The sequence below is a fragment of the Pectinophora gossypiella genome, chromosome 4 (genome assembly GCF_024362695.1).
Source record: "Pectinophora gossypiella chromosome 4, ilPecGoss1.1, whole genome shotgun sequence".
Lineage (NCBI taxonomy): Eukaryota > Metazoa > Arthropoda > Insecta > Lepidoptera > Gelechiidae > Pectinophora > Pectinophora gossypiella.
In genome coordinates, this window is record NC_065407.1 from 1,112,021 (window position 1) to 1,214,850 (window position 102,830).

General features: G+C 38.8%; 2 protein-coding genes and 1 long non-coding RNA gene across 4 annotated transcripts; 1 reads left to right on the top strand and 2 right to left on the bottom strand.

Moving 5' to 3' along the window:
* Positions 1-15,841: 15,841 nt before the first annotated feature.
* LOC126366130 (uncharacterized) lies at positions 15,842-19,165 on the bottom strand. Of its 2 annotated transcripts, none has more exons than XM_050009075.1 (2): positions 18,714-19,165; positions 15,842-16,908 (listed from the first exon to the last, which is right to left on the bottom strand). In XM_050009075.1, the coding sequence occupies exon 2, from the start codon at positions 16,807-16,809 to the stop codon at positions 15,895-15,897; it is 915 nt and encodes a 304-aa protein (XP_049865032.1). In that variant the 5' UTR covers positions 16,810-16,908; positions 18,714-19,165; the 3' UTR covers positions 15,842-15,894. The 2 variants fall into 2 exon arrangements, with proteins under 2 accessions (XP_049865032.1, XP_049865033.1); XM_050009076.1 differs by having other exon boundaries at positions 18,701-19,165.
* A 21,607-nt stretch (positions 19,166-40,772) lies between these two features.
* LOC126366145 (uncharacterized) lies at positions 40,773-44,439 on the bottom strand. Its single transcript, XR_007566313.1, has 3 exons — positions 44,369-44,439; positions 42,983-43,112; positions 40,773-40,947 (listed from the first exon to the last, which is right to left on the bottom strand). It is a non-coding gene; the product is annotated as an uncharacterized LOC126366145 (long non-coding RNA).
* Positions 44,440-58,846: 14,407 nt separating this feature from the next.
* Positions 58,847-90,673, top strand: LOC126366113 (proton channel OtopLc-like). The gene is made up of 15 exons (XM_050009048.1): positions 58,847-59,156; positions 59,544-59,647; positions 68,990-69,148; positions 69,850-70,014; positions 76,362-76,476; positions 77,852-77,954; positions 78,841-78,951; positions 80,710-80,877; positions 81,675-81,952; positions 82,896-82,995; positions 83,490-83,662; positions 84,495-84,609; positions 87,102-87,256; positions 87,840-87,986; positions 90,457-90,673. The coding sequence occupies exons 2-15, from the start codon at positions 59,544-59,546 to the stop codon at positions 90,631-90,633; spliced, it is 2,070 nt and encodes a 689-aa protein (XP_049865005.1). The 5' UTR covers positions 58,847-59,156; the 3' UTR covers positions 90,634-90,673.
* The last annotated feature ends 12,157 nt before the right edge of the window (positions 90,674-102,830 follow it).

The following is a 102,830-nucleotide window of genomic DNA, read 5'->3' on the forward strand; positions in this document are numbered from 1 at the left end:
CGTAAGGTTGAATTGTTGAAAATGAAAGCCACACTAAACCGCTGAACCGAATTACATAATATTAATTGATGTAAAATTTTAAACACAGGGACAAACTAGAGTAGATAATAATTTCCACTGCTTTGACAATTATAGTTTTAACGTTGAAAATATAGGAAACCGAATAATATTATACCAGATAATATTTTTTTGTCAGAAAATAAATTTAAAGCTTACTTTATGTAAATAAGATTATTATAAGATTAATGACTACCTAAATGATAAAAATGTCTGGTATTGAATGTGTTCCTCTGTAAATAAATAATTTTATACTAAATAGGTTTTTAAAAGATGTGTTGCTGTTGCAGTTCTTTGTCATTTCTTCTCCTCAGCCATAACACCTTGCGAAATGTAAATTCAAAAATGTTGAATCCGCAAAGATAGTGTCGGGCTTAGAAGTGAACTGTTGTATAAGATGGCCATGACAATATATTTTATAAGTAGTAGGTCACAGTGATAAAGTGCATGAAATAAGAGCAGCAAAGGCTTTAAAAAACCCGGTATCCGGCATACTTGTACGTTTCTATGAAAAGTTAATTACCAACGGGATAACAGAACTACAAAGAAAAATAAATACGTGTATTATGAAGCTTGGGAACAGTTCGACAAAATGTTGAATGGAAACCTGTAAATAAACTACATTACTGGACAGTGGCTGCAATGCTGTTTGATAGCAAAATGCGGTAACAAAGGGAATTCCGCTTTTCACCATCCACCCGTCATCTAGTAATGGAACAGCCTCTCGCACAGCTCATAGCACCCTACTTTTTACTTCCATCCACTGAATATTCCCTTTATTTTGCATTCAAACTTCGAATGCGTTCATTATGCTACTTAATTAAAAAGTACGAAACATTCTTAATACCTATAAGTTCTAACTGAACTAAAAAATAAGTAGTCGATACATGAGCCATGTCAGGGGTCTTTGGCAATCACTAGGAACTCAATAGGAACCCTGACACCAGGGTTGATGAGGTTAGTACTCTGCCTCACAACTCACACGATAGAAGAAGAAGAAGACTAAACTAAAGATTCTACGATATTTTTGCGTTCATGGGAATGATATTGACTTCCGGTCTTAAATTTCAAAATGAGAATAGAGTTTGTATGAAAATATGACGAAATATGACGTCGTTGGAGTATGAGCGATTGAAAAATAGAACCTATATCCCAGGGGATATATAGTCGTGAGATAGGGACGGTACTGAAAAGTATCGGCGTCCGAAGGACACGATCCTGACAACCCGATTACTCTAGCCATAGAGGCAGCCAATCTGTTCGCGACACCAAAAACTTCAAGACCCCGATACCGACCCCGCCGGCGTGGTCGACGATTTCCCGCAATCAGCGCTTATCGCTACCGACCCACTATCTCAGACGACGCCCTGAGCCGAGGTTCGCGCCCAACTGGGCACCCTCAGGCCTGTTGTCTTAAACGTTATACCGGGTGAGAGCCTTCAGCGCTCCCCATTTGTTCGGCCAAGTAGTTAATGCCATCTACGGCAAATCTACAATAAGTCACGTCAAAAATACTCACGACTTTTGAGCTTATGTTATGTTATGTTTAATATACCCGCATGAAGATATTATCTTTTATTGGAGTTTGGAACACAAACATTGCGGGATAGGTATGAGAGAGAGATAATATTAGTCATATTTGATCGCTGTTGCGACATTTTCTATTTACTTTTTAATGAGTTCCACGAGTTCCTGTGATTTGAAACCAATCAAACTTTTTCGTGTTATAGCCTGTCTCTAGAACGCCGTTCATCAAAGCTGTAAATAAGTAATTATTTTGTCGGGTTTTATTTCATTTGATTTAAGTATAATAAATAAGTAGGTGTTATAAAGCTGGGTCAAACGAGGTTATTTAGTTCATCAACAGTGGAGTCAGTTATAAATAAATAGTAAATAAATAAATATATCTTTGTTTCAGTCTCAGACCCATATAATTACAATTAAAATGATAAAGAAAATAAAAGATACGGTAAGGTTGTAAAAATAAAATAAAAATGTAAATTTCAAACTAAAATACCTACTCAACTGTAAAAGTTATGCCGGAGCTTCCTAACTGACTTCTAATTTGCCAGGGGCAGGTTCGATTTTGATGATTTTTTCTTTTGTACGGGTAGTTTTTTATATCACTTATAATAAGAAACATCTTCAGTGGCGCAAATAAATATTTCAATCAATTTTTTTTTCAATCTAAAAATGATTGTTTTTTTTATTCGAACTAAAAATTGATTTAAAGTACTTTTCTGGTTCTGTACAGAAACGGCTTTCGATTAGTAACCCTATTTTTTTTTAACTTGATCGAAATATTTATTTGCGCCACTCAAGATGTTTCTGATTTTCAATGATATAAAAAACTACCGATACGAAAGAAAAAATCATCAAAATCGGACTTGTCCCTGGCAAGTTAGTGAAACCCTTCATTGACTCCACTACAAACGATGGATCACAAAAGTAGTGTAGATTTATGCAGTACCTACTTGTATCAAATTGACGGATAGAATCTCTCTGCTAGGCTATTGTGAACACGTAGTCTAGGCGCAGGCACTGACCAGTCTCACACAGGCATGTTGACGTGAATAGACGGCCACGTCGCCCCACGTCGCCCCACGTCGCGCCGCATCATGTGTACAGTCAGATGTTCCCATATTCAGATGTTCATGCTTTCATGTTCGTGTTCAGTTCACATGTCACAGGTAAACGTTTAAATGGGCCAACTGGATTACCTTCTGCAGATTGCGTGATTCACTCGAGGGAATTTCCAGGTTACATTGACCAAAGACACTAACTTGTACAGCTTTAACGTGATAATTACCTATTTTCTCGTTACTCGGGCACCTAATTATTCCAAAATAGATACAATACATGTCTCTTCTTATCGTGTAGGTTGTGAGGTGGAATACCAGGCTCATCAACCGTGGTGTCAGGGTTATGATTTATGATTGAGCCGCCAAAGGCCCCTGACATGGCAAAAAATAATAAAACAACATATGGCATGACATGGGAATACATGTAATAGTAAATAAATAACGAAAATAAGAGTCGGAATCAGAACGAATAGACTACATCCTGTCAAAGAAGAGAATAGGGTACGACAGTAAGGGTTAGAAGCCCCACAAAGCCACAGGCTAATCATTACCGCGGAAGATCTGAGCTACATTTTATAAAGTCTGCAGACGAAATAACGATTATGAGCGTTGGAGGCGAGCCGGCTTACCGCCGCTTAACTTTCTAAGTCTGCCTAACGCTTAATAAGAAGACCGTTAGGCCAGTCTTTATTCAGAGGATTTTTAAGATTCCCCCTGCAGTGGGCTTTCATAAACGGACTTCGTTACACGTACGCTCTCGGCTTAATCCTCTCAATAAAGGTAACCGTGCGTCCATTTATTGCGATTGCTTTAACGAAATTATTGTTACTGCACTCTTTCCAGCCATTGAACCTCACACATATTGTACGGAAATTGTTTTTGAACCAGGGAACTTTTTTTTTGACGTGACTTATTGTAGATTTGCCGCAAATGGCATTAACTACTTGGCCAGACAAATGGGGAGCGCTGAAGGCTTTTACCCGGCACAACAACAAAAGACAACAGGCCTGAGGGTGCCCAGTTGGACGCGAACCTCGGCTCAGGGTGTCGTCTGAGAGGAAAAACCAGGAAACATACATTATATTAAATACATGTTTTAACAGGTTCGGTAGAGTCACAAGTTGTACTCTACCGAACCTGATAAAACATCAACTTGTGACTCACAAGTATTTAGAAATGAAATTGCAGGCACTGTTGATACTTTTTTTATGGGATTTATAGATTTGCATATTTAGAAGTGAGGAGCGGTGAGGGCTCTCCTTCGATAGACTTTTGATATGAAGTCCCAAAATAAGAATAAATGACGAACCGTACGGGGATCAGTAAATGTTAATTTAAAAAATACTTAAACTGTACATTTTACAGTCATATCCTAGCTAATTCTTGTAAAATAGGTTATGTATTACCTACTTCATCGGTAGGTAAATTGTGATAAACTGGGTGTTGTACCTACCTATACGGGCCGGAAAAATATGAAAACACTTCGATCGTTCCGTAATTAAACATATTGCGTGTGGGCAACCGAAGGGCGTGGTGCGCGGTAAGAAGAGGTTACCCAGAGATATTTTTTTTATGTTTTGGTTTTCCCCGAAGGGTAAGGCAAAGGGAACTATGCCCATACAGCCATGTCTTACGTATTTTTTTTCTTGATGATTAATGAAATGATGAAAGGTGATGATGATGAAACCTAAGCCCCCACCCTAGGAGTAGACTCATACTCCGAACCCCAAACGAATTAACTCAAAAGTCCGCATAAACTTTCGAGTTATGAAGCGGCTTCTTGGCACGAATACTCCATATAATAACACTGTCGCGAATGTCTTCCGACTAACTTAATGCGATCATTAACAACAAAACACCACTTCGTATTGATTATTTAGATCATTCAGTGAAGAAAGCAACTGTCCCGTTCCCGTTCCCGCCAAAAAGCCTAGTCAGAGAGAAAAAGAAAGAACCCGTTATTGGCCCCGATTCCTGCAGACATCTCTTAATTTTACTTTAAGTTTTATACCTGTCATTTTCTTATCCGCCGAAAAGGAAAGGGACGGATGATTGACAGCTCTTAATTTTAGGAAGAATGAGTAAATAAATGAATAACCCGGGCGAATTTTTAGACGGTTGTTTTAGATTTGTGCTTAAAATTGACGTGTGTTCCATAAATTTTATGCTTGTCGATTACCCGTCCCTTTCCTTTTCGGCGGATAAGAAAATGACAGATATAACTTAAAATAAAATTAGATGGTGTTTACAGGAATTAACACCAATATGTGCTTTAATTATGAGAAAAAGAAATCGCGGCGGTCGCCATCTTGCGCAGAGATTCGGTTGCCCGCACGAAATTCGTTGCTGCTTTATTTTCGAATCTCGTGTCGCTAACACTAGATAATATGGTATACAAGTATTACCAACAATCTGTCGTTTAAACAGTTTTGCAGGGCATTGCTAAATTGTATATTTAGTATTATTTATAAGAAGCGTGCCTTTTTTTATTATTTTTAACTTAGTAAGTATGTAAGTTTTTGTTACTAACACTATGGATCTTATGTTGTCCGAATAAATATTTTTTGATTTGATTTTTTGATTAAATGAAAAAAGAAACTCCATCGTGTATCGTAGTCCATCGTGTAAGAAACGGAAAATATATATACAAGTCTGGAAAGAGCAATCTTAATGTAAACATAGAAGCCAATTAACGGGAAATATTCTGCAGTACGACGCTTAACCACAAATCGGAATTGTCGGTATCGGATTACTGAATTTGTGTTTAGTTTGACAACGATTACCTTGCCGCGATTGCTATCTTGTGCGCCTCTTTCGATAAATACACAATAATAGTTGACACTCAAGAAGAGAAGTAAGGGCGTTTTCACACTGCATCCGATCCGAATCCAGACCGAGAATGGACAGTAGAAAATTACTAAGAAATATAATAATAATTTTACAAGGATAATAATTTAATGAGGAGCTCGGTGGCGTAGCGGTAAACGCGCTCGGTCTGCGATTGTTGAAGTTAAGCAACTTTCGCAAAGGCCGGTCATAGGATGGGTGACCACAAAAAAAAAGTTTTCATCTCGAGCTCCTCCGTGCTTCGGAAGGCACGTTAAGACGTTGGTCCCGGTTGCATTAGCAGTCGTTAATAACCATCAATCCGCACTGGGCCCGCGTGGTGGTTTAAGGCCCGTTCTCCCTATCCATCCATAGGGAAGGCCCGTGCCCCAGCAGTGGGACGTATATAGGCTGTTTATGTATGTATGTATGTATGTATTTTTGTAGAAGAAATAAAGATTTTACTTACTTACGACCACATCGGATGCGTCATTTAACAGGCTCAGATAGAATGTAGTGTGAAAACACCCTAAAGAAGGCTGTTTGCTAAAATCTACAGGGCCGGGTGATTGTCTGAGACTGGCGACGCCGTGCTAACGAGCTAGTCTCAGGACTCTCAAGCTCCCTTTGTTGCGTCGCCGCAACGCCGTAGCAGCTGCACTTCACTTTGACTTCACCTCGGTTAATTTATCGAAAGCAACATTGGAATATCGCCCGCTTCCTCGCCTCAATCTCGGAGGCAACACGATAATGTTGTTCAAACATTTCTGTCATTGTTTTCGATAAATACCTATTTTGAAAGACTACTTTGTTCTAAAGTACCTAAAAGTAAAATTTTGCGAGACGTTTACAACTATAACTGCAACATTGATTTATAACTGTATGTACCCAAGAAACAAAATATAATTCTTTATCTCAATTTATTTATAATACTTTATTGTACCAAGAACCTGCTTCTGTCCTTTGTTTGGCTAGGTTGCAAGCGGAATCACCTGGTTGTCCGATAAAGAAAGATGATTCCGTGCTTCGGAAGGCACGTTAACCCAACGTTAGCCCAAGGTGTTTGGGCTAATAGCCCGGGACCAACGGTTTAACGTGCCTTCCGGAGCATGGAATCATCTTACTTTTTCGGATAATCAGGTGATTCAAGTCTGCAATGTCCTTACCAAAACAAAAGACAGTCTCACAAAGTCATTTCGACGGTGTCCCCGTTGGGAATCGAATACGGACCTCCAGATCGTGAGCCCAACGCTTCAACCACTAGACCACGGAGGCAAGTCACGTCAAAAACTTTAGATGAATTATACAGATATGTTATAAATAAGTCTAATTAACTAATTACTGCAATTGAATCTGTCCATGTTCCGGACAATGGAAACTGGGATCTTCGGACACTGGTCCTATTAAACCCTTTCCTCGAGACGATCCCTCCGGAGAAACATTCTAAGTGCCCCGTGATCCGCACAATCCGCACGTGGGCTAAACCAAGTCTAAAATAAAGTCCTGCAGTTTTCATTGTCCCGGGAGTATACCGGTTTATTGCCTGCGAAACCAAATAACTTGCTTTTATGTCGGTTTTATATCGAGCCTCTTATTGCTACGGTGCACCGCTTACCGGGGTATCGATTTACATAATATCTGTATTCTATCAGCCATACCGCGTAAGCCTACGAGGTTTCGATAGACCTTGTAACTTTCGTGTTTTATTCCGTTACGGACAAGCCTCACCACCTATCACGGTCAGGTCTAATAAAGCTCGCTAAAATGTGGTAGGTACTCATTTAACACTGTCAAGGACAGAACGTCTAATAACGTTCCGATTCCAAGGTGTCATACTATCTGTTATGAACCATCAATGACCCATGGTCTCTTCCCGTGAAAGGGCTAATCACGTGATTGAAAGAGAAAAACAAAGATTTATTTATTACATCAGAACTCCACACACATACATACATAAACTCACGCCTATTTCCCACCGGGGTAAGCTGTATGGAATTCACAATTCTTTTGCTTCCTCCACATTCATCAATCGTTTCATACACGCCAGTTCCGAGTAGATCGTACTGAACCTGTTCTAAGGACATCTCTAATTTGGTCAATTGTACGTCCTTCTAGGATAAAAAAAAAAAACAAAAAAAAAAAGGTAGAAGCCAGACCAATAGCACAACACAAACATTACATAGACACACATAGAATGAGCATCAAAGAAACCTGCTGCATCTTTACACCCCTTTGCTTGCTTATTATGTACCTTTGATTACCCCAATTGAGAATATAATCATTTCGTCGTATAGTCGTTTGTAAGAGCTGTGATAGCCCAGTTGGTAGTACGCTTGCCTCTCACTTTGAGGTCGCAGGTTCGAATCCAGCACAGGCCTAAACCAACGATTGTCGAATTTGTTTTCGAATTCATGTTTGGATCATAAATGATTATCACGTGCTCAGCGGTGAAGGAAAACATCGTGACGTAACCCACATTCCCGAGAAATGCATTTTCGGAGGTATGTGACCTAATCTGTATTGGGCTGGTTTTCGCGGGTTGGAAGGTCAGACAGGCAGTCGCTTCTGTAAAACACCGGATCTGTCAAAATTTTCAGGTTAGGTAAGCGGACCCTGTGAAAAACGAGATAGTGCTAGGGAAATGATGGGAATATAATCGTTTGTGATACTATATTTATATAACATAATACTAAGTATAAGTACTGGGCCCGCGTGATGGTTTAAGGCCCGATCTCCCTATCCATCCATAGGGAAGGCCCGTGCCCCAGCAGTGGGGACGTTAATGGGCTGGTGATGATGATGATACTAAGTATACAGTCATCATCATCAATTTAAGAGCCACGCTCTTGTCGGTGTAGCATTTCACCATACTACTTTTTTAGGGAAAAATAGGGCAGTGGTTAAGTATACAGTATTACATTATTATTACATCCACTCGCAAGCGGTGTTTAAGTCCCATTGAGGAGCTCGGTGGCGCAGCGGTAAACGCGCTCGGTCTACAATTGTTGAAGTAAAGCAACTTTCGCAAAGGCCGGTCATAGGATGGGTGACCACAAAAAAAAAGTTTTCATCTCGAGCTCCTCCGTGCTTCGGAAGGCACGTAAAGCCGTTGGTCCCGGCTGCATTAGCAGTCGTTAATAACCACCAATCCGCAGTGGGCCAGCGTGGTGGTTTAAGGCCCGATCTCCCTATCCATCCACAGGGAAGGCCCGTGCCCCAGCAGTGGGGACGTTAATGGGCTGGTGATGTGTGATGTGATAAACCGGGCACGAATCCTGAAAGCCACGTGACATTGGTGCTAATTCCTGGAGACGCCAACTAAATTTATTTTAAGCCTAAATTATTTTTTTTTATACCTGTAATTTTCTTATCCGTTGAAAAAGAAAGGGAATCAGCCTGTAATGTCGTAAGCAAACTAGGGACCACAAAGTATCTTTGTGGTATATCTCCATCGGGATTCAAACTCGGCATCTCCATCGTGAGCCCAACGCTCAACCACTGGACCACAGAGACTGTTGTCAGGATTATTATGTTCAATTGTTCAAAGAAAGATACATTTATACGCACATAAATAAAGTTTTCATAAATATATTGACTTGCGACCGCCAGTATATTTAAATCTTTAAACAGCTCCCTTAGAGAGTCCCGAACCCTTCTTCATTGAAGTTTTCTTGAATATCTTTCATATCTGACTACCGCCTCTTGTCGTAAACGAGATAGAATAAGGCTTTTGTGGCGATAAAACAGTATAAGCATCATAACATAGTTGTATGCGATACATCGTAAAGGTAATGTCGTTTTAATGGTCATAAGAAAATTCTTGTCCGAATGCTCACTTAGTGTACTTACCTCACCAATGACAGGACTCATGTAACGACTACGTATTTACATCTGTAAGTAGTGCGATCATGGTGTCCAAGTGGGATATGACCCTTAATTACTATTAGGTGATCAGGGGGCTCGGTGGCGCACCGGTAAACGCACTCGGTCTGCGATTGTTGAAGTTAAGCAACTTGCGCAAAGGCCGGTCTTAGGATGGGCGACCACAAAAAAAAAGTTTTCATCTCGAGCTCCTCCATGCTTCGGAAGGCACGTTAAGCCGTTGGTCCCGGCTGCATTACCAGTCGTTAATAACCATCAATCCGCACTGGGCCCGCGTGATGGTTTAAGGCCCTATCTCCCTATCCATCCATAGGGAAGGCCCGTGCCCCAGCAGTGGGGACGTTAATGGGCTGATGATGATGATCAGGGGGGCTAAAAGACCACATCAGAGCTTATTGCCTAGTTTATAGTTCCCAACTAGTCAAATCAGTTACTTTTTACTAAACGTCAAAACATGAAATTACGTTGAAATTGATTAAAATTCATAAATGCTTTAAATAGAAAAAAGAAAATGTTTTTCGTTGAACTAAAAATATAACTAAAAAAGTGAAGTGAGTAAGTAAAGTGATTAGCAAATGGAATTCTATAGTCTCTGCTTACCCCGATGTGAAAAAGGCATGAGTTTATGTATGTATGTAAGTATGTATGAAATTAAAAAACTGGAACTTTACAAAATTTCCCTCTCCCGAAGCGCGCCCGGTACAGTCATGAGCAATATAGGTAATGTACCCACTTTAGGACTCTGTCGCACTAACATATTTGACATTTAGTGAGACTTACAGTTCAATTTGTCAGAAAAGCTAATGTGATATGGTACCAAAGTGTATACATATTAATGCTCGTGACCGTACAGGCTGTATGTGGCTGTATGGGTGCCATTTTACAGACTAGTTAGGTGGTCTGGAGACGTCTGCACTCATGTGCATTGTGAAGGAGTACCAAATGAGGCGTGGCGGGCCCGGCGACGCAACTACCGGAAATAACGTCCAAGCTCTCATTGTTTCCGGGCGGCGGCGCGCGCGCCGGCGAAACGAACATTCTTCTTGCATTGTGCACTGATTTTAATTGAACGGAACTAATGGACCACGAATACGTTTGTCTCTTTTCTTTACAAACTTTTTGGCGTGATGTCAGTTGAAAATTCCGTCTAGTCATGGTTCTAGCGCTTTCTAGAACTTTCCTCTGCCTAGCGGGATAATCCCGTTTTTTACAGGGTCCGCTTACCTAACCTGAAGATTTGATAGGTCCGGTTTTGTACAGAAGCGACTGCCTGTCTGACCTTCCAACCCGCGAAAGGAAAACCAGCCCACAGGTTAGGTCACATACCTCCGAAATTGCATTTCAATATAACATAATAAAAACATAAGGACTTTATTGGTGTTGATTCCACTACACACTATCTAATTTTATTTTAAGTTATACCTGTCACTTTCTTATCCGCCCAAAAGGAAAGCATACAATTTATTTGGGGAAAACCAGCCCAATACAGGTTAAGTCACATACCACCGAAAATGCATTTCTCGGGAATGTGGGTTTCCTTACGATGTTTTTTCCTTTACCGCTGAGCACGTGATAATCATATATGATCCAACCATGAATCCGAAAACAAATTCGACAATCATTGATTTAGGCGTGTGCTGGATTCGAACATGCGACCTCAAAGTAAGAGGCAAGCGTTCTACCAACTGGGCTACCACGGCTCCTAGGCGTATGTTTTATTTAAAGTCTCTCTCTCTCTCTCTCTCTGTCTCTCTCTCTCTCTCTCTCTATTTAAGAGCTGCGCTCTTGTCGGTGGAGTAATCGCCATTCCTCTCTTCTTCCCGCCAAAACCTTTACCTCCTGATACGACACGACCTGCACCTTCTCTTTTATTAAAAGTTTATCAGTATCCAATTTGCATGACTCGTATTCGTATCTTCAGTTCCAGCCGCAGTCGTTAATCTGCAGCTTGTCTCTGATCGCAGTATTGTGGGGCTGTATTTACTGAACTCGACCCAATTTACCTTGAAACCCGCCATTACCCGAGACCCTTCGACAGCACAATAAAAATGATTTATAGACCGCCGACATCCCGCTCAAGAATATAATACGACTTTATTTATTGCGAGCGAAACTGATAATAAACATCTGGCGGCAGTGATTCGTATTTGATGAACTATTTGAAACAAGAGCTTTTCAACCCGTTATTGCATAGACAGAATATTACATTTGTAAACTATTCTTGAATTATTGCGTTGAGTGGCGAGTCTCTTTACGGCGAGTGGCTTCACGTCGCGCGATTTTTCTTGTATAGTACAGTCATGGTAAAAACTGTTTGGAAATCAGCTTTTCATCAATTCGGAAATGTGTTTTTTAGGAATTAAACCGCAAAGAAAACAATTTAACGGGATACGCATAGAACAATACGGATCTCCGCTTTGGTCCATACGTGATTCAATATTATAAAATAATTAATACACATTTATTTATTTTATTTATTTATTTTAATAAACAAAACATTATCATGACAGCCACTTAATCATCTACATCTAATTTTATTTTAAGTTATATCTGTCATTTTCTTATCCGCCGAAAAGGAAAGGGACGGGTAATCGACAAGCATAAAATTTATGGAATACACGTCAATTTTAAGCACAAATCTAAAATAACCGTCTAAAAAATTTAAAATGGCCAATAACCCGACAGAAATAAGTTGACAGCACACGTCAAACGATTTGCATACCAGCGAGATACCTTTTTGATTCTTTCGGGTTATTCATTAATTTACCCATTCTTTCTAAAATTAAAAGCTGTCAATTATCCGTCCCTTTCCTTTTTAGTGGATAAGAAAATGATAGGTGAGAGAGAGAGAAGAGAGAGAGAAGAGAGAGAGAAAATGTTTATTCAACAAATTGTGACACATTACATACGAAGTGTTACAAACAGAGTAAAAACAACAAAATATCATAAAACAATTTTTAAAACTCAGTACATATTGTGGCACAGCAGTGAATAGGACACGAACTCAGCATTGTGTCTATTTCCGAAGAAACAGACGCTGTTTTTCAGTCGCTCCTTAATTTTCCGTCTGTTGGATCCCGCGAAGCTGACATGACTCATAGCGCAAATAAGCAATGTAGGTATCTATCAGATAGAGTTACATATATAAACAAAATATATTTGAACAATTATATATTAGGTATGCATAAATATTAATAGAGAATAGGTAATAACACATAACATAGGTATAACTTAAAGTAAAATTAGGAGGTGTCTGCAGGAATCGGGGCCAATGTTAGCGTACAATCTTATGAGATAACAAATGATACATAAGATCTAGCTTATTTCCCGTTGTGGTAGGCGGATACCACGGAATTCCACTTACTACACACCTACACCTTCACCTACACCTTCGCCTCCATCACCCTCATAAAAGACTTCATGCATGCTCGTCGGTTTAGAGTAAAAAACGTGGAGATTCTGGTCTAGACCAGCACTACCGACGAGTCATATGTCATTTGAAAGGTCATTTGATGTAGATTAATTGTCCCTATGGCTCTTCTGTAAGAGCTGTACTTTAGGAGCTATTCTAGATTTTTATTTCTTGCGAAATAATTGTCTAGACTAGACCACCAATACCGTCGAGCTAATAAAGGCAGAGAGAGCTACAGAGCTACTGCTTCCAAAATGTACAAAGACCACCTATTTTCTGACAATGTATTTGCAGCTCTGCCCACTCTTGACCTGGCTTTTTTTTAAAAAAAGGTAATGAGGTGATAATGAGTTTCGGAGGTATGTGACTTAACCTGTATTGGGCTTATTTTCTATCCGGGTTACAAGGTATACTGGCAGTAGCTTTTAAATAACGTACCTGTCAAAGCTCCGCACCAAGCGCTTCGCTTCATCCTTCATAATGCGCACAGCCAAGGAATGGAATGGGCTGCCGGCGTCGGTGTTTCCTGACTCTTATAACCTGGGGTCCTTTAAATCACGGGTGAATAGGCATTTTCTGGGTAAGCTCGTTCCAACGTCGATCTCTTCTTCTTGTAGAAGAACGAAGTCAAGAGCAAACCCATACTAATTAAAAAAAAAAAAAGCTTCAGGTTAGGTAAGCGGACCCCGTGAAAACGGAATAATGCTAGGGAGATAATGAATAAAGTTAATAGGTAGGTAGGGTTTTAATAAGGTAATTTTGCTGTTACCTTATTTGATATTTAAAGTAGCATGGAGAATGCTACACCCAGGAGCGTGGCTCATAAATTAGTGATGAACATTGAATCACGTGTCGACCAGTTAAAAATAGTTTACTATGTATAAAGTGAAGTGACTAATATATTATATTGTAATATCATGACTTCTGCCAAACTGTTATCGATTCCAAGAGCCCGTGACCACTTGTGGTTCAGTGGTTAGAGTGGTGGACTCACGATACGGAGGTCCTAAGTGCAATTCCCAGCGAGAACATAAAACATCACTTGATGAGACTGTCCTTAGTTTGCTTAGCACGCAGGCGGAATTCACGTAATTGTCTGAAATAACATGATTTCGTGCTAAATCAGAAGGCCTTCTAGGGTCAATTGATTCTTACAAATTGAACGAAGCCCTGAACCTCTCCTATTTGTCCGGTTAAGTAGCTACTTCCATGTGCACCACATCTACAAAGAGTCACGCCAAAACAGGCGCTACAGTTCACTACAACATTGATTTATATCTATACAAAGGCTAGTCGTGGCCCTTTCAATCAGTTGACTGATATCGGTATAATGTCGCCTTTAATTGAATAAGGCTCGTTTACATTTTATGACAGTCAGGTCAAAGCCACAGCGTTAATCTTCTAGCTAAAATCAATTGCCAAAAATTGCGTTTAGCTCAGCACCAGCCACTCGGTTTAGAACACTCTCCGCAGGCGTTAAGTTATCGTTTCGCCTGACCGCGCGGCACGGAAGGAGAATCATATCAAAGTAAATTATTTCCTCGTTTACCGTCATTTACGAAAGTGCACATCTCGCTCAGGTAGTTGGAGGTCGACAATCTGTTTTATTCGGTTCGGAGAAGGTTTATTTTGCCGTGGGCGCTGGGTGGTGAGTTTTTATTGGGAAATTTATAGAGACGTTTAAGAGCGTCGCGCCGCCGCCGCCGCGCGTGGTGAAGACATCGCGCTGCCTCGTTTATTGCTTGCTTCAAATTAATGTCCCGACCGACCGCTAAGGATATCATACTTTGTGTGAACTTTTATTGGATTTAATAACCCTTTTTTATTAGACAAGTAAAGCATAGGCAAATAATGCAATAGGCTCGCCCTCTGTTACATCACAAAGAATCTTGTCCATTGTAAATATTCATTTGAGGCTTCGTTGTCAAAACACAGGCTGATAAAAGAGGATGGAGATTCTGGTCTAGACCAGCACTACCGACGAGCCATATGTCATTTGAAAGGTCATTTGATGTAGATTAATTGTCCCTATGGTGGCTCTTCTGTAAGAGCTGTACTTTAGGAGCTATTCTAGATTTTTATTTCTTGCCAAATAATTGTCTAGACCACCAATACCGTCGAGCTAATAAAGGCAGAGAGGGCTACAGAGCTACTGCTTCCAAAATGTACAAAGACCAGCTATTTTCTGACAGTGTATTTGCAGCTCTGCCCACTCCAATGGTGCGTAAGTTTATGCATGTATAGAACAGGTTTATCACATGACGAGGTAATTGTAACGGGGTGTTTTGTCAATGTTTCGTACAGTTCACCGCTCAGGGGCGTGAGGGTGCGGTGGGCGGCGAAAGGGGGTGAACATCGTGTAATTTTCAGATTAGTTTGTTCAGTAAGCGAGCCGGACGGTGCCCGCAAATATGTGGCCAATAATACACCACGCGACGCGCCGCGTAGAGCCTTTACCATCACAATAGCTATAGTCGTCGCCCTATAGATAAAACCATTTGAAAAAAGAATGCCATCGAAACGACGAGAAGAAGAAGTGAAAATCACTTAAGCGTCTTTTTGATAAATAATAATAATAATAATAATTAAAGATTAAACGAACTTACCTGTAAGTGAAGTTCAATCATAATTATGTGAGCAGCTTCATTCGATGCGATTTATCGTTTACTTGTTGTAGTAACGTCCCCACGCACCAGCCTTGCACGAATATTTAGAGCTAATTTGTGTTTTATTCTTTATTTTGCTCATTTTAAAAACTTTAAAATGGCAACACTAATCCTTACCCTGCCACTCGTACTCATCGTTCGTTCTCGTCATTTAGTTTAAATATTGTTTATTTTACATTTTCAATAGGTACCTAGGGGATGGGAGCATGAAATGTGTGCATGATATTAGATGAGTAAGGGTGGGTGTATATAAATCGCATCGAATGAAGCTGCTCACATAATTATGATTGAACTTCACTTACAGGTAAGTTCGTTTAATCTTTAATTATGTTTCGCAGCTTCATTCTTAGCGATTTATCGTTTACTTGTTGTAGGCTGTTTAGAGCCTCCCGTAAAATGTAAAATTAAATCACACATGATAGTAACATAAATTATTTAATTTATAAATTACAAAAATGTTGACATTTATCTAAATGGAAGATAATACAGCTCGTGCAAAATCATCATTATTTACATTTATATTTCTATTATAAAAACGTGCAAATACAAGAGAAGACTGGCTCCATCCAGCAGTCTTTTTAATCGTTTCTATAGAAACACCAAGTTTTCCGGCCGCTGAAGTTGATGCATGACGTGTACTATGAGCACTAAAAACAGAAGTATCTACACCACTATTTTTTAAACAATCTCTTACCCAGTGACTAAGTCTCTGAGCAGATATTTTGCTGTGTGGCCGTCTGTAACTAATAAATAAATTATCATTATTGTTACTGCGTAAACAACTTGTTTTATTTATATATTCTTTTATACATCTTGCGGGACATATTTCTGGTCTATCATTATAATACGGTAATTTAAGAACAGGCTGAAAAGAATTAGGCTTTGACGTTTTTATTAAATCGGGTATTTTGATGATAATTTGATGTAAGTTTGACAGGTCTATATTTGAGATTTTAATCAATGAAAACGTTTGTACACGATGAGCAGTTACCAGCGCCAGTAAAGTCAGTGTTTTCTTGGAGAGATTTTCCAGGCTGAGGTCTTCATTAGGCCATTGTAGCGCTAAATAATTTAAGACAACAGCTGGGTCCCAAGTAAGATCATATTTAGGTTTTGTAGGTCTCAGCCTGAAAACTCCCTTCATGAAACGACAGACATCATTATTATTTAATAAATTATGACCTAATAGTAAACACAAGGCAGACTTGTAAGAGTTTATTGTGCCATATTGTGCTCCACTTTCAAAAACTTCCGTTAAAAAAGCAATGATAATATGAACAGAGGAATTGTCGTAATCATAATTATGAATATTACAATACCTAACCCATGCCCTGATACAACAGTCGTACTGTTTATATGTATTGTCTGAAAGTGAATTAAGCATTATGTCAATTGATTTATAAGATAATGATTTCTTAATTAACGCTTGCCGGACAACTTCACGGCAACTAACTGAAGACTCTGATGTAGGTTGTGGAGTATCCTGAAAGGAGAAATCAATAGATAAGGACTAGGTTCAAAGTACAACGATTCTGAAATCATTAGCTTTTTAAATAAGGGAAACCACGGCTGTGTAGGCCAATATGGTACTACAACTATACCCTCTGCCTTGTCATATACAATTTTTTGTAGCATTTTTAAAATTAACGCAAATGGTGGAAAAGCGTAAAAATAAATATTCTCCCAACAAACCGTAAAGGCATCGACCGTCCATGCATCTGGATCATTTTTCCATGTGACATAAAAGGAACATTTTGCATTGCATCTGCTTGCAAACAAATCAACTTCAGGAATCCCAAATGTTTGAACAATTTTTCCAAACGCATAGTCGGCCAATTCCCACTCAGTGTCTTGAAACTTTTTCCGGGAAAGAAAATCTGCTTCACAGTTGTCGTTAGTGTTTATATAAGACGCAAAAATTATTATTTTACGCTTTTCACACCATTGCCACATCTCTTTTACAATTTTATGTAGGTGTGAATATTGTACACTTCCCATTTTATTAATACAAGAAATAGCCGTAACATTATCGATTCTTAAAAGAATTTCACAGTCACACAAATTATCAGCAAACGTTTTTAATGCGAAAAAAGCTGCCCTTAGCTCCAATTCGTTAATATGCAAAGAACGTTCATCATTTTTCCAATACCCAAACGACTTTTCACCGTTAGAGAATGCACCCCAACCGGTGTTAGACGCATCCGAAAATATTTCCAAACGGTAGTCATTAAATCGGAACGGAGAAACATTCGTGTCGATATTGTCTATCCACCATTTCATGTCAACTCTCAGTTTACTCGGTATATGTATTGTCTGCTCATAACTATCATTATTAAGGAGACATAAATATTTATGACGTTCAAAACTTTTTGTGTATAAATAAGAATATTGTATTGCTGGGCAAACTGATATTAATAAACCTATAAGCCTAGAAAATTCACGAAGTTTACATTTTTTAAGTGTGGCAAACCGTTTTAAATTTTCCTTTATTTTTTCTCTTTTGCTTACGGGTAGTTTTAAAACCATATTTTTAGAATCAAAAACAAACCCGAGGAATTTGCATTCTGTTTTCGGAGTTAAGCAGCTTTTTTTTTAATTTATAATGAATCCTAGTGATTGCAATAAGGAAATTGTGACTGTGATATTCATAAGACATTCTTGGTAAGTTCTTTCAATACAAAATATGTCATCCAAATAGATAACAGATGTATGCCCTTGTGATCTTAAATGTTCCATAACAGGTTTCATAAGTTTTGTAAACAAAAAAGGTGCAGTACACAGACCAAACGGAAGGCAATTAAACTCATAAAGTTCATCTTTGTACATAAAGCGAAGATATTTTCTTTGTGATTTGTGTATATTTACTAATAAATAAGCGTCTTTTAAATCTATTGATGCCATAAAACAGTCCGGTGTTATCAATTTTGCTGCGGTTCGATAATCTTCCATTTTAAAATGTGATGTTCTTACAAATTTATTTAGATTCTTTAAATTTAGAATGAAACGTTTTGAACCGTCTGGTTTTGGAACTAAAAACACACTTGATATAAACTCATTGGGTTCGTGTTTGCACTGTGAAATAGCTTGAATCGATAATAGTTTTTGTATAGATAAATCGAAATCTAGTGCTTCTTGCTTAGATTTTGGATAAACATTGGGTGTTACTTCTTGTGCTGGATTACAAATAAATGGAATTGTATATCCTTTAATCCACGAAAGTACTATAGGATCGTCCGTAATTTTCATCCATTCTGATAAAAGGTGTTGTAACCGACCTGCGTACTGTACCTCGTAATCGGCTATTAATCCCTGCGGGTCCGAGCAGTAGGGCGACTGCGAAGGCGTCGTGGCGACGGCGAGCGGTCGTTGTTGCTGTGGCGAGTGGTTTCGTACGTGCGGGTCCGATTTGTTGTAAAGCGACCTCGCCCCGCATCGGTTCTTCCCGCAGCTTTCGGATGCAGGGCTTTCTGGTTTAACCTGGGTTTAGAATTATTTCTGTTGATAAAATTGCTTTTGTGGAATTTAGGTTTTTGCTGAGGTCTCAAATTTTCTCCTGATTTTTGGATTGTTGTTGCTGTCTTTAACTTTTCACCTACGTTGTCTCCGAATAGAAAGTTAGTTCTTGCACTCTGAACTAATGTGTCCTTCATTTCGGGTTTAATAGCGGAAATAACGAAATTTCTTCGTGTTTTTGTTTCTGCAAAGTGAGCATCGCATAAAAGGCGACTTGCATCACTAAGTGGTTTCAGAATTTTCTGCACAGAAGTTTCTTTTGAAACTAATAGTTCTGTGACCTGAGCTAACGCAGCTAAAGCTACACCTATTTGTTTCTGTTTTTCGGACAATACATAATCCCGTTTAATCATAAGCTCCCCTAAAGCGGCTTTAATTTCCGGGTTTAAGGTTGGAGGTACCAGGAAATCGCAATTTGCAGGCACCAAATACTCTTTTAAAAGTTTATCTTTTGTTTCTTTTGGTAAACCCCTATTCAGAATCTCTTGCCATCTACTCGCGATATCCTTGTGCACATTTTTTCCATGAATTGTTTCGGGCATGGGAGCATCACCCAGAAGGCAAAGAATGTCATCATCTAGCGACTTATCTTGTGATTCCTCGGTGAAAGGCACCGGCAGTGGATCTGGAGCTGAAGACGGCCCAGGAGCAGGGTTTAGCGGCGTGGTTTGTCGGAGTTCGTTGCCACACGAAGAAACACGTTCAACGGCCGCGGGCGATGCATCACGTGACCATGACCGTACTGGCATTACGTCATCATAATGCATAGAATCATTTGAGACATCGGAGTCTGCAAAAAAGAAATAAAGTTCCTTAAAAGCTTGCATGACAGAGAGAACCCTTTTGGTAAACTCGCATCATTTTTGCTGTGACAGAGATAACCCTGAAAGTTACTCGCATCACACAGGAAATAAATAAATAATTATGTAGGTATAATCTACCTTCATCTGAAGAATAGATGATATAATTTTTTCTCCTCTTTTTTGTCCTTTCTTCCATTTTTTCTTTCAATCTTCTAATTTCTTGCCTAATTTCATCTTCACTGTCACGTGCACGACGTCTTTTCCCCATGTTGAAAGAAATAAGTTCCTTGTTTGAGCGGACGTGCGAAGGCTTCGGCATGAACACGACGAATGACGAGAACGAACGATGAGTACGAGTGGCAGGGTAAGGATTAGTGTTGCCATTTTAAAGTTTTTAAAATGAGCAAAATAAAGAATAAAACACAAATTAGCTCTAAATATTCGTGCAAGGCTGGTGCGTGGGGACGTTACTACAACAAGTAAACGATAAATCGCTAAGAATGAAGCTGCGAAACATAATAAACGTTTATTGCATGAATTCAGGTTAGGTACATTGCAGACTACAGTGCATAAAAATAGTAAGTATCACCAAATTCTACTTTTTCAAGCATACACAATGAAAGAACGGACGGTACAAGTTACATCAAATCACATTCTTATGTGTTTTTCATCAACAATACCTCGATATATTTCAATTAATTAATTGATTCATTTAATGAAGTATTCGGATCATCATCATCACTAATTTCAGAGCCACGCTCTTGGCGGTGTAGCATCCTACATGCAACTTTTTAGGGAAAAATAGAGCATTGGTTTCCCTCTTGCCTTCTGCTCCGCAGTACTCAGACTGACGCGAGTGGGATGGCGCCCAGAGTAGTCTATTTCAAAGCCGTAGTAGGACTCCTATCCTCCGCCTCTGAATAGTATTGACAGTTACTACTGCCCTCTGTGAGTTTCCAGGTTACAGTCCCTGTGACTCGCCTCTTCCGATATACATACATACACACATTACGATGTATTATTCAGATATAAATACGTAAAAATATGACAATAAAAACAACACCAGCTTATTATAAATAGAATAGTTCTTCTTCTTCCACACTAAAGCAGAGCGCCCAAAACGCTGACAGCATGTCCCCTCTGAACTGCTAGGTCTATTCCCTGCGCAAAAAAGCTGCTAGCTCTTGGATCGCCAGTTGCCACAAAAAGACGAGCCGAAAAATTCAAAAATAACTCCGTCTCAGGCCACGACATATACACTGACTAGGTCACTCATCTCCCTAGCGCTATCCCGTTCCTCACAGGGTCCGCTTACCTAACCTGAAGATTTGACAGGTCCGGTGTTTTTACACAAGCGACTGCCTGTCTGACCTTACACAGAAAACCAGCCCAATACAGGATAGGTTAAGTTCTCGGGGATGTGGTTTTCCTTACGACGCGACGGTTTCCTTCACCGCTGAGCACGTGATAATTATTTATAGTCCAAATATGAATTCGAATATCATTGGTTTAGGCCCGTACTGGGATTTGAACCTGGGCTACCACGGCTCTTGTTTGCGTTTTCTTTTGTCTTGGCAAAAAAATAAAAGTAATAAAGCGTTATTAATGGATTTTCTACACTTTACGCTGCGCTTTTTTTTTTGAATTTGGAGGAAGCAAGAGAAGTGTGTCAGGATCGAAGCAAATGGAATTCTATAGTATCTGCTTACCCCAGTGGGAAATAGGCGTGAGTTTATGTATGTGTATGTATGTTTTTTGTATTTCTGCCGCTTTACAAAAAAAGCAAGAAGGTACTTTCCGAGCAGCGAAACACTTTGTCTATTTGGAACTGCCTACCCCCGGTGGGATTAGGTACGAGTGTTACGAACATGAGTTTCCGTATGGAATTCCACTGGGCATCAGTTCGTATTTATGAAGTTAGTTCTGTAGCAATTAGTCACGTTTTGATTTAATCGTGCAGTTGAGGAATTGAAAGGGCAGATGAAACGCACTGATTGTGTCGTCATTTTAATGACAGAGGGGACCTCGGTGAAGAAGGCGATTATCATACGACACCGCGCACAGACGAGATTCGCGATTTTGAAAAAAAAATATAAGGATCTCCGTGGTCCAGTGGTTAAAAAAATAAATAATAAAAAAGTTTATTTAGGTAAAACCTGCGACACACATATACATCATTTCATTATATCATTCACATTTCATTCGTCATTTTTTTCTTTTTTTTTCATTTTCAACATTTTTTTTGAGCATTGGGCTCACGATCCGGAGGTCCCGGGTTCGAATACCGGTGGGAATTACAAAAATCACGCTGATAACCCGATTGACCGAAAGTAAGATGATCCGTGCTTCGAAAGTTTCGTTCAGCCGTTGGTTCCGATTACTACTTACTCATGTAAATACGTAGTCGTTACATGATCCATGTCTATCATCATCATCAATTTAAGAGCCACGCTCTTGTCGGTGCAGCATTTTCCATGCTACTTTTTAGGGATATTTTTTCCAGGGGCAGTCTATAGCGGCTCAATAATGACCCTGCCACCAGGGTTGCTGAGGTTGGGCATCCACCTCACAACCCACACAATAGAAGACCATTTTCTTTATTTTTTTGTTTTAAAGTCACATGGACTGGTATGCAATCCGCTGATGCCCTAACACACGAACACCACCTCGCCGCGCGGTCGCCTAGCGGGTTACCTATATATCTCCTATATCCAAAGGTTGTCTGAGATTTCTATCTAGCAAAAAGGCCGCTTATTGTACTCTCTTTATTTCTGTTTTTCCTAAGTGTGCAATAAACTATTTGCTGCTTACACCGTGGTCATATGCCGCGGTAAGTAAACACTTACCCTTAGGACCTTAGCTAAGGACAGATTGGCATACACTGGCTATCTTCGAAACATCACTAACTATATCTTTGTGGTTTAGAAGTTAGGAAGGACTATTTATTTATTTATTTGTACACATTAGAACACAGAAAGAAACACACAAAGAAAACAGACAGTACAGGTACTATATACATACATAGCGCGCAAACACATAACTCTCCTTTTGCTTCGCCGTTTTCGTAGAGTTGATTAGTACGTTTAAAACGAAATCTGAGGGTCTGATAAAGGAGTGGTCCGTTTAGAATAACACCACGCCATTACCAATGAGATTAGCCTCGTGAGAATTAAGGGCTGCGAGTAGCCAGTACAGAAGTCTTGCTTACTTACCCGACACCTGGAAATAACAGGTTCTAGAAGCCAAAAAAGGCGGTGAAGTGAAGGTCTGACTCGCGTACTGAGAGTTCCGAAGCTTTGACTTTGACGTTGACTATTTGTACATCGACATAGGACGCTGATTAGTTTACCAACTGCAAATAAGTTTGTAATCGCAAGAACATATTTTTGCCGATAAAAAACTGTCGTGTCCATATACAGGGTGTTAGTGACATCGTAACAAATACTGAAGGGGATGATTCAGAGTTGATATCAAGTGGTATTTCCTGTCGGAAAATTCATGTTTTTTTTATTACTGATTTTTTAATTATTTTCTGTTCCATAAGTACTTTTGCGATGGAAAATTCCACTTGATATCAACTCAGAATCATCCCAAAGTTTTCGTTACGGTGTCACTAACACCTGTATATAGAGACGACAGTTTTACATTTAAGTACCTATTTGTTTTTTTTTTGTCACACGGGTAGGTCGCGATTAGGTTGCTGCAAATAAGTTTTTAATCGCAAAAGTATTTTTTTTGTAACGAAACTTTGAACATTTTTCTTAAATTTTCTCTAATTACTTGCCTGAGCATAATAAAAAATATCCATTCAAACGCATTATTTTGGGCTAACAGTGTAATGTAAAGTTCACATCAGTGGCTGCAAGTAGTCAATTTTCAATGTTCTTTATTTGCATACTATGATGGTGCACAAGTTGGTAAGTTACATATGAGTTTCACATCACAGACCCTTTCGGGCACAACCAAATAGAAGTTTAAAAGAGAGAAGGAAGCTTTTCAAATAATAACATCAGTATCATTAATGTCTTTGATTACTTGTGGCTCTGTCGACCCCATTAAGGATTATGGTCGTGAATTTGTGTATGCATGGAATGTAATGTAAACCGAAATACAATTATTGAAGAAGAACTATTTGGAACAGCCGTTCGCAAACAAAAATTGCCAAAATACTCGATTGCGTATTGCAAAACAATTGAAATTGATAGTCGCCCAGTAACAACTGTTTCATACGATCTACGAGTGAATTTCGAAGAGTTATTTAACAAACATTTTACACAGTGCAATGAAGCGAATATTCCCAAATATGACGCAGGAATTATTACGCAAACACACTGAAAATGCCCACACTTATTTAAATGTGCATCGAGTACCTAAATAATAATAATACAGGGATAATCGTCGATTGTTGTCACACAACATTTAGATTAAATTGTCTTAAGGTGGTGTTGGCTTCCAAAAGTCCGGGACTCCATAGGCTCAAGATATGGAAACGACATACATTACTGATGCAAATAATAAATGTTCTTTAATTCGGACATCACAGTGTCCATATTTCGACATACAAAAAACATCAATGTCAAAATAAAAATTAAGCTTTATTAAATTAAGTTTTTAAAGTCTTCATACAGCATAACATCCTTCAGGATGTCGGTTTTTTATGTAACATAAACAGCTTATATGCGTCCCACTGGGCACAGACCTCCCATCAATCAACCGGAAGGGGTGTGGAGCATAGGTACTTCACCACGCTGCTCCACTGCAGGTTGGTGGACGTGTTTTACGGCTAATAACTGGGACCAACGGCTCAACGTGCCCTCAGACGGAATCATCTTACTTATCGGATAATCAGGTGATTCCAGCCTGCAATGTTCTTACCAAATAAAGGACAGTCACAAAGTGATTTCGACAATGTTCCCATCGGTAATCGAACCCGGACATCCAGATCCGGAGCGCAATGCTTTGACCACTAGTCCACAGAGGCTGTTATAATTATAATATTATAATAATGTCTTTAATAAATACAAAGCTTCGGAAAGACGCGACGCAATTTCATTCTTGGCAGTTCCGCCTATGATGCGTGAAAACTTTATCGGTTTTTTTTATCTACTCTTGTAAGATATACGTTATATAACTGTGGAACAATTTAACTTTAAAACTCAAGACAAGTTACCAAAGTTTCAACGGAATTGAGGTTGGTAATCCACCTCACAACCCACACCATAGAAGGATTTTAATTTTCCCTGTCGCATATATTGACAATCATACGTGTTCCAACACCTCTCACGCGACAATTGTTGCAATTTGCGGGCAGACGGTATTTCTAATCGATTGGGATTGTCCGATGCAACCGTTCCCAGGTATAATAGCTGCACGGTACTCGGCAGTCGGCATGATACGAATTTCTTCCAACCTTCTCGTAATAGCCCACGAGGCTTATTACCCGACGCCATCTATTGAGAACGGCTTTACACGTAAATCCCGAATAGGTTGTAGTCTGCTCTCAACTTTATATTGAAGCGTATTTTCTACTTTCATAACAATATTACAGTCTTAAAGGAAGCATTTTGCAAAATGTTCTGCAAAGAACTTCTAACGGGTAAAGTTGGAATATCAAGTTTACATAAACTACTTACTGTTAAAGACAATGGAATTTAATTTTTAGGTAGAACCTACACCTGCGCTGAGTGAAACTTCACAAATTAAAAAGAAATATTTCATAAAAACCATTAACAGCCTACTAAAATTATTCCGTACGCCAAATACTTCGCTGTAATTAAATCAATCGGTGAAATACTTTACATACTTCCGGCGAACTTTTGTTTTATGGGTTGTGAAAAAGTATTTTCTTTTTCTTCGTTTATTGTGAACATTGGAGAAGAGTGTAGGCTAGGCATGTCTGTAGGCTGCAACATTCGTGACTTAATAAGCGCAGTAAAGGAGCAAATACTAATTAAAGTGTTGGAAAGTTCGGCACTTGCGGAGGCCGCGGTCCGGCGACGGCAATGCAAACTTTTATCCCCGATGGCCGGAACAGAGAACTAAGGAAATGCTTCTACCCGCAGACACACTTCGCTTGACGTGCGCTGTGATAGATTGCAGTGCTGTTTGTGAGGGATTCTAACTAAATTAAAGCGTTTCGACGTCGTTTGCTTGCGGCTAAAGAACGGTGCGATCTTAAGTGCTCGGGATGAACCGGACACAATTACAGGCGGCAAACGGTGAACGTCGCATATAAGCTTTTATCCGTAATGGAGAAGCTCTTTCATTATTGCGTGGTCCGGCGACAATGGCCGCGTGCGCCTCGCTGCTCCCACCCGTCCTCGTGCGCCAGGCGCTTTGAATATCGACTTACAATCAAGAAAATATCCCGTATTTTATAAAAAGATGTGGCCTTTATCCTTTGTGCATATTCTTTACTGTGAAAATAAAGTGAATATAACAGCACGGATAAAATTATTAACTAAACGTCCCATACAATATCTGTGAGGCAAACGAAATCGTTCAGAAGGGAGGGCCTTAAGAGAGGATTTAACAAAGCTGTTTTTATTCTAACGCACGATCCACTATCCTAGTTTTATTGTAGTGGGTCTCGTGTGGAAGCCAATACACAACGCGCGGAGTGGTTAATGCGCCGACCGTAATATCAATAAAGAGGGGTGTGGGCGCCCCTGCCCCCCCCCCCCCCCCTATAGGGGTACAGTGCCGGTGCCAGTCGCCTCCGTGTCGACTTTCCTCCGATACTTAAAATATGGCGTGTCATCTTCCCGGCTCGGCGTACTCGTTTGTACAACGAGATTTGTTCGGCGGTTGTTTCGCGAAAATCATTTTTGTAATACGAGGCTTTCACAATTTCTATACCCTCTGAAGAGGTATTATGCCGTGGAACTAGCCGCTATTCTCGGATCAGCTATCCATCGGATTTTCCGGTCCCATTGAAATTTTTGAATAGAAAATGTATAAGAGCAACAACGGTGCGTCGAATAAAGCGAAATTATCCCTTTTTACAATTTTGTCAACACTTTTACCCTATTTCAGAATATAGATTCTATTATTGTATTCAACAAAATGTTATTTCCTCAGGTTATTTCTTAATTTTTATTTGACAGATTTTGAAGTCGGTAATTTTTTTTTTTTATTCCTTTTTTATGTCTAAAGATATGCCAATCCCAACATAGCCAATTACAGCAATACACCACATTAAATGTCAAGTCACTGAAAAAATCTATAACTAAATTGTAGAACGCAACAACCCCGTCAGAAGTTGGGATATAAAATTACGTTACCAACCATTTCTAGACACCGACACCAATCAGTTTTTGCTCCCCATTCTATTTTCTATTTGTTCTCAAGGCTGTATTGTTTGCCTATTTAAATATGTGTCAGAGATTTCTCCCCTACAAAAGGGTGATAAAAGCCTGCAATGTCAACACGGTGTACAAAAGTAATCTCAACAGTTTTCCTTTTTCCCCCATTCTTTTCCCGCGGCGGCTAAATTTTCACGGCTCTTGAACTATGTATTTTTAGCGGTTCAAATTCGGAAAATCCACGAGTTTCTCGAGATTGTCTCTACGCTTAAGGGTTCGGCACACCAAAAGCAGGTTAAAATGCGTGCTCATTGAGGGACCACATCAGAACTTTGAGGTTCTGATTGCGTTAGTAAAAGTTCTCAAAAGATAATCTTACTTAATGGTAAGTGACGAAGTGATGGAGGATGATGTGTGATGACTGATGATGATAATAATATATGATGAAAATAATACTAACGGCCTCCGTGGTCCAGTGGTTGAGCATTGGGCTCACGATCCGGAGGATTTGAACCCGTTCAAATCCCGGTGGGGACATATCACAAATATCACTTTGTGATCCCTAGTTTGCTTAGGACAGTACAGGCTGATCACCCGATTGTCCGAAAGTAAGATGATCCGTGCTTCGGAAGGCATGTTAAGCCGTTGGTCCCGGTTACTACTTACTGATGTAAGTATGTGGTCGTTACATGAGCCACGTCAGGGGTCTTTGGCGGCTCAGTAATAACCTTGACACCAGGGTTGATGAGGTTGGTATTTCACCGTACAGCCCACACGATAAGAAGATGATGATGAGAAATGATGGATTTTGTGGTTAATGTGATACCTCCGAAACGCATTTCTCGGGAATGTGGGTCTCCTCACAATGTTTTCGTCCACTTCTAAAGTGAACGTAATCGTTTCACCACTTGTTGATAGTTTTTGATTGCGTGTCCAAAATCCTTCGTCTATCTGGCGGACAGTAGTATTGGTACCTACATGTTTTAAAATTCAAAAAAATATTTATTCTACGAAATTGGCTTACAAAGTTAGCGCTTTAGGAACGTCAAAAATTAAATTACATATTATGTAACTAGCTGTAAAACTACTACCACATCGGAATCAATAACGCTGAGGGAAAGACGTGGCCAGAAAACCTCCCAGCACAGGGCTCTAGTCCTACTGTTTCGTGTTTCATGTTAGCGGATATTTATCCCATAGAATGCAGATAGGCGATAGTTTATCAACAATAGGTACTGTAAAAAAATAATGACTGCTGGTAAAATATCCCGACCATTGTTACGAGCATCAGATAGCATAGATTTTTTTTTTCATTGTTTCCATATACATATATCCATTACAAACGGCAATACAGCTTACCACTTATCACGTTGGTCTAGCAGAAAGCTCGACGAGGCGTGAGTACTTAGTTCATCTTACGATGGATGTACCTCTGATTACCCCAATTGGCATATAGTCATGAAATGTTATGTTATGTATCTAAACAAAACAGGCCTTGCCTAGAGTGGGATTTTCAGTCAATATCCACAGTAATCAGCATTGTATTGTATTGTATTTTTACATTTTTTCTCACCTTATGGTTCTCTGGAAGAAATCGCTTTAAGCGATAAGACCGCCATATGCCATGTTAGGTACATGTTAAGAGTATTTTTGTAATAATTTCTTTTTAAAGAATATCAAAATATCAAAATGTGCCAAGTTTGGTGGCGAATTTTCATATTATTTTTTCGTGAAAAATTGGGTTCCGACATGAAAAAGGATCCAAAAGGATCCTGGGTTCCGACATGAAAAAGGATCCAAAAGGATCCGAAAGGATGTCGGAACCCAATTTTTCACGAAAAAATAATATGAAGTTCGCCACCAAACTTGATATTTTGATATTCACCCATTTGTATTTGTAATTTCCTACTTCTCTCACTCTACTTTCTCTCTTGTTTTCTCTTACTCTTGTATTTTGTTTGTTTTGTTTTATCAGCCTATGAATATAAGAAATCTGATTAATAGAGATATAAAAAAATGAGTTTTTTTTCCTCCCCTTCATTTCCTTCGCTTCAATCTTTCTCTTTCCGTTGCCGACGTAACAAGTGCGAAAACACTGTACAGCTCCGAAATAAGATAAAATCGTTATGGAAATATAAACGTAACGCGTACACCAAACCGACGGAAGATGAGAAAATTTCCTTCGCCCTCTATTAAATTACCATGAAATTTATCACAGCGTAATTAATCGCTAAATGCAAATGCTTAAAAATAACTCGGCAATATCCAATTTAAGTTTAATTTTCAAACCATAAATTCGGTTTAGCTCCCCGGAGCGGCACGGGATTGAGTCTGACTCTCCGCGAAATTGCAACGAACATTTTTATCCCTTTGTGTTGTAGTTGAAAAATTTAAGAGAGGATCCCTTTAGTCTTTGTAATTTGTAGCTCGTTTTGATTGTGTACCGATGAAACGGTACTCACCTTGCGGTCGACAGACTGTAATATTGTTCAACTTGTGAATGTTTTCGTTTATTACGATTATTTCTCTCTGTTTTCAGCCATTAGAAAATTGTAAAAGGGGAACGAACAGAAACGCTTACTGGCTTTTGTAAAATTCAATTCTAAGTAGTGTACAAGTGTAACCGCAGTACACCGACGTTGCGGAGAGGCTTAAGGCGAACTAGGTGCTCGCAGCAGAACCATAGAATAAAGATACCACTAAAGAATGGTATGAAAACATTATGTATGTACTTAAAAAAATATCTCTCCTTCCGAGAAACTGTGAACGGCATAGTTACAACACAAGAAATAAAAATAAAATTGCTATTCAAAATTACAGACTAAGTAATTTTTATTTTTTTTTGGGGTTATGTATACGTTTTTACAATAAAATACCAGATAATATTTTTAATTTGTCAGAAAATAAATTTAAAGCTCACGTGAAGATTACTTTATGTAAAAAAGCTTATTATAAGATGAATGATTACCTAAATGATAAAATATCTGGTATTGAACGTGTTCCTCTAGTTATTAAATAACATGTAATGTACCCTCATTGATTTAAAAGATGTGTTGCTGTTGCAGTTTCTTGCCATTTCTTCTCCTCAGCCATAACACCAGTTTATCCATGATAATTACGTTGAATAAATGATTCTGATTTCTGGTAGGTAATTCTCCGGCCCGCGAAGATTGTTATCGCCCAAAATAGGCTTGGTAGTGTCGTTATTGTAAACGACCCGTTGGTCATAGAATAAGGAATAATACTACGTATAGAACGGCAACTATCCGCACCCCACCAGTGTCTGAGCTAGGTTTGCCTCAACCCCCCCCCCCCCCCCCCCCGACTTCACGCACACAGATGCACATGTACGGTAACGTCAATGTGTCATGTCTGTGTAAATCGAGGTTGTTTGTATGAAGTGTCCGCGGTGTGCTTTGGTAGTGCGGCAGGTCCTTGGCAAAAAATGCGCGCGCCGATATGGCCCCCTCTAGATCTTACGTTAGTTTTAAATGGCCGTAAGAAACTAAGGAGGAAGGGAGATAGAGCGAGGGCTCGGTCTCGGTCTCGCTCGCACATACAAATGAGATTTTTGTATGGAGTATCCAGAGTGCGGCGGAACAGATGCTCCCCTCCCACCTGAAATTCAGATTACCTCAACATTTTTTTGCGGAAAATATATTTATTTACAACTCCCCTGTTTTACTAGCTTTTCTACTTCCCTAAGTTTTCCTATTACTCATAAGCTCTCAAAAATCTTTTCCGCGAAAGTAATAATATCCCGAAAAGAAATTGGTGTTCACATTATGTATTTTCCAGGCAATAATGGCTTCTTTACTTAGGTATAAAGCGCACTTCTGTGAACGTACGTAATTATAACGGAAATGTGAACTGTAGAACATTTCACTGAAAGAGCTTAAAATTTTATCCGTGACTTTGAAGGACTTCACATATCAGACCGTAAAGATCTCTCGCACCTACTCTTATCACAACCCGGATAACATAAACTGCCTATATACGTCCCACTGCTGGGCACAGGCCTCCCCTCAATCAACCGGAGGGGGTATGGAGCATACTCCACCACGCTGCTCCACTGCGGGTTGGTGGAGACAACCCGGATACTCCAATCTGATTCTTACCTAAGGTAAGTAACTGTCAGTACTATTCAGAGGTGGAGGACAGGAGTCCTGGTACGGCTTTGAAACAGACTACTCTGGGCGCCATCCGAATCGCGTCAGACAGAGTACTGCCGGTCGAAAGGCAAGAGGGAAACCACTGCCCTATTTTTCCCTAAAAAAGTAGCATGGAGAATGCTACACACACGACAAGCGTGACTCTTAAATGATGATGGCCGCTTGTCGCCTAATGCGTAAGTGCGAGCGAGAAACAGACCGCATGCTCTCTCCCTTACTCCTCAGCCATTTAAGACTAAACTAACACCCAGATGGCGTGAGGTCGCCGCTCGACACAAACAGGCGCGCGGCGAAGAGTTATCGTTCTACATGTACTTTATACAATGCTACAGTACAAGACACAATCGTATTTAAGGATTGTCTATAGAGATTAAGAAAAGAAGCAAGAAGCCGCAAGAAGAAGTATATAAAGCTAAATTTGGTGGTAGGGCTGGCAGAGGAGGACCTAGAAGAACGTACATTGACCGGCGTGCGTGTATGAAGCGATTGGTGAATATGGAGGAAGCAAGAGAAGTGTGTCAGGATCGAAGCAAACGGAATTCCATAGTCTCTGGTTACCCTAGTTCTCTTCCACGCTACGAATTGGAAAAAAACGCCCAATTTGATGAGAATATACCTTTCACACTGAAACGTATTTATTAAAGAATCATGTACTTATAAACATAATATTAAGTAAGTAAATCAAATAAAGAAGCAATAACTTGATAATTATTTACAAAAATTGTAACTTAGTAAATAGTTATAGACTTATCCGTTGTCAATTACATTCATTTCAAATCAAATCAATCATTTTATTCGCAAAGGATTCATTCATAGTGAAACAAGGAAACTATCGCGCTTCATTCAAAGGAATTGTATAATAATAAAATTAAGCAAAATTAAAAATTTTGAAAAAACCCACGACGGTAAAAATCTCATCGAAAAAGAATAAAATAACTCAAAACCCCCGACTTAACCGAATTATTATGTAAGTAACGAAATATTATATTAGACTTAAAAATACTTTCTAAAAAAGAGTTGATATCTCGAGACATCGGTAATAGATATACTTAAGTACTTACCTAAACAATGAATATGGATGTTTAGTTTACAGTTTTTTCCAAACGTGTCTGTTTCTCGAAGATATACTTAAATGTAGCGATAATAATTTTACCATAATACATAACCGAGGAATATCCGTCGGGGGCCGTTATTGAAAACCATTCAAAATCGGATCATTAGTTTAAAAGATAGGTGGTAACATTTCTTTGCACAAACGCACACACAAACATCTCTCACCCTAAACGCATATACCTGCTCCGTTCCGTAAAAATACTTATTTGAAATCTGCGATCAACCTGGGACAGTGCCACATCGCTTCAAATGCTGCAATACACATGAGTTAACATTTCCTCTATGCGCAATGTGACATTTAAATATGAATGTGTCGTCGCGTGCGCTGCCGTGAGCCATCTAATAATAATCTATGATTTTTCCGCGCAGCTGCGTCCGTGCCTTCGCGCCGCCTTCGGGGCAATTAAGGCTTCGCTGCATACAGGATGCAAGCACTTCATTATTAGTTGCTTAGCAACTATTGAACTGAGAATTATCCTAGCGAGGTGTCATGTTACGTCGTTATCCGACAACTAGTTGCTTCTGCTCGAAAAGAGATGTAACTTCAATACTTACGTTTAATTTCTTAGTACCTCTTGCTGCATTTCAAATGTTAGCGAAGTTTAAAGATTGTGATGTCACTTTTTCTTTCTCAAATCTCTATTTCATTCTTATAGTTGGAAAGTTTTGCGCCAATGTACACAATTTCCTATGAACTTGATAACAACCTCGTGACAGACATTTGTTTGGGAGTAATTCGAGGTACCGGGAAAGCATTTCTCGCAAATTGACGTCTCCCCTCGCGCGATAAAAGTTTTGATTCATATCCTTTTACGAGTAACGGGAACATATTTCTATTACTTATGTTTGTTTAGCTCTTTATACAACATAACATAACATAGAACCACGTGTGTACTCCGGAAGGCGTAGGTAGACATGTATAGATGCTTAAAACACATAGTAACGGGTTCTTACCGCGTTTAAATCAGGGATATGAGACTCCCGATATTTCGACACTGTGCGCATTTTATTCCGATATCAAATATATAAACAAGCGGCAAAGAAAGAGTGTAGACAGATATGTCTACCCGTAGAAAAGTAAGGATCTACCTACTCCACTCCAATCTCATCAGTCATCCCGTGATCAAGGCACTTGCAACAGTGTCGAAATATCGGGAGTCTCATATCCCTGATTAAAACGCGGTAAGAACCCATTAATATGTGTTTTAATTATGATAATAACCGCGTAAACCTCAAACGATGTTATGGATAAATGCTGGCTTTGTGTAACAAGGGCGAGTCTATTGCCATCATCCGGGCCCAAATCCTAGAATTCCTAGAAACCCCTGATATAAATTATCCAGCTCTTTAGAGAATAGAATTGACTTGTAAATTGTATAAAGTGACACATTTTGGGTAAGTACTCAACATTATCTCCCTAGCATTATCCCGTTTTTCACAGGGTCTGCTTACCTAGCCTGAAATTTGACAGGTCCGGTTTTAGAGAAGCGACTGCCTGTCTGACCTTCCAACCCGCGAAGGGAAAACCAGCCCAATACAGGTTAAGTCACATACCTCCGAAAATGCATTTCTCGGGAATGTCGATTTCCCCACGATGTTTTCCTTCACCGCTGAGCACGTGATAATCATTTATGATCCAAACATGAATTCGAAAACAAATTCGACAATCATTGGTTTAGGCCTGTGCTGGATTCGAACATGCGACCTCAAAGTGAGAGGCAAGCGTTCTACCAACTGGGCTACCACGGCTATTGGGTACTAAGTACTGATATCCGGAATAAATATTTTCGTCTGATTCTCAATAGGTACTTCCTCCGACCTCCGTGGTTGAGCGTTGTGGGTTCGAATCCCGGTGGGGACAAATCACAAAAATCACTTTGTGATCCATAGTTTGTTTAGGACATTACAGGCTGATCACCTGATAGTCCAAAAGTAAGATGATCCGTGCTTCAGAAAGCACGTTAAGCCGTTGGTCCCGGCTATTACTTACTAAGTACGTAGTCGTTACATGAGTCATGTCAGGGGCCTATGGCGGCTCAGTAATAACCCTGACACCAGGGTTGATGAGGCTGGTCATCCACCTCACAATCCACACAATAGAAGAAGAATAGGTACTTTTGTAAAATTACAATGTGAAATATGAAAATGAATGCTGTTTACATGTTAAATATAATTATTGTATGTACACCCCAAGAATAAATAAGTACATAGCAACATCCAATAAAGTAATTCCGGCCAAAGGAAGCAGGCAGATAACCCACTTACTGATCCGGCGTATTCTATTTGCCTGTAATAATCACGATGACAATCTGATATTACATAAAAGATTTGCCCTCTCTTTTCGATCGAAATGCGATTTTCTCCCTTCAGAGTTATTGCCGGGTCGTATCGAATTTTTGTCGCTATTGAAAGTGGAGCGCTAGTACTATGCGAAATTTTTGAATGTATTCCAATGAATAAGGAATTTTGGCGCCGCCGAGAATGCATAATACGACGAATAGGGAGGGGAGGCTGTATCTTAGTAGACTTGGATTATAATGGCGGCTCCCTCACCAGCCTTAATAACTCCACGCTACAGTAGGGTAGTTTCCAACTAGTCAAATCAGTTTATTTTTACAAAACGTCAAAACACGAAATTACTATGGAGTTTGTATGAAAGAGCAACCTGTGACGTCATAGAAAAACGTGACAAAATGTCGAGCAGAGCTAATATGGTGGTTTTTTTGCGCGATTAACGAAATAGCTCAAGAAAACCCGGACACAGATTCGTTGGCGGAATTCACTAATATCAGTCTAAAGTTTTTTAGTAAATAGTTTGCATACATTGTCGATTTGGTTTATCTGTAATGACTATGTATATGTGAAATAAAATAAAAATAAATAAATAAATAATTGGGTAGTTTCCTAGGTCAAAGATAAATTATGAAATTCTGATTACTAAATAAAGACAGACCTAAAGGTGAAAAAAAAGTCTTCCTTTTTCAATTTAACTACCCAATAGGGTAGATTCTAACTAGTCAAATCAGTTAGTTTTTCCTAAACGTCAAAACACGAAATTACTATGGAATTTGTATGAAAAGCAACCTCGTCATAGAAAACCGTGACAAAATATCGTACTTATTATTACATTTTTCTTTATTGAAATTTATAAGTAAATAAGTTGAATAGAAAAAAGGAAAGGTTTTTGTCATCATCGGTCTGTCTTTATTTAGTAATCAGAATTTCATAATTTATCTTAACTAGTCAAATCTGTTACTTTATACTTAACGTCAAAACACGAAATTACTATTTGTATAAAAAAACAACCTGGGACGTTCGTCATAGAAAAACGTGACATAAATATCGCAATTATTATTACATTTTTCTTTATTAAAATTCATTAGTAAGTTAAATTCATCATCATCATCATCAGCCCATTAACGTCCCCACTGCTGGGGCAAGGGCCTTCCCTATGGATGGATAGGGAGATCGGGCCTTAAACCATCACGCGGGCCCAGTGCGGATTGATGGTTATTAACGACTGCTAATGCAGCTGGGACCAACGGTTTAACGTGCCTTCCGAAGCACGGAGGAGCTCGATCTGAAAACTTTTTTTTTGTGGTCACCCATCCTATGACCGGCCTTTGCGAAAGTTGCTTTACTTCAATCGCAGGCCGAGCGCGTTAACCGCTGCGCCACCGAGCTCCTCACCTCAGTAAGTTAAATTAAAAAAATAAAATGGTCTTTATTTAGTAATCAGAATTTCATAATTTATCTTTGACCTAGAAAATTACCCAATTACGCAGAAAAACCACTATACTATCTCTGCTTTTCTAATTAACAACCACTCTCCTAAGACACTCTAAAGTATTTCCTACATAAATAGTAACATCTTCAATTGCTCGATCAAAACCGGATCTGTTTAACGAAACTCGACACCATCAATTAGCTGCCAACAATAAATGTCAATTAAAGATTTTCTGTCTTACGGACCTTTGTTATTCCCGATCGCCGGAATAGGTATACATAATGAGCATACTCGGAAGAACGGTTTATTCCTCGTTCGTCCTGAAGTTTTGTCCCACATTCCAAAAAATTCTTAGTTCGTCCCATATCAATTTCGAAGTCTTGCTTCGTCCCAAATTATAAGTAGGTACTTTAAAGGTATAGTCAACAAAAAAGAATACTTACTTACTTTTTTTTTAAAGTTAAATACCAATAAAACAAGTCTTATCATTAAAATATAAATCACTTTTATTATTCAGTATCACATTCAAAATCACAGAAATGTTATGTTATAATAATTTTAAATAAATACAGAACAGTCAGATCTATGAGAAACAATAATTAGGCAATATTTACAATTAAAACTATAAAAAAAATATTTATTAAGTTTTATTATAATAAAATAATACGAGTAATATTTAAAATAATAGGTAATCCTTTTTTGCTGATTGTACAATATAGTAAGTTTGGCATATAAAAAAAACATGGGCCGTATAAGGAATACAAAATGGGACGAAGTAGGAATAAAATATTTAAAATTATATTTTGGGACGAAGGAAGAATATTGTTCGGGACGACATAGGAATTTTTTATGTGGGACAAAACTCAGTGGGACAAACGAAGAATAAATCGGAAGAACATTTAACATAACATAGGTATACTTATACAGGGTGTTAGTGACATCGTAACGAAAACTTTGAGGGGTGATTCAGACCATGATTCTGAGTTTATATCAAGTGGAATTTTCCTTCGATTTTTATTTACGCTTTTTATTAAATTCAGTTCCTATACCTAAAGGTTGCTTGGAAGAGATTGCTACCTTAGCAATAAGGCCGCCTGTTGTACTACCTATCTAATTATAATACCGAATGGGGTGTTAGGCAAATCTCGGCTCAGGACGTCCTCCAAGAGAAAAACATGACCCCGACTCCAATATGTGACAAGTTCTTTCACCCTAAGGTTGCCTGGAAGAAATTGCTATTTAGCAATAACGCCGCCGATTGTACTTCTCTTATCACTTTTGTAATTGTTTTAGTGTTGTGTTTATATGTGCAATAATAAAACGTTTTTGTATTGTATTGTAATATTTGAAAGAATCAATCGACCCTCGTGGGTCGAAAGCGATAAGCGATCAAGCTCGCTCCAAGCTTGTATCGTTGCGGGGCAGAGAGTGGACACTTTTATTGAAGAGACCTTTAGAATCGGTAGTAATCCGCCCTGAACGCATTTAAAACCTGGAAATAACTTGTATAAGATTATTCATTTCTTTATCTAGAGGACCATTTTGGCGGACTTTGATATAAATAAATATAAAAGAAATGAATAACGTTTGTAAAAAAGGTATCTCAAGAAATTGTCAAAATTTCCTTTTACGTTAATTCGGATAATCGCCTTAATACGTAGTATTTTAAAAAAGTAATACATACATAAACAGCCTATATACTTCCCACTGCTGGGCACAGGCCTCCCCTCAACCAACCGGAGGGAGTATGGAGAATACTCCACCACGCTGCTCCAATGCGGGTTGGTGTAGAAAAGTAATATTAGTACGATATTATAGATAGATAGCGCCGGCGCCGGAGTCGGCTTAATGACCATAAATAGATTAAAAATAATTTCGCACGGACAGGATAAGTAAAAAAAAAAAAGTACCCGGTGGTGTATGTCCTGAGTGAGGATACCAGACTCAAAACACTCCACAATTCGCATGACTACAAGTAGCAGGGTTACTCAGAACACCCCGCACGAATAAAACAAACACGACATCAATTACATAACTAAGACGCGTCAGTGTCTCTTAATAGAATCAGGGTCCTTCGTCAAACAACCCTCTCATTGTGCTAATGTGAGCACACATCCAATACTCAACTAACACTATTCAAACAAACTAGGCCGATGGGTTTCGGGTTTCGGACTATTATAGGCGGCATTGTCGCGGCGTGCGTGCAATGTGAACAACGTGGAACACGTCGTGACAATTCGGGTAGATAACGTGCAAATTCGGCAGTCGTCGCTGCATTAGCCTCTGGAATAAGTTTGTTCATTACGACGGGAACAATGCGGTAGGCTCGACGGCAGCGGAGGAAACGTGCGCCGACGCCGCGACAATGGAGGCGCGGGTCTTATCGCGCCGGAACGCGTCGGCCGCCCGCCCGCGCCCCGCCCCGCCGCGCCGCGCCCCCGCCGCCCGTTACACCGCCAGCTTGACGTATGAGCACTGAATAAATGGGAAAACTTTTAGCTGCCGTTATGGGAGAACGAACAATTGGTCATCTGTTAAGTGAGGGAATGCTTAAACGTGCGTTAATCTCGCGGGACAGCCAAGACAAACACACCCTTCGGATAATTGTTGCTTACCCCACTTCTTGTTTCTTTTCGTATTTCATTATTACACGTCCATAATGTTACTTATATACGTAGGTATCCACAAATATATATAAAAAATGTGATTTTATTGTTTTTTGTTTCTATTTTATAACACTAATCGTCTGGAAGAAATTGCTGTAAAGCAACTAGGGTGGCAATTGTAGTTGTGTCGCTTAACACTTTCAAGGACAGAACGTCTAATGACGTTCCGATTCCATGGTGTCATATTACCTATTATGAACCATCAATGGCTCAAGATCTGTCCCCACCGAGTTCCACGTCGACAGGCATCAGCAGTGTATCCAAAGCCAATTATAAATAAGAATAACATAAACATCCCAGTCACAGGCATCCCCTCAATCAACCGGAGTATGAATGGATACTCTACCACGCTCTATACTCATAGTAACTAAGCGATTTTTAATTGAGCAAAATGTGCAAAAAAGTATAAAAAGACGATCAGTATGTCCTGAATTTTCATGAAGCTGCCTCCAGCAGCATCAAGCCGTTTGTTTATTATGCAAGGGCACCGCCTAAGTAATTAATTGCCCATCCATTCCTCTAATTAAATTAGGGTAAGTTGCTTACTTAACTTTCGCAGCGATGACGAAGATTCAAGTAAAATAATTTCTTACAATTCACTCTTAAATAAATAGAGGCGCAAATTAGTTCGGAAATCTCCGGTAGAGCTGTGTCACAACTTGATTTGAAATTGAAATTATTGATTTAAGAGTTTTAGACCCACGGAAGAAAGAGGTTACAAAGGCCCTAACGCGCATTTTGTATGAGAACCGCTGTCGTCGGTTCGATCCCGCTTTTTTACTTTTTTACTACTAGTCCTGTCCTGGCCAAGTAGTTAATGCCATTTGCGGCAAATCGACAATCAGACACGTTTAAAACAATCTACTACTCCTGCTTTTTTTAGACTTGACTTATTGTAGATTTGCCGCAGATGGCATTAACTACTTGGCTACGCTTGGAGCGCTGAAGGCTCTCACCCGGTACAACGTTTAAGACAACAGGTTTAAGGTACAGTTTGGCGCGAACCTCGGCTCAGGGCGTCGTCTGAGAGGAAAAATATTTGAAATAATTAATCGACCCTAGTGGGTCGATAGCGATAAGCGTTGATTGAGGGATACTACTCCTGCAAACAGATACCTACGATAACGAATGCTAATGAACATCCTCTATGCTTTTTGTAATTATTTTGTCAATTTTTTAAGTGATGTTATTGTCTTGTTCTTGTGTGTGGCTTCCTTTTATAATAAGTACACACATTTTATACTCTATTCTATAACCCTACTGTCTCTCAAATTCTATAGCCACTTTACCGACAATGTATATTGTATGTGATAGGCTGCAATTGTATCATTACTTTTCGTAAGATACTGCATACAAAAGTTTTTTTTTCTTTTTTTCAGAAATAGCCGATCATAGTAAGGTTTTTAGCTTTCCTGCGATAAGGAGAGATCTCCTTGCATATCAGTCGATATTTGATATTTTGCCCAGGTTATAATAATGCACAAAACGATCTTGTAATGTACTATCGCGGAGCTCCGTGGGTCGTAAAATTTTTGTACGAGTGGAGTGCAAAGTTGAAGTATGAACTATTTGCTCATACTTGTATGGCGAGCGATTTGCGCTCACTTAGCCCTTCCAACCTGTTTCTTGGGTTGTGGAAATGCGTTGGCTGGGAGACGTTTCTTTTAGAGATAAGCCCACATATTGTTACAGCTTTTTGTTTGTTTTTTTTTATCAATATGTGTACCTACTGAATATAATTTAATAGACAATTTTAGAATAACCTGTATCTTAAAGGCCCTATCTCACTGGGACAATGTATGTACTTGTATAAACGCTGATACTTATTGCATTATGCTAATTGTTGGTTGCGCAACCAACAAGACGGCAGCAACTCACCAACTCAACTCAACTTAACAGACGATGAGTTGCGGTGTACAGAAAAACCTGTCGATAGGTTTATGAGACACCGTTTTTGATTGTAAAATGTTTATTATTACTTTGAATAAAAAAAAACTGCACGCATTTTGTTGCGGGCGCGAGACGTTGTGGCACCACCAAGGACTACTAGTGAGATATAGCCCTTATTGTTTCTTAAAGAAGAGTTGGGTGTTCTTAAGGAAACGCAGTCTTCTCGAAATCAGCAAGAAAAAGAAAGAAAAAAGAAGAACAATGAAGAACCGCACATGATTCGGGTTTCGGGACGATGCAACCGTGATGGATATTGGTTCGTTGTCGACGAAACCTGCAAAATGTGCGGGAGGCTGTGCAGCACTGGAAGATATAAGCAGCATCAGATATGCAAGCCAAGAATCCAACCAAGAATTGAAGACAAGAAAAACTAATATACTAAACTTTTTTTTTATTATGTGGGTTATGAGGTCAATGTTCTACCTCATCATCATGTGACTAGAGGTTATAAGGTCGGTCATTGATCTCACAATAGAGTAGTTTCTAACTAGTCAAACTACTTTTTACTTCATAATGTAAAAACACGAAATTACTATGGAATTTGTATGAAACAGTACAATGTGACGTCATAGAAAAACGTGATAAAATGTCAGACTTATTTTTATGTTTTTCATGATTAAGTAAGTTGCTTAAATTGAAAAAAGGAAAAAAGCCCAATTGGACCGCTTGCCTCTCACTTTGAGGACGTAGGTTCGAACCAAGCACAGGCCTAAACCGATGATTGTCGAATTTGATTTCGAATTCATGTTTGGATCATAAATGATAAAATGCTTAGCGGTGAAAAAAAACATCGTGAGGAAACTCACATTCCCGAGAAATGCATTTTCAGAGGTATGTGACCTAACCTGTATTGGGTTGGGTTTCCCTTCGCGGGTTGGAAGGTCAGACAGGCAGTCGCTTCCGTAAAAAACCGGATCTGTGAAATTTTCAGGTTAGGTAAGCGGACCCTGTGAAAACGGGAAAATGGGACCCTGTGAAAACGGGAAAATGGGACCCTGTGAAAACGGGGACGATGATACTCATCTGTAATTTAATTTTACATTTTTGAAGCTTGTTATTCAACAGTACTTTTTGTCATTTTCAAAAGTCGTGTACCTAGAGATGCATCGACGGCGCGAATAAGGAATTTCAAAATGAAAATGAATAAAAACCATCCACTCATCAAATTCAATAAACCTATGCTTTTTAAATCGTGTAAATTCATTTTTTATGAGTAATCAAAAGAACAATTTGAGTGGCAAACAAAAAGTTTGAAGCGGAATTGTGCGGGCTCAATATATGCGTTATTTTGAATATGCAAGTGCTTTTTTTTTAATTTGTCAGGTGAGTGAGCACACCTTGCAGCCGCCTATTGTGTTGAGAGAGTATCGAAATTGGAAGTGAGTCCATTTCGATGCTATATGCCCGACAATACCCGCCATTCCCGTCCTCTGAATGCCTACATCATTTTCCTCGATTCCATTTCATTGCAGTCTGCAATTTTTAAACCGCTCAGCTCTGACAGCCACGATAAGTTAATTACGCGAGTTATCTCTCATTGTAATTAACATTTATTGCGAATATGTACCAACATTTGAGTTATTGGCTTCCTTTCAAAAGGAGATAACATTTTGTTACTGCCTACATTCTATCAATGGCAGAATTAAGTTTACAAATATATTTTTTTGTATCTTTTAATGGAAAAGTCTTGACAAGCAAAAATATATGTCTCCTTTTTAATTAAGCACTTTCGAAATGGCATAAAAGTACCAGGGGTTATATTTTTCAAATGTTGTCAATTACTGATTACATTTCAACATAGATAATTCCCAAAGTGAGAATGTTACCGTTGTAAAAACTCTTTAAAACTACTATTAAAGGTATATTATGCCATTGATAGAATATAGGCAGTTTAATGTAATAAAAGTAAGTAGTAGTTTTGTACCTACGTACGGTCACGAGTACTAATATGTATACTCTTTGAGACCATGTCACATTAACTTTTTTGACAAATTAAACCGTAAGTCTCATTAAATGTCAAATATGATAGTGCGACAGGGCTCTAAAGTGGGTACATGATATCGCTTATATGACTGTACGCTGGCTGCTTTTCTTTCTCAAATTGTTCTTTCTTATACTCTGGTAATTGCCTAAAAGTTAAATACTTACAGAAACTCTTTTTATAAAAGTTTTGCGCCTTTCTTTGCCGGGAACGTTCCCAAAGTGGGTATGTACTGATATGTTCCCACCTTGGGAACGTTACATCACTATGTATCAGTCGAGATTAAGTCGATCGATTCAGTTCTATTTAACAATAGATACCAACTTACATTTTTTCACAGGATATTTGACGTTCGTTATTGCAGATCTTCTTGTTCTCCTGTTAACCCTGGTCTCTCCTTCTGGATTGTATATAGGGAGTGGAATTCTTTGCCGTCTTCTGTATTTCCAAATGCATACCTATAACAGAGGTGCTTTCATGGCCAGAGAGAACAGATACGTTCTGAGCGAGCTCCATCTTAGGCCTCGTCAATGCCTTGTCAAGAGCAAACCCATGAAAGGTAATAAAAAAAAAACTCGAGCAAGAGATTTCCACACGACTCTTTGCCGATTTTTTACAGTCTCTGAAAGGTAGTTTTGTGCAATAAATCGTTTGCTAATGGGATGCTCAGAACATGTCACTACTTCAAAGTCATGTACCAAAAATTATAACAAACAGTTCTTGGATTATTCTCGCCTCATAAAAATTTGAAATTCTCGGCTCCGTTCTTCCTTCTCCTAATTAGTTCCCGCGTTTGTACGAGTTACGTAACATATATTCACCACTAATAGCGTATCAGTGTCCTTTGATGTGCTTGTCCTGTGATTAGACGTGAATACTAGCTTTAGAGTGACCTATGGCTGCCTTGTTCTCGTAATAATAGCTCCATATCCGAACAGATCACGATGAATGGCATCATTAGCCACGTCCAACCGATTATCATTTGCGTTTACGGAAACGTCACACTTGACAATGGGACTGCACAAGCCACGTTCATTGCGCCTGATAAAGTTTAAACGCTATTACTAAAGCTATTTTCGGAAAATGTTGCTTCCAGGAAGACAGCAAATGACAGATGACATTACAAAATTAAAAAAAACATACGCAAAACGAATCTTCAGCTAAAACCGTTGCTGCTGAAAATTCATTTTCTGTACTTTAACTTTTTCAAATTGAATAAAAATGCAATTTCCTAGACTTTAAAAGGTTTTATGCGATTCGTATTCAGTAGGGGCGGCTTAGGTTAGTCGTGGGCGCAAATCACAGCGTATGAATGGGGCGCAATGACGGTCGGATAGGACACGTGTGTGCATCGTCCGATTCACCTGCGATAGGCTGAATGCAGACCGTGCCGTCGTCCAATTTCGCGCGCTAAATTGTTCATAACGGAAGTTCATATCCGGGCGTCGGGCGCTCTGCGCTTCGGGCGAGATTAGGCGGTAATTACCATTTCCGGTGGCAGAGGATGCAGACAACGTTCGAGAAGCTCTCCTCAGCAACAGGCGGAAACATTCGCTCCCCGCGCCGCCACGACGCCGCCGGCAGGAAAAATCTCACAATTACTTCCTCACAATGCTACTTTGGTTTCCTCGTCAACTCTTGTCTTCACTCTGAGTATCTAAAATCTCCTTTCTGCCTACATTCTGCTAGATAATAATGTAAAGTCCTCACTTACCTATTGGCATGGCATAAAAGCTTCCGGGGTTGTCAAACCGTGTAGGTTATAAATTGAGTGTATACCATTACTCGGAAAAACTGATTATATAAGAATGAAGTGCGCCGCGAGGTTGTGCGGTGAGCGGCGCGCGCGCCTCGCCGGATGTGATTGAATCAGTGCGCGCGGGGCCGACTAATGAAACATATTGAACGTGTATCGAATCACTTAGGCCCCGTGCGCTCCTGCACTCGCTTTTTGGGGCATATCAACAACGTAGGTGAGCCTTACAAATAACATTACGGCCGAGTCTCGTTTTAAGAGAGACAATAAATTGAATTAACTCCGGCAACTTTGAACGTCAAAGGAGACTAAAAAAATTTCAACTTCATTTTACGGAACATAATTTCACGCGGCATCAGCGCTCCCTTTGTGTCGCTCGGAAAATATTTACGCAAAGCAGTGCCTCGAATGCCCGCAACAGGGAGAATCTTAATTAATTCATTAATGTCATTATAATTACGACATTTGCGGCGTTTAGGGTACATTACTTTCAATCCAGTTGCCGGTCCGACGATGGTTTTAACGAATTTATTTACAAGACCTCATGGAGTGCTGATTAATTTCTTTTCCTGGAGGTGGAAGGTGTATAAACAGACAAATATTAGAGATTATTAATATTAGAGGAAGACCTAGAAGGAGGTACATTGACCAAATTGGAGATGTCCTTAGACAAGGTTCAGTACGATCTACTCTGAACCGGCGTGCGTGTATGAAACAATTGATGAATGTGGAGGAAGCATGAGAAATGTGTCAGGATCGAAGCTAATGGAACTCTGCTTACCCCGGTGGGAAATAGGCGTGAGATTTTGTATGTATTAATATTACGGAGAGTATTAAATTATCTATAGTATACTGGAACGATGTAACTTTTTCAAGGCACGTCGTTTTGGCTGGTACTTTTGGAATTAAATCACTTTTACCCAACTGTGGTCAAGGAGGATTGCGTGTACGTATATATGCCAGTGACGTCAAACTAAATTCGACGTGGCGCCCTCTAGAGAGCATAAACTGATTAAATAAAAAAGATATTTTTACGAAGTTATTGGATACATAAATACCCTATATACGTCCCACTGCTGGGCACAGGCCTCCCCTCAATCAACCGGAGGGGGTATGGAGCATACTCCACCACGCTGCTCCAATGCGGGTTGGTGGAAGTGTTTTTACGGCTGATAGCCGGGACCAACGGCTTAACGTGTCCTCCGAAACACGGTATCATATCGGAAATAGGTGATTCAAGCCTGAAAAGTCCTTACCAAACAAAGGACAGTCTCACAAAGTGATTTCGACAATGTCCCCATCGGGAATCGAACCCGGACCTCCAGATCGTGAGCCTAACGCTCTAACCACTAGACCACGGAGGCTGTTCTGTTCTGTTCAAATTAAATTTGCACATAATTTAATATAAAGAAATATGTACATTGTTACTAGCTTTTACTCTAGGTTTTATTTGTAGTATTTACTAGTAAATTACGATTAATATATAACCTAATTTCTCAGAAATGATTCGCATAGCTTTTACCTCCAAACCTTACCTAAAATACACAATGCTAGCACATCTCAATAAATAAGAACGCAAAATATTCTTTTTAAAAATCGAACATTTTAGAATGCTATTTCCATAGTCGCGTTTTAGTTTTTAAACTTAAGTATTTCTTTTTTCCCAGTGCAGCCATAGATTTAAAAAAATCACGAACGGGATTTTCAAAAAGTCTTGTGTAACGTGTATTTCAATGCTGGCGCGAGAGTGGTGTCACACTGCAGCTGTGGTGGACACCAAAGCCTTTGACAACGTACGCTGCTGGAAAAACCGTCGCACTCTTTGTAAACCTCGCCTGCTGCAACGCTATCAAACCGTATAAAGTCGTCAATTCTGAATCAATCCGGAAAAACCCCTGATAATCCCTATGTTAGACTGCCAGCACCGAATTTATTTAGTAAGTACTACGTCTAGAAAGGACACTCACCTCCTCGCACCGAATTACGATACCGCATCAGTCCCCGCTACGGACAAATGTCTTGCTAGATAAATGAGTCTGGGTAAGAAAAAACCTAAACCTATTTAAGTTCTGCGAAAGAGCTAGAAGAAGACACAGAATTAAACCTGAAGGAGACATGACAATATTTAGAAAAGGTCCACACAACTCAGCAATTTCTATATATAACAAACTACCCAAAACGTTAAAGCAGGAAACAAACAACAAATCTTTTTATAAGCAGCTAAATTTTTTCTTATTGGCTAAATGCTATTTATTATTCGATCAATGAGTTCTATATGACAAACTATAGTGCGACATTATTATTAGTGAGTAATAATTTATATTAATTTATTACAATATTTTTGTTTATTGTGAATATTTTATTAGAATTTAACATGTAGAAAACCAATTATTATTCAGAGTTATTACATTATTATTGTATAAAATAAAGTATAACTCCTTTGCAACGCTCCTTTGCCATATAAAAGGGTGCATGTACAATGACTTAATGTTATAATATTTTTTAAGAACTTTATGTAAAATGTACATGTAAGTACGCAAAATAAATAAAATAAAAAATAGATTTTGTCGTGTTTATAACGAAATTATAATCATGTTGTTTAAGTATGGGAGCCGTGGTAGCCCAGTTGATAGAACGGTTGCCTCTCACTTTGACATCGCAGACTCGAATCCAGCTCAGGCCTAAACTAATGATTGTCGAATTTGTTTTCGAGTTCATGTTTGGATCATAAAACATTATCCGTCCGTGGAAATTCCCGAGGAATGCATTTTTGGAGGTGTAACCTAACGGTATTGGGCTGGTTTTTCCTTCGCGGGTTGGAAGGTCAGAAAGGCAGTCGCTTCTGTAAAAAACCGGACATGTTAAATCTTCAGGTTAGGTGAGAGGACCCTATAGGAAAAACGGGATAATGCTAGGGAGCATTATCCCGTTTTTAAACTGGTTGGTTGTTGTGTAAGTGTCAATAATAATTTACGCGTTAAATTAAGTAAAAGGTAATTAAATATGTTTTGATAGTGATATTTTTTATTAATAATTTAATGTTTATATTTTGTATTGTTTGAATGGAGAAGATTAGGAATGAATATAAGTGGAAGTCTGAAAGTAGCACCGGTCACTGAGAAGTTGAGGAGCAACAGGTTAGCATGGAATGTACATGTAATGAGGAGGGATGAAAGGCATAAAGAAGAAAGTTATGAGCATGAATGTGGATAGATATAGGGGTAGGGGACGACCCAAGAAAATATGGATTGTGTTAAAAAGGATATGTATGTAAAAGGTGTGAGTACCGAAATGACGACTGACAGAAATTAATGCTAGAGGAATACATGTTGTGCCGACCCCACCTAGAGTGGAATTAGGGCAGAAGGGTTAGTACACGTATAGATCCTAGTAGGTCACTCACACGCGTAGACCTTAGTAGCTCACTTATACGCGTAGACCCTAGCAAGTCACTTACACGCGTAGACCCTAGCAAGTCACTTACACGCGTAGACCCTAGCAAGTCACTTACACGCGTAGACCCTAGCAAGTCACTTACACGCGTAGACTCTAGTAGGTTAATATTGAGTTGCCAAAAGCCCCTGATCTGGCTCATGTAACGATTAAGTACATAGTTTGTTTGTCAACTACACATTAACATTATACGTATTTGAAACAATTGTAGCTAACACATTATACGCGTAGACACCAGTAGGTCACTTACACGCATAGACCCTAGTAGGTCACTTACACGCATAGACCCTAGCAGGTCACCCACACGCATGTGATAATGAAAGTCGAGTCTATTCTGTGGAAATACCCGCCCAGTGCTGCGAGCTACGCGAACTAAAGAATCATTTATTTTACTTATTATTTCCATATTGTATTTTAGCTCTGATATTGCCCTGAATCCGTCAAGCAAAACAAGACTGCTGGTTTAATAACTTTATCGCGCAATTTTTAATATTTAGGGTCCGTTTAAAATCACTTTTCTTCTGTCGTGTAGGTTGTGAGATCAACGACCTACCTCATCAACTCAGGGTTAATATTGAGCCGCCAAAAGCCCCTGACCTGGCTCATGTAACAACTACATAGTTTATTTGTCAACTACACACTAACATTATACGTATTTGAAACAATTGTACCTAACACATTATGGTCCTTAGACTGACTGTTTTTATTATTATAGTACTTATTACTACTACTAATCTACTACTCTGGGCGCCATCCCAATCGCGTCAGACAGAGTACTGCGGGGCGGAAGGCAAGAGGGAAACGACTGCCCTATTTTTCCCTAAAAAAAGTAGCATGGAAAATGACAAGAGCGTGGCTCTTAAATTGATGATCATGATGATGATGAGTACTTATTTAAGTAAATAGTAGCCGAGACCGACTGCTTAGCGTTCCCGCCGAAACACGGATCATCTTATTTTCGGACAATCGAAATAAAAATGGGACTATAGACATAGACACGTTGATAATTTTATTAGAAACCGGTTTAAATCAGTCCCTAAGATTGTGTTATCGATTTAAAAAGTGCCAAACATTATTATTAAATTGAGTCTCTATACTTATAATTTATAAATAAATGCCTAGAAGAAAATAGACGTGATAATGTGACGTATACAGTATAGATCGTGCAAAATGAATTGATCGCAAATTAGCAAGTATGGTAACACTGAGAAATCGCCAAATATCCGGCGACGGACCGTGATGGACGGTCGTTGTGAATTTATTTTTATTTTAAAAATTTAAAATAAGAACACGGACGATCCTTTTTTTAAAATAAATAGTTGGAGACCAAACAAGTGAGAAGTTTCAATCAAAAAGTAAGTTATTCATTTATTATTTATTAATAAACAAACAGTTGTAAATAACCTAATCATAAGGTACTTATTCATACTATTACCCTTATTTATTAGCTTGATTATTTTGATAGGTTATCAGAACAATACATGATGCACATAAACCCACGCTTATTTCCTAACATACAACATTTCATTTTACAACAATACATAATTATTTTTTTTCTGATCATGTCTCTTTCGCATTAGGCCACAAGTAGGCAAGGCTCCTATGTTTTAGTCCTGCTTGCAAATTAATCATAATTTAACGCGTATACAGGATGTCAGTAACACCGTAACGAAAACTTTGAGGGATCTTTCAGATCATGATTCTGAGTTGATATCAAGTGGAATTTATTCAACCCTCAAAGTTTTTGCTAAGATGTTACTAACACCCTGTATATTTATATGATTATTATAAGTACTACTAATATAATAATATCCATCAAATAATACAATTGTACAATAAACATGTCTTTATTGCAGTAAAAGAATAAAATATAATCTCTCTAAAGCTGAAACGAGATTTTTCCGAATGAAAACCGGTGCGGTCTCTGTTAAAATTTATAGTTTTGACATAAACACACAGTAATTTACATTTTTGAATGGAGTTTTAATCAGTAATACAGAACAGATCAAATCGATTTCTGTTTTATTTTGAAAAATTCGATGCACAATGTCAAGCACCGCACATCTTTTCAAAATAAACGAAACATAAGTCGGCCTTATCTGGAGGGGGGAGATCTTTTTAAAAAGGCCATATTGCAGCAATTCGTCTAAAAAGCAATATTGTTTTTGACATTTGCTGATTTGCACATTTACTTTTATATACACAATATTGCTTTTGAGATGAATTATTTCAATGTGGACTTTTTAGACCCCTTGTTTTGTTATAGTGATTATCAATTGTCCTTAATTACTTGTGGTTACCACAGTATTGGCATGACTTTAAGTATGTGTGCGAGTACGTTAAATAATAATTACATAAACATAACAAAATAATGTATAACACGTGAATGTATATGTTGTTTGTAAGGGCGCAAATGAGTACAGATCACGACTTGACTCGCTAATAAGAGCCGAGTGATCCATCTGAATCACTTTGCACACTTATCACTATTATCAATACAAAAACTAACACGCAAACCTATCGATACATGTTATGTATTTTTAGAGAAAATTTCCTTCTTTTACAATAATAACATAAGATAAACAGCCTACACGAGTAGGAGTTCGGTGGTGCAGTGGTAAATGCGCTCGGTCTGCGATTGTTAAAGTTAAGCAACTTTCGTAAGGGCCGGTCATAGGACGGGTGACCACAAAAAAAGTTTTCATCTCGAGCTCGTCCGTGCTACGGAAGGCACGCTAAGCCGTTGGTCCCGGCTGCATTAGCAGTCGTTAATAATCACCAATCCGCACTGGGCCCGCGTGGTGGTTTAAGGCCCGATCTCCCTATACATCCATAGGGAAGGCCCGTGCCCCAGCAGTGGGGACGTTAATGGGCTGATGATGATGATGAAACAGCCTACACATGTCCCACTGCTGGGCACCAGCCTACATTCAACCGGAGGGGGAATGGAGCATACTCTACCATGCTACTGCACCGCGGGTTATTAAAATACAAAAATATTTATTCAATAGACACGGTATGACAATGCTTATTACACTGCAATATCCACATGCCTGTATCGTGGGTATCACTTCAGAAAACTGTTTACTAGGACTATACCTGTAAACAGTTTCCTGAAGTGAAGAACTACATACAAATAAATAAATGAAAACAATAAACAAGAGAAAAAAAAACAAATAAATCGCAAACAGATTATTGGAGGCGTTTAACACTTAAATAAATATAGTATACTTATTACAAGATATAATTGTAATTTTACAGTTGGTATTTTAAGGTTTTCAATTCTTAACATTTTTATGTATTAAGTAGTTCCAAATTCAAATTTAGTTTTAATTGTTCCCGTGTTTTCTTGAACAAAAATTCGGAAGTGTTTCATTATTTTCGATGAGAAGTAAGGCCGGTCACATACATTCGGAATTCCGTTTCGGAATTTCGATTCGAAATATCGATTCGTAATATCGAACGCATTAAATCCATACAACATCTATGAATCAACCACATACTTACAGTTTTTTTCCGTTCGAAATTTAATCTGATTGGGAATTCCGTATGATGGCCTATGCATGGCCCAGTAACGGCGACGTATTTTTTTTTCCTTGATAGGTATAGCAACAGTGCTATCGCGATAAGAAAATCGTCGTCCATAATGCCAAATGTCTGAACTCAAGTTCTAGCGTCGCTCAACTGAGCCTTGTTATTCCGAACGGAAATAAACGTATGTGTGTGATATATTAACGGAATCCCGAAACAGTATTTCGAATCGAAATTCCGAAACGGAATTCCGAATGTATGTGACCGGCCTTATACATATTTAAACTAATACGTAAACCTTTTAATCTTGGTGAAAAAATTCACATAAGAGCATGACGTCATCGTGATATCATTACTTAGGTCAGCTCATTATTCACTGCAGAACTGAGACTTAATGTTGTGAAACAAACATCTTTATGAGTCATCTATTTTTGGTGTGTGTAGCTTGTAATAGATAAATACCTAAATAAATCTACACCCTATCGCGATCTTCATTTAGTAAAATTATATTTTTATCATCTCCCTAGCATTATCCCGTTTTTCACAGGGACCACTTACCTAACCTGAAGATTTGACAGGTCCGGTTTTTTACAGAAACCACCGCCTGTCTGACCATCGCACCCGCGAAGGAAAAACCAGCCAGGCTAGGTCACATACCTCTGAAATTACATTTGTGGGTTTCCTCACGATGTTTTCCTTCACTGCTGTCAATCATTTATGACCCAAACATGAATTCGAAAAGAAATTCGACAATCATTGGTCTAGGCCTGTGCTAAAAAAAAGTAAAATTATATTTTGTCATCCTAAAATTACTAATATCATATGAAGTAAAATTTGAAATAAATGTAATATAAATAAAATACTTAGTTAATTAGAATTGGAACAAGACAAAACACTTTTTGTAAAACAAATCTATTAAATACAAAATAGATTCAAATATTTCGCCAGTACTTTTTGTACAAGCTAAATAATTTTAAAAGAAGAAAAATAAGATTTTTTATAGGACTCCTATCAGTTTACCTTCCTTTTTACTAACGGATTATCTGGACTCCATCGGAAATAATAGCTTCAACTTTTCTAAAGAACTTATTTTATAGTCAAAGTTAGAAATACTATTTCCATGTAAAGTTATAGGTAACTAATAATGTTACTGGAAATTTCTGGAAAATAATAAGCGTTTTATTATGGCGTATTTTTAAATTAAATTAAATTAAATAAATTAAATAATCATTTATTAACAGGCATATACCCATAGAGAACAAATACAATAAAACAGTAATAATCACAACAATAGTTATTACAAAAGATAAATAAAATGACTAAAATTTACGCGCAGCAAACTCAAGTCGTCAATAAAAGAAGATTCAAATTCAAATTCAAAAATATCTTTATTCAATAGGTAACATAGTTCCACTTTGAATCGTCAATTTCTAACGAACGTCTCATCCGCCTAAAACTACTGCAGCTTCTCACAACCTGTATAGCACAGGGCCCTAGACGTTCTTTAAAAAAAAATAAGAAGATGGATTGTGAGGTTGGATTACCAGATTGACAGGTTAATATTGACCCAACAAAAGCCCCTGACTTGGCTCATGTTACGACTACTAAATTACATCAGTAAGCAGCAACCGGGACCAACGGCTTAACGTGCACGGCATATTGAGAAGAAGTCACAGTGATGGTTTTCAAACACGGAGCACCGCCGCGCCGGTTCCAATCCCGATGCCGGATTTTCACCAATGAGTTATTAATTTATCTTAAGTGCATTTTTCACTATCACAGTTGGCTCGACCATTACAAACTGGGCTAACAAAAAAGTCGGTGAGACACTTAGATAAGTACCCACACCTCACTAATCTAACGAATGAGTGCGGAATAATAAAGGAACAGGATCTCATCTTACGATGGATGTACCTGTCTACCCCATTGGATATAATCGTGAGCTAATGTTATGTATTGTGAAGAAGTTTCGTGGTTATATTTGTTTGTCGGTTTTTGTATATAAATCACTGTGAGTTTAGAGTGCAGCGACGCCAGCGACACAGTCGCAGGTGCGGTACACAGGAGCAAATATTTTACGACAATACTAGAGCGTTAGCGCTAGGGACGCGCCAATATCGATACCCATCTCTATACAACACAAAGCAAACCAATTCACATTTAAAATCAATTTATCCAACAAAAGTAAGATGATTCCGTGCTTCGAAGGGCACATTAACCCGTTGGTCCAGCCTATTAGCCGTAAAAACACCTCCACCAACCCGCAGTGGAGCAGCGTGGTGGAGTATGCTCCATACCCCCTCCGGTTGATTGAGGGGAGGCCTGTGCCCAGCAGTGGGACGTATATAGGCAGTTTATGTATATGTTATCCAACAAATAACTAAAGCAAAAACTAACCGTTATCTCAACACAACAATGAATTATTCACAAAGAATAAAGTCTTTCAAGACATATTACTGCGATGGTTTGCCTTGAAAAGATATTGCTAATTTAGTCTGTGACTTGAAAAAGGCAATTAAAAAATAAATTAGCCTGTATCGAGCACAATGTAGCGCGGACTATGAGGGGTCTACGAGCCGAGACGCGGCCGCATCTACAGCCAAACGGTAAACACTTGGCTGTAATCTCGAGATGAGAAAACTTTCAGTTCTCTTAATTCAGAAACTTATTCAACAACCTAACAACCTTAGAGGACCGCCCGGACACAACACAAACAAACTTACCCACCCTCGCTTTAATCTTAGCCTTTGTGCATTCAAAAATAAGGGATTTTCACATTTTTTTATTGATCGCGAGGGATACTGAACCACAAGAACTCAACATTGGAAGTAAGTACCCGATTGTCCGAAAGTAAGATGATCCAGTTGGTCCCGGGTTCGAATCCCAGTGGGGACATGTCACAAAAATCACTTTGTGATCCCTAGTTTGGTTAGGACATTACAGGCTGATCTCCTGATTGTCCGAAAGTAAGATGATCCGTGCTTCGGAAGGCAGGTTAAGCCGTTGGTCCCGGTTACTATTTACTGATGTAAGTGAGTTTTATCGTTACATGAGCCAGGGGCCTTTGGCGGCTCAATCATAACCCTGACACCAGGGTTGATGAGGCTGGTATTCTACCTCAAAAGATTAGAAGAAGAGTACGTGAATATCATCATCATCAGCCCATTAACGTCCGTAACTGCTGGGGCACGGGCCTTCCCTATGGATGGATAGGGAGATCGGGCCTTAAACCATCACGTGGGCCCAGTGCGGATTGATGGTTATTAACGACTGCTAATGCAGCCGGGACCAACGGATTGACGTGCCATCCGAAGCACGGAGGAGCTCGAGATGAAAACTTTTTTTTTGTGGTCACCCATCCTATGACCGGCCTTTGCGAAAGTTGCTTAACTTCAACAATCGCAGACCGAGCGCGTTTACCGCTGCGCCACCGAGCTCCACCGGGTATGGAGCATACTCCACCACGCTGCTCCAATGCGGGTTGGTGGAGGTGTTTTTACGGCTAATAGCCGGGACAAACAGCTTAACGTGCCCTCCAAAGCACGGAATCATCTTACTTTTTCGGATAATCAGGTGAGGTTTTATTCAACACAGTTTAAAAAAAAAATCTCATTAATGACCATTCAAAACTCTTTTCAAAATCATTTTAAAATAACTTACATAACATGGCACCACGCCTGTATCCCCAAGAGGCTAGACAGAGGTGTATAGTATGTACACCACTCCTCGCCAGCTATGTTTAAGCCCCATGTTATATGGGGCTAAGCTATTGCCAGTAATCGGCCACTAATCCTAGAAACCACGAATTGGAATCAGAAACACAATCATTTATTCGACGTACTTAATTATCATGGATAAACTTGTTGAAGGTCAATGTAACATTTTTGAATTTACGTCATTTCGCATAGTGTTATGGCTGAGGAGAAAAAGTGACAAGAAACTGCAACAGCAACACATCTTTTAAATCAATTGGGGTATACATTACAAGTTATTTAATAACTAGAGGAACACATTCAATACTAGACATTTTTATCATTTAGGAAGTCATTAAACTTATAATAACATTTTTTTACATAAAGTAAGCTTCACGTGAGCTTTAAATTTATTTTCTGACAAATTTAAAATCTGGTATTTTATTGTAAAAACGTATACATAACCCCAAAAAATCTAGTATAGCAATTTTATTTTTATTTCTTGAATTGTAAGTATGCCTTTCACAGTTTCTCGAAAGGAGAGATATATTTTTCCGAACATACATAATGTTTTCATAAATATATTGATAGCGACCGTCAGTATATTTATTTCTTTAAACAGCTCCCTTAAAGAGTCCCGACGACGCAGATTATAAATAGCGTGTGATGGCAATTATTAATTAATCAAAATCAATGTCATTTTAAAATTTAATCTCTATGTATTTTAATCGTATCATCATCACCAGCCCATTAACGTCCCCACTGCTGGGGCACGGGCCTTCCCTATGGATGGATAGGGAGATCGGGCTTAGGTAAACCACCACGCGGGCCCAGTGCGAATTGATGGTTATTAACGACTGCTAATGCAGCCGGGACCAACGGCTTAACGTGCCTTCCGAAGCACGGATGAGCTCGAGATGAAACTTTTTTTTTGTGGTCACCCATCCTATGACCGGCCTTCGCAGACCGCGAGCGCGTTTACCATTGCACCACCGAGCTCCTCAATTATTATTTTTTATTTATTTATTCTAAAAAAGGTACAATTTTTCTTAAAAAAAATATTTCGCCAAACTTATACCACTTTGTTGGCGGGCGCTCTTATAACTAAATGAGTATGCACCTATTGTTGCTTAAAAGAAATTGCTAAATACTTAACAACTATTACAATGGTTTGATAATCGACCTAACTACCCACACGATAAGAAAAAGATTACAATGCTTTTGGCGTTTATACATCGATAATGAAAAGAAATAATAGGTAAAAGATTAAAGCAAAGATTCAATCAATCAATCAATCAATAATACTTTATTGCACAACAACATATATAAAGGACATAACATACGAATAAAACATAAGCACAATAGGCGGCCTTATTGCTAAACAGCAAAGATTCCTGTGTAGCCCTACGACCCGAGGGTCTTGGGATCAAGTTTAATTACATATTCTTAATTATGTACTTGCTAGACAGAGACATTATGTGTACCTAATAGGCAGATTGTGTATGCATGCATGCTTGTGCGTATGACTGCAAGTGAGAGTATGCGTTTTATTCGTATACCTTTGCCTATTTTGAGTAAAATTCTTATATTAATTAATGATTGACTTTCCAGGTTACAATTCCCAAAAATAATATGGATGGCGCTGTACAGATTTATCGTAACCTATTTTCTCATTACGGGTACATATTTATTCAATAATATAATGTAATGGCAGAAGCATATATAAAAATAATTGTTTCTTTATATTGGAATCAGATTATGTATGGAATTATGTTGCTGCCTATATTGTTTTGTTATTATTTTGATTAGAATAATAATGGATGGAAGAAAACAGTTTTTACCATAACTGTACAATAACGTCAAAACTCGCTCGACGTAAAGGGAAAATAAGGCCACTCGCCGTAAAGAGAGTCGCCGTAGCGTGGGTCGCCGTTCGGAAAGTCGCTGTCAACGCTACAATTCGATGTATTGTACCTGGCTGTAATAAAAATGGTCATCATTTATACCCAAAAACAATGATAAAAGATGCATAATGTCTGTTGTCCATAAAATTAGAAAGTTAATCGAAGAATTTTTTTACAGCGCCATTTTTTTTTTTTTTGGAAAGTAATCTGGAAAGTCCCTTTTAACTATTTCCATCGATATGTTAAGAAATATTTTCGACCTTGTTTATGGTTTGAAAACAAGGTTTTGTTCTATCGGTTTCTTTGATGTTATACTTACAAACAGAAGTCTTATGACGGTCATTATTCGTTTAGAAACAAATATTTAAGTAAAATTAAAATTAATTATAGGTTATTCTTATCTGAAAATAGGTTTATACTATTGGCATAGAATAAGGAATAAAACTATGTATAGAACTCTCCGCTCTCCCCACCAGCGTCTGAGTTAAGTTTACCTCACCCCCCCCTCGAACATAGTTTAGACTTAAATCGTGATGGCTCCGCGCGGACCGTTGTTTTTATTTTTTATCAATTTATTTTATACATATGTTCGAATTTTGAAATTAGACGCCGACGTTCTTGCGCGGCACCTATAAATATGTATTTAGTTTTCATGGTGATTATTATTAAGCCTTAAGTAACACTGGTATAAATGCAATGTCCTGCAAAATTGCATAAGCAATTTGACTGCAGGATCAGAGTCTCACTAAGACATGGTTAAATTACAAAAATTAAGAATTAGGTACCTGTTAACCGCTGCTGCTCTGAACCGGGCGTGCGTGTAGAAGCGATTGATGAATGTGGAGGAAGCAAGAGAAGTGTGTCAGGATCGAAGCAAATTAAATTCTAGTCTCTGCTTACCGCGGTGGGAAATAGGCGTGAGTTTATGTATGTAGCCCATTAACGTCCCCACTGCTGGGGCACGGGCCTTCCCTATGGATGGATAGGGAGATCGGGCCTTAAACCATCACGCGGGCCCAGTGCGGATTGATGGTTATTAACGACTGCTAATGCAGCCGGGACCAACGGCTTAACGTGCCTTCCGAAGCACGGAGGAGCTCAAGTTATTTGACATACTTACCAGGAAATAGTTGAAATAACAGACAATATTTTGAATTTGTCAGAATGTAAATTTAAAGCTCCTGTGAAGCTTACTTATCTAAAAAAGGTAATAAGAATAATTAATACCTAAATGATAAAAAATCCTGGTATTGGATGTGTTTCCCTATTTATTGAACAACTTGTAATGTTTACCTACAGTGATTTAAAAGATGTGTTGCTGTTGCAGTTTCTCGTCATTTCTTCTCCTCAGCCATAACACCTTGCGAAATGACGTAGATTGAAAAATTATAAATTGACCTTCAACAAGTTTATCTATGATAATTACGTTGAATAAATGATTCTTATTTCTGACATTTGCGCATTTAAAAATATAAGTGAGCAATACCAACAAATGTCAAAAAGCAATATTGCTTTTTTGGATGAATGTTTAACCCCTTCTTCTTCTTCTTCTTCTATCGTGTGGGTTGTGAGGTGGATTACCAACCCCATCAACCCTGGTGTCAGGGTTATTATTGAGCCGCCAAAGGCCCCTGACATGGCTCCCCCCCCCCCTCTTTAACCCCTTTGTTGTCTACAATTTCTTTTCGCTCTTGTTGCCGCTTGTCGCTCTGCAGATGAAATAGCATGGTATATATGTACTCATAAGTAATATACTTAAGCTAATCACGTGACATTTCGTCAGCTTATTGGCTTGTATACATGTTGTATACATATCAATTTAATCAGCTCATTGCCAGTATGAAGTGTATCTGAAGTGGGGGCACACTTGACATCAGCAAACAGACATTAAAGGATTATCTGATTGTTTACACAAGTCAGATAGCGTAGCATGCCGTCCGTAGCTCGCCTAAAACAAAGTTTGAGGCAGTCTCGCCCAGCGAGCTACAAAGACGCTAGTCTTCACTTCAACCATAAAATGGTAAAAAAAATAAACATATTGCCGAAAGCAATTTGAATGTGCCGCGCCAATTCAATTACGAACGCTGAGCGCCCCACAGACGCACCGAATATTAGGGCAATGAAAAAATATTCCAGGAAAAAAACTAGTAAACATTTAATAGACAGGTAAGTTTAGCAATCAATTTCATTGTTCAAATAAACTATATGGCGTAAGCCGGATTTCATTTCATTGTAAACTCTTTCAATATTTGTATTCATCCGTCATAGCTTTTATTTTATAATTTTTCCGCAGTCCTTTGCAAACATTAAATTAATTGCACGTTCTATTTTAATTTATTTTAATCTCTTTGTATTGGTGTAAGTAGGTCATTAAATAAATTTATTTTTTACTGTTTCAAAGTAGGAAACAATATGGCAAAGTGATTGGTTTTCTCATTGTTTTGTGACAGTGATGTCATATTTTAATGTTAAAAGTTTAGTATTGGCTAGTGAGTTTTTTTCGGCAAGTGTGTAAATGAGTGGGGGAGTAATAAATGTGTGTGTTGTGTGTAGATGAGTGCGGGTAAGCGCGCACTGAGTGACGCTGCCGAGATGCGACCGGGCGTTATCACCGTTACCGACATGGACACCGTGCAGGAAGAAAATGACAATGACAGGTCAGTCAATATTTATAAGTACGTCATTATTCTATTTAAAGCAAATTTTTAATAAAAACTCAAATTTGGAATGGACGCTGTCTGACTATTGAGAAATCAGCCTTTAGAAAGAAAAAACAAAACATTCATTTTTCAAAGACTCGCAAATAAAATAATTGAAAATAAACGAATACCCACAAGGCGAAATTATTTGTGATTTTGTATAAAAAAAAATCAAATTTGTAATGCACGCTGTCTGACTATTTAGCAATAAGCCTTTAGAAAGAAAAAAGAAACATTCATTTTTCAAAAATTCACAAATAAATAAAACAATTGAAAATAAAAAAAAGGTCGACGTTTTTAAAAATATAGGTAGGTATGGTAGTGAAAAACAGAACATTGTTCGGCATAAATGTATTTATTTATTTAATGGATCACTTACAGCTATGTACATTATAATAAAAAACCACGAAAGTATTTCAGTTGATCTTATTTAAAAAAAAGCTACTGGAAGATTAGATGTAGATATTTTATTTTTATGTGAAGTACTAATTTAGTTAAAATCTATCAATTCATAGTAACCCAATTATGTACTTACAAAGGGAAACCTAAGTATGTAAGCAAATGCGAAATTATCCAGAAATATTGCTGCCAAAGTATTTAAATGTTAAGTACCTATTAACATGTATTTATTAAAATTATTAACGGAAAATATTTAACCTCTAAAAGTCATAAGTACATATATTTTAGCCTTGATCAGGCCTATTTGCTGTATTAAATGAACCGCTAATAGATATTAACATTGAATGTAAACCTAGTTTTCCTACTGAAAATTACCTTACTTACTTTGGTACCATGTCACATTAACTTTTTTGACAATTTGTATTCAAAAGTCTCACTAAATGTCAAATATGTTAGTGCGACAGAGTCCTAAATTGGGTACATTATATTGCTCATGACTGTACACAGAATATACACAGAATTTTATATAATATAATATCTGGTCCAGAAAATATAGATATACTAGCTTTTGCCCGCGGCATCATCGCTCGCGTTAAATTCGCGGTAACACGGTTCCCCTTACCTAATGTACCAATTTTCCGTTTTCTCGTGAAAGATGGACAAACAAACAGACACACACATACATTTTTATTATAGTATGCATAAACTCACGCCCGTAATTCCCAATGGGCTGGCCACTTTTGATACGAAGTGGCTGAAAATCAAATCAAATATAATAATAAATAATAATAATAAAAATGTTTATTTCTCCACTTAAAACACAAAACAAAACAAAAAAATTTCTTAGTTGGCTAACATTGTGATACAAGTGTATTTTAAGGGAGCTGGTGCTTGTAAAAGGATTTCCCTTGTACTACAGGTCACCAGGCCCCAACCCTTGGTAATTATTTAATATATTCTAATGTGTTACTAGGTAGCTACAAATATTAGAGAAATGTATAATTATATAATCCAAAAAATATATCAAAAAAAAAACAGAAATAAAAAAAAAAGAAATTAAATAAGGGAAAAACTGACAGGAACCTTCGAGATACGCAAGTGTGTGTGTGTGTGTGTGTGTTCTTCTGGGCTATTATTGCTGGTACCCAACAGATAGCCGTCACCCGCCATCCACTTCTAGAACAGGCAAAGACAAGTTAATGGAAAATTAACTAACGCAAGGGATGAAAAAATATACTTTTTCTACTCCTCTACTTTAATCTGGCATTTAAATAACCAAAAAGTCTAATATAAGTACATACATAATTAAACTCTTTGAAAAAGTGTACGCTCTATGGCCTATAAAAGCATTGTTTACAAAGTGTAACTGTACTATAATGTCGCCAAAAAAGCATTGTTGTTGTTTTTTTTTTTTTTTTGACCTGGAAACTGGCACCTTTACTTTGTTTGGTGCCATAGATATACTATAAAAAAAAAGTATACATTTGCCGCCATTTTCCCGCGCGTTGGAAAATAATTTTTAGAAATAAAATTTTTCTTTGTATAATTTTTGTTTCATTTAAAATTACGTCGTCGTAGAAAAAGTATTGTATGCAACGTTGTATAACTAGGTCAAAAAATGCTCGTGGCGTCTCTTATTGCGATGTTCGCCAAGGCTCACATCGCAACTCACGCCACTCGCATTTTTTGACCCTTCTTATACAACTGTTGCATAAAATACTATTATTGCACAGAACTAAATTTCAACAATCAAACATAACACGTGAATACAGTACAATTTGGGCAGCCTTTGGGGGATGAACATAATGAACCATATAACATAACTTAGCATCACGCCTGTATCCCCAATGGGGTAGGCAGAAGTGTTATAGTACACTCACTCCTCGACAGCTATGTTTTAAGTCCTGGAAACCGTGTGATATCAATGTCTCATAGGTAGCCGGAATTAAAATAGAATAGAAATAGTTTATTATAAAAGGGCGCTACACACACAAAAAAAAAAACAACAACATCATTCATTGTTTTAAGTTTACGCGGTTATTATCATAATAACGGGTTCTTACCGCGTTTAAAATAGGGATATGAGACTCCCGATATTTCGACACTGTTGCAAGTTCCATGATCACGGGATGACTGATGAGATTGGAGTGGAGTAGGTAGCAGTGTCGAAATATCGGGAGTCTCATATCCCTATTTTAAACGCGGTAAGAACCCGTTATTATGTGTTTTAACATCATATCAAATTTCCACTAAACAATTACAAAAAAAGCAAGACGGATATTTGTCGTAATTATCATAAGGTGGTGGTGGACGTCCTGAGATAAAAGGGCCTCACTCAGCACAAGTCGCGGCGTGAACCACGACGCTGATATTATGTTGGACCCTGTTGGGTGACGCACGAATATCGTGTTCCATAAACATGTGTTAATGGTGTACATAAATTGTAATATAATACCAAATTACTTTAATAGAATTCGAACCAGGCACATAACCATGTAAACCTCCGAAAAGGGTTATCACCGATTTTGTATGATGAACGGTAAGGTTAAACGTAATCTTATTAAAAGGACGCAATCGCCTCAGTTTTCAGAACATACGCGGAAAAAAGCTGGACGTGTTATGGGTTTTTTATTCGCTCCCACTCCAACATAGAAGCAAAAAAACACAACAAGTCCAAACAATCTCTATCGAACAATGCTAATAGAGTTCAATAAATTCATTTGAGTGCTAGTCCAGCAAACTGTAAGCCGGAATAGTGAGAGAATTTTCCCGACGTTTTATAAAATGCCTCTTGGAACACTAGTTACAAACAGTGACGTGACTAGGCCCGGTAATTCATCGGATGCGGCCCTCTCTATGTTGTAGTTTCATTATTTTATTAAACAGAAGAAGTATCACGCTATTCACGCCTATTTCTCATTGGGGTAGCCGTGATTAAGCTACATGATAGCCTAATCAAAAATGAGATATATTTTTTTGTAACTTTAGAGCTGTCAAATCCTCAGATTAGGTAAGCGGATCTCTAAAAACGGGATAACGCTAGGGAGATGATGATGAGAATACAAAACGGTGACGTCATCAATAAACCCAGTCAAACGTCGTACTCATTGTTACGTACAGGCATGAGCAATATAATGTACCCACTTTAGGACTCTGTCGCACTAACATATTTGACATTTAGTGAGACTTACAGTTCAATTTGTCAAAAAATTTAATGTGACATGGTATCAAAGTGTATACATATTAATGCTCGTGACCGTACTTATATCATAATTAATATTTGTAAATAAGTTAAAAGGGAAAATGAGGTTGATGTTTTGAACATGCTGTTTTTCATCTGACTTTATAATTTTACTCACCAACACTGATAAATAGTTTTTATAATAAATAATTAGGTTCCCCTTGTGCTGACGGCCTCTCGGCTCTGAGGCCATTTTGCGCGCTCTGCCACCCGATTGTGACGTCACTGGTTATAAAGCGGCAGTTGTTATAAAGTGAAGCCTACCGTTATAAAGTGAAACCTACGGTTATAAAGTGAAGCCTACCAGACATGGGAAATGAAATCGCGTCGCATCGGATACCACAGCGCCATTGTAAACAAAGCCTAGATTTAATTAAACTTTCTTTTAAATGGCGTTTCTTTTGTCTCGCAATAGTTTTATCTCTTATATTTTACACAAACGTAGGCACGTTACTGACTCACGCCTGTGCACCTTTTTGGGGTGAGCTGCACTACAAATCATAAGAAAACTAAAACCGTTATGTATTTATTCTTCGCTCTTCCTTTTCATTAACCTTGATGCACATTAAGCAGGACAAAAAGGACAGTATTTTAGCACTCCTCCAAATTACGTCGCTGCAGTACTGCATCCGCGCGACGATCGCGCTGCAAGATAAATCTATACAAATTGGCTAGTGCGTATTGCATTAGGTATTCGGGACATTCCAACCCATTTTTCATTTATTTTTTAGAAAAAAGTGATGCACTTTATAGTGACAGTGATTGTCCCCACCAAAGTGCGAACCCAGGACCTCCAGATCGTAAGCCTCAACCATTAGACCACGGAGGACGTTTGGTGGGGAGATTAGACATACCTAATACTATCTTATCTAATCGTAATCCAGTAATACTGGATCAAACTTCAATACTAACAGACATGACACATTTTTTCTTGAAAGTGTACTCTGAGTAACTCAAAGAGAATATTCTGTGCATATGAATCATGCGGTCTAATTAGCTGTTGTGCCTCATGCTAACGATTAAGGCACAAATACCCAGAGCATAGAGTAAAGAATAATAGGTACAAGCATAAAGAATGAATACATTATGCTCAAATAACCAAAATAAACATAAAAAATTATGACTTGGGCTGGTTTTCCCTTCGGGTTGAATGGTCAAACAGGCAGTCGCTTCTGTAAAACAAAACCGGACCTGTCAAACCTTCAGGTTAGGTAAGCGGACCCTGAGAAAAAGGATAACGCTATGATATGTGTATGTGGTGATGATGATACAAAATTAATACTACTTAGGTATAGAATGTACCCTTTTCGACCCGCTAAAATTCGTATCGGTACCGAGCTACATTCACAAACATATTTGCATCTAAATCAAAACAATTAACCTATTTGATAGAACTTAAATAAATATTACTTACATCCAATAAGTGTTCTTTGGTGTTCCTCCGGCCAAGTAGTTAATGCCATCTGCGGCAAATCTACGTATAATAAGTCACGTCAAAAAAAAAATTGTGTTCCTTTATTTGTTAATAAACCTACTTTTGGTTGTAAATAATACATTTGTAAAAAACATTTTATGCAAACTATCGCTTCTCGTCCAGTTCAACGCGCGGTTAGATATCTATTTGTGTGTCTTGAGCACGGAATAGAAGAGAGGGGATGGAAAGGCCCTAATGCGCTCCTTGTAAGAGAACGCTGTCGCCTGTTCAACCCCACTCTCTTTTACTACTACTCCTACGAACAGATAACTACAATAGCTCTACTGCTTCTCAAATTCCAAAGCTACTTTACCTACAATGTATATTTTATGTGATAGACTGCAATTGTATCATTACTTTTCGTAAAATACTGCATACAAAAGTATTTTTTTTATAAATAGCCCATCATACTAAGGGTTTTAGCTTTCCTGTGATATAGAAGGGTCTCGTTGCATAACAGTCGATATTAACGGCGAATTAACGGCCTCCATGGTCCAGTGGTTGAGCCCCGGGTTCGAATCCCGGTGGGGACATGTCACAAAAATCACTTTGTGATCCCTAGTTTGGTTAGGACATTACAGGCTGATCTCCTGATTGTCCGAAAGTAAGATGATCCGTGCTTCGGAAGGAACGTTAAGCCGTTGGTCCCGGTTACTACTTACTAATGTATTTATGTAGTCGTTACATGAGCCATGTTAGGGGTTTTTGGCGGGTCAGTAATAACCCTGACACTAGGGTTGATGAGGTTGGTATTCCACCTCACAACCCACACGATAAGAAGAAGACAGTCGATATTTGACTTATTGTCCTGCAGGTTATAATACACAAGACGACCTTTTAATATATTTTCGCGTAGCTTCGTGTCATAAAGTTTGTATAAATTGAAGTATGAAATACATATTTGCTCATACTTATGAAGCGCGCGTTTTACGCTCACTTGGCCTTTTTTTACCTTTGATGGGTTTGCTCTTGGCCCCAGACTTGCCCGAAGGCAGTTGGCCCTTACGACCGCTTTCTTCAATTATGTAGTCTTGAGCTTGAAAAGTTAATTAGCTCGGTGCATGCATCTTATGCTTAAAGTATTTTCTATTAAGGAAGACTGTATAAGATCAAGGGAGTTAAAATGCCAATTCATCTAAAAAAGCAATATTGCTATTTGACATTTTGTTTGCATTGCGCACTTACTTTTATATGCGCATTGTCAAATTGCTTTTTAGATAAACTGCTTTGATATGACCTTTTTGACTCCCCAGGTATAAGAAAGTGTAGGAAGCGCTACTTCTTTTTAACTAGGAGATTTTTTACGTACAAGTTCTAACCATATATTTAAGCGCGAAATAATTCCCCTGTCTATGGTTCTAACTATCCACCCCCACAGAGACGCGACTGTTTGCTTTTTGTGTGAGTTACATTTGAAATTAGAACAAAAATTCTAACTTCACATGATTTAGTTGTTTACAATACATGAAGGCGAAATGTAACCGCATTTCCGATAAAATACTTTATTTATGAATTATGTTATACCTGGTGGCTTCCTTCAAAGAATAAAGTGTTTTAGCCAAGACACTTCGAACAAAAATCTCTTTTTTACCCTTACCCCGCGCGTGTGAGCGAGACATACAATCCCTCACTCAATACAATACTAACAAAACTCTTATTGCACAAACATACAATAAAAATAACAATTACAGATAGGACAAAGATGTACAATAGGCGGCCTTATAGCTAGACCACAGTTTCCAGGCAATATTAGGGTAAAAGAAACTGTAATAACAAAAAAAACCTTACGGCTTCAAATGTGTTACTATAGTAACATTATCAGAATTAGCTTGCAAAGTTTGCTTGAAAAACGGTGCATAACTTTGGAACAATGATTGTCACAGATCGGTAGTTTTAGGCGGTGCAGTAGTTTTAGGCAGACGGTGCAGTAGTTTTAGGCGGTTAACCATGTTACCTACTGAATAAAGATATTTTTGAATTTGAATTCGAATCGTCTGAAACAGACGTATGAGGCCTATGATAGTACCAGATATACATAAATGGCTTAAATTGAGTAAAGTGGCCCACATTGGGGGAGAGTTACATCAAGATCGCTCGAACCTCGTTTTAGTCCGAGCGGAGTGTCCCTTCTGTACGTAGTATTATTGTCCATTCTATGGTTATATTTTGATATTCAGAATATGTGAAGAGGATATAAGGCAGCTTTAGGAAGACATTTCCGGCGAACGGATGCACATTTAGGAGATTTCACGCTTGCGTCTGCACTTCAAATAGTTCAATAGAAGGCAGGCATGGCTTCAAATATTGAAATCACACTACATTGACTACACAGGGTACATTCAATGCCTCAAGTCTTGCATATAGTAAATAGAAATATGAATGCTTCTATCTTCATCTATGGTGTGGGTTGTGAGGTGGATTACCAACCTCAGCAACCTTGGTGTCAAAATATTATTTGTATTATTGAGCCGCCAACGCTTCTATGCTGGACGGGGACCCAAAAAACAGAACACATTGATGCTGATTGCAGTACACACCATCCAATTTTATTTTAAGTTATACCTGTCCGCCGAAAAGGAAAGGAACGGGTAATCGACTGGCATAAAATTTACAGAACACACGTCAATTACAGGCAGAAATTTAAAAAGCCCTCCCAAAATTTTATATTTGCCAATAACCCGACAGAATCAAGTTGATAGCACACGTCAAACGGGTTGCGATATCAGCGAGATGCCTATTAATTTCGCCCGGTTTATTCATTAATTTTAAAATTAAGAGTTGTTGTCCCGTCACTTTTTTTATTGCACATATATACCTGTATTGAACCGTCACCGACTTATATACATATCATAATATATTATAATACATAAGTACATAGAGAAGATAAAAAATATCCACAGTCAGTCTATATTACAAAATTATACATGAAATATGGAATCGTATATTCAAAAATGTGTTGTATGTAAGAAGGTGTGCAATGTGAAAGAATACACAACAGCGGAGATATTTGGGTGCACTCGCGGAGGCTATGTCGAGAATGTTGATATTTATGACGTTTGATCGAGCTCTTTGTGCTGATATCGCTTGCTCCTGCGACGTATTTCTGCATATAGTATATAAAATTAATAAGTCGTATAATTACTATTACTCCTCACATATATTAAAATCATTAAAACGGTAAGTAAGTAAATGGAAAGTAAATTAAAAACATTGGTCGTGGGCAATTTATTTTTTACGAAATTCCAACTTTTTTTTTGACGTGACTTGTTGTAGATTTGCCGCAGATGGCATTAACTACTTGGCCGGACAAATGGGGAGCGCTGAAGGCTCTCACCCGGTACAACGTTTAAGACAACAGGCCTGAGGGTGCCCAGTTGGGCGCGAACCTCGGCTCAGGGCGTCGTCTGAGAGGAAAAATATTTGAAAGAATTAATCGACCCTAGTGGGTCGATAGCGATAAGCGCTGAATGAGGGAAATCGTCGACCACGCCGGCGGAGTCGGTATCGGGGTCCTGAAGTGACGAAATTCCAACGAAGGATAGGATGACGTGAGCTGGGCTAACCTTGAAATGTTCGCTGTCACTTTTTAGCATACCTAGTTTTCTTATACCATGCCTATTTGAAAATCCCAGTTGCATCACTGTGTAAATCCATAAAAGTTTTTAAAACAAAACGACCAAATATAATTCTTAACTAAAACACATAATACTGGGTTATTACCGCGTTAAAATCAGTGCCATGATCAGGGGCTGATGAAATTGGAGAGGAGTAGTTAGATCCATAATTTTCTAAGGGCAAACATATCTGTCTACCCTCTTTCAATAATGTCAAACAATGTATAAATACATTCTTTACCCGATTGCGCGACGCAAAGAAGGGTAATACTAAGTACGAGTATTTATGCGAATTTGTTCCTTCTTCTCTTGTGTGGGTTGTGACATCAACGGCCGACCTCATCGACTCTGGTGTCAGGGTTACTATTGAGCCACCAAATGCCCCTGACATGGCTCATAAAGTGAGCCCTCAGAAGCACGGATCATTTTACTTTCGGACAATCTGATGATCATGGGATTCGAACCCCGAACATCCAGATTGTGACTACGGCGACCGTTCCTTTGTAGAGCTCTTGAGACCAAACGCCTGAGTCGTTATAATTATTCTTAATTTCTTTGTTTTTGTTTTAAAGCGATGAGTCTTCATACTCGGACATCGGACGACTTCGAGAAAGGACTCAGGCTATGTTGAGCCCCACTGAGCCTTTGATGGCCCACTCCCACTCACAGCCGAACAGTCGCAGGATGTCCAACGATCTGGAGGCCAAATTGGCTGCCAATCTCAACACCAGGTAGGTAACCTAACAAGTTATTTCGATCGGATCGCACATACTAGACTGCCTTTGATCCCCCGGAGGGATCAGTTATGTTACATAATAAATAGCAAGGTAACCTTCGTTGAGAAATCAGATCGGAATGACGGAAGTAGACAGTGGATAAGACCAAAGGAAAACAATCATTTAGCGGAAAACCTCCCAAGAAATGTCTTTTAAGTTCTGACGGGATCTTTTTGTTTCGCCAAACCCATCATATCGCACTGCTGGGCATGGCCTCCCCTCTCCAAGAGGAGAGCCTTTGGAGAGAACTGTGGAAGACCACAGTTCCTTATCAAAGGCATCTAAATCGTCTTTCCATCTTCTTTTGGGAATGTCTCTGCTGCTAGGTCCATCTGTAGGCACCCAGTGCATGAGCGCTTTGGGTCACTTATCCGGGTGCATTCGGCCAACATGGCCGGCCCAATTCCACTTCATCTTCACCTTCTTTTTACACGGGATCTCATCAGTCATCTCCCTAGCGTTATCCTATTTCTCACAGGGTCCGCTTATCTAACCTGAAGATTTGACGGGTCCAGTTTTATACAGAAGCGACTGCCTATCTGACCTTTCAACCCGCGAAGGGAAAACCAGCTCAATACAGGTTAGGTCACAAAGCTCCGAAATGGGATCTTATCAACGAGATCTATTAAATAAATTAAAAGAGATTGTTTTCGCAGGCGGCCATCAGCGATCATAGCGGCGTTCCGTCGACCGTCGCAGGCGCTGGCGCTGTGCGCTGCAACACAGAAGAGGTTCCTCTCAGAACTGACGCCTCACTCGCGTACCTCCGTCGCCTCCACCCTCCACGAGGCCCCACCCTCCGCTGCTGAGATCATGGGACAGTAAGTTGCACTATACACACACACATAATATACGCCTCTAGCCCTTGCCCACCACATACCTCGAATCAGACAAAAGAACGTCGGCGTCCAATTTCAAAATTCGAACACATCTTCTTCTGTCGTGTGGATTGTGAGGTGGTACTCCACCAACCTCATCAACCCTGGTGTCAGGGTTACTATTGAGCCGCCAAAGGCTCAAGTAACGACTACTTCTTACATCAGTAAGTAGTAACCGGGACCAACGGCTTAACGTGCCTTCCGAAACACGGATCAAGAAGAAGAAGAAGACTGTGCAGCCTTCACGATTGAAGACTAAAGTAAGACCGAAGGGGGGTGAGGTAAACCTAGATCAGCCGCTGATGGGAAGCGAAGAGTTTTTTACGTAGTTATTATTATCGTTGGTATTTATGCTCTTGCTCTCGGAGTGGGAAGGGCAGCAAGACATCAAGAAAGCAACTCTCATCCAACTTAACCAGCTTGCTAAAAGCCCTAAAAACATAGAATTCGTCCTGATAGTATGTATTTATCCAAGTATTTCATCACCAGCCCATTAACGTCCCCACTGCTGGGGCACGGGCCTTCCCTATGGATAGGGAGATCGGGGCCCAGTGCGGATAGGTGGTTATTAACGACAGCTAATGCAGCCGGGACCAACGGCTTAACGTGCCTTCCGAAGCACGGAGGAGCTCGAGATGAAAACTTTTTTTTGTGGTCACCCATCCTATGACCGGCCTTTGCGAAAGTTGCTTAACTTCAACTTCAGCTACTTTTGAATTTGAATTTGAAAGTGTGTATGTATTTATTTGTTGTTGTATTGTATTTAGTTTGCGCCGGCCATGTTTGAACTTTTGCATCTTCTAAATTATAAAAGGAGAAACTGACTGACTGACATATCAACGCACAGCCTAAACGGCTAAACATAGGCACTTGAAATTTAGGGACGTAGCTTAGGTACCGTAGAGGTGCACTAAGAAAGGAATTCCCGGGGTTCCTATAGGAACGGGAATTAGCGGGAAAATCCTTTTGTATGAAAAATCTAAACCGCTTAAGTTAGACGCTTGAAATTTGGCATGCAGGTACCATAGTAAACTTAAAGCTTAGTTGCAACAGGATATTGCAAAATTCTCACGGGAACGGAAGTTGCGGGAAAAAACATTTGTATGAAAAAATCTAAACTGCATAAGTTAGATGCTTGAAATTTGATATGCACTCCCACACGCTCAAAAATCTCTTTTATTGTTATAAAAGAGAGATTTGCCGCCATGCTGACGAAGTCGCGGGTAAAAGCTAGTAGACAATACTAGGGAGATGATGACAAGATTCAGATTTCTTTGGTTATGTTTCTGATACCTGATGAAAAAGGAACTCAGAATTTTCAGTTCAGAAAGCAACGTTTTGTTATCCTATAATGATACTTATGTTACGAAATGCGAGCAACAACTGAATGGAGTTTATTTGCAAAGTACGCCCACGGTAGCGCCCACGGCTGATAGTAAACCTATCTAGCTGAAGTAGATTAAATGTCGAAACTAAAAATAAATCAGAAACATCATGATACCAAGTCAAATAGTCTAGTTTCCAACTAGTCACATCAGTTACTTTTTCTAAACGTCAAAACATGAAATCACTATGGGATTTGTATGAAAAAGGACACTGTGACGTCATAGAAGAACGTCTTAAAATACATACATACATAAACTCACGCCCGTAATCCCTAATGGGGTGGGCAGAGCCAAAAGTAATCAAAGACAACTTGCAGCCACTGTTGTTGACTGTTGACGTCTTAAAATGTCGGATTAAAATTCATAAATAAGTGTAATCGTTAGTTTTAGACCTGTCTTTATTTAGTAATTAGAATTTCATAATTTATCTTAAACCTAGTACACGACCCAATTCGAATATATTGCACCCAAATAAAAGGAAACAGATACAAAAGAGACTTCATTAGGTGCATGGCAAATGGCGGCCTTATCGCTCTAGAGCAATTTCCTCCCGACAACCACTACCAGGAACCAAACATTAACTAACCTTGGATGGTGCAACAAGAAATAAAAGAAAAATAAAGTTAATTACAATCAATACTCTAGTACATACCTGTTAGTGACATCGTAACGAAAACTTTACGTAACGAAAACATGACATCATCAAATCATGAATTTTCCGTCACAAAATTCATGATTTTTTTGTGTTTTATAACTCAGAATCATGGTCGGAATCATCCCCCATAGTATTCGTAACGATGTAACTAACACGTATATTAGTAAATACTCAATATAATATAATACACATATTAACCAAAAATATACCTAACCATACTCTGAAGAAACTATAATAATATACAGGTTGGCCCAGAAGTTCACGTTCAAAATGAAATATTAGATAGAGGGGCTCATTAGCTACTAGAGACATCACCATGTATGTTCAGCGATTATTTACGGTTTAGGAGATATGACCCATTTTATACCTTTTTCTAGGTTTTCTACCTTACTTCAGAAATCATAATTTTGTCGCTATCCCTTTCTTAATAATTCTATTATTTTACTTCATAACTATGCCTAAGAATATGTACTTACCGCTAGGTGAAAAAATAAAAACAGAAAAGCGCTATAAGCCAATTTTAACTATGTAACTATGTAAGCCAATTTTGAAGAATAAATATTTTTGAATTTTGAATTTAAGTTACGAATAAAGTGATCCTGTAATGGTTTCGTTGTGTCAAAAGGATTTTGACGTTCAGAACCCTAAAAATGCCTCTGTGCACAATAAACTGTTAAATAAATAAACCTTTCGGTTTAAAATCCTGGCGCAAACATGTTATGAAGGTAAAGTGACACGCAACATAAATCACAGTGGTCGACGACAGTGACTTGTGGCCGCGCGGCCGCCCGGCTGCCGCTGACACAGGACTTAGGACGTCTTCACCTGGCTCAGCCACACTGGTCCTCATATTATTGTACATAAAAGCGAAAAGACACTGACTTATTCACTTCTTCTTCGAGGTGTATTACCAACCTCAGCAACCCTGGTGTCGCGGGGATCCTGACCCCTTTGGGAGACAGATTGGGTCATGAGTCGCCACTGCAATTTACTGTCTGTGACCCGATGACACCCCGATCGGGTCATCAAGTGATGTCTTAACCAAACCAGGGCTCACAAAGTAATTTTTGTGACACGTCCCCACCGGGATTCGAACCTGGGACCTCCGGATCGTGAGCCTAACGTTTTACCACTGGACCACGGAAGCCGTTACTGACTGACTTACTCATCATGAAATCTCAGGAGCTACAAGTGCTAGGAGTATGAAATTGTGCTTGGGAGTTATTTTTAAGACGTAGGTGCTCACTAATAGGGGATTTTTTTTTATTTTATTTTTTTGTGAAATTCAACCACTAAGGGGGTAAAAATGGATGGAAAAGTTTGTATAAACTTCAATAGACAAGTACTTATTTTTAACACTTGGATTTCACGCAAACGACGTCGTGACTAACAGCTGGTATTATTTATACAGAATGACCCAAAAGTTGACGTTTAAAACGCAAAATAAGATAAAGAGGCTCATTGGCTACCAGAAACATCACCATGTATATATTCAGCGATTATTTACGGCTTATGTTACATGGCTCGATGGCAATGTATTTGTTTATTCAATATACATTGGTGCTAATTCCTGCAGACGCTATCTAATTTTATTTAAAGTTATATCTGTCATTTTCTTATCCGTTGAAAAAGAAAGGGACGAGTAATCGACAGGCATAAAATTTATGGAATACACGTCAATTTTAAGCAGAAATCTAAAACAACCGTCAAAAACCGACAGAGTTAAGTAGACAGCACGTGAAACGGATTATATACCAGGGAGATGCCTATTTTATTCGCCCGTGTTATTCTATCGTTTTAAAATTAACTTGTTGAGAATCATCCGTCCCTTACCTTTTCGGCGGATAAGAAAATGACGGGTATAACTTAAAATAAAATTAGGAGGTGTCTGCAGGAATCGGGACCATTATTATGTTATATTGAATTTTCGCGGCGTTGTTTTAAACCTGTCTATTAGCGAATAAAGGTTGTGCGTCTGAATGCCTCTGACGCGTAGTAGGCAGCATTGTCGCCGACATAATATGATGCTGACGGCGTCCTATTCAATGTTATTCACGTAACAAATAGTCTCACAAGTATCACAACCGCCTTTGTGATACAAACCTCTGTGATATTTGATAAATAATAAATACATACGTATATAACATAACATGCTCCATCCTGAGCATGATCGCGAGCCGGCTCGACTGTCCCCCCCCCCTCTATTCCCCCCTACGTCTTCCATGCATGTATGGCCCACGCGCCAAAATGTATCCAGGGTGTTAGTGACGTCGTAACGAAAACTTTGAGGGATGATTGATAGAAGAAGAAGTGATTGAAGTGGAATTTTCCGACTGAAAATTCCACTTGATATCAACTCAGAATCATGGTCTGAATCATCCCCCTCAGTATTCGTTACGGTGTCACTAACACCCTGTAACACCCATACCTACTTGTATGGGTACAGTATGTACTTGTGTGGGGTGTAAGTGTGATCGTAACGAATACTGAGGGGGATGAAACAGCTGATTATTCTGAGTTAATATCTAGTGGAATTTTTCATCGCAAAAGTATAGAATTGAAAATAATTTTAAAAAACTGAAAAAAAACATGATTTTTGCGACGGGAAATTCCACTTGATATCAACTCAGAATCATGGTCTGAATCATCCCCCTCAGTATTCGTTACGATGTCACTGACACCCTGTATATGACCCATTTAAATAACTAACATAGAGTAAGTAAAGGGAATTACTAACCATTGTATGTTAATTTTAATGTAATTTATTTATTTAATTATAATTTATTTAATGTAATTAATTGTATGGGTCTAGTTGCCTGAATAAAGAATTTGAATTATTATTATTATATACGTCCCACTGCTGAGCACAGGCCTCCCCTCAATCAACCGGAGGGGTATGGAGCATACCTTTTTTTTTTTTTTTTTTTTTAATTTATTTAAATGAAAAACTTAAACGGTAGATTTACCACGCTGTTCCACTGCGGGTTGGTTGAGGTGTTTCTTTACGGCTAATATCCATGGCTCATCTAACTTTTTTTGTTCAATGAGGTGATTCAAGCCTGCAATGTCCTTACCAAACAAAAGACAGTCTCACAAAGTGATTTCGACAATGTCCCCATCGGGAATCGAACCCGGACGTCAAGATCGTGAGCTTAACGCTCTAAGCACTTGATTAATTACCCTGTCCTGCACGGAGGCTGTCAATATGTACAATCGAATAGCAAAAATGCAGTCACTGAGCCCAGCGAATTATTTGTAAACAGTGGTGAAATTACGAACCATTAGTTGTCATGATTATAAAATTTATGTTTTGTAGGCATTTTTGGTCTAACAGAAACGACATGTAACCAGGATGTCTCAAGTGCAACCAGTTAATTTATTACTTTGCAAGAAACTGATTGGAGTTTTGCACCTTATCGTACATATGGTCATATGGAACGCCTCCATGCAACGCCTCCAGGATAGGATAATTTTATTTTATAGGTTATACACAGGTTATAAATAGGTTATTTTATAGGTTTCTCTCTCTCTATTTAAGAGCTGCGCTCTTGTCGGTGGAGTAACCGCCATTCCTCTCTTCTTCCCGCCAAAACCTTCACCTCCCGATACGACACGACCTGCACCTTCTCTTTTAGTGAGGTTTATACCTACAAAATAAAAAAATCCTGACCTTTGTTTGTCTAGGATGTCGCCATTGTCTAAATAAATAGGTATTATACATATATAGATTTAAGTGTAAAAGTTCCTAAAGAGTAGAGTTAAGATAAGTTACTTATAGAGGTAGATTCCTTTTATTTATTTTTACTACTTTTACGCTTGTTTGATATGCCCTAGCAGTGCGTCACATGTACGTATATTAACTACAACACCTTGTATAACACGTGACTTGCAATAAACTTCTATTCTATTCAACCGACTCGTGCTGGAGGAGCATGGGGGAGTATGCCCCAATGCCCCGTACTCCCTCCAGTTGATCGACGAGGTTATTTTTTTCATAGAGCGAATAAATTTCATTTCATTTCATTTCATTTCATTTCATTTCATTTCATTTCATTTCATTTCATTTCATTTCATTTCATTTCATTTCATTTCATTTCATTTCATTTCATTTCATTTCATTTCATTTCATTTCATTTCATTTCATTTCATTTCATTTCATTTCATTTCATTTCATTTCATTTCATTTCATTTCATTTCATTTCATTTCATTTTTACAAGATGCCCAATGACATTTATTCTTTTTTTCTCAGTGAAGCCCTCAGCAAGGCACTATCGGCACTTTATGCTAAATTACTAGTGATATTGGGCCTAGCCTTCCCAGTGACCGAGGTCATAGCCAATGGAGTGCCCAGCGGATATTACCAGGTAAGTAACAGAATAGACTAGTTTCCAACAAATGATTCGAGTGTCATGGACGTGTCTAACATCACAAATGGCGATAAATAGGTACAGTGGCGGCCCTAGGATGGTGCGAGCGGCGCGATCGCATCGGGCGCCGTTTTAGGGGGGGTGCCACCAGCCAAGACGGATAAACTAGTCAAATCAGTTACTTTTTTATTAAACGTCAAAACACGAAATTACTATGGAATTTGTTTGAAAAAGCACACTGTGACGTCATAGAATAACGCGATAAAATGTCGGACTTATTATTTATTATTACTTGTTTAAAATTCATAAATAAGTTAAATAGAAAAAGGAAAATGTTTTTCGTTAGTTTTAGATGTGTCTTTATTTAGTAATCTGAATTTCATAATTTATCTTGAACCTAGTACAGTCATGAGCAATATAATGTACCCACTTTAGGACTCTGTCGCACTAACATATTTGACATTTAGTGAGACTTACAGTTCAATTTGTCAAAAAAGTTAATGTGACATGGTACCAAAGAGTATACATATTAATGCTCGTGACCGTACACGACCCAATTGAATACGAACATATTATTGGCACACCCAGGCAGGACACTTCATACAAAACACCTGGTTTTACACAGACACTACACATGGACGTTATCGTACACGCGCATCTGTGTGTGTGACGTCTGACGCCCATAAGTTTGAAGACTAAAGTAAGACCGGGAGTGACGTAAACCTAGCTCAATCGCTGGTGGGGAGCAGAGAATTGCCGTTCTATTATTCCTTATTCTATGCTATTGGTGCTAATTCCTGTACACACAATCAAATCATAATTTAGGTTATACCTACCTGTAACTTTCTTATCCATCGAAAAGGAAAGAATAACATACATACATACATAAACTCACGCCCGTAATCCCTAATGGGGTGGGCAGAGCCACAAGTAATCACAGACAACTTGCAGCCACTGTTGATACGTAGTCCAAAGATGGATATGATGAACCTTATGGTGATAAGGGATCAGCCTATCGCCCATAACATTAGTCCATCATGTTAGAGGACACAATCCCTCTGTCGGTTTTTACGACATGCCCGGGAAGAGAAGCAGCTGAACGTGTTCTATGTTTTTTAAATGCTCCCAGAACAGCGTAGAAGCAAAAAAAAGGAAAGAATAAAATTAAATATAATTAAACTAGTTTAGGTTTATAAAATAAATAAGTTGTCTACTTACTTGTTAGATGTATCTTCTTCTTTGTAGATAAGAATTACGGAGAAATATTTTCTTGCTTCATACTTTTTAGAGCGCGATTTTTCCGTAAACGCATTTTGCCTGACTAGCTCCTCAAAACAAATATACGCGTACAATAACAAATATTCTATTTCAGGGTTTCTATTTATACTTATATTTAGTATCAGTAATGTTCGTCGTGTTCGAGTACGCAAACTTGATGCGCCAGAAAGCTGTCAACATGATTATTCATGATTTCGGTAAGAAATTAACAACACACATTTTCATTTTTATTTTATTTTTTCATTTTTCTTTTGTTTAATTTTTTGTTTATTATTTATTACTTTCTAACATTAAAATTAAAACACATAATAACGGGTTCTTACCGCGTTTAAATGGGGATATGAGACTCCCGATATTTCGACACTGTTGCAAGTAAGCACTGTGGCAAAGAAAGAGGGTAGACAGATATGTCTGCCCGTAGAAAATTATGGATCTACCTACTCCACTCCAATCTCATCAGTCATCCCGTGATCATGGCACTTGCAACAGTGTCGAAATATCGGGAGTCTCATATCCCCATTTAAACGCGGTAAGAACCCGTTATTATGTGTTTTAATTATGATAATAACCGCGTAAACTTAAAACAATGTATTAAAATTAACTTTTTTGGTACCTACTAAAGACTACATACTAAAGCCAAATCCAAAATAAACATTATTCATACATAATTAAAACACACAGTAACGGGTTCTTACCGCGTTTAAATCAGGGATATGAGACTCCCGATATTTCGACTCTGTTGCAAGTGGGATCACGGGATGTGATTATGTGTTTTAATTATGATAATAAGCGCGTAAACCTAAAACAATGTATATTCATACATTTTTCTAAAAGCGATCCAGAAGTAATAAGAAACAATACTTAGACAAGTAATTGCCTAGCTGCTGTAATTAGCCACATTTGCTTAACAAAATGCGACATTAAAATCACATCTTGTTTACATAATTGCTACCGCAAGGAATGTAGCCTTCTTTTATTTAGTTTTAGTTTGCATTCCAGTTAGTATAAATGTTGTGGAAAATTATACCCAACATGTGTTCTTTAATGACTACCAGCGAAATGGCTGACATGTTTTAATTTCAGGTGAAACGGACAAAGACGAGAAAAATGGGAAAACCAGTCCCGGCGAAAAACCAAAAAAGAAAGAGGTTATTTCACGTTACGGCAGCTTCTATTTGAGGCTCGGCGCTATTGGTAATAATACTTACTTTAAAAGTTGATATATTGCACGTGAGGAGCTCGGTGGCGCAGCGGTAAACGCGCCCGGTCTGCGATTGTTGAGGTTAAGCAACTTTCGCAAAGGCCGGTCATAGGATGGGTGACCACAAAAAAAAAGTTTTCATCTCGAGCTCCTCCGTGCTTCGGAAGGCACGTTAAGCCGTTGGTCCCGGCTGCATTAGCAGTCGTTAATAACCATCAATCCGCACTGGGCCCGCGTGGTAGTTTAAGGCCCGATCTCCCTATCTATCCATAGGGAAGGCCCGTGCCCCAGCAGTGGGGACGTTAATGGGCTGATGGTGATGATGATGATATTGCACGTGAAATCCGAAACATATCTTTAAAAAATGTGTACAATGATTAATGAGGATATGCCCATACATTAAACATAATAGATAGAAGTAGGACAAAAAGATAATATACACAACTACACATATACAACTACAACACACATATACAACTTGGGACAGAGATATATCAGAAATTAAGCTATTATTATTCAATTTTCGGTGCAATAAAGATTGTCAGATTAAGATAATAATCTTATTATGTACACGGCCTATCATAATTTAATCTATAAATTCCTTTTTTTAATATCTATAGGTAGGTAAGTTTAGGTACTGTACCAACCCGCAGTGGAGCAGCACGGTGCGGTGGAGTGTGCTCTATACCCCCTCCGGTTGACGAAGGGGAGGCCTGTGCCCAGCAGTGAGACGTATATCAAACTATTTATGTTAGCTATGTATGTTTGGATTTCATATTACGCAGCGTCATGTGCACATATTTACTTATTAAACAATGGCCCCCATTACTGCAAACTCCTCCTAATTTTATTTTATGTTATAAGTACCCGTCATTTTCTAATTTTCGGAAAAGAAAAGGGACTGACAACTGTTAATTTTAAGGTGGGGGGCTTTTCCTGCAGGCATAACTTGGAAGTGGTTTTCTTATTCTCCTTATATGTATTATATTGTATAGGCTATTTGTATGTATGTTTATGTATGCGTGCATATATGTGTGTATGTTTATATATATATATATATATATATATATATTCTTTTTTTTGTTATGTTGGTATCATTATATGTTTATTGCACCAGCCCGTGCTCCAATGAATGATCTTCTTTCACCCTAAGGTTGCCTGGCAGAAATTGCTGTTTAGCAATAAGGCCGCCTATTGTGCTTATGTTTTATTCGTATGTTTATGTCCTTTGTTTTGTTGTTGTGCAATAAAGTATTATTGATTGATTGATTGAATTTTAAGATGAATGAATAACCCGGGAGAATTAAATGGGCATCTCGCTAATATGCAACCCGTTTCACGTGTGCTGTCAACTTAATTCTGTCGGGTTATTGGCCAACATGACATTTTGGGACGGCTTTTAAAATTACTGCCTAAAATTGACGTGTGTTGCATAAAAATGGCTGTCGATTAAGTTCAAAGTTCAAAGTGCTTTATTTGTAAGAATATAGGTACAAAATGATCTTATAGCTAGGATGTCCGCCATATTCGACCTTATAATTCAGGTATACGACCTTATAATATCATGCATTATCATGTCACATCAATTCAATAAATTAATTTTATTAATAATTATAATTACATCTATAACTTAAGTCAGCTAGTAAAATTATCCGTCCCTTTCCTTTTCGGCGGATGAGAAAATGACAGGTATAACTTATCGGAATCGGAATCAGCACCGATGTTAAATTAAACGGAATCTAACTCAACAGCATTTGGCATCGGCTCGATGGTGTACAGTGGTCTAGAGTTCGGAGAATATTTCGAGATGACAGATAGATGTCGGTCAATCTTGTCCGCCATTACACCCGCGCTACGGATGGCCCTCACACTGCTCCAGATGCAATTCATATTCCTGACAAGCAAGGACATAGAGTCAGGTAACCGCAACATACATAAACACATACATAAACTCCCGCAGAGGTAAACATGCAGAGTAAACGAATTCCATTTGCTTCGATCCTGATCACATACCGTAGAAACGAAGTACACTCATGAGCAATATTATGTAAGTACCCACCTTAGAACCCTGTCGCACTATCATGTTTGACATTTAACGAGACTTACGGTTTCATTTGTCAAAAAAAGTTAATGTGACATGGTACCAAGGTGTATACATATTAATGCTCATGACCGTACATAATATGCCCTCAGCACATCACGGCCTCCGTAGTCCAGTGGTTAAGCGTTGTGCTCACTATCCAGAGGTCCCGGGTTCGAATCCCGGTGGGGACAAATGACAAAATTCACTTTACTTCACCCTAGTTTGGTTAGGACAATACAGGCTGATTGTCCAAAAGTAAGATGATCCATGCTTCGGAGGGCACGCTAAGCCGTTGGTCCCGGTTACTACTTATTGATGTAAGTACTTAGTGGTGACACCAGGGTTGATGGGGTTGGTAATCCACCTCACAACCCACACGATAGAAGAAGAAGCACATCACGTCGGCGTGGGAAGCGGCCCCACCAAGATGTTTCTGGCTGGACAGCTACATGGATTTACCATGGATCGTTGCCGCATATAATATGCTCGTTTTGTGCATAGTTTGGTCACACCGGCTATGCTCCCGCGCCATCTCTCTAATGAACTCTGTGAAGATGATATATTATATTGCTTCCTCCACATTCGTCAATTGTTTCAAATACAGTTTGGAGTACTTAACCTTACCTTTTTTAGGTAGCCACAAAATGATCCAACGATTCGGTTTCATGCACATGATAGCTACAAACTTGTGTGAATGGTTGTATGTACTCGTGGAGGAGACCAAGCATGAGATACATCATTTGGAGCACGCTTTAGCTTCGAACAGTAGCGGTAACGGGACCGACCCTGGGGGCTGCAGACGAGCCAACATTATGGGCGCACTCCTACACAACGCGTCTCCGTTCCTCTTCCCCTGTACCATCGAGTATTCTCTCATTTGCGCTGTCATCTTATACGAAATGTGGAAAGAGGTACGAAATAAACCCAATGCAGACAGTGCCGGTATTGGAAGCGTTCCGGAAACGGTTTTTTTTTAATTAAGGGACTTGATAACTCAGCGAAACTGACGATTATAATTATGTCGTTTTGTCGATTGGTGCTAATATAATGAACCCAAATAAGTCATGTTGTTCTGTCAAAATACAAACAAATCACATGCCACGCATGTTAGGGAAAAAACAAACTTATTGATTTGGACAATTTGTTTTTTGAAACTATCGATTTATTTTAATATATATATTTAATATATATTTTAATATATAATTAAATAAATATTCATAATAACGTAATTTGTTTTAGCTACTAATAAATACTAACATAGCTATAAGTTGAATTGTTACTCACACTCTTAACTAACCATCTATGGACTATTGTGTTGTCTGATATAAATGAATAAATAAAATAAATAAATAAATAAAAAATGTATCACGTCGTGCATGTTAACCCTGCTGACATAGCAAATAATGGTACATAAGGCCAATTATTTTTCTCTTTCTAAAATTAAATTTATCACTAAATTTGTCACTTTCTTAAAATGGGGGGGTGAAAGTTTGTACGGAGCATTTCGCAATTTCCAAGGTAGAAAGCTAAAAATTCGCATGAGCACTATTTGTACCTAACTAACAAAAATGTCGTGCATATTTTTAATTTGGAAATCTGCCCCTAAGGTGAAATTTTTAGGAATCTAAAAATTTGTACATTAGGAAAGGGGAACCTTGTTACCCCGAATTTAACGCGAGTATTGTATTTTATAAATAGGTAAGTAAGATCCTATAGTCGAGCATGTGTGTGTGTGTGATTTTATATCTCCCGTTTCCGGCTTCGGAACGCTCTTAGTACCGCCTCTGTCTTTGAATATCTTGAATCTCATTTTAAGTCGAAGTGCAAAGGTAATATAATATTGTACATTTACAGGTGAAATGCACACCAGAGGACTTTGAAAGAAAATTCAATTATGCGAAAGCCAAATCGCGAAGTAATTCCGTGACTCCTGAAAAGATTCTTCAGCAGTTTGGTAATTATTTTTTTTAGGGTAACTAACAGCTACAAAATAAAATACTGGTGTTAGTGACATCGTAACGAATAATTAGGGCGACGATCCAGACCATGATTCCGAGTTAGTTTTAAGTGAAATTTTCCGTCCTAAAATTCATGACTTTTAAATAATTTTAATTTCTATACTTTAGCGATGGAAACTTCCACTTGATGTTAACTCAGAATAATGAACTGAATCACCACCTTTAGTATCCGTTACGATGTCACTTACACCCCAAACATATTCGTATAGGTGTTAGTGACACCGTAACAAATACTGACGGGGATGATTCAGACCATTTCCTATCAGGAAAATCACGAACATTTTAGTGGTGTTTTTACATTATTTTCTGTTCCATACTTTTGCGACGGAAAATTCCACTTGATATCAACTCAGAATCATGGTCTGAATCATCTCTCAAAGTTTTCGTTACGATATCACTAAGACCCTGTATGTGTACTTTCCTCACACAGCGGGCATGCTGGGTGTGGGCTCCCCGTATGGTAGCCGCGCCGCGCTGCACCACTTCTCCGTAGACTGCTCACACGCACACCGCGGCCTCTTCGCCGGAATCTTGCTCATCGTGCTCACCATCATATCGCTGATCATGTTCTTCGTGCTGGCGCATAATCCTGCTACTATTAACGTAAGTATTAACCTCATTATCATTAATTTAAGAGCCACGCTCTTGTCAATGTTCATTCCTCATTGTTGCCTATCAAAGGCCAGTTCTGTGACTTGATAAGACACGACATTCGCCTTTTCTTTCATTTGATCCATGTAAGCTCTTCTTGGTTTTCCTTTTCCTCTATTTCCTTCTATCTTCCCTTCCATGATGTCTTTAATAAGTTCGTCGTGTCTTATTAAGTAACCAAGATGATGAAGCAAGATGATTATCTTGCCTCTTCGTTCCTCGATAACTTTCAATATAGGAGTGGAATTTAACTACTTGGCCGGACAAATGGAGAGCGCTGAGGGCTCTCACCCGGTACAAAATTTAAGACAACATGCATGAGGGTGCCCAGTTGGGCGCGAACCTCGGCTCAGGGCGTCGTCTGAGAGGAAGAATATTTGAAAGAATTAATCGACCCTAGTGGGTCGATAGCGATAAGCGCTGAATGAGGGAAATCGTCGACCACGCCGGAGAATTGCGTCAATATAACTTAACCACACTCTTCTGCAAAGCTGCAGGTTGTCTTCTGATTATGGGTTGTGGATTACGGGTTGTTGCCGTTTAATGTACAAGTGTTTTGTTTGATTACGACATTACAGGCTGATCACCTGATTGTCCAAAAAGTAAGATGATCCGTGCTTCGGAAGGCACGTTAAGCCGTTGGTCCCGGTTACTACTTACTGATGTAACCCTGGTGGCTGGAGCCTTTGGCGTCTCAATAGTAACCCTGACACCAGACACGATAGAAGAAGAATGTTTTGTTGTGTGCTCTATAAAGTATATTTGTATTAATGTATTGTTTCAGGACGCAATATTCCAAGTGAACATATGCGAGTTAATCCTATATTCTATAAGTATCGTGGTGTGCGCAGCTGCATTATATCAAATGAGAGCTTTGCCGTACAAGAGGAAATCTCGCGGTAAGGATGTTATGTGAACGTCATGTTTGTTGCACATTTCGGACATTAAATCCTAAACTGTGTTCTATATTGTAATGCCGCATTTCTTTCAGCCTGCGTATTAGTTACGGGGGACCCGGTTTATATTTTTTTTGTGTGATATTGGACGCCGCGCCATCTCGGATTGTTCAATGTCCGGGACAATCGACCCGCTATCGTTGTCGCTTTCTTATTTTCTTATTATCAACGTCGTCTCATGCACATCTAGATCATTTTAATATATACGAAAAACAATAATAAGTAACTCAAACAATAGTCTTCGATGGAGACCGATTTCAAAGTTTTTAAGACAATTATATTATTCTCTTAGGAAATCAATAAGCCCAATTTACACTGGGTGTTAGTGGCATCGTAAAGATAGGAAATTCCACTTGATATTAACTCAGAATAATGAGCTGAATCATCCCCCTCAGTGTTCGTTACGAGGTTACTTACGCCCCGTATAAGTACGTTCAGGTAGGTATGTGTGTTAGTGTCACTGTAACTAACAAGGGCCATGATTCTGAGTTGACTTAGTGGAATTTCCTGTCGGAAAAGACATGATACTTAATTATATTTAAATTATTTTCAGTCCCATAATTTTGCGACTGAAAATTCCACTTGATATCAACTCAGAATTATGGTCTAAATCATCCCTCAAAGTTTTCGTTACGATACCCTTTTTATAATTATTTATTAGGATTGGAATAGTGAAACCATGTTTCGTATTCGGAGGTATGTGAACTATCCTGTAATGGCCTGGTTTTCAGGATGAAAAGTTAGACTAGCAATCGCTTCCGTAAAAGCCCTGTACCAATAAACGGTGATCTTGTGACCTATGTGTATTACTTTAAAGTTGGGTAAGAGGACCTAGAAATAAAAATGAGATGGCCTCACAATTATCGTGAAGGGCGGAAAGGTGAAGGGGATGTTTTACCCAGCAGTGGTATATATGTCACCGTAAAATTGTAAATAACGTTAGATTATAATCTATCTCGCGAGATTGTGAACTGTCGAAAAATTGTGAAACGTAATATACTGCTTACAAATTAACGTATTATTATTCGTCAGATTATAATCTATCGAAGTAAAACTGTTAAATCACAATCTTACAATTGTCAAATTGTCAACTGTCCGACGGCTGTCCCTGATTGGTCGGCCTTACAGTAGACCGTTCTGTGTCCATAGAGTTAGGAATAAAACACAGGTGTCAGTCAAATAAAATAAATGCTCTTCAAGATTGTGAAATCAAGTACGTATTTATTAATTATTTAGTAAGTAATCAATAATTCTGACATCACATGGTAAGAAAAAATGTATCAAAATTAAAAAATCTGAAACGTATCATTCAGTATACTTTTCGTGTGTAAGATAAACATGCTGGCGGCATAGGGGTGGCCCAAGGGCCACCCCCGCCGCACCCTAACCTACTGTTATGCCTTGTAAAAATTATGACAAAACACTATTATTCTAAAAAAGAATTATGGATATCTATTTATTAATCCCAAAAATAAGTTATACCTAACAAACCAGTATTCCTAGATGTTATTATGGGAAACTATTATGCTAAAAAACGTTATGCAAAAAGGATTATGATAATTAAAATTATGACAAAAACATTTATGCATTTTAAGAGAATCCCAAATTAACATTATGCTCACTCTAATAGTTTTGTAACTCTATGGTATAGCACGCGAGGTGCGTTTCGTATCACAATTTGACGGTTTCACTTCGATAAATTATAATCTACCGAAAAATAATACGTTCAATTGTAAGCAATATGATACGATTCATAATTATTCGACAGTTCTCAATAGATTATATCTATAATCGATAGATTATAATCTAACGTTATTTACAATTTTACGGTGACATATACATGATAAAGTAATGGTTAGGGGATGATTCATCAACTTCCTAGCGTTATTCCGTTTTTCACAGGTTTGACAGGTCCGGATTTTTACAGAAGCGACTGCCTGTCTAACCAGCCCAATACAAGTTATGTTACATCCCTCCGAAATGCATTTCTCGGGAATGTGGGGTTCCTCACGAAGTTTTCCTTCAACGCTGAGCACGTGATAACAATTTATGATCCAAACATGAATTCGACAACAAAATCGAAAATTATTGGTTTATTCCCGTTTTGGTTTCAAAGCTGCGACCTTACAGTGAAACTCAGAGCGTTCTTTCAACTGGGCTACCATGGCTCGTATTGATGCCGATTACAACTTTTAATGCCTGCTTCGGAAGACACGTTAAGCCGTTGGTCCCGATTACTACTTACTGATGTAAGTACGTAGTCGTTACATGAATCATGTAGGGGCCTTTGGCGGCTCAATAGTAACCCTGACACCAGTGTTGATGAGGTTGGTAATCCACCTCACAACTCACACGATAGGAGGACAACTTTAATACCTAAGTCTGATAATCCTTCACGGAAAATTAATATTTTGTTGTTGTTTTTTTTTATAAAGCTGTCCTGGGCTTGGACACGTCTCTGCTGATCCTGGCACAGTCAGGAATGTTCGTGTACTGTATGTTCAGCCTGATCGGCTCGCATCACACCCTCAGCTCGCACTCCGGGGGAGGACTCACTGGTTTCTTCTCGGAGTTCCTATCACTCAACCAGGTAAGACAGGAACCGGTGTCTCAGCCCAGACACTCCATACTAACACCTCAAGTTGTCAGACAGACACTATTTTTAATTCATATTTTACACTCCATACAAACACCTTGTTCTTTTTCTTTTCGTGTCGTCAGACAGACAATATTTTTAATTATATTTTTGGCTGGTATAAAATGGCAATTCTTCTTCTACGATCGACTAAAACGTAACATGTATTTTTTGTGTGCCTAACTCATCATCATCATTATTCCGTTTTTCACAAGGTCCGCTAACCTAACCTGAACATTTGACAGGTCCGGTTTTTTACAGATGCGACTGCCTGTCTGACCTTCCAACTCCCGAAGGGAAAACCAGCCCAATATAGGTTAGGTCACATAACGGGTGTTTCCTCACGATGTTTTCCTTCACCCCACACTTTATACATCACGTCTTGACACAGATGAAGTTTCGTGTGTGTACGTAACTGTGACAAGCACAAAAAGTAACAAATACCGGGGGTGGGGTGCGGTAGCTCGGATCGGTGCGGGGCGGAGTGTCCCTTCTGTACGTATTATTTATTCTATACTCATTCTCGAAATGTTTTCAGACGATCCTCCAATCGTTATTCATAATCGACGCGTGGTGGCGTCGAAGCTCTACGTCTGAACAGCGCCGGCGCAAGCCTGGCCGCCAGCTGGTAACCTTCCTGCTCGTCGCCAACATGGCCATGTGGGCTATCAACACTCTTGAAAAGGTAACTTAGAACAAAAAATAATCGACAAGCTTGTAGCCAGTGTAGACTTTGCCTATATCACGTAAGGCGATTCTCACACGATGCGAATTTGGAATGGACCACGCGGCTCGGCGACTTCATAGTACATTATAACTCATAACTCATCTTTAAAATCCTGTCGCATTAACATTAATATTTGACATTTAACGAGACTAACAGTTCAGTTTGTAAAAAAAAGTTAATGTGACATGGTACTAATTATGTATACATTACATAATTATTAATGTTCATACGTAGGTACATACATACATACTCGTACATACATAAACTCACGCCTATTTCTCACCGGGGTAAACATTATTACTCATTACGCTAAACCGAAGTACGAACGCAGTTGCTGACGGAAAGCTATATTCAAAAATATTTTATACGATAGGTTTACACTTTGAATCGTCAATTTTCACACAACGACCGTCTCATTCGCCTAAAACTACTGCAATTTGTCACAACCTATATAGCCGGGGAAAAGACACTGCAAGAGGCACAGGGCCCTTCTCTTCTTCTTCGTCGTTCCCTCATTGCTGAGAATCGCGACCACAGGTTATGGTTTTCCACTCGGTACGGCTATATGCTGCGTGGACCGCCCTCTGTATGCTACAGGGCCCTAGACGTTCTTAAAAAAAACATAAAATTTACGGGTATGTACTAATAGATAAATAAAACAGCCACTTACACTTATATATTATAACTACCTCTCCTATTTATTTTACCATTATAAAGTAAGTTTCAAGTTTTCATTTGAGTTTAAAAAATACAATCAAAAAGTAAAAGACAAACAGCAGAATACGACTCCACATCTATGTGGCTTCTCTGCATTTGAATAGGCAAACTTTAGAATGGAATAAAGTTCCTTTAGCGATGAACAAATGGAAATAAAGGTAAAGGGACAGGTACTCTTATACAATTATGTAGTGTAAATTCTGATTACTAAATACTGTCTTTATTTACATGAAAACGCCAGGGTTGATAAGGTTGGTAATTCACCTGACAACCCACACGATAGAAGAGACCACCACACCACGATTAACCACGATTTCTAGCAAGTCTAATTGGGTTCCTAGGTCAAAGATAAATTATGAAATTCTGATTACTTACTAAATAAAGACAAATCCAAAAGTGACAAACAACGTTTTCTTTTTTATATAACTAACCTACCTAACTAACTAACCGTTTTCTTTTTTAACATCCGAAAATAAGAGATAGATCGATGAATATAAAAATTGATTAAAAAAGGAAAGAATTAATATTTTTTATAACCTTTTTTTTAAAAGGTATTTTTATGTTACAATTGTCAACATCAGGGACTATGGAATTCCATTTGCTTCGATCCTGACACATTTCATCTGCTTCCTTGACATTCATCAATAGTTTCATACACCCACGCCGGTTCTGAGTGACAGACATATCCACTCCAATTGTCTATAACCGGGCACAAATCTTACAACGTAACCTCTTTGATAAGTACAACCTGTATACAGGGTGTTAATGACATCCTAACGAATACTAAACGGGATGATTTAGACCGTGATTCTGAGTTAATATCAAGTGGAATTTTCCGTCCAAAATTCATGATTTTTTTAGTCTTCTTATTTTTTTCAATTCAATTTTTACTTTATTCAACTTTTACGATGGAATATTCCACTTGATATTAACTCAGAATTATGGTATGTCATTCAAAGTTTTCGTAGCGACGTCACTAACAGCCTGTATTATTTTTATAATTATTTATTTGGGTAGTGTAATCATATTTCGTGATGTTAAATGATGAGCTGATTCGTCCCTCTCAGAATTCGTTACGATGTTACTTACACTACACCCCGCACAAGTCCATACAGGTAGCCATACAAGTGGGCATGGCTGTTAGTGACACCGTAACAAATACTGAGGGCCATCCCCCTCAGTATATCAAGTGGATTTTCCTGTCGGAAAATTCATGAAAATATTAGTGTTTTTTTAATTATTTTCCACTTGATATCAAATCAGAATCATGACCTAAATCATCCCTCAAGGTTTTCGGTACGATGTCACTAACACTTGTAGGTATATATTTTTTTTCAATATACTTCATTTTATGTTTATACCCACAACCTCCGTGGTCTAGTGGTTAGAGCGTTAAGCTCACGATCTGGAGGTCCGGGTTCGATTCCCGATGAGGACATTGTCAAAATCACTTTGAGAGACTGTCCTTTGTTTATTAAAGACTTTTCAGGCTTGATCACCTGATTGTCTGAAAAAGTAAGATGATTCCGTTCTTCGGAGGGTACGTTAAGCCGTTGGTCCCGGCTATTAGCCGTAAAAACACCTCCATCAACCCGCAGTGGAGTAGCGTGGTGCAGTATGCTCCATACCCCCTCCGGTTGATTGAGGGGAGGCCTGTACCCAGTACGTATATAGGCTGTTTATGTATGTATGTTATGTTTTATACCCACAGAACCGTGCAGAGTTCAGGCCAGCTCACTTAGAGTTCTACGGACCCTGGGCGTGGACGATCATCACGCATGTCTCCATGCCTCTGGCTATCTTCTACCGGTTCCACTCAACCATCTGCCTCTTCGAAATCTGGAAACACAGCTTCAAGAACAAACCTCTATACCTGAATATGGCATAGCTAGAACCGTTTATGATTAAAAATGTTTTGTAAATATTTACCTTATGTTTTTCTTGATTGAGTACATCATTAATAACTCCCTAGCGTTATCTTTAATGACGGCGACTGCTTACCTAACCTGAAGATCCAGCCTTGTACAGAAGCAACTTCTCGTCTGACCCTCGATGGGTTTATTCACAATGTTTTCCTTCACCCCTGAGCTAATGATCATTTCTGACCCAAACATGAATTCGAAAACAAATTGGATAATCGTTGGTTCAGCCTAGGAGCATACTCCACCACACTGTATCACTCCTGGTCGGTCGAAGTGTTGGTGCTAGTCTTCTTCTATCGTGTGGGTTGTGAGGTGGATTACCAACCCCATCAACCCTGGTGTCAGGGTTATTACTGAGTCGCCATAAGCCCCTGACATGACTCATGTAACGACTACGTACTTACATCAGTAAGTAGTAACCGAGATCAACGGCTTAACGTGCCTTCCGAAGCACGGATCATCTTACTTTTGGACCATCGGGTGATCAGTCTGTGTCAGCCATGTCCTAACGAAACTAGGGATCACAAAGGGTTGTTTTTGTAATTTATACCCACCGGGATTCGAACCCGAGACCTCCGGATCGTGACCCCAACGCTCAACCACTGGACCGCGGAGGTCGTTACCGTTCCGTACTTGACACTTGCGAATCACACCCGTGGAGAGACGTTTAAAACAAAAACAAAACGTAAATACGTCATCGATGACTTGAAATAATATCACGGTCGACTTCGCCAGTGCTGGCATACGTTTTATCTTCAAATATTGCATAAAACATAATGAAGCCGTGGTAGGCCAGTTGGTAGAACGCTTGCCTCTCACTTTTGAGTTCGCAGGTTCGAATCCAGCACAGGCCTAAACCTAAACCTATAATTGTCGAATTTGATGTGACTTATTGTAGATTTGCTGCAGAAGCCATTAACTACTTGGCTGGACAAATGAGGAGCGCTGAGGGTTCTCACTCGGTAGACAATTGAAGACAAGAGGCCTGAGGGTGCCCGGCGCGATCCTCGGCTCAGAGTGTCGTCTGAGAGGTAGAATATTTGAAAGACTTAATCGGCTCTAGTGGGTTGATAGCGATAAGCGCTGAATGAGGGAAATGGGAAACCCAACTACGGAAAAATAACACTCTAAAAAGTACGAGACCAGAAAATATATTTCTCGGAAATTCTTCCGAATAGTGATGTTTAGATGACAGCTATAGTCACATGCCGAGTCAAAAAATGAGCTACGACCGTGCGATTGTACGTAACTAACAAATGCAATTAAATCTTATGTTTGCATATCCGCGATGAAGCGTGGCATTGGAACAGTTTTCCAAGCGTGATGGGCCAATTAACGCAAACACTGCTCTATGTCCTGCCGCAGACGACTGTCAATAAATCGGACCTATAAAATAAAACGAAAATAGAACATACATAAACCCAATAGCATACAATAAAGAATAATACTGCGGAAACTGTCCACCCCGCACCAATTCATATCGGACGCTGACCTCAGCCCCTCTGGGTCTTACTTTTAAAAAACCGAAACCTGCTAAAGAGTGAGGAGGAGAGCGCGCTGACCGTCTCGCTCGCACTTACACGATAATTCACAGTTTGATGTAACCTATGCGAGCATAACTTTTTTAAGATTACATTTGAATACTTACATTTATAGGCGCACTATCACTTACTACAGAGTCAACCGCAATTAATATTTTTGGTAAGTAATAATATATTTCCATTCTCTTTCACCATAAATTTTTATTTGTAACTCTAGGAACAATAAAGTGTTTTTTTTTGTACGCAATAACGTATGGGTACAGGCTTCGTAAATTCTTCGTTATCATACTGTTCCATCGCGCAATCATCATCAGTGAGCCCGTATACGGCCTCCGTGGTCCAGTGGTTGAGCGTTAGGCTATCGATCTGGATGTCCCGGGTTCGAATCCCAGTGGGGATATATCACAAAAATACAAAGTGATTTTTGTGATCCCTAGTTTGGTTAGGACATTTCAGGCTGATCACCTGATTGTCCAAAAAGTAAGATAATCCGTGCTTCGGAGGGCACGTCAAGCTGTTGGTCCCGGTTACTACTTACTGATGTTAGTAAGTAGTCGTTACATGAGCCATGTCAAGGGCCTTTGGCGGCTCAGTAATAACCCTGACACCAGGGTTAATAAGGTTGGTAATTCACCTCACAACCCAATCGATAGAAGAAGAAGAAGCCCTTATGAAAGAGATTGTTGTACCTATGGAGTGTTCGGGGTGTATCAATATCGACCCGATCCGATTTGTATTGGAGAGCAGCAATGCTCTCCGTTCTCCTACTAATCATCACCAACTTTGTCAGTCAAGTTAGTCAGGTTATAGAACGCAAATCGGTGACCGATCTAAAGCCTCGTGTGAGCGAACCCTTTGTCACACAGCATGGTCACTATAACAACAGGGTACTAATTGCTCGCGTTGCTCCACATCCATATAATTATCTTCATTATCTAGTAAACTGCGTCCAGCCTGAAAGGTCAGTTCACCTGTAGGTCAAAGCAAAGCTTATCCGAGAAAGGTCACGGTACCTACTGAGGTGCCTACCAAATGTTATAAGTCAGATGTAAAATAGGTTTTTAGAATCTTGAATTTCTTATGTAAGTGAGTAGTCGTTACATGAGCCATGTCAGGGGCGTTTGGCGACTCAATAGTAACCCTGACACCAGGGTTGATGAGGATGATACTCTTCACAACCCACACGATAAAAGAAGAAGACACAACATCATACCATATTGCTTATGACTATATCTCAATTGGGTAGTCAGAGGTTCCATCGCAACGTGAACTAAGTACCCACGTCTCACCGAGCTTTCTGTTAGACCGACGACAGCTGTATTGCTGTGTATAATGGTCTAACCAACCGCGTTAAAAAAGAAAAATGTTGAATTGAAAAGATTATTGAGGCCCAGTTGGCCGCAAACCTCCGTTCAGGGCGTCGCCTGACAGTGAAAAAGATTTGACAAATCCATAGACACTATGTAGATCAATAGCCATAGATGGGTCGGTATCGGGGCCGTGAAAGTGTTTGTTGTCGCGAGGTGATTGGCTGGTTATATGAGAATAGGATTTTTTATATAATAATACTTTATTTTTCTTAAAATAGGCTCGCGTTTGACCACAATCTCACGATGGTAAGTGACGATGTTGTTTAGGATGGATCACGCTTACCTAGCAAATGCCTATTCACTCTGGCCTTGAAGACTCCCAGGTTGTAACGAGTTGGAAAAACAGACGACGGCAGACATTTCCCGTCCTTTGCTGTTCGCATCAAAAAGGAAGAGGCAAAACGTTTAGTCTCTTCTTCTTGTCGTTTCGATGGCATTCAGATTTCTTCAGCCCAGTATTCCGCCGTAAAACGTTTAGTGTGGATTAGTGGTATATCCACAACATAAGGATGGAAAGCCTGCTGACGTCTAGCTGTCCGTAGATGGAATAGAGTGAGTGGAATCAACTCGTATTTATTTTTAACACAGGTTAAAAAGAATAAATTACTTATACCCGAAATACTACGTAAACATTACCTCGCTGTTATATCGAATATGTCCTCGTAACATGCACCGTAGCCCCATTCGCTCACAAACAAACATTGCCCACATTTGCATTTTTTAATTCGCTCTTTTTCTATGGTGTGGGTTGTGGCATGAGCCACGTCAGGGGCCTTTGGCGGCTCAATAGTGACCCTGACACCAGGGTTGTTGCGGTTTAATTCACTAATACACTCAGAGGCATTTCCTATTTTTTTAATATTGTATATAATATAAATAAGTAATTTCATTACAGTAACATACGGAACGACCTCCGTGGTCCAGTGGTTGAGCTTTGGGCTCACGATCCGGAGGTCCCGGGTTCGATTCCCGGTGGGGACATATCACAAAAATTAGTTTGTGGTCCATATCACAAAAATTACTTTGTGGTGTGAAATTAGTTTGGTTACGACATTACTGACTGATCACCAAATTGTCCGAAAATAAGATGATCCGTGCTTCGGAAGGCACGTTAAGCCGTTGGTCCCGGTTGCTACTTACTAATGTAAGTAAGTAGTCGTTAAATGAGCCATGTCAGGGACCTTTGGCGGCACAATAGTAACGCTGACACCAGGGTTGATGAGGTTGGTACTCCACCTCACAACCCACACGATAGAAGAAGACGGGGTGCACTTACCTAACCAAAAGATTTGACAGGTCTGGTTTTATATAGAAGCCACTGTCGACGAACAGTCATGAGCAATATTATGTACCCACTTTAGAACCCTGTCGCACTATCATATTTGACATTTAATGAGGCTTACGGTTTTATTTGACAAAAAAGATAATGTGACATGGTTTCAAAGTGTACTCATGACCGAACATATACATGTCGTAACAGTGGGTGTCGTAACATCATCATCAGAATGGAGGGTGGGCGTTAGAAGACAATAATGGCCGTCATCAGTATCACAATCATTTTATTTACTTCCACATAGTTTTGGTATCACGATTAGATAAAGTCACAGCATAAGGTACACACTCACGGCAACGTCACGGTATTCGTAACGGTTGCATAGTCTCTCGTAATTTAACGCGCCTAAGGGCGTTAGAGAGAAGGGGCCCTCCACCACCCATGGTTCCAACATTCGGACCGAATCATCGGGACATGTGAACGTACTTGCTAGGTGCTCTTTTCCGATCACACTTTCTTGACGTCCCTACAAGTTATAGGTGAGCGACTATAGCACTCCACGTTCCGATCGTAATTATTCGACACGTCCGCTCAAGACGATGGTTCGCGGTAGACTGCCCGACTAGAACGGCAGTACACGTCCGCTCGACATGACGACTCTGTGGTGACTCTGTCGACTTCACTCAGCTCTGGCCGTACGCCACCTGACGTCGGAGCGATGCAACTTCATGACGGAAGTGATGTAACTTCATTTTATTTTCCGATTTAATCAATTTCTCTTCTTAATCATAACTAACTCCGACATACATAACATACTCCTAAATAACAATTTTAAAAAACTACTTGCAAATATTAAAAATGATAAAGTTGAAATGACACAAGAAAATACGCAGTAATCCTCAGATGACACGCCTTCAGAGGCTTCAGATAGTAAATCTATTTATAGTAGGTAATCGCTCGCTGGTAATAAAGTACCTACATTAAACTATTATCAGCGCTTTAGTAAAACCACATAACTTCGCCTAAAGGCGTGTGCCCACTACACCGTATCATACTTAATAAATAAATACTTACATAAATATTCTGGCCGGCTCGTGCTTGGCACGGTACAGTTTAGGCCGATGACGGAATGGTCTAGTTGACGTTGCGTCATACAAATTCATACTTAGAATATTTTTTTGCCCCCGATACCCCGCCGGCGTGGTCGACGATTTTCCTCTTTCAGGGCTTAACGCTATCGACCCACTAGGGTCGATTAATTCCTTCAATTATTATTCTCTCAGACGACGCCCTGAGTCGAGGTTCGCGCCCGACTGAGCACCCTCAGGCCTGTTGTCTTAAATTTTGTACCGGGTGAGAGCTTTCAGCGCTTCCCATTCGTCCGGCCAAGTAGTTAGTGCCATTTGCGGCAAATCTATAATTAAGTCAAGTTAAAAAAAAAGCCTGTGCCGGGACGGATATAAGGCCCTACGGTGTACCTACTGCTCACAGACGTTTATAGTGAAAACCACCTAAGCGCCTTTTTTATCAACAAAACCTCACAAAAGACAAAATAGTATCAATCCACTTAAACATGAGTACTTATCAATTTTTACCCGGAACAAAAATAATTGAAAGAATCCAAGGTTTTGTTGAAAAAAATCACATCACAGGGACTGTAACCTGGAACCTGTCAGAGGGCAGCAGTAACTGTCAGTACTATTCAAAGGTGGAGGATAGCAGTCCTAGTACGGCTTTGAAATAGACTACTCTGGGTGCCATCCCAATCGCGTAAGACAGAGTACTGCGAGACGGAAGGCGAGAGGGTAACCACTGCCCTATTTTTCCCAAAAAAAGTAGCATGGAGAATGCTACACCGACAAGAGCATGGCTCTTAAATTAGTAATGTGATGTTACTGTTGCAGTTTCTTGTCATTTCTTCGCCTCAGCCATAACACCTTGCAAAATAGCCTATACGTAGACTCAAAAACGTTAAAGTTTATCCATGATGATTACGTTGAATAAATATACATTCTGATTAGTGATTGGAAGATGGTGGCTCCGCGACAGAGCATCACATAAGATAAAACCAGTCTACGTTCTACTTATTCATCACCTTCTTAGAACCTCGTGACACAATCTGAAGGACGAATGATGAAGATAAATAATCACTTCAGTCCAGTCTTGATAACACAATTATCATTAAAACAACAGACTCTGTAACTGACACCGTCTGACAAGGAACAAAGAAATGAATACATAATCCACACTCCGCTTCATTAAAATTCATGTACACATTTGTTGATGGAATAGTTCTTCTGGTTCATGGCATAAGGTTTTATGATCTGTGGTAAATATGGGGTGGGTAGAGAAACAACTATTATAGCACAAGTTCGGTCGAATATAGAATACTGCTGTAGCAGAGTACAAACTCTGCACATAGGCCTTTCCTTGTGACCTTTTTTTTTGTTTGACGTGACTTATTGTAGATTTGCCGCAGATGGCATTAACTACTTGGCTGGACAAATGGAGAGCGCTGAAGGCTCAGGCTCAGGACGTCGTCTGAGAGGAAAAATATTTGAAAGAATTAATCGACTCTAGTGGGTCGATAGGGATAAGCGCTGATTGAGGGAATTCCTTCTCAATCATTTTAAATTGCGAAATTCTCATTTCATTCCACATTTCCTTTCATTTTACGCTGACGCATAGCATCCCCGACCTTCATAAGAGCAACATATATTATGCTGCTCAGCTCTGGCCGTGCCCTCTAATTTTAGATTTTGATAGATAATTATCAGGATTCTTCACTGTATCTTATATCTAAGCATCGTTATAATTTCTTTGTGAAGTGCTATTAATAAACTGGATATTCCTGTTGGTGTTACTATTTTCCTCGTTATTTCTAATCATCCCACTACTAACCCTGACACCAGGGTTGATAGGGTCGGTAATCCACCTCACAACCCACACGATAGAAGAAGATCCCACTACTCTGCCAGCACGTTGGGACTCCATCCCCACCCATCGTGCCGCACTGCTGCCACCTTCGGGACGGATCTGCTAAATACCAGATTGCGTGGGCTCTGTGGTCAAGCGTGCAGGAAAGCTCACCAAAGACCCTGCTATGGTTAAGGCAAAGGTGCAAAGCCTCAAGCCGTGAATGATTGCTTGTCTATCAGTATTTTATCGGATACTTTTAGGTGAGTGTGCGTTGGAATTACACGAATTAATTCCATCATTCGGGCAACAAGCCACGACCGAGGATCCCATGCGTATGTCGTTAATATCCCACCAGCTCGTACGAAGCGTTTCGGTTCCTCGTTTCTAAAACGAACAGCTACGATCTGGCATTCTCTGCTCGCGAATCTGTTTCCCTCTCACTACAAACTTGGAACCTTCAAAACTAGAGTGAATAGGTATTTACTGGGTAGCGTCTCTATTGTTTATTCGATCACCGTCCGGCATAGATGATTCACAGCGTAACATGTTATGGTCTGTGGTAAATAGATGAGTAGGTATGACGTCATAGGAAGATTATCTGTGACAAAACGGCGCGTGAGCCTATACTGCGATAAGGAGAAGAGGATTTAGGACGTCGGCACATTATCGTTGTATTTTGACGCGTAGAGATCATCGAAATGCATTGTAGAAACGTGAAAGATAAAAAGTATGTTAAGCTATCTGCCCTCTCAAAAGATAATATACTTAAACGCTCAGTCTCATTACACACGCCGAAAACAAGCATGGAAGACATCATACAGGAAGATATTGAATGGTAAGCTCTAAACATTGATGTACTTATAATATTATGTTACTAGTGTTTTGGTCAGTACTATTCAGAGGCGGAGGACAGGAGTCCTAGTACGGCTGTGAAATAGATTACTCTGGCCGCCATACCACTCGCGTCAAACAGAGTACTGCGGGGCGGAAGGCAAGAGGGAAACCACCCTATTTTACCCTAAAAAAGTAGCATGGAAAATGCTACACAGACAAGGGCGTGGCTCTAAAATCAAAGATGATTATTGTTCTGGTACTAAATATATAATTGTGGTTCTCTTTGTGTACGTTTGCTTCAGTTAGCATTAACTACTTGGCCGGACAAATGAGGAGCGCTGCGAGCTCTAATCCGCCTCAAAATTTAAGACAATTGTGCTGAGGGGGTGTGTAAGAGATGGGCTGAATTTTGTAGAAGTGCATTTTCTTTGGTTCCATAAATATTCTTAATCTCTGACAATGGTCTATAAAATAATATACTTATTTAAATTCTTAACGTCAATAAAAAGTATTGGCTATAAGTATGGATATTCCGTAGTATTTAGGTATTAAGTAGGTAATATAGTTTATCTTTATTAAATTAATAAGGGATTGAGTACACTCTAGCATGAAAGAGCATTATGGGCGTTGGGCTGATAACCTATCACCATTTAAAGCAGTCATTGCCAATCTTTTTTTACCAAGGACCATTTTTATTTCATTATTATTAGCACGAAACATAAGGTTCAAAATCCTAATCCCCCTTGCGGTGCAGTCAGATAAAAATAAGCTGTAGGCTGTAGGTATAAATCTATAAATAAATATTAATAGAAACGTTTCACATGAGTAATTAGGTCGTGTCCTAGGTTCAAGATAAATTATTAAATTCTGATTAAGTACTAAATAAAGACAGATCTAAAACTAACGAAAAACATTTTCTTTTTTCTATTTAACTTTTTTATGAATTTTAATAAAGAAAAACGTTATAATAATTCCGACATTTCATCACGTTTTCTATGACGTACAGTGTGCTTTTTCACTGTCACTATAAGTAAGTTACCAATTGAAAATATATAAATATTTTTGTAAATTATTTATTCACATTTTTGTGCTTGCGTCGTGTCTATAAGTTCTTTAATCCTTGGTGTACTATTTTTATACTCGCTTTATTCGGCGCGGGTTCTTGAAAGCTTTCGCGGATCATATATGTTATTATTTCAACTCTCGTGGACCACTGGTTGGGAACCACTGATTTATATAAGTACATGTTATTATCAGTGCAGTGTCTCCTAGTTGTCTTCCGTTTACTTTTGGCTCTGCCCGCTCGATTAAGTATCGTGGAGAACGTGACATTATGTAAGTATGTATATGAAAATGAAAATGAAAAATATATATTGCTTAAACCAAATAAACATAATTACAGTAAATTGGGATCTCCTAGTAGGCAAATTAATTTACCTGTGTCAGGAGTATCCACCTCTTACATATATGTATTACATTTTAACTGGTATTTTCGGTTCCAACCGCAGCAAAAAAGGAGTGAAAAAAAAAAGAAAACAATAATAATAAGAAAAGAAATCAATAAGCAAATAAATTAATTACCAATTACAGTTTACTGTTGAGTGTGTGTGTGTGTGTGTGTGTGTGTATGTGAGTGTGTATGTATATATATACATATATATCCGCCACATATATTTATCTAATCACATACATCGAATATATGTCACATACATCTATCCATATATATACATATACACATATATAATATATATATATATATGTATCATATAAACAAATTTAATATGTGTTGGTAAGTGAAAGACAGTAATCACCTAGCCCTACGATTATCACATGATCTTGGGTTCGGCTGTAAAGAGTCCACTAAAATGTATATGACTAGATACTAAGGGCCATATTTCACTAGAGGTCAGCCAAATTACTAAATTGTAATACAGTATTTTATGTTTTTTTTTTTTAAAGAACGTCCAGGGTCCTATGCCGAGGTTTTTCTTGCAGCTTCTTTTCCCCGGCTATACAGGTTGTGAGAAGCTGCGGTAGTTTTAGGCGGATGAGACGTTCGTTATGTAAAAAATGACGATTCAAAGTGTAACCATGTTACATACGGAATAAAGATATTTTTGAAGTTGGTGCGCGTTCACCTCTAGTGAGATATGGCCCTGGAATAAAATATATTTGTTGAACTAAGTATAAAAGTTTTTTGTAATAAGAAAGGAAAGTTATATTTTGTGTGCGAGCGCCGAGTTTAGTTGTAAATCACGAGAAAACAAACAAAATATCCTCTTGTGTTTTTTCATACAACTTTTCACCATGTCTTCACCTCTCCAGGGGGAGTACCTACTGGAAGGTTAAATGGCCACATCGAAGCAATTCATCTAAGAAAGCAATATTGCTATTTGACATTTGTTTGCCTTGCGCACTTACTTTTATATGCACTTTCAAATTGCAATATTGCTTTTTAGATGATTTGCTTCGATGTAGCCATTTGACCTCCCAGTACTTTGAATTGAAAACTACTACCAAATAATTTAAACAGCTTCGTATTCGTGGTTCTTATAGGTACCTATATAGGTTAGGTATATAATTATATATTTGTAAGTATGTTATATATTTATTTGCATGTATTTATTGGTAAGTTGTACTTATAGTTTGCACCCGCAATCTTTTAATTTTTAAATTTTTCCTCACCTTATGGTTGTCTGGAAGAAATCTCTTTAAGCGATAAGGCCGCCATTTGCCATGTACTTAGTTAAGAGTCTTTTTGTAATTATTTATTTTTATTTTGGTACAATAAAATGTATTTGTTTTGTATTGCATTGCATTGCATTGCATTGCATTGCATTGTATTGTATTGCATTGTATTGTATTGTATTGTACTTTTGGAGGACTGGTGAAGGTGGATCGAGGTCCCCCGCTGGCTACGAGCATGTCGCCCACCACTACCACCCCGCTCGGCAGAGTCTCACCAGCTTGGAAAGGAAGATAGTACGTCACAATAGGTGAGTCACTATGTTTATGATAACTTACCTATCTTCTCTTCTTATCGTGTGGGTTGTGAGGTGGAATACCAGCCTCATCAACCCTGGTGTCAGGGTTATGATTGAGCCGCCAAAGGCCCCTGACATGACTCATGTAACGATTACTCACTTACATCAGTAAATAGTGACCGGGACCAACGGCTTGACATGCGTTCCGAAGCACGGATCATCTTACTTTCGGACAGTCAGGTGATCAGCCTGTAATGTCCAAACCAAACTAGGGATCACAAAGGGATTTTTGTGATATGTCCCCACCGGGATTCGAACCCGGGGCCTTCGGATCGTGAGTCCAACGTTCAACCACTGGACCACAGATGCAGCTAATATATAAGCCGTATAGTGTTGCGAATAATCGATAATCGATTATTTACCCCTAAGTCATCTATATATCGATATGCCTATCAATATTATCTATTCAATCTATACTGGAAATTCTACAATTATAATAGATTATTAGATTATAATATCCATACTATCGAATTGTAAAATTATTGCAATATTATATTTATTGGATACCCCCTTCATACCCCCTTCGGTGAATTGAGGGGACGCCTGTGCCCAGCAGTGGGACGAATATATGCTGTTTATGTTATGTTTATGTGTAGTCTATTATATTGCAATAAACGATTAAGTAAGTAAGTTGCCTTATACCTACTATAAAGTGCAGAAATCTCTGATAATGGTTCTGTGGTAATTTGCATTATGTATGAATTAAGCAATGTGGTTAGCGCGAGTAGGTACTTATACCTTGTTACTGCAACCTGCATCTGACACCGGCGACGCTAATTACCTGGCTACGAGATGAAGATTTAGTGCCAACGCAGAGGCTAAATTATCAGGGATGGGTTTATTTTTTCACCAGACTGCAGTGAAGCAAAAAAAGGGATATGTGTTTGACCGCTTAGCACTTATGCATGTATGTTCCCACCTAACTTCTATACCACCTATCCGAATTTAACAAATGGGATGTCACTAGTCATGTCATGTCACGTCATGCTAAATTTAATATAGCGGCCTCTAGAGGATATAAACTGATGAAGAAGATAAAAATATTGGGTATTATCACACATCGGACACTTCATACAAAATTAAAATAAAAATTAAAAAAAAACCCCGACCAAAAAAAGTACTCAATTATGACAAAAGGTTAAAAATGCTAAACCCTATAAAAAGCAAAAAATAACTTATCCC

Excerpts from the sequence above, each read along its gene's own strand:
- LOC126366130 (XM_050009075.1), bottom strand. The coding sequence starts at position 16,809 with ATGCTTAATTCACTTTCAGACAATACATATAAACAGTACGACTGTTGT.
- LOC126366113 (XM_050009048.1), top strand. The coding sequence starts at position 59,544 with ATGAGTGCGGGTAAGCGCGCACTGAGTGACGCTGCCGAGATGCGACCG. Across the intron at positions 77,955-78,840 it reads CATGATTATTCATGATTTCG|GTGAAACGGACAAAGACGAG; the intron begins GTAAGAAATTAA and ends TTTTAATTTCAG. Across the intron at positions 84,610-87,101 it reads GTACAAGAGGAAATCTCGCG|CTGTCCTGGGCTTGGACACG; the intron begins GTAAGGATGTTA and ends TTTTTTATAAAG.